Below are 104,163 nucleotides of genomic sequence, written 5' to 3' on the forward strand. Positions count from 1 at the left end.
TCTCGGTGATGCACTACTTATTTTGAATTACATTATGTAATTCCTCACCATCACCATCAGCAACAAGTGTATGTCCATTAACAAACCAATGTGGATATTTCTTATGTTTTTCAGTGCACTTGTAGGAACTGTAAAGGTGCATATGTTAGCCGGGCACTAAAATGAATGGCTGATGCAACATTAAAGTTTGTAAAACAAATCTTTCTCCATCCCTTTTACAGCATAGGACACAGTGTCTTCTCGACATGATGTTAATCATATGACAAAGCTACAGTGTTCAGTTGTTCACGGGTGGACAATGTGGAACATAGGCAGGCATTATGCAAACGTGTTAGCTAGTGATGTGTAACCGTAATGCAGTGGGATTCGAATCGACTCGTTTAAGTGGTTCCGAGTAGAATCTTTCTTTTGGGAGAGAATCATTTTATTTTTCGCGTACTCTCGACTTTACAACTTTGCAGACCGTTTACATTCACAGACAGCTATACTACACCCTGCATGAAAGGGAATATTCAAAAAGCCGTAATAGGGGCACTTTAAATTAAATTGTTTGTGGAGGATTTTAACTGTGACAAGATGATTGACAGGGCAGTTTAAACGGTGACAGATTAACGTCTCGGTTACGTATGGTAACCCTCGTTCCCTGAAGGAGGGAACGGAGACGTACGTCGGTAATAACCGACGAATTGGGATCACTTCAGAGAGCCCCTATCAGCTTCGAGAACTTAAGAACAGGCCAATGAACAATTGGCGTGCGAGATTTGCATCTCGCGCTCCGCCCCGCGCCGCGGGTATAAACGGGAAGCGAGAGCACCGCACTGACGTTTTTCACTGAGGAGCCGAACCAGTGACTCGGCCAAGCAGTGATGGAAGGAACTGTGGCGACGGGACGTACGTCTCCGTTCCCTCCTTCAGGGAACGAGGGTTACCATACGTAACCGAGACGTTCCCTTTCAGTCGGTCACTACGACGTACGTCGGTAATAACCGACGAATTGGGATCCCTATGGAAAACGCCACAGTTACTACCACTTCCAGCGCCCAGCGAGAGCCCCTCAGACCCCGTTCTGAAGCGGGCGGGAAGATTCACGCTAGAAGAGTCATACTGCTGTTCCGCAAGACCCATTCAGCAGACTTGATTGGATAACGCTGGGAAAGCGTGCCCGAAGGACGCTGCGGGAGCCACATCATGCCCGGAGGGAGTTACCATGTGGAGAACACGTATGGGCTGGCCGTGGGCAGCACAACATACGGAGTCCCAGGGGAGGCCCCGGCCTAATGCAGGCGGGGGACGACACCGTACTGAGACGGCAGAGAACTCTGCCAAGGGAAAGACACGAGCTCGCCGTAGGGAGCTGTACCGTGGAAATACACGTATGGGACCGCCGTAGGGGTCACGACATACGGAACCCAGCCTGACACAAGTTCCACCAATGCATACGAGTGCCAGACCTGGCGTCGGACGCTCCGCAACATCCGACTGCCGAGGGGTGCGGAGGACTCAACAGGGTTCGCCTATCCTGGGGAACTCGACTGGAGAAAATAAGCGCACGTATCCGTTCCAGGGGAAGGGAATGGCGCAGCAAGCCGACACTAGAACGGGCACTTCAGTGAAGCTGACTATGGGAAGCGAGCACACGAGAAGCCACCGGCTCTACACGCAGGCTATAAAACCTAGCGAACGTGTTGGGTGTCGCCCAGCCCGCAGCTCTACAAATGTCTGTCAGCGAGGCGCCACGAGCCAGCGCCCAGGAAGAAGCTACACCCCAGGTGGAGTGAGCTCTAACCCCGAGCGGGCAGGGCACGTCTTGGGATTCATACACCAAGACGATGGCATCCACTATCCAGTGGGCCATCCTCTGCTTGGAGACAGCCTTTCCCTTCTGCTGTCCTCCGTAACAGACGAAGAGCTGCTCTGAGGTCCTGAAGCTTTGCGTTCTGTCCACGTAAGTCCGGAGAGCACGGACGGGACAGAGCAAAGCTAGGGCTGGGTCTGCCTCCTCCGAAGGCAGCGCTTGCAGGCTCACCACTTGGTCCCGGAAGGGAGTAGTGGGAACCTTGGGCACATATCCAGGCCAGGGTCTCAGGGTCACCTGAGAATCACCCGGCCCGAATTCCAGGCACGATTCGTCGACCGAAAATGCCTGCAGGTCCCCTACCCTCTTAACTGAGGCCAATGCAATCAGGAGTATTGTCTTTAGAGACAAGATCTTAAGCTCTACTGACTGTAAAGGCTCGAAGGGCGCCCTCTGCAGTGCGGTCAGCACCAGAGACAAGTCCCAAGAGGGTATAGAAGAAGGGCGAGGAGGATTTAGTCTCCTCGCTCCCCTTAGGAACCTGACGATCAGATCATGCTTGCCTAAGGACTCACCATCAATGAGGTCATGGCTTGCGGCGATGGCGGCAACATATACCTTGAGGGTGGAGGGAGACAGCCTTCGCTCCAACCCGTCTTGAAGAAAAGATAGCACAGATCCGATCGAACACTTCCGGGGGTCTTCTCGGCGAGAAGAGCACCAGTCGACGAACAGGTTCCACTTCAACGCATAAAGCCGTCTCGTAGAGGGGGCTCTGGCGGAAGCGATGGTGTCGACTACCGCTTGCGGTAGGTCACCTAGAACCTCCGCGTCCCGTCCAGGGACCAGACATGGAGTTTCCAGAGGTCTGGACGCGGGTGCCATAGGGTGCCCCGTCTCTGAGACAGAAGGTCCTACCTCAGAGGAATGGGCCAAGGAGGTGCTGTCGCGAGGAGCACTAGTTCCGGGAACCACGTCCTGTTGGGCCAGTACAGAGCTACCAAGAGGAGATGCTCCTCGTCCTCCCTGACCTTGCACAGTGTCTGTGCAAGAAGGCTCACTGGGGGAAACGCATATTTGCGCAGAGCCCGGGGCCAGCTGTGTGCCAGTGCATCCGTGCCGAGGGTCCCCTCGGACAGGGAATAAAACAACTGGCAGTGGGTCGTGTCGTGGGCGGCAAACAGATCGATCTGTGCGGCCCCAAAGCGACTCCAAATCAGCTGGACCACCTGGGGGTGGAGTCGCCACTCTCCGGGAAGCACTGGCAACCGTGACAGCTCGTCGGCCGCACGATTGAGCAGGCCCGGAATGTGGATAGCACGAAGGGACCTCAGATGCTTCTGACTCCACAGGAGGAGATGGCGGGCGAGTTGGGACAAACGGCGGGAGCGTAGACCACCTTGTTTGTTGATGTACGCAACGGCCGTCGTGCTGTCCGTCCGGACCAGAACGTGCTTGTCTTTGAGCGACCCTTTGAGGCGGCTGAGAGCAAGACGAACTGCCAGCAACTCTAGGCAATTGATATGCCATTGCAGTTGGGGCCCCGTCCACAGACCCGATACTGCAAGCCCGTTGTACGTGGCCCCCCAACCCGTGGGTGAGGCATCCGTGGAGACAACATGATGCCTGGACACTTGTTCTAGAGGCACTCCTGCCCGTAGAAATGAAGGGTCCGACCACGGGGTGAGGGTTTGGCGGCATCTCGGCGTCACTTGGACACGGAGGGACCCGCTGTGCCACGCCCATCTCGGGACTCGGTCGTGTAGCCAGTGCTGAAGCGGTCTCATATGGAGCAGCCCTAGCGGCGTTACTGCGGCTGCTGCTGCCATATGCCCCAGGAGCCTCTGAAAATGTTTCAGTGGAACCGCTGTACTGCGTTTGAGCGTACTCAAGCAGCTCAGCACCGACTGGACGCACTCCTCTTTGAGGCGCGCAGTCATGGCGACCGAGTCGATCTCCATCCCGAGAAAAGAGATCCTCTGTACGGGACAGAGTTTGCTCTTCTCCCAGTTGACCCGAAGACCCAACTGGCTGAGGTGCCGGAGCACCATGTCCCTGTGTTCGCACAACTGCTCCCGTGACTGGGCAAGAATCAGCCAGTCGTCGAGATAGTTGAGGATGCGAACACCACGCTCTCTCATGGGAGCAATGGCCGCCTCCGCGACTTTCGTGAAGACACGGGGCGACAGGGACAGCCCGAAGGGCAGGACTTTGTACTGGTATGCCCGTCCGTCGAAAGCAAAGCGTAGAAACGGTCTGTGTCGAGGGAGAATCGAGACATGAAAGTACACGTCCTTCAGGTCGATCTCTGCAAACCAATCCTGGGGACGGATGCATCTGAAGATGCGTTTCTGGGTTAACATTCGGAACGGCATCCTGTGGAGGGAGCGGTTCAGGTAACGCAGGTCCAGGATCGGTCGTAACCCGCCACCTTTCTTGGGTACAATGAAGTACGGGCTGTAGAACCCAGACTTCATATCGGCTGGAGGGACCGGCTTTATCGCGTCCTTCGCCAGTAGGACAGCGATCTCCGCCCGAAGCACGGGGGCATCCACCCACGCAATAGACGTGAAGTGAACGCCTCCGAACTTGGGCGGACGCCGGGCGAACTGAATCGCAAACCGAGTCTGATGGTACAGATGACCCAGCGAGACGGGCTGGGGAGCGCTAGCCAGGCCCCCAGAGACCGAACAAGCGGGGTCATCGGTACCACAGACGTACCCGCAGCAGGGCAGCGAGGCGGAATGCAGGGACCCCAGGACGACATGGGAGTGGTCCGTGTAGGGGTCTGGGTCTGACACACGACCTGCATCCGCTGAGGGGGTGCGCGAGTGTGGGAAGGCCGCTTGAGTGCGTTCCCACAGCCGGCACCCCCTGCTGGCGATTTGGAGAGGCACCAGAGGCTGACAAGGCATGGGAGCGTTGTACACCGCCCAGCGCGCTCTCCAAATGAAGGAGGGGCTGAGCGTGGCAAGGCTTTGTGGCGTTGCACACGGTCTGCCTAACCTCCTTCCTCAGCGGGGAACAAGAGCGGCGAGGCATAGCGTCGCGCACTGTCGTCCACACACCGCTGAGAAGAGGGGAATGAGAGTGGCGAGGCTTGTAGCGTCACACACTGCCATTCTCGCCCTCTTGTGGGGAGGGGAATGAGGGCGGCGAGGCTTGTAGCGTCACACGCTGCCATTCCTGAACTCCTGAGACCCAGAGATATTGGAACTGTTCTTCTCTTTTTTTTTTTTTTTTTTTAGATATATATTTGGGTACCACTGGCTGTTTTTAACCCCAGTGGCGGAACAGAATTACTAATGGTTTTTACCCGGCCCTCCTCCGGGGGAAGAACAGTCCCGAACCAAATCCGGGTCAATGGTGTTTCTGGACATCGTCTAGCCAAGGGCCAGCGCTGTGCGCAGCTCAACCTCGGCTGAGAACTACCCTCATGCCCTAAGCAGGGCGGAGGTGGCCTGCCAGTGGCACTGCCACCCCACCGATGAGGGTAGTGAGAGAGAGGAAAACTTTATACAGATTATGGCCCTATTGGTGTTCCATATTTTGCCACCAATAGTTCCATAATGCAAAAGCCTTCCAACGCACATCCGGGAAAGGCAAGAGGCAGGCAAGGCGAATTATGCGTTGCACTATGCCTCAGCCACCCGGGAAAGCATGGCTGTCGAGCATGAATCGGATTCAGCACGAGCGCCCACTATTATAGTGGGAATCTCAGCATCATCTTCATTTTCAACACATAACAGCCCTCTCTCCGATGCAGCGATTGACATCTGTCCTCTGCTAGAGCCCCAAACGAAACGCTAGGTCCTTTTTTTTTTTTTTTTTAATTATTTATTTATTTATTTTTTAGGACCAGCAATCCCATCTGTAAGCTACCGGCAGACATGTGAGACAGTGGGCGTGGCCGTGAGACGGCACACGGCGCGCTGAACACTCAAGCCCTTATGAAAAAGGCAAGATGAACAGCGCGCCGACGTGGCCATGCTCTCATTAGAGAGCATAGACCACCCACAAACACTGTCTCAACATGCGTAGCCGCCGAGTGACGCGCGCTGAGCTGCCGTGGCAACCCGCGCTGTCACTCGGCAGCTAGACGGCACATGGCGCGCTGAACACTCAAACCCTCACGCGGAAGGCGAGATGACCAGCGCGTCGACGTGGTCCCGTTCCCCTGAGAGAACACGGATCACCCACGAACACAGTCTCAACATGTTTATGCGAGAGGGATCGTGGCCGTCAGGACAGGAAACAACCGCATCCAGAAACGCACGAGTGGAATGACGTCTTGAAAAAGACGCAGTGTCACACCCGTGTTGCTCTTTTTGTGAGGAACGCTCTTTTAAGAGAGTGCTGAAGCACCCAGGGAAACCGCGGCAACACACAGGGGATAGTGCAGCCTGTGTTTGCACTCAAAGAATGGAACGCCCACCGATACCAACAGATTGCTGTGATAACAGCAGTTTGTTCCTTCTAGCAGCTTGAGTTCGCGGTCCCGCTGGAAAGCGCCGTCACACCAGCACACGATCCTCTTCTCTGTTCTGATGAATTCTCTTTCGCTGAAAAGACAGGAAAGCAGTCTCTGCAACTTCAAACACCGGTTCGGCTCCGAAGTGAATGACGTCAGTGCGGTGCTCTCGCTTCCCGCTTATACCCGCGGCGCGGGGCGGAGCGCGAGATGCAAATCTCGCACGCCAATTGTTCATTGGCCTGTTCTTAAGTTCTCGAAGCTGATAGGGGCTCTCTGAAGTGATCCCAATTCGTCGGTTATTACCGACGTACGTCGTAGTGACCGACTGAAAGGGAACTAGTGACTAGTGACTAGCATCCGTTAAAGACAAAATTATGACGAGGTATGTCCCAAAGCTGTATACTATTCTGCTACACACTCAAAAGTATGTTCTTTTTCTTCACAAAAACAGTACATACTTTTAGGGCATAGTATAAGTTAGGCGAACTGGGATGCAGCAATGATGATTAATGGTGATATGGAGGAATCAAAGATCAGGGCCCGTTTTTATCAAGCTTCTCAAAGTGCCATTTTAGTCTTAAGTGCTGAGAATTCATGAAATTTACTCCTACTTTCAAACTTAAGTATAAAAGCAAGTTATCAAATTTCTTAAAGCTAAGAATCACTCTTCCCAGTTATTTAAGACCGCTCGAGAGGTCTCTCAACTGGTTAGGAGTTGCCAGTAGGGGCTTGTGATGGCACTGATGAGACAGAGATGTGTGCAAATCTTTCAGGAGTGGAAGGAAAAAGGTTTTTGAAATATTTTACGACGAGAGGTTAATCAAACGGTGTCGTTTGGACTGAACAAGCATCATCTTTTTCAACGCTGGTTAATGTTGCCATTTGTAAAAAAAAATAATTCTGCTGTTCGAATAATTTGGCAAGCAGTAGCACTTCTCCTCCCACCAATTCTGTATTCTTTTGGATTATATCATAAAATCTAGCTGCCTATATATAGGCAAGTCAGTTAACAGCACACCGGTTTAACATTTTTAATTTGTAAGACATGGTGGAAAACGTATTTATCTTTAATTTCCAATGTGAATATCATAATGTATTCTGTATCCTAATGTATTGGAAATTCTTTGAATGCAAACTCCCCTTAATTCCACCATTAAATGTGAATTTATCTGAGAATATTCTTAAATAAGGAAATTCAGTGATTGGTTCATGCCTATGTCATTATCCAAAATCCTGTTTGTCGCACAGCAAAGTGTCATAAATCATCTCTAAGACTGACACTTAAGATTTAGTCCTACACTTCACTTAAAGTATGACTGAGATGATTGATAACTAACTTTTATGCACAGCTTTGAGCCAATAATTTTTTTACACTTAAGTCAATACTTAGCAGTGTTCCTGTGAGTAATTCTCAGAGGCTTGATAAATACAGGCCCTGACGGTTGAAATCAGGGTCAATTGTGCCCTCTAGTGGACAGCTCCATCTTCACCTCTGTCAGGAAGCATGAGGTTGAAGAATGTATATATATCCTGTACTTCCAAGGACATGGAAGACCTTTTTAGTAGGGTGCGATATAAAATATAATAGTTGTCTGCAGCTTTTCATTACAGGGAGTGCAGAATTATTAGGCACGTTGATTTTCTGATCATATTTTTTTTCCAGGCACATTTGACCAATTCCAAACCACAGTAATCCTAATAACTACTATTGATTTAGTATTTAATAATGTATAAGTGATATATAATTGTTCATGAAGGCTGGAAATGAAAATCACCTTATATTCAGGTGTGCAGAATTATTAGGCATGTTTTCTTTTACAGATAAATTGAGCCAAAAAAGAGATTTAACTCAGACTGAAAGTCAAAAAGTATTAAATGCCCATGAGAAGGATGCAATACTAATGCAATACTAGACATTGCAGTTAAGGCATGACCATTGGACAGTGAAATGCTCGTTGGGTCAGCAGGATCTGACAAAAACAGGTGGTGAAGAAAAGACACCTGTTAACTGCAAAAGAATTAAGAATTAAGGTGAAGAATTAAGGGTGAAACCATCAGGAACCCTTTAGTCTCCAGCACCACCATTTTCCAGAGCTGCAACCTACCTGGAGTCTCCAGAAGTGCAAGGTGTCAGGATCTCAGAGACTTCAGTTAGGTAAAGAATCCTAAAAAATGACCCCCACTAGATAAGAATCACAAGCTGAAGTGTTGTAAAATACATGAAGAAGGTTATTTTATAGGCTTTAATGGACAGATAGGTTGAGAGTGACTCTTGAAGGACCAGCACCACATCCTCTAGTACCACTGTTTGAAGAATTCATCTTCCAGATTCTGGCAGTACGTTTTGGGAGTTTTTTAGTCCATCTCTGCAAAACAGACTTCAGGATGGACTAAAATGAACTCCCAAAACGTACTGCCAGATTCTGGAAGTTGAATTCTTCAAACAGTGCTACTAGAGGATGTGGTGCTGGTCCTTCAAGAGTCATTCTCAACCTATAAAACCTATAAAGCCTATAAAAAAGCAGGCTTCAAGTATTTTACAACACTTCAGCTTATGATTCTTATTTAGTGGGGGTCATTTTTTAGGATTCTTTACCTAACTGAAGTCTCTGAGATCCTGACACCTTGCACTTCTGGAGACTCCAGGTAGGTTGCAGCTCTAGAAAATGGTGGCGCTGGAGACTAAAGAGTTCCTGATGGTTTCACCCTTAATTCTTCACCTTAATTCTTAATTCTTTTGCAGTTAACAGGTGTCTTTTCTTCACCACCTGTTTTTGTCTGACCCTGCTGACCCAACGAGCATTTCACTGTCCAATGGTCACGCCTTAACTGCAATGTCTAGTATTGCATTAGTATTGCATCCTTCTCATGGGCATTTAATACTTTTTGACTTTTCAGTCTGAGTTAAATCTCTTTTTTGGCTCAATTTATCTGTAAAAGAAAACATGCCTAATAATTCTGCACACCTGAATATAAGGTGATTTTCATTTCCAGGCTTCATGAACAATTATATATCACTTATACATTATTAAATACTAAATCAATAGTAGTTATTAGGATTACTGTGGTTTGGAATTGGTCAAATGTGCCTGGAAAAAAAATATGATCAGAAAATCAACGTGCCTAATAATTCTGCACTCCCTGTATAATAAATTATACATTATACAAATTATATATATTATATTTAGAATTGTGGTAATAGTGTGAAATAAATCCCAATGATGTTTCTCTGTCTTTGCCTCATTACCACTGGCAAGCAATGTTCTTTCTGTTGTCCTTAGATGGTCACCTAACATTATTGGTGACCATCTTATTTGTTTAGCAATCATGATTTCAGTTACATTCCGTTCTCCCTCTCTATCTTTCCTCGTTCCACTCCACTTTCTGATAAATAAAGGAAATAATTATAATAATAATACTCATAAAGAATAAAGTGTTTGCAAATGAGATGTAACACTGGTTTATGCCTAAAGATAAGATCACGGACACACACTTTTGTTAAAAAAATTACTTTGTGCATTGTATCACAGGACATTTCTGTGATGTCACTCAATTACAAATTATGTTAAAACAATGATTAGGCCAAAAAAACTGCAAGTAATTACATAAAATAAAGCCATTACCAGCCACTTTTAGTGTGTGTGTGTGTGTGTGTGTGTGTGTGTGTGTGTGTGTGTGTGTGTGTGTGTGTGTGTGTGTGTGTGTGTGTGTGTGTGTGTGTGTGTGTGTGTGTGTGTGTGTGTGTGTGTGTGTGTGTGTGTGTGTGTGTGTGTGTGTGTGTGTGTGTAAGAGGTTAATAAATCAAGATTTTTGGTCTTGTTTAGTGCTTTTTGCTTTCATAATATCCCACCTAAAACATAACTTAACCCTTTAACTGACATCTCTACTGTACAGTAGACCTTAATTCGATAGGGAAAAATATAGTATTTTATGATATTATGTCTTGTAAGGGCCAACATATTGAGGACCCTTCATCCAGTTTGGAATGGATGCGTTTCATTCTAATCGGTCAAGGACGCTAATTCTTTTTATGACTAGTAGCTTATGATTCCATTATAATGTGGAAATTCAAACAAGTAATGAGTTTACATTTAAAATATTATATGAAATCACCTACTACAGTCAGCCATTGAATACTATGGGACTATTTTATTATTTTTGTTATTTTGTATTTTTTTCGTCATTATATTAATTTATTTTCATTTAACTTTTTGATACACAATGGCCTGTTAGTTACTTTGTTCTACACTATGTTCAACCTCTTTAAGACAAATGTATTTGTTGTTTGTTGTATTTTCATATTCAACAGATTATAAGATAGATGCAGCTTTTGTGAGTTTGCATCGAATGTTCTTCGACTTTTATACATAATACATTTGTTTGTGATTGTTTGTGTAAAGATTGATCTGTTGAAAGCAGTTATTTTGAGTTAGATGCCAAATTTTCTCATCCTAGTCCAATTTGACATTGAAGGGGTGCTTACAACATATTTGCCCACCGGCAACTATAGTTGCCGCACATTCAAATACGATTTTCAAGAAAAAAAACTAAAACTTGGGGAAAATAATGTCTCTCCCAAGGAAAGACAAGGGCTTCTGTTTAGGAGCGACTGTGGAAAAATGTATGGGATCTCCGCAGGTCACTCATATAACCCCAGTCTGGTTCTCAAGGATTCAGCGGCAAAAGCCTTGATGCCAGACCCTCCGCCACATCCGGCACTGAAGGTGATGGAGGACTCGACAGAGTTTGCTTCTGGAGAAAATAAGCGCCATAGCGCAGCAAGCCAACAAGAGCCAGGGCCTCTGTGCTTTTACCCGTTTGAGGTGAGAACACAGGCGGAAACCGGCTCTACACGTAGGCTATATAATCTAGCAAACGCAGCTCTACAGATGTCTGACAGCGAGGCGCCACGTGCCAGCACCCAGGAGGATGCAACACTCACAATACCACATGGGTGTCACCCGGCCCGAACTCTAGGCACGATTCGTCAACGGAAAATTCCTGCAGGTCCCCTATCCTCTTGATGGAGGTCAGTGCAGCCAGCAGCAATGTCTTCATAGACAGAATCTTTAGCTCTGCCGACTGCAGAGGCTCAAATGGGGCATTCTGAAGTGCTTGGAGCACCAGAGCAAGATCCCAAGAGGAGGTCAAGGAGAATTTAATCATTTAATTTGTCGGCCACACGGTTGAGCACACCGGGGACATGAATGGCCCGAAGCGACCTCAGACACTTCTGTCTCCAGAGGAGGAGATTGCAGGCGAGTTGCGATGGGAGCGCAGACCACCTTGGTGCTGAGAGCCAGCACGGGGCCACCCCGATAAACCATTCGTCCAGCCTTGAGGGTTCGGGATACGGTGGAGGGTTCCACACGATCTCGACTCTCTCATCGGCCCGGGAAAGCATGGCCATCATTTCCAGATCTCGGACACAGCGGATCTTCCCGAAGGAGCCCCCTGCGCCGACACATCATCTCCAGAAGCTTCTTACCCGCCCTCCGATGCAGCGACGGACATCTGGTCGTCAAGAGGAGCCCCGAAGGATATGGATGGTACACACCTTGTGGGTGGCTCACCGCGTTCCAACGGCAGCTCTACTGGCTGTGAAGTGCGGGAGAGGTGACGGTTCCCCGGGGGTTGGGTTCCTGGGTGAAGCGCGCTCACCGTAACCCTCAGATCACCTGCGTTACTGTCTGAAGTAACCCTCTGTGGAGGGTTAGATCGAGGCAGAGGCGCTGGGACTCCACCCCTTGCAAGATGGAGTCTCGACCGCAACTCCGAGATGGTCATGTTCCCACAGTGAGAACATGAGTCATCCACCAGTGCTGCCTTAGCGTGCTGAACGCCCAAACACAAGATACAGCACTGGTGACCATCCCTCGGTGACAGATAACCACCACATCCAGAAACACACAGATAGAATGTCATCTGGAAAAAGACGCAAGCTCTATCTGTGTAAACTCTTTTAGAAGGACGGTCTCCTTGGTGCTGAAGCACGCAGGGGGAACAGTCGCGGCGACACAGTCAGGGAAGTAGTGCAGCCTGATTTGCGCACGCTCTCTCTCACGAAGGCGCTTTACCAGCCGTAAGAACGGCTTTTTAGCACTCTCCACCTAGTGCACCAAACCAGCTTTGAGAACAGCCTTTGTGTTCTCGGGACCGTGGTGTAGTTTGTTTATTGCCCACCTTTAGCTTTTAACTTCTTCAAAATTCATAAAAGTAATGTCCATCTGTGATAATTATCTTGATGGACAAAACATGTAAGTATCATAAACTTTTGTTGATCATAGAGCTTGTTTTTTGCGATAATCCAGAAGCCTGTGGGAAAATCCCATTGGGTTTTTCTTGAGGGAACCAGTGCGATGCTAACTGCCGGTTGGCCTACAAAGTGACCTACACAACTCTATTAAATCCAGTATGCAGCAGCTCTTTTGCCAAGTCCAGCTGAGGGGGTGTGTTCTGGCGAGAAAGTGACGTCAATATATACCCAATAGGATTGATATTTTTATTTGAAGATTGATCCTCTTGAAAGTGTCGATAGCCTGATGATCTATCTTACCCTGCCTACTGATTTAATGGACCATTTGTCGCTTCATTGTACCTGTGAGTATTTAAACCTGCATGCACCAGTTTAAACTTTGAGAAAAGCATGTTACTGATCAACCATGTTACCAGTAAAAGACTATAGTACAAGTGGGTATCATGAATGTAGTTAGTCATATGTTATACCTCCCATACAATAAGCCACAGTGGTATTTATGGTGGTTTCAAATAGGCCTACTGTAGTTCATAAAACAGTTTCTGTTCTAGACTCATTCTACCCATTTCAGATTTGTGGTGTTAGGTTTTGCCAACAGCAATAAAGCAAAAGATGAATAAAGGGGGGAAACTGTCACTTGGTGGCAGAATACACGCAGGAATTGATTCTGTTCTGTTATTGCCTGCAGGGAAGTCAAACTCCATTTGTCATAATGTCAAGTTGAGCACTAAAAATACACCACTTCAACATTGCACACCTGCAAAGTGACCCCTTTTAAATGTGTTAGATCATTTAGATCATTATGTGAGACAGATGGAGAAGCCTTTGTGTTCAGCCTCGCAGGAGCCGTTCTCATATGCAGCCCATCTGAAACGACAGAGGGTGAGCTCGACTGTTCACAGCAGAGGTCACTAATTAAACCATTTTCATATGTTTTCAAATGATTGTGTTTACATAGATTCATTAAAAGTGCAAACTATTTGTCTTAAACAACCTATAAGCAATAGATTTTTCACTAAATACAAATAAAATGACCAATAAATAGATACATCATTAGAAATTCAATTATAACAGGACAGAAAAACAGGAATTGAACTGAATCAATTGCTGTGTGTATTCTTCCACCAAGTGAGTTTTTTTTAACCTAGTGCTTTCTAATAACACCACTCATCTGAAATGGAGAGAATGAGTCTATAACAGACATTTTGTGTATTTGTATATATTGTGTGCACACTGTTTCAAAATTAGCCTACATTTAGCCGGTAGGGGCTTGTTTTGCTACCAAATTATGGTTTGTTATTGATTAAGCCTGGGATATGAAATAACAGTCAGAAAAAAAAATCATTTTGTTGTTGCTGTTGTTGTTTTTGCAACCAAATTATTGAACCTTTAGACATGTAAAAAAATAAAATCCAGTTTTTTTTTCCTTCATTTTTGATACATTAGGCTTTTATGGTTCAATTTATTGATCTCCAAAAAATGTAATATATATTTATATATAAATGACTAAAATATAAATAAAAAAGGTTATAGTAGCTAGAACAATGATGTAGTCAGCAACAATATTTATTTATAATAAGAGCCAGATGCATATATTAAAAATGCATTTAAATATCAGTTCATACTAAATATATCATAGTAAAATATTCAAATTGAAGTTTTAATTAATCTAATTTAATAATTAAAATATTTGATGATCATTTTTACTGTGGTGAGTATAATACATCATGATACAAAGCAGTACAATGATGATTTAAATGAAAAATATCTGCTGTATCATACTTGATACACGCATTTTCAGAACACATATATTTTAATTTACCATAAATAATGTAAGTTGCTTAAACTTGAGCATTGTGACATGGAGGCAGACATTTTGGAAATTATATTAAAAGTAATGTAGAAGACTGTATACAAATGTAGACACTTTTTTTTGGATGGGTTGGAGTATTGATCATGTCAATGATTAAGGCCCTAGAAAACCACATTTCAAATATGATATATGCCGCTTTTAGGGTTAAAATTTGATTTTGAAGATGTGATTTTTCTTTTTAAAGGATGCAGTAGCAAATTTTGCCATATTCATGGAAAGTGCCTTGTAAGAAGAATAAGACATATTGTAGGAAAATTAATGTCACTGTTGCTGATCCCAAGAGCTCATAAATACAATACGGCACAGCTTCTATTCTTTTGATGAATCTCTTACTCAACATTTGAATTGTAGAATGAATTTCACTGTCGTGATCGAGAATAAACAATGTCTCCATCTGTGTAAACAAAGCACATGTAAAGTAGCAGATGAATATGACAGCTGATTTAACCTTAGCCTGATCAGTGAGAGGGGGTGTGTGAAGTGCGGCTGGCTTAATCATGAATGCTTAGTGAAGAAGTGGCCACACTGTGATGGGCAGTCAGCTGTGTAAATGGAGCTTATTTGATGCTTGGATTCACTCACAGAGGAGTATGCAGATTCCCATTTGGACAGGCATGACTCCTGGCCAACGCAGCCAACCAAGACACCTTGTACCACGCACCCCCATTATGAGGAGGCATTTGTAGTCAGAACACGAACTCGCAACAAAGAGGGAATGATGTGAAATAAGAGAGCCAGTTGTATAAAAAGTCCTTGATGTGAGCATTAGCTCAAATGAGAGAATAGAAGGTGGAGTTGCACTTGCTGCGTTTTCCGGAGTCAGTACATGACAAAAACAAACATACAAGATCTGCTGTACAGGCATGTGCTTTAATCGGATTTGATAGTTCCACATGATTACTGGCCACAGTAATCAGTTTATAAATGGTCTAAATTAAACAAGCCCTTATTTTGTCAAGCCAAAACAGAGAATTCAAAATGGAAAATTCAATTAAATAAAGCATTTTGTTGTGCCTACATAATATGGCAAATGGTTTTCACCTTTATCCAACACAATCTTGTATAGTCAACATTCGCTGTGTCATGATAGAAGAAGAGTTCTTAGTAAAATATAAGTATTTGTCCATCATTGTCTCTCAAATGTAATGTATGTGTGGCTGCCAACATTCACATCACAAACCAAAGAACCCAGTTCCGAATTTCTGTGCAGATGATCACATGATCATGTCAGACACTGGACGGAATAGGAGACTCCTAAACTGACCCACTGATGTGGAAAACACCCTTTCATCATAACATCAATATATTTCTTTATTTGCTATAATAGAAAATATCTAAATATATTTAGCATATTTATGTAATTATTTGTATAAGGAAATTATTTTCTTACAGCAAGGTTACATAAAAATCTAATTCACATATTAAAATAGCGAGAGAGGAATTGAAAATATAGCAAAGGATGTGGGTTTTATTATACAACAGTTATATACTGTATATAAAACCCATCTGTGTCACATGACAGTAATTAGATTTCAGGCACATTCAACTGCAGTGTTTACAGTGCAGTCCAAAGGTCTGACATTTTTTGTCATTTAAATCCGAAAATATTGTAAGGCTTTAAAAGAAAAAAAAGGGGAGAGGGATTGGGGGCAGAAATATGATGAGGAAAAAAAATCTGTGATCAGAAATTCAAATTTCACTCAAATTGTTATGCTGATATAATTTATAATGAAAAGCATTTTTATGATGCAAATAGCAGCAATAATGCAAAATAGCAGCAGTGGTTCAGATTTTCGGACCCTAGTGACTATATCACATGCACAAATAGTAAAGCAAGACATGGTCCATTGGCACATAATGACATTTTGTATTAAAAAATCGTTTTGCTGCTCTAATTCATTGTCACTCTCAGCCGTTGCGTCAGATTCTAAAGCATTCTGTCAAACACAAAGAACAGTATGTATGCTTATATGTGAGATAGAAATGAAAAGCAGTGGCGTCTCTCTCTCTCTCGAGACAATAGGAGCCCTTGACCATCGTTATGACAGAAACAGCAGAGACAATGACACTTAGCATTAGCTTGAGTCAAATATTGTACATTATATAGTACATTGCTGTATTCCACTGACTCTTTGAAAATACATTCATACAAGTGAAAACAGCATAGCAATCCGAAAATACTGCAGATGGTTTGACCGAAATTGAGACGTAGACCAAAGGTGTAATTGCTGCCCAGCGGGGGAGAGTCCACAGCCACCGCTGAGATTTCCGTCACCTTGGTTCTACTTTTCGACAAAAGTGTGAACAGCGTGTTACTGCGTCCTGTTTGCCCTAGAACAGGACCAAATGCACTTCCTGCAGGCACGACACACTGATGCACAGCATCATGATGATTGGGTGCAAGCCCCCATTACCCTTCTAGCAAGAGTACGAGGGAGGGAAGGAAAGCTTATGTGTGTGTGTTGGTGGATCTGTGTCTGCTCTCAATAAATGAGCAGCGTGCACCCATCCGTAGCGAACCTAATGGAAAAGCAAAGAGCATCATTACCTCAACTGATCTCTGCTGCTGTGCCTCCCCCCCCCTATCACCATTCTTTGAAAAATATGGACTGGACATGTCAAAATCCCTTTTCTGAAGGACACGCACCATTTAATGGACAGCTGATGGTGTGGAGCTTCCTCAGGTGCAAGCTTGATTATCCCCTCTGTTTTCATAACTGCAAGCCATTTTGCAGCATTATTAACAGTATTATCTAACAGCATGCACATACTGCTTAATAAATCATCTACAAGCTTCTGAATTAAAACTTGCTTATCACATATGGCTAATAAAATTGTTTGCAGGACTCTGGAGAGTTTGCGTTTTACTTTGACAAGGTAATGAAATGATAGAGCAACAATAACTATTATTTTTTCCAACCTTTGGTAAGCAAATGCACCTTCAGGACTGTCCTTATATTAGTATTTTCATGAATTCCTTTTTCTTTTGTTGCATTTTTATGATGCGTCACCATTTTTTTACTTGTAGTTGCAGTTAAACCATATACCCGAGGATTCACAATCCTTAGTTTGTCTGTTCAGGGGCTTTGGAAATACCTCCACTGTTTCGCTTGCTGTAAGCGAAAGCACAGATGAGAAGGGTTGATAACGGCATCAAAGTCATTATTCCTCCTGCTGCTCCAATGCTTTTCCCCTCCTCTTTTTGCCGCTCACAAAGAAAGGCAGTCTGATAATCAAGAACGCCCTAAATACTCTAAGTGCTCCTGGAGTCGATGACAGTTGTTTACACGTAGTCGTGCAGACTATAGACGGCCTTGGCATCTTGATTTCGGGTTCGAGATGGAGATTGGTACTGCTTGTCCTTCTCCAGGATCATCCTGTCTGGCACCGACTTCTCTTGCTGACGATCATCCGCTTGTAGCTTTTCCTGGTGTAGTTTCTCTCGATGCGGCTGCTCTGTTTCCGTTGGTTCAGTCTGACTCTGTTGTTCGCAGTGCTGCTGTTTCTGTTGGTCACGGGTCGGCTTCTCCTGGCGCAGCTTCTTCTGTTTTGGCTTGTCGGGGTGGGACGAGCCCGAATCCAATGGACCGCCTCTTCTCCCAGGACATGATAAGCAAAAGATTACGCCTGCCGCTAAAAGGAATCCTGCCGACACAAATGCCACGTACACTGCTGCGCCTGGCTCGTACTTGCTGCTCTTGGGCACTTTGGAGTCCATAAACGTAGTGATGACCTCATTGGTGAACCAGGATGCGGGCACCAGACACAGGACCCCTGCAATGATGAAGCAAGCCCCTGCGGAAATGGCCGTGTGTCCCTTAGAGCGATAACTGCCACCCCAGCGAGTACATTTCAGCCCTAGGGCGGCCAGGCAGAGTCCCATTGTCGCCATCATGCAGGAAAGCACCATAGTGGTGCGTGCGGTCTGAAGATAAGCCGGCAATGCCAGCACCGAGTACTTAAGCGAGCAGCTGAATACTCCGGTGCTGTACCAGGTGCAGTCCATCCACAGTCCCTGCATCTGCGAGATGGCAGTCATGATATTGGAGCCCACATCTGCACTCACCTTCCAGTTGGGTAGCAGTGTGGCCACCGTGGCACTCAGGACCCCCAGTAACGCCAGAATGAACGCAAACATCTGCATAGTGGAAGACGGCATCATCGGTCCCTGACTTTTCGTTCCCTTCCCCCTGCGGCCGTCCCTCTCACCTTGCAGTGGCCCTCGGTGCGCTGCGTTTCCCTATCAGCCCGGCGCAGGTCCTGACAGCAGATAATTCCTCCGCACTGGCTCCGCTAGGCTGCGATAAAAAAAACGGAATGAGAATTGAACTGAGCGAACAAGCGTGACGGTCTGACAGATGAGGCACGGGGTCTGATGACTGGAAGGGAAAGCTGAAATTTTTGTCCCACCCTATCCTTATTTGGGACATTTATGTTTTAGTACGCCCTGAACCAGTCAGCGTTTTGGGGGAAGTGACTTTGTAGCGTTGTTGAAAGGCTAATTGTTTTTTGACTTCACTGCTGCAGAAACACCCTTTGGCATGGGTGCTGCTGTTACAAGAATACATAAAAATGGCACAAGACCGCTGCAAGGTAGAAATTTAGCCAATTATCTGGGCAGGCATGGCTGTTTTGTCTGAGATAATTGATTTTTTTCCCTTATCTGTGCAAACCATTTGACAGCTTGGAAATTAGAAAGGGAATGAAAATTGCTCCCATCTTTTGTTGTCCTTCAGATGGTGATGAATCTCATGAATTGATCAAGACAAGTGCATTGTGAGAGTGCATTCTGTTTCATTTATCTCAGAACAAACAAAAAACCTTTACTTACCCTTTTACTGGTGCGCTTTATGCGTCAAGCAGTTCTGAAGAGGTTTCTTCTAGCTGCTGAAGAAAAGAGAATGAAAAAAGAATCAAAAACTACTGTAAAACTGCCTCTTTCTTTTCAAATAACATCTCCTTGGCAACCCTGCATATGTCTCAAAGCTTTTCAGTGTCCTATGAAGGACCCCGACACGTTCCTGTTTGTGAGTGACTGGATATTTCAGCATGTGATCAGTAATCACTGTACCGCTGGACACCTCACTTGAAGGTCAGTCAGAGAAGACGTAGTAAAGGGAATGTCATTTCAAGTAATATGCAAGAGGTGATGAAAATGATAATACACTATTTTTTCGGCATAAAAAAACACAATGTGCAGCAGAAAATCAATTCCTATTACATGTGGCAGGCAATTATCTATTGCTTGCTGATTTGATTCATTTTTGATAAGTAGCAAAGGAGGAAATTGCTTACAGGACTGCTACAAAAAATAGTCTCTGTCACTCAACCACGCTAAGCTGCTAAATGGACAAAGACAGTTCTTCAAATGACCTACAATAAACATTTATGTTTAAGTCCTGTGTAGTGCTGCGATCACAGAGGCAGCAATTTTATCTCTGGAGGTCACTGCATTGTTATTTACTAGTAGGCAGTCTTACTGCAGGATTCTCTAATATTATTGGTCGGCTGCACAACTGGCCATGGCTTTTGAAGATCTGATAATAATGAGATGTATTGCCTGTAAAAAAAAAAAGAGAGATAGAGAGAGATCATTCTATTTTAACAATTACTGTTACCAATTATGACCTAACGCAGAGGAAAGTGTTTGTATGTAAATTGCAGCAGTGCATTATACATCTTATCTTCAACAAGATGAATAATTATGCATGAACTCACTCAGAACAGCTTCAATTTCTGACACTGTTTTCTACTTTTTTTTTATTATGTCGCTGTATGTGGACAGAGGCAAATCATGTAGATGAGTCTTGCATGCACTCCACTACAATCTTTCATATAAATCATGATTATACTGTATGGTCTCTAATGTGTTAACCCTCCAAACAATACATTTAATGTGTTCATGCTACCAAGTGTGTGTCAGTTTACAATTTGTCTGATTCCTCTCATTAATGAATAACTACAGGAACAAATGAGTAACGCACTAATAACACTCTAGTAACTACTATTACCTAACAAGAAACTGTGATTAATGAATTAGTAAGTAACAGTGCTTAGTCGAATGTGGTAGTTCACTATTAGCTAATCAATAACTATTTTTCATACCTCCCAGAGGACTACTAATAACTACTATATACAGGTTCATAATTTACATGGATAATGCATAATGTATAATTAATTCTAAAGTGAAGGTAATAGTAACCCACTAGTAATGACTCAAGTATTACCAAATCCTTCAGAATAAACTATTAGTATTCTAAAGTGAAATATGCTAACTCTCTATTAGTGACTGAAATCATTGTAAGCTTTTGAGGTTTTTGTAAGGTTTTGGATAGTAATTCCTTCCGATGGATTTGGTAACTCTTGAGTCATTACTAGTAGGTTACCATGATCTTCACTTTAGAATACTGATCCAAATAATTTAGTAATTACTATCCAAAACCTTACAAAAACCTCAAAAATGTACAATGACTTCAGTCAATATTAAGGTATTATCATGCTTTTCAAAAATGAAAAACACCTTGATGATCCAAAAAATTAGTAGTTTCTTCTGAAGGATTTGGTCATACTTAAGTCTTTACTAGTGGGTTGTCATAATCTCTAATCACTTTAGAATGAATTATACATTATGCATTATTCACGTTAATTATGAATCTGTATATAGTAGTTCTCTGAGAGGTATGAAAAAGATAGTAGTTATTGATTAGCTAATAGTGAACTACCACATTCAACTGAGCACTATTACTTACTATTTTTTTATCAGAGTTTCTTGTTAGGTAATAGTAATCACTAGATTGTTGATATGTGTCACTCATTTGTTCCTGTAGTTATTCATTAATGACGGAACAGTATTCTAAAGTGTTACCCTCTGATTTATTATTAGGATTTATTATTGTAACTAAAAAAATACATTACTGTACTGTACATTGTTTGTGAACTAAATCTATTGTAAAAGAGCTGTTTAAGCCCATTGAATTAAATGCTTCCATATCTGAACTGTGTAAATGGTAGATTTGTGACACTGCAAAAATAAATTCTCTACCAGTGAAATTCAAAGTCGCATTCTTTATTTGAGTCTATGAGCATAAGCGCAGAGTGCCTTTTGTCAGGAGTCACAGGACTGAGCATGCATGTGTACTAGCGTCGTGTTTAGCCTCTAGCTATTTGTGGGGCGTGGGAAAATAAAATGGAAATTCACTTTTCTCAGAGGGATGTTTTTCACTCACCACACTCACATGCTTCCTTTCTTTTACATGATCATCATATAATCTGTAATATAAACTATACGATGACACAAGTTTAAACTAAAAGTTTAACAGTAAAGAAATGGTTGATGGAAAAAATATGAAGAATATGCACTATAAAACTTTATTATTATTATTATTATTCATTATTATTATTATTTACTTAAAAGTAAAATGGCTTTGGCAAGTAAATAAAACCCAATTAAAATGGTAGTTTTATTAAGACTTGGATTGGAGATGACATGGTTTAAATCGAATTGTAATATTGTAGAAGAAGAATAAAAGAATAAAAATGTAAGTCTCAGAAACAAATTTACATCAGAAATTGATCCAGCGTGCATAACATTTTTATTTTTATCCAGGTGGCAACACATTGTGAAATATTGAAATAAGCCACCAAAATAACTGAATATGAGGACCTGCATACACTTTTTTGTGACAGCTACCAACACACAAAAGGAAAAAATAAAATAGATTTTATATATATTGATTGTATTAACTTATATTATATTAATTTATATATATCGCATCTAGGGTTGGGTACCGAAATCCGGTTCCAATATGGCACCGGTACTTATATAACCGGTATGTACCGGACCGAATCAGAACGCAGATTTCGGTTCCTCATTTCGGTGCCAAAATTCAAACGTGCTTTCGCGCTTTGGCTGAGCCAGAGACAGACGCTCAGCGCTGGTCACATCACAACTCATGACAACTATTCAGTGTTTTCAACGACATCTCATGACAACTATTCAGTGTTTTCAACGACATCATGTTTATTTCAGGTTTCAGACATTTAAATGCTCATAAGTACTAGCAAAAAACACACACTGATGTCTATGAAAGCGGCAATGACAATCCTTTCAGGCGGTTATAATTTGACTAACGTTACGTGTTTTATTCACATCAGATAAATGCACATTATATAGTAACTCTATAGTTTACTCTATTCTTCTTCCAGTTCACTGGTCACTTACTTTCATGTATTTCGTGAGACGAGAATGAACTCAAGTGTTGTAAATCCGACAGATCCGATTCTGAGGCGCAAACTAACATGGCGCCGCCCATTGCGCTTTATAGATCAACTAACACACATTCACTCACACATTTGAACATCAGATAGTTCGTGACACAGTTAAGAAGTTTGTGAATATTTTGAATAAAAAGAAAAAACGAAATAAACCCGATACAGCTGAGCTGTCAGCGCTATTGCGGCTGCTGTGTGTCATGTGAGAAACATGACGCGTCGCCATGGAAACATTAAGGCGATGCGTTCAAAAATATTTAGCAAGAGAATATGATCATATTTCAAAATAAAGCTGAAGCTCGAAGCTGGTTTGTAGCAGAGCAAGAATACAGACGACTGCTGTTATTACTGTAACTGTAATTTAGAGTTATATTAGGCTTGTTGTAGTTGGGTGGCTTAGGTTTTACTGTGAATTTGTAAATATGTCAATTATAATTTGTAAATAAGTAAATTGTGTTTTGTATTTATTTATATTCATACATTTAAGTATACATTAAACTTTTAATAAATGGTTCAATTTAAATAATAAATACATAAATAAAAAGCCATTTAATGTCATCCACCTCGTTTGGTGGCCTTTTAAATAAAAAAAAAGTATTGGTTCAGGCACCGTTTAGGCACCGGAACCGTTTTAAAAGTATCGGTTTGGCACCGGAATCGAAAAAAAACCAAACGATACCCAACCCTAATCGCATCCGAAATAAAAGTTTGTGTTTTCATAATATATGTGTGTGTATAATTATATATAAATACACACCCATGCATGTATATATTTAAGAAATATTTACTGGTATACTTATATAATTTATATGATATATAAATATTTTATATATAAATGTAAATAAAAAAATATTTTTTTATATATATATAGGCTATATATATAAAATTTGTATATGTATGTGTGTGTGTGTGTGTGTGTGTGTGTGTGTGTGTGTGTGTGTGTGTGTGTGTGTGTGTGTGTGTGTGTGTGTGTGTGTGTGTGTGTGTGTGTGTATATACGTACATAATAATTATACACAGTACACACATATATAAACAATTTTTTTTTTCTTTTGGATGCAATATACATATGTATGTGTGTGTGTGTGTGTGTGTGTGTGTGTGTATATAATATATATAATATATATATATATATATATATATATATATATATATATATATATATATATAGTTTGTAAATATTTTATTTTTTATAAAAGTTATGCAAAATACAGTTTGACTAGTTCACATACTACTCACATATAATCTGTAAATGTTTATTCTGACTAAATGTAACTGTGACCTAATATTTTTTTAATGCTATTTTCATATTTTTATTCTTAGAATTTGTATGTTCTTGTTCTTGTTGTGTTTGTATTGTATATGTGCACTGGAAGCTTCAGCACCAAAAAAAATTCTGTGTGTGTGCAAGCACACTTGGCAATAAAGCTCTTTCTGATTTCTGATTTCTGATTTTTTTTTCCAGAATATTTATAGCTGCTACATTTTCTCAATTCACTGGTCATTGGCAGGGGTGGCAAGTGATTTAATTTTTGGACTGTGTGTATCTATTGATTTTTCATTGTTCGTATTAAATGTGCAAAGACACACCACATCAGCAAAACAAGCCATTTAGAGCTTTGATTATCATGGATGCATTTGTATTGTGTGTATTGATTGTATGTTTTCCTCTCTTACTATATTCAAATGTGTACATGATAAATGAAATGGTCATTTTTCAGGATCCATTTTTCTAAATCTTTATATTTAATACACAGCTAGTCATGGGTCACGTCTTATACAACCAATAAACCTAAATTACATATCTAAGCTGAACAGGGTCAGTAATGAAAACGGATCTACAAGATAGCGGCCCACAAAGCAGTGGCACCGACAGAGACTGTATATCTGTCATTAAACAATGAGGGCTGCTTGTTCCAGCTGGTGGCGGAAGCACGTCTGCACAACCCGGCACCATCACTGCTTCTCTCATTTGAGTAGAAACGACTCATTTACTTCCTCTCTCTCAGTGCTGCTGTCGCTGTCACCTACCGCCAGATGAGAAGCAGCATTGTTTGTCCTGTGTTGTTGTCTAAAATTGTGATGTGTACCCAAAAAAAATCTTTAAGATGGTGATAATTAAGACATCTGACAAACTCAAAATCATTATCATTGTAGTAATTCAAAATGAATGACTCCAATAACAATTGTAAGTTTTTTTGTAGATTTGTACTTGATTTCCTCATTTTCTGAAGAGAATGTGAGCGCTGCTGGAGAGAGAATTGCCACCACAATGCAAGGTGTTGATCTGAGCACAGTTATATGTTTGTTTTTTTGGGGGGGGTTTTACGTGTTGCTATGTGGTTGCTAAAGTGCTCGGAGTGGTTTTTAACACAATCTTGTGTCGATGCAAGGTGTTCTTTTTATCACGCCACTTAGCAGTTGCTACCATTTTCACACTCAGTGCTTTTTTGTGCGCAGATGTGTTGTAGAAAATTCTTCTGAGTGGTTTGTCGCACACAGTTGTGCGGTTGCTACAGTAAGGTATTCTTAGGGGCCGTTTACACAACACCATTTTCAACTAAAAAGGAAAACATTTACACGACAATGGCGTTTTGAGGGACTGAAAACAAACTTTTGAATATGGGTTTAAAAGTGCACGTTTTTGAAAACGATACCGTACAAAAACACAAATTTGTGAAAAAGGTGACATCATGCACATGTGTATTACATGTTCAGTCTATACGCACGTAGTGTTTCTTTACAAAGTGACATTGCCAACTACTGGCCTGGAATAAATAATACAGCGTTTTTAGTCGTTTCCATGGGTCCATGTGAACAGGCATCGTTTTGACAACATTGTCATCGGTATGCAAAAAACGTAAAGGAAAAACTTTTCCGGTTTAGTACACATTGTCGTGTAAAAGTACCCTAAGTTGTTTTAGCATGTTGTGGTGCGATTACTAGGTTTTTTTAAAGGTTGTTTTGGAATCGTTTTTAATGTCATTGTTTGTTTTTAAGGTGGTTTGCGTAATTTTTTGTGCAATTCTATTAGGTTGCTAACTGTGCGTATACTAAGATGTTATTTTTGCTAGGTTGCTTACTAGCTCAACTCAAAAGACCACTAAAGGCACGGTCAAATTAGATAAACTTTGCAGTCAAATAAGTGCTTTGTCCATTAATTGTGTAATGATTCATGAAGCCCCTCATATTCAGGTAATTTCCAAACTAAGCAGCTTTACACTACCTGCAAAAAGTTTCTATTTTAATATAGTTTAAAAATTCCTGTGATTAAAGCTGAATTTTCAGCATCATTACTCTGGTCTTCAGTGTCACATGATCCTTCAGAAATCATTCTAATGCTGATTTAATAATAACATTTATTGTTATTATTATTATCAATGTTGAAAAGTTGTTGCTTTTGGAAACCATGATAAATGATACACTACAATTCAAAAGTCTAAGTAAGATTAAAAAAAAAAAAGAATAGAGAAGAAAAGAAAAGAAATGAATACTTTCATACATTAAATTTATCAAAAGTGACAATAAAGATATTTATAATGTTACAAAGGATTTATATTTCAAATAAGTGCTGGTATTTTGAACTTTCTATTTATAAAAGAATCCTGAAAATAATGCATCACGGTTTCCACCAAAATATTAAACAGCAATAGCTGTTTCCAAAATTGGTAACAATAGGCAAATTAGAAATATTACTGAAGGACTGCTGAGAATTCAGCTTTGCCATCACAGGAATAAGTTACATTTTAAATTATATCAAAATAGAAAACTATTTTTTCAAATTGTAATAATCTTTCACAATGCTACTGTTTTTACTGTATTACGGTATTGATCAAATAAATCCAGCCTTGGTGAGCATGAAGAGACGTCTTTCAAAAATATTTTAAAACAAAATTATTATTATTCATTATTCATTAAACATTATTATTCCAAACTTTGTTTGTTTGTCTTTTGCGTATTTCATCCACTGGACAAAAATAAAAAATCTGATCGTTAAAAAAACTAACAACATAAATCAGTAAAACTTTAATATACTGTAATAGTCTGCCACAGTCCACATGTTGAAATTACATATACTATTATATAGTAATTACTCTCTGTTTACGTGTTTAACATTCTATCAAGAAAGAAAGAAAGAAAGAAAGAAAGAAAGAAAGAAAGAAAGAAAGAAAGAAAGAAAGAAAGAAAGAAAGAAAGAAAGAAAGAAAGAAAGAAAGAAAGAAAGAAAGAAAGAAAGAAAGAAAGAAAGAAAGAAAGAAAGAAAGAAATCTCACTAACCTGTATGTCTTGACAGCTACAGCCAGAATATGCCAACACACCTTCACATGTGTGGTCAGCAAGAACGCACAGAAAGTGTGTGACGTCCAGGTGGGAGAGAGGGGCACCCTAAACGTGACACAGGGTGGATGTCAGGCTGAGCACAGCACATTCCACGAGCTCCATGCAGGCGTTTATCGGTGTCCACTCCCATAGTGCCCTGCCTGACATGTTCCCACTACTTTTACTGCCCCTGTCAAGACCATACCAAAGCCAGACTCAGAACTGAGACTTTCCCTCGAGTATCTCCAGCTCTGGACGTAACTTGTGCCATGTCTTTGCTCCTCAAGTCTAGAAGGCTCGAGAACTGTGAATGAGATCCAAAAACAGCTGATTCAGAGAATGACGAAGCTGGAGAGCAAACCAAAGAAGCCCAACGACAGGCTGTCAAAATGGTTTTGAGAGAGTAAAAGAGGCTCTAGGCAGTGCCGGATCTGCTTTGGTTACTTTAGCAATCTGTCAGTTCATTTCAGAGCAGACAGAGGGCAGGGAAGTCCAGCCTTAGGATCTGAGATACAGTTCTCTCCACTTCCCACGCTCTTCCATCAGTGCACTCACGCTCGTAAAGATCCGTCCCCAGAGAAGTGTTTGCTCCCTTCCTCTGGCTGCTTCTGTTGATAAGGATGGAGTCTCATTCACAGTTGATGTGTTGGAGAGGTGGGCCGTCTTTATGGTCCTCCACACAGATGTTACTGTGGCAACAGGAGCTTGGGCTGTTTTGCCATTTCCCCAACATCTATTTTCTGGTGCCCTGCACTCTCCTATGTATTCTTAAAAGCATACTTGGACAATTAGTCAATGTTAATTAGTCAATTAGTCATGTTAGATTTCAAAACACATATATCATGGAAATAAGTGTAATCACAGTGCTTGCAAAACAGGCCACATCTTTCTGCATTTGATTAAATTGAGATTTCCATTTAAAGGTACACTATGTAACTTTTTTGTTCTAAATTAAGAAAACTACTTGTCTGCTATCACCAGATCAAGCTCAATCTTTTAAGATTGAACATTGGTCTGGGGAGTCTGCTATGTATTTTCTCCTGCACAAGAGGCGTGATCAAAAATGACTCTGTATGCAATTGGATAGTCCTTCAACCAATCAGACCACATGAGGCGTGATCAACGAGCATAATTCAAATGACTCTGTACGCAATTGGATAGTCCTTCAACCAAACAGACCACAAGAGGCGTGATCAACGCGCATCGAGCCATCCCTTCTCTATCCATCATTGTGTTAAACCTGCCAATAGCACGCCAGGTGGATAAGCCAGTCTGTGATTGATTCCCGCAAATGTGTGACAGACACAGGATAAATTAATCAACCCGGTCTCACTCCCAACTCGTCACATATTGATGCTTGGTCAGGACCCTTCGTCGTCACTTTTCAACGCACAGGGTACCCCTTTAGCGTCATTTTTCGATGTGCAGGGTGCTCCATTCATTTATTGTATTTATTTTTTATTTATGCTATACCAAACTCCCTCCCTTAACCTACCCATTTATATGATATAAAACTGGATATAGCCGACTGCAGGCACAATTTATTCAAAAAGTACAAATATTCCAAGTGTTCCGAGGCCGTGGGAAATTGCATACTTTCGTCACTCACCTTGGGAAATTGCGTACTTTCGTCACTCGCCTATGCGTCTCATCATATTCATAAATAGAGAAAAGTTGCTCTGGCTACTTTGACGTGTGTATGGTGTGGGAGCGGCATAGTTTAGTTGTCACAATGAGCAAGAAAACTTGACATGGAGAAGCTAAATCTCCACCCTCTGGGGAATCACCCGTTTAAAAAATAATGCAGAACCGAAGAAAGTCTACTGGCAAAAATAGAACGCAAAAAAACTTGTACTAAAACAAGAATCAACATGGACATGGCCTTTCGAAGATGGAGAGAACTGAGGGATTTGAAATGTTGTAAAAGCAACACATAGATGGCATTTTTATTACTCAACAGTTGAGCAAGTTATTTTATTGAACAGATAAATTGCCATATGTAGCTCTCTAACAGTTAATTGTAATGCATTAGCTATTGTGAAGGGTTGTTTTATTATGATAGCTACAGTAACGTCAGTGTGAGATCCTTATGTTTTATATTCAGTAGGATAATATCTATTTTTTTCAGTTATGAGAAAGAACCATATTCATCTGCACAGTCGAGCAGAGCCAAAACACAACCAAAACAAAATGCAAGCAGTTTTGTTGGCAATACTTTATTTTAGTGTCCATGTTACACGTTACATGTAGCTATATAGTAAATATAAATTATTCATACTTACATGCAACTAACCCTAAACCAAACCTAATCTTAATCCTAACCCTATAGTAAGTACATGTAGTTAATTAATATTACTTAGTATTTAAATGTATGATTAAACTGTAACAAGGACACAATAAAAGTGTAACCATTTTGTTTTTAATCACTATAGGGCCAAAAGTCACATAGTATACCTTTAAACTTAATTTGAATTATTATTCAATCTTAGGTGTTATTGATTTTTGGTGTTTGTGAACAATATACTTTTAAAGAAATTTTAAGGTGATGTGTGTGCTATAGCATTATCAAGTAAAATCACTAAATTAATAATTTTCTTGACCACTCACTTTGCTATTGGTCAACAAGTAATTACCAACCTAGTTTTTAAGGAAATTTACATTTATGCATTTAGTAGACATTTTTATTCAAAGCGACTTACAAAAGAGAAGCTGTTTGACAGAGCCAACGCTATTCATAGTGTACAATGCCAAGTTTATTTAGAAATCAACCAACAAATGGTTTACTTATTAATATTATTACATATAATAACTATACTAGATGTCTTTGCATATGAAGCTGGAGCAAGATAATGTATTTTAAGATAAAAGTTTGAAAACTTCCCGTTGATTTAAATGTTCACCATTCAAAATCTAATCAACAAGGATGTCGTCACTTTTCTATTTGCGTAGTAAATTGTGATTGATCTTCTTTCTTGCATGTCTTTGCATATTGACTCATGATTGGACTATTCTTTCTTGGATGTATTTAAATGTCTATACACTCCTTTATTCTGCATTCACACTAAGAGCAATTATGTAACTGGAGTGTGCCAGAAGTTATTGTTAGTCAGAATATTGTCACATATATATATTGCTGTATGAATAGACAAAACAAACGAGCCCTTCGCTTACCGTAATATTCTTCTTTTTCTTGCCTTCATATGACTATACATTTTCTCCCAGATGGATCACATGAGCTCCACATACTTCACTGCTCATTTGCATAAAGTTAAACTTAACTCATTCATGGCACCGCAAATGAGCAATTCTTATTGAAAATGAATGACCTCCAGTCACTTCGTTGCTGCAAATCGCTGAACACCGTTTAACAATGCAGAGAAATTGGCATTTTATGTACACAAAACCAAAGAGTAAAACCTAATACCTAATACCTAAAACCTAAAACGCTGTACTTTAGATGCCTGGCAAGCATTGGTACAACTTCTGGGAATGCAAATGTTCTTTTTCCCATCCCTTTTTTCAATCTAAGAGACAAAGAAATGTGCTATCAAAGCCCACGTAGGCTACACAATTAACATCGCCCACAAAAATCCTGAACAAAGGAAGCGAAGAGAAAAAGGACCGTAATTATGACTCAGTTGAGCATTTTTTTTTCTACTTCATTTCTCTCTCTCTCTCTCTCTCTCTCTCTCTCTAGTACATTTAAAACAAGGTTGGTGCTGCCAGTCAAAAAGAAAAAGTGACTGAGAAAGGATTAATCCACAGAGCTGTTTTGTCTTATCTGTCGATGGAAAGAATCTTTAAACCTTTCTAAAAACATGGCAATGTACAAAGCGATCAAATAAAATTACATAATACAGCTCCACATAACTGCATATTAAACGTTAAAGGCATGACACCAAGGATGATAACTATAACCATTACTATATAAATATTCAGGGCCCTATTTTATCGATCTGAGCGAATGGTCTGAAGCGCATGGCGCAGGTGCACTCAGGTGTCCAATTACACTTTTGCTAGTTTAACAACGGATAAAACAGTCTTCACACCAGGCGCATGGTCCAAAAGGGTTGTACTTTGTCTCTTAATGAGTCATAGGTGTGATTTGGGCGTAACATGCAATAAACCAATCAGAGTCTCATCTCCCATTCCCTTTAAAACCAGTTGCACTTTCACCATGGCGGATTCGCTATTTACATGGCGGAATTTGTGAGAGGAAAGACTGAACGCTTCTACAGAGAGGAATCCTTTTATTTTTAATATTTAAACAATTTTGTGTGCTTCACGTGCCTGTATGTGTAATAAGCAGAGTGTACGCAAGTTGTGCACCTGACTATAGGCACATATTACTAACGGCCCCTTTAAATAACACAAAAAATACTGCGCTATTGACTTTAGACCAGGTTTTTGTTGGTCAATGGTGCAGCCATTTTTAGTTGCCTCAAAATAGTAATGCACCAACAATGCGCCTGAACACACCTTGTTTCAGACCAGCTAAAACATGGTCTTGTTTCAGACCATGGCTAAACCATAGACTGTAAAAAAATATGGACGTAGTGTCCATGACGTCACCCATAGGATTCTGATGAGCAGTTTTGAAGCTAAAGTAGGGACAAGCTGGCCGTTGCCATCTTGGCAGCGCGTCATTGCATGTTGTCACGGCCAGCTCGTTCTCGACCGTTACATAAAGAGGATCACACATCCAAAGGAATAGTTTGACTTACAAGATTATTTATTAAACACAAATAGTGATCCATTACAGAAATATAACAAAGTCTAGGGATTTAAACAATACAGGAACAAATAATAATCCAATTGGTGAGGAATGTTGATAAATGATAACTAAAACAGAAAGCAACAAAGTGGAGCACAATGACTTCTCTGGAGATGTTCCCCCAGAGGAAGTACTGATGAGCAGGTGAATACAGCTTTTATACTCTCCGCCCATAAATTAATCAATTAGGCATGATTGTCTGCAGCCAATCACACCGTCAGAAAACAATAGGAGAAAGGGTCGTAACAATAGTCTTGTTCGACTTCACCCAGCGATGCGCAGACCGATCGGCGGCTGACTTGAAGCAGTGCATGCCGGTTAGAAATGTTGTCCGACTTGAGGCAGCGCCGACGCCACGTGACAGTGACGTATGTCAACAAAGTGCCGCGAGAGCGTTTCGAGAGCAGTCGGCTAACACAGCCGGTGCAGTTTCTCCAGAGCAGCTGCTCGAGGCTGCAGGGGCTCTGATGACGACACAGCCGTTCCACGATTGGCCAGATTCACCGCATGACAGCGATCACGTGTGTTTCGTGTTTATTCTAAAACCTTCAGCTCCATTAATGCGCACAAATCTGTTTTTTATAACAGTAAAACCTCCTTTCATGTAGTCGCGATGTTATATTGTCATGTTTATCAAAATAGAACTGATTAAAAACATAGACCCCACTTCATTGATAGTGTAGGCTTGAACTTTATTCTTGTACAAACACACCCTGTATTAAGCAGTACATGAAGTATTACATGACAATAATGTCTCTGAAACATCTGTGTATTGCCAAATATTGCATTTATTTCACTTCAGCTGATAAAGTATGCAAACACAGCGCGAGCGTCAATGCGGGAAGCAGAAAGTGTCCGACTTCACGTCTCCGTTTGCAGCTCCTCCTGCACGCGGCTACTCTCGCTGATCAGTTGCATGCAGCCGATGTCGAACACACCTAATGTCAATCCCGGATAACAGAAAATGGGCATAAAGGCGGGACGTGGGCGGAGCTGAAGTGACGCGATGACTAACAGACAGCAGATAAATGGCTATCCACCTGTCACTCGAAGTGGCCACGCCCTTAATTATGCAGAACTTTAATGCTTTATATAATGTAAACGAATGAGTTATACAAAAATTCACCCCCCTCACAGCTGTCATGAAGGACAAAATTAGCTGTATAGACCAAAACCACAATTTGTACCAGGCTGTAATCATGTTTTTTCTGCTGTAAAGTTGGGCATTTTAACATGGGGCTCAATGAGATTCTGCTCCCTTCTGGAGCCTGTCCCTAGTGGCCAGTCGATGGATTGCAGTTTATGTCACTTCCGTATTGGCTTCAAGAGAAACTGTGGGAGGTTGCCGCTTGGGGCAAACAGATGGGTGTGAGTGCATTTGCTATTTAAACAACATGGCACTAGACATGAAAATGATAACTGTGCCAGGTTAAAATTAGCAAAAAACACATTGTGCCGGGTGTATGATAGGGCCCGTAGTAATTTTTTTATTTTTTTTTGAGTCCACATCACCGCTATAATGATAACGACACAGATAAACAATATCGTTGGAATCACTTTCAGAACTATTTTTTCCCAGCTGATGAACAATAAAAACATTGACAGCCAATCAGAATCCATCCTGCTTGAAAGCTTGAGCATTTAAAGTGACATGATAAAGTTATCGTTATAGTTATCTTTACAGCTTTATAGCTGTGAACGGGCCTTAAGCATTATCTTATTGGCTGTGATTGTGTTGTCACAGCATTTTTGCTTTTAGTATTGACAGAAAAATGAGCTGTCACTAAACCTTGTTGCATTGCGGCCGCTTGAACATGGTTTTTAATGTAGGAGATCAAGATTAGCAAGACTATCAGAAAATATTATACAACACAGTATTTATTAAATATTAAAACAAAAATAATCTTCACAAGGTTTGTTTAGTTAAGTCATATATTTTTACAAATAAATTACAATGGCCAAAAAATGACAACAACAGAGCATATACAAATTTATATCTTAACAGTAATAACAGTATTTTCAAGCTTAAACAACAAAGAAAACTTAAGTTTTTAACTTAAGGAATGTAAAACATGCCTTTGAATAATAGTAATAAAAAAAAACACACATTACAAATGTGCACAGAAAACGTCTGTAAGAAACATATACAAGCATAATTTAGAAAAAAAACATCATATTCAGACTTCGGGTTTATAAAAACTTGCTCAGTTCAGTGAAATAAAGCCATTTCAGTGCTAAGCTGAGAAAAGCCTTTGTCAGAAAAGCAATACGCATGTAAAGCTACAGTATTCACATACAGTGAAACAGTCTTTGCTCGTGTATTAATAATACATGTCAGCACATATGGAATGCTCTTGATCGGCCAGGACAACTCTGGCCATCGAGATCCACTTCAGCTCCGACCCTGATCAAACTGCCTGTAGCTTTCTAGTGATCCTGAAGACTTTGATTAGCTGGTTCAGGTTTGATCCGGGTTGGAGCTAAACTCTGCACGACAGTGGATCTCAAGGGCCAGAGTTGGCCAGCCTTGGGATAGGCAAACTATGCTCTGAATTTAAGGCAGGATCTTTAAGATGTTCATCCACAAAGTGGTTCTGTTCCAAACCCCAGTGAGCTGACTACCCAGATGAAACCTCAGATTTTACAGATTTGGGACAGACACCTTTCTATTGGAAGGGCCCCCATGTACGCTAACAGGTTTTCTCTGGTCCTTCTGCTATAAAGACAAGTTTTGTTTTTAAAACGTGTTTTTGTGTGTGTGTGTGTGTGTGTGTGTGTGTGTGTGTGTGTGTGCGTGCGTGCGTGCGTGCGTGCGTGCGTGCGTGCGTGCGTGTGTGTGTGTGTGTTTGTGTGTGTGTGTGTGTGTAAACTAAGAGTGTCCTTTGAAAGCTTGTTTCCGCCAATGTATAGAAAATAAAAAATGATTTTTTTTTTAAATCTCACAATTCTTACTTTTTTCTTGAAATTGTGAGGTTATTAAGTTTATAAACTCACAATACTGACAAATAAAGTCAGAATTGCAAGAAATAAGAAGCATTATTCTGTGTCAGAAACAAGCGTCCATAGTGTCCAGAGATTAAAATAAGTAAAATAAATATTAAAATAACCTTCAGAATTCCAAATGTTTTAAGAGCTAAAATTTCTTCAGGGATCCCACTCTTTTTAACAAATTAATTTACTGAATTTATTTAGTTAATAATGACCTTTCCAGTCATTCATGATTTATTGTTTTAGTATTTCCTATTTTTGTTTACTCACAATTTCTACCCCAAAAAAAGATTTTAGAGCATGGCGAATGTATATACTTGATAAAATGTCAATGATTTTCATTTACATGACTTTTCCAGGTCTAAAAATCATTTTTCAAATTATATATCCTCATATATTTAGGTTTTCCAAGATAGTAAGAAAGATGTAAGATCCTTAGTTCTTAATTGTTGAGGGGGTGAATTTAATATTTTATGTTTTTGCAAGGCTGTATTTATTTGATCAAAAATAAAGTAAAACATATTACATTATTTCATATTAAATGTATTATAATATTATTACAATATTTATTTATATATAAAAAATGTAATACATTTTAAAATGTAATTTATTCCTGAAATCAAAGCTGAATTTTCAGCATCATTACCTCAGTCTTCAGTGTCACATGATCCTTCAGAAATCATTCTAATATGATGATTTGGTGCTTTGCCATTTGCAATAAATTAAATTTCAAAATATATTAAAATAGAAATGGTCATTTAAATTGTAATAATTACAATATTATTGTTTTTACTGTATTTTTTATCAAATAAATGCAGATTTGGTGAGCATAAGAAACTGCTATAGTCAATTTCTCTATAACTACGCCATCTTGGACACTTTCCTTGAAGAATACATGTAAAGCCTTAGAACTTGACCAAAGCAAAGTACCTAAGAAGGCAGCATAATTATGGCGAGTGCCTACAATGATTTTAAAATGCTGTCTAAGTAGTTAACTCACTAGATTTTGCAACAGAGCTACAGATATAAAACTGTGGGTAAGAGCTGTTCACATCAAGGCACGATAATCACGTTTTAGTGCATTTTAATGTTTATAGCACCAACTTCCTCTACAGGGTGGGAATGGCAGCTTTTTGGATGCCCATGACCGTGTCATAAAAACAATCCTCGTTAACAACCGAACCCAGGCTCTGCACGCTGTAGTCCCTGGCCAGCAGGGTGTTAAGGTCAAGACCTGGAGTGTCATCCAGCAGAGTCACCTGACTGCCCTGAAGGCTGCTGGTACTGCTCTTGCTCTTTCCTTGGGGTTCTTCTACAAAGTTCAGTCTCTGGAGTTGAGCTTCCAAGGAGCTGGTCAGGGAGCACAACGTGGAGCTCTTGCTCAGAGTAGAGTTCTCACCTCTAGAGGGTCTGAGCAAGTGGCTCGGGAGGGGAGGCTCAGAATGAGCATATCCGTCAAGCAGTCTGCCCTCATCTGAGTCTAAAGTTTTTGGCTGTGGCGGCAGCCTCTGCCAGGAGTTTGTTCTTAGTGCTCCTGGGTGGCTTCTCCTGGGAAAGGTGAAGTTAGAATTTAAATCTTTGAATCGCCGCTCAACCGGAGCCACCCGCTTGGCGTTCTCTCTTAAGAGGGCACGGATGGCCCTTACTGCATTGGCCTTGTTCTCCAGATTACTGCAAACAAACAAAACAAGATGAGAGAACATTTTAAATGAGCTTGAAAAGTGTGCTTTTTCTCTGTTTTCTCTAGTCAGGTAGCACCGCTTTCAATTTTATTTGCCTTTCTATTGTATAGGCAGCCAAGTTTTATTGAAAGCTCATTTTTGCCAGCAGTGAAGTACCCCTTTTAACTGTGGTAAAATCACTGTAATCCCTTAAGAAAAAGTGGTACACTAGCATACTTTTAGAAAAGAGTGCTAATTATGGGAATAATATACTTTAAAAGAACGTACTTAAAGGGTTAGTTCACCCAAAAATGAAAATTCTGTCGTTCATTAATTACTTACCCTCATGTCGTTCGACACCCGTCAGACCTCCGTTCATCTTCGGAACAGAAATTAAGATATTTTAGTTGAAATCTGATGCCTCTGAAAGTCCTCCATTGGCTCAATGGTACTCTACACTCTCAAGACCCTTAAAAGGTACTAAAGACGTCGTTACAAAGTCCATCTCACTACAGTGGTTCTAAAATAACTTTATGAATCGGCGACAATAGTTTTTGTGCGCAAAAAAACCCTAAATAACGACTTACATATTGATGACGATATCAAAACAAAGCATCATGAAGCTTCGAAGCGTTATGAATCACTGAGCTGAATGATGATTCGGATCGCGTGTCAAACCGCCAAACTGCTGAAATTTGGCGATTCAAACCGCTGAATCGACTCAGTGATTCATAACGCTTCGAAGCTTCATGATGCTTTGTTTTGAAATCGTCATCACTATGTAAGTCTTTATTTAGGGTTTTTTTGCACACAAAAACTATTGTCGCCGATTCATAAAGTTATTTTAGAACCACTGTAGTGAGATGGACTTTGTAACGACGTCTTTAGTACCTTTTAAGGGTCTTGAGAGTGTAGAGTACCATTGAGCCAATGGAGGACTTTCAGAGGCATCAGTTTTCAACTAAAATATCTTAATTTCTGTTCCGAAGATGAACGGAGGTCTGACGGGTGTCGAACGACATGAGGGTAAGTAATTAATGACAGAATTTTCATTTTTGGGTGAACTAACCCTTTAAGTGTGAACAATGTAATGTTTTCAGACACTTAATAGCATGTTAATTGCAATTCAATTCAATTAATATTAAATATATTTGTAATTATTACATTTATGGCCGGTTTCACAAACAAAGCCCAAGTTAGTCTCAGTTAGTCTTAAAAAAGTTGCACTCCGGTCATTTTTTTTTCTAAGGCACATTTATAAAAGCTACTTAAAAGCCCTAATTTAACTAAGGCCTAAGCCTGGCTTAATCTAAGCCTTGTCTGTGAATCCAGGCCATAAAGTACATATATTTTAAGTGATACATACAAATGTGTATTGTAATATTTAATCAAGCACTTTACACATACTTCAGTATGTTAGTCAACACATTAAAACCTTTTAAAAGTGTAGATAAGTGTGTACTGAAACATCGCAGTGAAAGTGTACTCTCTTAAAGAACACTTAAGTGGCGTTTTATGTAATTAATACAGTTTTTAAAAAATATACTTTTAAGATTTGAAATACACTACAAGTGCACATTCAATACAATTAAGGCTGCTGTCTTCCCTTTTGCCAAATAGGTAGGAAAACTTAAACACCCATAATGCACTGGGGATGTAGCCATCCAAGGAATCGACAGGGTACAAAACAGTTTTCAGTGATGAACCTAACCTTACAATAACTGTTCTGTTAATAACCCTCTGTCGATCCGACTGTCCGTGGGCAAGTATAATCTGTAGTTTTCACGAAAGCCCTGGAGCTGACAAATAAATGTAAATTCCTCGGACCAGGTAACACGGAGAACGAGTAAACTTTGTTTATTTACATATACTACCGACATTGTAACAATAAAAGGCATGTTGAAAATCTCCTAAATTACACTTTAAGTGATGTTTGAGTTCTTAAAAGTGCCTTAAAGCAAAATGTAAGTTCTTATAATTAATGACATTTCAAGTGTGAATTTGAATTTTTGGGTGAACTATTTGAGAAGAATAAGCTCATGGTAAATTTAATTAGGTTGTATTCTATTTGCGTTTATTATTAGTTTTTATTTTTTTGACTTTCAATATCGGTTACCTGCTGCAGAGCTGAAAGAACATCTCTGGTCGTCCCTCCACTTCAGACTTGGTGTGAACAACCTCCCAAACACAAGGGTTCTCTGACCCTGAAAAAGCCAAGAGAAGGGAGTTGAAGCAAGTCAGACTGACAGACAGCAAGAAGACTGTATTTTACATTTTGGCAATGTATGGGTCTTTTAAAAGGGCTTGAGACTTTAATGATAGACATTTTTTAAATGTCGAGCTCTGATGTGACGTTTTCAAGAGATTCTTGAAATCCTCCTTTGAGTACCATGTTTATCTTGGTCTGACTTGGATCTACACTGTGCCAGAACCTGAGCTCCCCTGTTTAATCCATGTCAAACTCATGTTCAACAGAGATATCTCTTAGTTTACACAGGAAGATCAAGTTACACACACCTGCTGAATTTCCAGGTCTGACTTGAAGGGATGATACAGGAATTAGCCAGCGGAATTTAAAAGGATCCAGATCCCCGGGCCGTGAAGAAGTCTAGTTGGAAAAACATACAATTGCCTATATTAGCTGTCAGTATAAAGCATACAAACAACAAAACATGGCTGTAAATTTAATGTTACTTTAGTGAGATATTAAAACTAACATATTAATCATGCCCTCGGACCGGCATGCAAATTCTGTAATTTAATCTTGAGATATCATCCTTCAGCCTTATGTCAAATATCAAAATAAAACTAGTATTAATTGTGTATATATAAAAATATATAAAACAAAACTTTTATTCAGCAAAGCTGAAAAGTTACAGTAAAGACATTAAAGCTACACTGTGTGATATTTTCCCCCATCTAGTGGTGAACTTGTATATGACAATCCAGTGAATTTTAGTTTCTGTTCTGTTCAATTCCGATTTCGTTTTAACTCCTACGGTGGCCGATTTAGTCCAAGATTAATATGGGTTCCTGTTCGACCTCGTCCACATTCGACACGGTGCCTGTGGGATATTCTGTGCTCAGTGGGATGGTTGGAACTCAACTGGCCTAATTATTCGGCTAGAAAGAACTGCAGCTAATCCAGAGTGAACTTTGATGATAGTAATGTTTATTCAGTCATCCAATTGCAAGGCATAAACAGGTTTGCATGGATATGTACATAAATGTGGTTTCTGTGAGAGAACAAATTAGGATGGTAAATATACATGATAATGACATGACAGAATATACACAGTTAAGAACTGTATAACTATACTTATAAGCTACATTTGTATAATGTAACCGTAAACCAGAGCTTATTGTACCACATATAGGCGCTAAATGCAGCTGCATTAAAAGGAGCGGAGCTGCCGCTGCTAACAAGCGGTGTCCGGTTACAAAAGTGTGTGCGCAGGTTTAGCTCTGTATAACAAGTGTTAATATGCCGATCAGACCTGATACATATTTCCATCAACATACATTACAAGCAAATATTTTCTATAAACGAATAAACATTGTTAATAACTGAATGATTATTCAAATAGGTGAGCATTAGGCTATTGTATGTTGACACAAAAATACTTCTGAGGTGACATCAACTGAATTACATGATGACACACTCTGAAACACATCCACAATGACAATAACTATTATTACTTACGGAGTTATTAACGCACAGAAATACCACACAAGGAAAAACAGACTTTTGAGGAATAAACAAGCCAGGAAAACTCTGTATAACTCTGTTACTGGACGCTGCTGAGATGAAAACTCTCTGCGCATGCACCAGACAAGTCTGAACAAGTTGACGCGCACAGTGTTAAAACCGGTTAAAACGCGAAAGGCGAAGCTTGAATTTACGGGTATGTCCCTCTTTGGCTAATGTACTTTCAAGATGGAGGGGCAACATGGCGACCACCGTTAGATCCCATTACCTTATGTATTTTCAATGGCATATTATAAACTTACGAGAATACTTTATTACTTGAAAGAAGTAAATATACATTAATGAGCACATATATTTTTGAAAGAACTAAGTGTTTTTAGCTAAGAATAGACAAAAAAAGTTACACAGTGTAGCTTTAACATTGCTACAAAAATATTCCTATTCCAAATAAATATTGTTGTTTTGAACTTTCTATACATTAAATAATTCTTTTTAAAAAAACATCATTGTTTTCCACAAAAAAATTAAGCAGAACAACTATGTTTAACATTGACAATCATAAGAAATGTTTCTTGAGCAGCAAATCAACATATTAGAATTATTTCTGAATGATTATGTAACTGAAGACTGGAGAAATGATCCTGAAAATGTATAATTTATTTTAATATATTAAATAGAAACTAGTTATTTTAAATTGTAATAATATTTCATAATTTGGTGAGCATATGAGACTTCTTAACTTTCTATTCAATGCTACTGTATATCCGTCTGCTATTAAAAATTGGTAAATTTCCCGCTACAAAAACTGATGTATGTGAATAATTCAATTAATTTAGCATGTAAATAATCAAGTTTTATAAATTGAAAGACTAAATAAAAACAAACCATGTACTACATTCCACAACTTACCATTCTTTTCTTTATCTTGCTTTCCCGATACACCAAAATGAGCGCTCTCTTGAAGACTGGACGAATAAGAACACATTAGTGCACTGATCTTTTAATAACACATTTATTGCACAGCATAAACCGCAATGGTTTTATAATTACAATACATAAGGTCTGACTTACGGAAGAGGGTGAGTTCAGGGTCTTTTCTCATACGGCCCAAAGAGGGCAGAGGGTTTTGCCAGAGTGCCGAGCTGTGAATGATGAACTCTCCCATGGAGATCTCTGTGACCTGAGACACAGAACACATTTATTTTGAAATCTTAAAGGGGGAAAATGGCAAATAATACGACACTTTATTCATTTAAAAGTAATTCTAGAATGATATGCACCTCCTTCTCAGGGCCACTCTGCTCTGTCACTAGTTGGTCGAATACTGTGCCGTAGTCCTCATAGATCTTCTGCATCTCATTTATGTGACTGGCCACCTTTTCCATGGCCTTTAATGCCTCTGCACCAAAAAAACAGAAAAGAGACAGTTTATTTCAAACCAATAACTGACTCAACAATTCATAATTGAATCACAAATGTATTAAACTATAGGGCTTTTCACACTGCACTTAAACCCGGGTTATCATCATTCTTAACCCCGCTTTTAACACTTGTAGTTTAGAAGTGGGGATAACCCCGCCTTGTGGTGCCAAATTTGTACAGTGTAAAACGATGCACTGCTATGGACCACTTCACACAGACGCAGGTCAGTGGAAAAACAAAAAGCATGAGCTTTAGAGACGTGCTTTTTAAAAGTTGGACTACTTTTAACTTCAGCGCTGTTTTTAGAATGCCATGTTATGCAAAAGACACGTGATCTGAGCGTAAACAGTTAAAGGGTTAGTTCACCCAAAAATGAAAATTCTGTCATTAATTACTTACCCTCATGTCGTTCGACACCCGTAAGACCTCCGTTGATCTTCGGAACACAAATGAAGATATTTTAGTTGAAATCTGATGGCTCTGAAAGGCCTCCATTGGCACAATGCACTTTACACTCTCAAGACCCATAAAAGGTACTAAAGACGTCGTTACAACAAAGTCCATCTCACTACAGTGGTTCTACAATAACTTTATGAATCGGCGAGAATAGTTTTTGTGCGCAAAAAACCCCTAAATAACGACTTATATAGTGATGACAATTTCAAAACACGGAATCATGAAGCTTCGAAGCGTTATGAATCAGTGAGTCGAATCAGCAGTTTGGATCGCCAAATCTCAGCAGTTTGGCGGTTTGACACGCGATCCGAATCATGATTCGACTCACTGATTCATACGTCGTTATTTAGGTTTTTTTTGCGCACAAAAACTATTCTTGCCGATTCATAGTTATTGTAGAACCACTGTAGTGAGATGGACTTTGTAACGACATCTTTAGTACCTTTTAAGGGTCTTGAGAGTGTACAGTGCATTGTGCCAATGGAGGCCTTTCAGAGCCATCAGATTTCAACTAAAATATCTTCATTTGTGTTGCGAAGATCAACGGTGGTCTTACGGGTGTCGAACGACATGAGGGTAAGTAATTAATGACAGAATTTTCATTTTTTGGTGAACTAACCCTTTAAAGATGTCCATCTAGTCAAGTCAATTTGCCTTTATTTATAAAGCGCTTTATACAGTACCGATTGTGTCAAAGCAGCTTTACAGTGATAATAGGAAAAGGATTCAATGATGCAAACAGTTACTTTCGGCTGTACATCATTGGCATTGTTCATCTGAAGTCAGTTCAGTGTTGATTCAGTTGAGTTCTAAAGATCATCAACTATTAAATTAGTTAATTTCATCTTTAAAGCAGTTCTGCAGAAAACAGTGATGTCATCGTCCAGCTCAGTTCAGTTATCATCCAAAAGTGTCAGTGCAGTCAAATCAGTAATATTGTTGAATATTAAGTGCATGTTTACATTGAAAAACAATGGAAAAGTAGTGCAGTAGAATGGAAAAACACGTTCTGTGTGAACGGACCCTTAGAATGTTACAGCTATACGCTTAGCAAAAGACAGCCAATCACGGGCCTTATATTCATGTGCCTTGGACAGTCACAAAAACACAGTTCGGTTATAAACAGTTGTTTCAGAGTTTGATGGGAAAAATGTCAAATGGTGATGGCAGGCACATCAATTGGACTTAAGAAGAGTTTCATTTTTACCTTTATAGTCCGAAACGGCCATCAGTGTAAACTTGATAGTACAGTTGGCATTGTATAATATGAGGATGTGCAATGTGCAAATCCTTTATGTAAACAAGTCACATGCTGCGTTCGTCCAATCAATAACATTGACACTGCAAATATGCAAATAAGGACGTTAACCCAGGGTTTAGGAATGTACAGTGTGAAACGACAGTGTGAAACGGTTCAACGTATGAATACCCAGGATTAATTGTTAACCCCGGGTAAATTATGAGCAGCATGAAACGTGAAGCAAGATAACCCAAGATAACCTAACTTTCAAGTGTGAAAAGCCCTTAATTGTGCCTGAACATGTTTTTATAAAATTGGGATGAAGTAAAAGAAAGAAAGTCAAGTGAATATTAGGAGAACTATGTGGTCGCACACCTGTGAGGTGGTTGCGTTCGTCGCTCTCGGGGTTGGTGAGAGACACCAGCTCCTTCAGCAGCAGCGGGTACTTTAAAACCCTCTGCACGGGTTTAATGAGGTACGACTCCAGGGTGGACGAGTGCTGTTTGGTGGAGTTCCTCGCCTCCAGGAACTCTTTGAACGCCCGGTCTGTTTTGGCTGCCATCAGACAAATCAGAGAATTAAATAAACCAGACGCTTCTTCTTTTGGCTCAAGATGCCAGTTGAAATATGCCATGAGACATGTCAGATGAGGCTTATGTTTATGTTTTACCTCTTTCAAGAACTTTCTGCACCTTAATGTGATTGGCACAGAAGCCGCTGTAAAGCTTAAAGTGATCTGCATAGTATAAGAAAGATCCGCCCAGGGAGAAGAGGAGTTTCTGGATGTGAGATTGAAAGAGAAAGACTCAAAATGTGCCTCAAACCGAAAAACACTTCATTTGTCAGATGTAAGTCAAATTAAAGGTCTAATTCCTGAACGGTGATAACCTTATTTTAGTTTTTTCAGTTTTCATTTTATTTTTTGTTTAATTGTTTTGTAATTTTTCTGTCACTTTCACTTTTTGTTGCTTTGCTTTTCTACATAGTTTTAATTTATTTTATTTCAGTTTTAGTTTTAAGTTAGTTAGTAAATTATAATTAAACTTATTTCAGTTAGTTGCCAAAGCAACATTTCCAAAATTCTTCAGTTTAAGTTTTTATATAGTTTTTATACAGTTTAATATAAATCTAGTATTTATATTTTAATGTAGCTTGACAATAATCTTTTATTCCATGTGATCCTGACTAGTCAATCATAAGAATCTGGCTTAATGTCACCACCATATTTTACCTTAAGTTTCTCTGGTGACTCCAGTGCATGGTAATCCGGTGAGGAAGTTGTCCTCTCCTCTAGGGTTTGTAGGAAAACCCTCTGGAAGTCCAGCATCTCTGGAAGGCTGCCAAACAGAGACTCCATCTACAGTAAAAGGAGAGAACTGCAATTACGGACATGATTTTCAAAAATTGCCTAATTTCTGACACTGATTCTGTTTAGTATAACAGTTTGAGACAAAAAAGAAGACAATTTGAACATAATTTTACACCTCAAAACATACCTCATCGTGACTGAGGAATGTTTCTCTTTGTAATGGTTTCAGATAGATCTCAAACAGAGATCCCAAGTCCTAAACAATGTGAGACACACATGATATGACAGTGTTAATATAGAACAATGCATTAACGTCTCAAATATCCATGCAAACAATTAATACACATTTAAAATTCCACAGCTACGATTTTATACCTTGACATAAGATTTCTCCGTGTCCACCAGCTCTTGAATAACCATGCGCAGGCGCTCAGTGACTGACATGTGACGAGGAGAGGATCTGGCAAGGGCATTTTCAGGGGAGTAAGGGTTCCTGTGGGCCTCTGGCACAAGAGTGGATCCTTCAGGGAATGTCTGGTAGAGATTACACACAGTCTCTGGGTTCTACAAGGTAAATCAAAGCAGAACAATATTGTCTTTAAGTTCTCCGTTTTTTAATTTAGAGTGCTGCAGGGATGATGTATTTTCTTAAGCCAACCCGGAAGTTTGCATCACCCTGGTTCCCCTGACAAAAATACATGATGATATCTGGGGGCTCGTCCGGGATATTCCCAAGAAACACAGGACTGAAAATCATCCTCCATCACAGGTAAATTGTGAATATTCCGACAATTCATTAATTTTATTTGACTAAATAATTGGATCTACAAAAAAACCCTTTGGTGTGGTTAAAATTGTGATTAAGTGAAGGATGGGTCAAAAAATATTGAGACAGTTACAAGGGGAAACAACCCAAGATTAGATGTATAGAAACAGTTGTGGATATTACCATATTTATTGCATTTAACAGGATGGACTCAGGATAAGACACCATTAGATCCTTGTTAATTGAGAAATTTCACAAATTAACACAACTTTGAATTTTGAAGCCAAAATACAATCAGCAGAAGTAAAAAACGAAAGTTGCTATAAATTAACTACACCACGGTTGTATGACTTGAACATCACCATCGCTAAGCTTCAATGTTCATGTCAAATTTACAAGTGGGAAAGTTTGATTCAAAATAGTTTGCAAGAACATGACTATAAAAATAATGAGCCTGTGAAAATGAGTGGATGAGTTGACCTTTTTAGCATGATAATGATAAATGTCCTAGCTATAAAAATCAGGAGTGGTGTATCGCTAATGTATTTTACGAGTGGTGTATTTAGTGTTGTATAAGTAAAATGTGAAATATCTTGAGCTTGTATTAACCACAGACCTTATTTCAGGGATGTAAACAAAAAACCCCTTCAAAAAAACCATTGACTTCAAGACAATGGAACCAGAAGTGCAAAAATGCAAACTAATTTCCAGGTTTTAGGACTCACTCCTGTAGTTAAAAAAAAAGTCACAAGAACTGTTTGTTCCAACTAAAACATAATTTCAGTTTTTAGGACAGCTGCTACTAAATAACAGTCCAGAATCAATCAAGAAACTCATTTATCAGTGGCAGTGTCATTTCAAAAGAAAAGTTTGATCAAAATCTTTCATCATTTACACTGTTTAACCTTATCCTGCTCCGAACACCCCTGACTATCTTTATTCTGTAAACAAAATGTTTTGAAGAATATTCACGCAGATTTTTTTTTTTCATTTAAAATAATAGAAAGCAGGGGCTGTTGAGCTCTAGTCTCACGTAGCCAGACCTTTAAACTGACGGCAGAAGGTCTGGACAGCTTTCATTGTTCAAGGACCGGCCTGAGTCAGTCTGACTGACATTAAAAGCAACCAATCTCAGTTTGTTTTGTTCTGCATCATGTTCAGGGATGTGAAAATGTAACGTTCATGTCCCTACAATAACAGACTGTCGTGTAAAACTCTTGGACGTATTTTATAGTCTTTGCCTTGAACTACACATACTTCAACTACTTTTGAACGGCATAATGGCTTTGTTTCCAGGTGGACCATTAAAGAACTTGACACACACGTCCCCCGGAAATCCTGGAGAATTCAACTAATAAACTGATGACTTCGAATCTCATGAATTGTTTCCAATTTTGTGTGCCTTATGTATCAGACGTTCAGCCAACGGTCCGTGGGCAAATGCTGAGACTAGTTGAGATCTAACACAGACAAAAAACACTATACAAATTTTTTTAAAAGTCATTTGTCGCAAGACTGTCCGATTGACTCAATCATACTTGCTATTTAAGGACCAGAGCTAGCATTTAGCAAGTTAATATGTGATGTTGCTCGCTAAACATTCAATAGTCTGTAAAATCACTTTGAGACTACTTCAAAATATCTTAATTCAATTATGTTGAAGTTACGTGAACTAATAACGTTTGTGTTACTTATCTGATTGATGTGGAATCAAAGTACATGGTTAAAAGCCATATAGACGCATGGCTTTTATAGCTACACTGCCTCAACCTCAATGCAATTTCATTGTATTAAAAAAGCAGACAGATATTTAAAACATGCTAAACTGTGTGTTTGGAACTTTGTATGCTGACTGAATAAATTGTATTGGAATCAAAGAGATTTCAACACAGCCTGTGCCTGGGCCATCAACCAAATCCTTTATGAATGATGCTCTCACCCACATTCACTCATTCAATGCTGTATCAATGACCTGGTTCTTAATCAATACAATCCACCACCGCTACTGAGTAAAACAACCGAACCATTCAAAACAGGCTCCAGCTGTGCCTGAGGGCATGAAATGTTGACTCAAAGCTTGACTCAAAAATGCAAACGCTCTCCTAAAGGCTTTATCTCCAGAGCGCATGTGGTGCACCTTCACCATGCTGCATAGAAAACACCATCACCGGTGAAAATTCAAGCCATTTGTCATCGTAATCTGAGCTGTCAGAGTGTAATAAACTGCTGACAAACTGATAAATCCCTCTGGGCGGCTCTGCAGAGCTGCTCTCAGCACGTAAAGGATGGGAAAAAAACATTATAAAACCCCATATGAAATGTTCACTCTTTTTCAGAACTCAACACAATCATAGAGTGTACAATCATATTGAATTGTAATTGAGAGTTTTTTAAGGTCATAGATGAGTGTTTTTGAGAATGTTTCTCCTATTTTAACACACAAAGCACAATTAAGTTAATTTCAAGGCCCGCAGTAATTACAGACCACTAGAACAAAACAACTTGAGATAAAATGACCCAGAGTCTCTGAGTGCATCCAATAGGCAGAAACACAAGTTATACAACCAAAGAGGTAACACTTAGTAATAACTTGGAGTGCCATTTTTAGGTGCCATTTGGAGGACAGAGTAACATAAGTTCTGAGAAAAATATTGAAAAGGGGGTAAGTGCAACTACTTTATTTCTTGTTGAATATATTATTCCCAAAGATGAAATTATTCTGTATAAAATTAATTAAATGTATTTGAATAAAATGTTTAAATGTTTAATTCTTCATAATATCACAAAATGCCTTGTACCCCAAATTGTAAATTCTAAAAACAAAATGCTTTGAATATGAAGTTAAAAAGGTAATTTAGAAATAAAAAGTTTATAGTGATCCAGTAATCAAATTCATTCAAACAATCAGTCCAAAACAGCGCTAATGTAAAGAAGGCCAGGCTGATTACATCAGAGATATCAGAGAGAATAGAGACTCACGTTATGTTTTAGTGAATTATTACCCCTACACTATTGCCACAGTAAATAAATCAGTGTCTTCTGTGATTTTGACTGTCCCAAACAGACGTTTAGTAAACAAGGTGGGTTATTTGCACTTAATGTAAATGGAATCTACTCCAGTAAAAATTTTCTGGAGGAGGACCCACCCACATTTTTTTTTTGCTTCAGACGCCCATGACCAAACACATACTACTTTCTTATAGTTGACCCATGATTTTTTTATATAATGAATAATGTTTAGTATATTAATAAAAATGTTACCAAGTGTACACACAATCATTACATAACCACAAAAACAAAGAAAAAAAGCCTTAGAAATGATGTCAGTACCAGTGAGATGCACTTACAACTCGCACACCCGTTCTCGTCATCCAGCAGCCCCACCAACATCTCCTTTAGGGTCTGATGAAGTGACGACAGCGGGAAGAGGACACCGAAATTCTCTTCATCTGCACTGTTCTGACTCACCAACTGACACATTACCTCTGACCTCTATACATGAACAACACTGTAGATACCGAACCAAAACACTCTGTCCATTCCAGGTAGATGCTAATCTTAACATATTGCTAAGCCCTACATGCCATGCAGCCCAAGAAATGTTTCCAACAGTCCATTTCTAAAGTGTACATTTTAAACCCGCTAATGCTATTAAAGTCAAATAATATTGTTTGCAAATGCCAAGTGTGCAGTGAGACCGTTGGAATTCTGTTGAGCATGGCTCTCTCTTCACCTGACCTCATAACACGCACCATAATCCTGATCACACCAGCCAGTCTCTCAACACAAGCAGCTCACACCTCCTAAATCTCTGACATTCGCTCTGCTTACCTTTCCGCCCCGCTCGGCCTTATCGTTCACCTCCTCCAAAGCAGGCGCCTCGGGAAATTCCTGCTCTTGAGATAGATCTGAGGGAGAGAAAGAGTTGGAAAAGATGTTGTTGAAAGAGTAGGCCATTTACATAAGTAAGACATGGTGGGTCACGTTGATAGAGAGAGAAATAAACACACTCAAGACTCATTAACTCAGGAGAGGCCGACCCGTGCAAGCATTTGACCTTTATTAACCTCCATTGATCTGAACTCACTAAATCTGCATGCAGGTCCATTTCAGCAGGAGTCTTGTGTCTGATTCTACAAAGCTTGGCATTGCATCAAATGGGAAAACCTAACATGTGATATACAGTTAGAATACTGTTACAAACCCCTCTTCAGGAAACATCCTGCAGGGAATAACATCCTTGTTGTCTGTGAATGGTCCTGTGGTATAATAGTTTATGTCTGGGCATTTTGACAGCATCATGCTGTGAAACAAGTTGCCCGTCATTAGGTTCTCATCATAAAAACAGCGGGAGCCATTTCATTGTGTATAAAGAGCCAGGGGCCCTCCACAAACCCTGCAGGCAGTTTCTTCACTACTGTGCATTTAAAATGAGGGGACCCCGAATTGATTTTAAATGCTTCCAAAAATAAAATGCTTTCCAAAATAAAATAAATTAAATTAAATATAAAATTAAATTAAATTAAATTAAAAAATATATATATTTTATTTTATATTAAGGGCACTACGTTAGGACCACTGATGGACACCCTCCATATAAAAAGCACATGACACTTAGAAATAGTATGCAGAAATATATAGAACCCCAATAAAAGTCAAACGGCAAATGAGAAATGTGTCTTCATCTGCAGGTCATGTAGTGTTACTGCAGCAATAGGGCACATGGAATTTTATGTGCAAAGATATAATCGCCTAATTCACTAACATTCAAAAGTTTGCAGTCAGTAAGATTGTTTTCTTTTGAAGTTTTTAGTGCTCAAAGAATCCTGAAAAAATTATCAAGGTTTCTACAAAAAATGTACGGTTTTCAACGTTGATAATAATAAGAAATAAGCACTAAATCAATAGTCTGCATTGCCAGAGCAGCTTTCATTGGCCAAGGACCGCCCAAGCGGCCTTCTGACTGACATGTAAAGCAACCGATCACAAGCAATATTTATATGAATGATTTCTGAAGGATCATATGACACTTAAGACTGGAGTAATGATGCTGAAAATTCAGCTTTGATCACAGGAATAAATTACATTTTAAAATAAAAGTTTGGTAACACTTTAGTTTAGGATCCAATTCTCACTATTAACAAGTTGCTTATTGCTATGCATATTACTGGGATATTGTCTGTTTATTACTACTGTATGACTATATTCTACATCCATTAATCCTACCCAATACCTAAACTTAACAACTATTAATAACCAGTAATTAGGAGTTTATTGAGGCAAACGTCATAGTTAATAGTTAGTCAAAATTGGACATTAATCTAAAGTGTCTAAAGTTGAATTTGAATAATATTTCACAATATTACTGTTTTACTGTATGTTTTATCAAATAAATGCAATGGTGAGTATAAGAAGCTTCTTTCAGAAACATTAAAGAATCTTACTGACCCCAAACTTTTGAACGGTAGTGTTTACATAAGAGCGGTACATTATAAAGACAGTTGCTGTCCTACCTGTGGTCCACTGCTCCAGGTGAATGATGTGGCCATGAGGAGGCTGTGGTTGATCAGGTTCACAGGGGTCACAGTCTGGCCAAACAGAGCTCTGGTCATCTGAGCTGTTATCCTCACGTCTAAGGACAAGATGTAGATCTTTTTGGCCGAAGAAGCTCTGCATGAGGCCGAGGTCGAGAGAGGCCACACTCACGCCATTTAGAGTCAAGATCTCATCTCCTGCTCTCAGACCTGCATAGGCAATACACATCATACAAATAAATCTCAATATGATCAATCGTTCATGACATTTAACATTTTATCGAGGCAAAGGAAATATTGAAATGTTACCTTCAATAAACGCCAGGCCTTCAGGATTCACCTCACTCACATAGACATGACTTCTCCTGGCGCCATCCACGTGGCCTGTGACCGCAAAACCTGCAGAGAGACGTCAGATCTCAGATCATTGCTGGAATTCTTTAACCTATCAACACGCTGGCAAATTTTAAAGGAATAGTTCATAGAAAAATTAAAACATTTTCATAATTTATTCATTTGCATGTCACTTTCGAACATAATAGAGAGTCAGGATGCCAAAGCTGAGTCGTTTTAGCACTTAAAACTAATTTTGGCCCGCAATTGTTCAATTATGTTGTGTCAACATCAGTGGTTTTCATGTGTCTTGACATTGACATCAAACGTGCCCTTGTGAAAAAGAAGCATGCTTTTAAAAAGAGTACTTATTAAGGAAATAATATACTTTAAAAGAATATACTAAAGTGTAAACTGAATGTAAACTTGATGTTCAATGCAATGCAAAGTTGAACTTAAGAGTTTTTTTTACATAAGTAGAACTTAAGTATATCTTTATGTGCAATTTCATAACATCACTTTAACTACTGTCTTTGAAATGCATTTATGGTAACTAAAATATACTTAAATGTCATTTCTATTGAAACTTGTGTCATGTATTTAAAAATATTTGTAATTACACAAGTGTATTGATGAAGTTGAAATAGAAAATATTCACTTTAATTGTTATATCAAATAATACAGTTAAAATTATAATCAAGCACTTTAAATGTGCTTTAGTATGTTAGTCAACACATCAAAATAAGTGTTCTTTAAAGCACAACAAAAAATTATTAAAACAATTATTTAAAATTAAGAAACTTTATTTGACATTACAAAGTGCACTTTTTTAAAAGTGTACTTAAGTGTGTTAAGAAACAGTCATGAAAGTGAACTTTTTTAATATGTTATCTGCAAGTACAGAAAAAAAGTATATATATATAATCTATACAACTACACCACAGCTATAATGATAATGGCAGAGGGGAACGATATCGTTGAAATCATGTTCAGAATTTTTTTCCAGCTGATGAATGATAAAAAACATTGACAGCCAATCAGAATCCTTCAGAAGCATTTAAAGAGGCAGACGACAAAAATGCAGCACGCTTATAATAAACAAGTACGATATTGTGAGTTGGTGTTGACACTAATATATTTATTGTTAATGTTATCTTTATAGTTATTGTTGTATGAAATAGCATCTAGGACATTCTGTGAATTTTTGATGTTCCTCTGAAGAACATCATAAGTACTGAACAGTATGAGGGTTAGGAAAGGTTGTTAATGATATTAATTTGAAGGCAAACTATTCCTTTTCTTGTTGATCATGCTGTTACTCACCAAAGTCTATGGTTGTGTCTGGACGGGACATGTTTAAGGTCAACACATTGAGAGGCCAAACTTCCAGTTCATCATAGACCTGTGAACCAAGAGCAGAACATCACTGTGCTGTGTGATAGAGCAAGGTTTTTGAAATAAGTGTGTATAACAGAAAGAAAAATATATAGCTTAGACTCAGTTTGGACCTGCTTAACTTACAGTCTAGTTTTAGATGGCCAAAGTTGGTCAGGTTTTTGTTGCAGTCAATGTTAATACATATAGGCTTGGTTTCACAGACAGGGCTTAGATTAAGCCAGGATTAGGCCATAGTTCAATTAGGACATTTAAGTAGCTTTTATAAACTTGCCTGTGTGTATCTTGAGACAAAACAATGGCACTGACATGTTTTAAGGTATGTCAGTGCAAGTTGCTTTCAGTTAATTTAGCTCAAACATGCATTTTAGTTTGGGACTAGACTTAAGCTTAGTCTCACCAGGGTCCTCAGCAGATCTGTTGCCGCTGGAGTGCTTCTCTCCACATCTTGTCCTAAATGTCTCCTCATGTGCAGGCAGTGCAGAGACGGGTCAAGTTGCTTTACCTAAAAAACCCCCCATCCAAATCCACTATTATATTAATTTGGTGACAGTTATGGAGCACAGAATGTCTAATGATTTATTGAATGATCACAAAGCAAATGCATCCTGTGACAACCTCAAACTGTGGACACAGAAAATTCAAACACATGATCTTTAGTTGATGACGTGTTCAGGTCACTAGCTTTGTTAGAGGTGACTGCCGAATTACCTTGCACGCCAATGAGAGAACATCAGAAACCAGAGAGTCCCGTTTGACTGGCACATTGATGACCTGACTATCAGGCATCAGCACATAAGCCCGGCTTTCCGGACTGCAGTCCCACAGATGACCTTCAGGTGGCGCTGTTAAATGCAGTTTGGTAAAGACATCCAGCTTCTGCTCACAAGAGGATGATGAGAAGAATAGAAATAAAAAAAGGACCAAAAGTGAATCAAGTTAGATAGTAGATAGTTGGTAGAGTTCAAGTACAGTTCAATATCTTACTCAGTATGTAATATGAGATTGGTAATTCACTTTAGATTATATTAGTTGTTTTATATAATGTTGCAATGTTGTGTTTGCTACACCTAGACAAATAGGTTAATTTTCTCAAAATCAATCATTTATATCACTGTCTTTTAATGTATATTGTATTGACTGCCCTTGTGAAAAGTGTGCTTAATTTTATTGAATATGCACTTGTAGTGTACTTGAAATTATAAATGTTTCTTGCATATAATATAATATTAATGAAAAAAGGCTATTTACGTGTACTCAAAAAGAGTAGTTTCGTTGAGACTATGTTTGGTAACACTTTATTTTACAGTGCCTACACTTTGTTACTTTGTTACACATGGTAAAAGTACTTTCTATAGTAATAACTATAAATGTATTAATTACATGCAACTAAACATAAACCCTATAGTAATCCAACTAATCTAATCTAGTAATCTAGCTAATCCTACCTAACCCTATAGTAAGTACATGTAGTTAATTATTATTATTCAGTACTTAAATGTATAATAGTAACAAAGATACCTCAAAATAAAGTGTAACCCTATGTTTCTTAACACACTTTAAAGTACTGTATAAAATACTTGATTATAATTTTAACTGAATCATTTGAAATTACATGTAAAGTCTTCTAAATTACATTACAGTAGTCTAAATGCACTAAATTGCAACTTTATAATTACAAATAAACAGTATATAAATACTTTATATACATGTTTCAATAAAAATTACATTAAAGTACATTTTACTTAACCATAAATGTTCATCAGTACAACAGAAGTAATTATGATGAAATTACATATAAAGTTCTACTTAAATCCTCAATTTCATTTAATATAAATTTAAACTATAATACATTTTTATTTATTTGTAAATAACAAACAAATAAGTGTCCAAAAACGTTACATTCAATTCTCACTTATTCTTTTTAATTATATCATAATAAGTACTAAATACATAATAAGAAAAAAATATGTGAACGTGTACTTCTTTTTCTACAGGGTGTAATTAATTTAATTCCCTGTGTTAAAGTCAAAACAATGTCAAGAAAAGCACCATTTAACAGAATATTTAAATATAAAATGTGAGACAAAAGTCCCCCCTAAGCTTGTCTCTGCTCATGCTGGGTCAAAGCCAGGTGCCAGCAACACTAATATGGATCTTTAGCGCGTTCCTTATTCTGTGAGAGAGAGAAAAGAGGGTCACGTCCCTTTTCACTGACTCTGCTCACACAGCTGTCACAACAACCTGCTGATCTGTTGACATTATGCAGTGCAAACAGATCAGGGGGTGGAGAAATCGCCAGAAATGGGGGAGGATCTTTCAGTGTAATTCTATTGTCTTTTAGATGCCGCCTCAATATGGGGATTTGACAGAGCAAGAGCATAAGATTTCTGAACAGACTGCAATGCTATTTTTAAACTGTAGCTTGCTAAGGAAAATCTACTGATTAGATAAAACAACAGTCAATCTGCTCTTTTTGAAAAAGCAGTTATTTAAAAAGTAGCTAATTTAATCTGACAATATATAAGCGATGATACAATATAATGATCTTTTTTTTTTCTGGTACAAAAACAGTGACTTTTTTTGCATGGACCAAAAAAAAAAGATTTACAATGGTACACAAAAATTGTCAAAATACAACAATAAAAAATAAAACCAATACGTTTTAACTGTGAGCTATCAATTGCAAACGGACAAAAATAAAAGTGAACGGCAAAATAACTAATTAGGTGTCACGTGTGAAAAAGAAGCATAAAAAGAGTACTTATTATGGAAATAATATACTTTAAAACAATATACTGAAGTGTAAACTGATGTAATGTTTTCTGAAATACATAATTGCATGTTTATATTGCAATGAAAATCTATTATAGTTTAAATTTATATTAAATACAATTAGTAGAACTTAAGAGTGCTTTTTTGACATACTTAGGTAGGACTTAAGTACATCCTTATATGTAACTTCATAATTACTTCTATTGTCTTTGAAATATGATTCAAGTGTACAGCCGGATGTACTGACAAGCATTTATGGTAAATTAAAATATACTTTAAATATGTATATAAATATAAATATAAATATAATATTAAAAAATATGTTACAGTTAAATTATAATTGCTTTAGTATGTCAACATCAAAATATGTGAATAGGCTACTTCTTTAAAGCATGACAAAAGTTTATTAAAACATTATTATTTAAAATGTACTTTTAAAGTAAATCTTTTAATTTCACATTATTACAAAGAACACTTTTTAAAAGTTGACTTAAGTGTGTTATTAAATAAAATATTATATTATCTGCAAGTAAAACTTTTTTTAAAAGAATGCTGATTTTCTGATTTGTGCACGCTTAATACAGTTTAGTCCTCTTTTTTTTTACAAGGGCAAACATGGATTTTCACTTGTTACATTATGATGTGTTAAAGTGGTGTAATTACCTCTGAGCTGCTTTGCGTGGATGTATGACCAAATGATCCAGAGGAATATCCTTCAAATATCTGCATTAAAAACACACATATACAGAAACATTAAATGACAGCACAAGACATGCAGAGCAGCATCTGGGCTAAAAAAAGAAGCATGTCCTGCATCTCTATGCCTTAATTAGTAGCCATCGATCTGAGGCGCCAGCTTTGATACTATTCTGATTGTAGATCACAGCAGAAATAGCCATGAGGTTTGCTGGGAAATAATGAGAGGTCTGGAAGATGCTAAAATTATAGATCTAACAAAGCTGACAGATGGATCTGCCTTAATCTTCAGGGTAGAGTGGGAGACATGGCCTCTCCTCACCCGCAACACCCATGCGTCCTACTGCTAACACATAAACACTGTGTGTACAATTGCATACTTATAATATGGATGTAGTCTATACAAACAGACACGTGTATGGCTTGCCCTCTACAGCCCTCTGAAAAAGCAAAACCAAAATTGACATGAGCTTTGTTCGAGCAGTGAGGTGCATCACTGTGTGCATAGGCAGCTAGCTACTTTATAAGTTAGCATTCTAACTTAAATTTAACCTCACAGCTAACCTAATTGAAACACTTTATGAGCAACAATGCAGTTAACATCACGCTAGTAGTGCTACTCATGACGTGGAAAAGAAACGCGACATACTGTATACTCACAGTAACAATAGAATCTGATGTTAGCATTGTTGCTAAGCGAACATCACAATACTCTAAAAACTCAAAACAGACGTACAACACAAATAATGGGTAAATCATCCATTTTAATTAGAAATTAAATCATTTAAGTCTTAAATCATTTAAATCAGAAATAAGTCATGATTGTGGTGAGCGAGAGCCGTGAAAGCGACGCGAGGCCAGTGAGTGATTTGATGATGAGCGCCACAAGTCTCGGATCTCACGGGAGAGTGACGGGAGCATAAAACGAGGAACGACGACAATGAAGGACGAGAGAGGACCAGACCTGGATTTTACGTTGTTTTTTTTACGTTTTGTTATCTGTGTGCGTGGCAGTCGTCCGTGAGGGGCTGCCGCTTTTACTTTCAGTCTTCTTGAATGTTCGTCGGTTCCCGCCTCCTTCTTCCCTGAACAAAGAACTGTATTACATTGGTGCCGAAACCCAGGAGGAAGGAGGGACATTCTGTCGGAGAGCCCTAGCTGCTGAGGGGGAACGCGGTGCTGAGGAGGTTGGGCAGCGCGGAAAAAAGAAAACCGCCAGTACCTGCCCGAGGCGGTGGTGTTGGAGCGAGTGAAGACCAGTGGGATGGAGATCTAGCTGCCATGCCCCTGGGTCGAGGTGGGGTGGCTGCTGTCCGAAAGGGAGTGGAGGAGTCGCCGGCGTTTGTCGTGGGCCGGAGCCTGCTGCCATCCGCCATGATGGGGAGGAGCAGGGAGTGCGGGAGGAGCTGTCGGCTGCCCTCAACTGGAGGAGCCACCGCCGGCCGCCAGGGGCCGGGGCCGAGCAATCCACTGAGCGTCCTGTACCATTGCATGGCCCCGCGAGGAAGAGCCTTTCGGCTGGCTGAGGACCGAGCGGCAGTGTGTCCGGAATCCGGACCAGGATTTTTTTCCCTCTCTCCCCTCTCTCCCCTTTGTCACTCCTTGTGCTTCCGTCTCCTTTTGTCTCATCTGTCCCATAGACTTTAAAAAAATATGGACGTAGTGTCCATGACGTCACCCATAGGATTCTGATGAGCCGTTCTGAAGCGCAAAGTAGGGACGCGCCATCTTGGCAGCGAGTCATCGCGTGTCACTCCCGGATAACAGAAAATGGGCAAAAAGACGAGACGTGGGCGGAGCTTAAGTGACGCGATGACTAACAGACAGCAGATAAATGGCTATCCACCTGTCACTCGAAATGGCCACGCCCTTAATTATGCAGAATTTTAAGGCTTTATATGATGTAAACGAATGAGTTATAAAAAAATTCACCCCCCTCACAGTTGTCATGAAGGGCAAAATGAGCCGTATAGGCCAAAAGCACAATTTGTACCAGGCTGTAAACATGTTTTATTCTGCTCTAAAGTTGGCCATTTTAACATGGGGCTCAATGAGATTCTGCTCCCTTCTGGATCCTGTCCCTAGCGGCCAGTCAATGAACTGCAGTTTGAGGCACTTCCGTATTGGCTTCAAGAGAAACTGCGGGAGGTTGCCGCTTGGTCTGTCCTTAACCCATGTGCTGCGGCCGCCGAGACTGGCCCCGGGGAGGAGTAGAGCGCAGTCTCGTGGGTACCCCCGGCCAGCGAGGGGCGATGGGGGTATGTGGCGAGCGAGAGCCGTGAGAGCCACGCAATTTGATGATGAGCGCCAGCTGCGCGTTACACTGGTCTCGGATCTCACAGAGGAGCATAAAACAAGGAGCGACGACAGTGAAGGCCTGGATTTTACGTTGTTTTGTTTACATTTTGTTATGTGTGTGCGCGGCAGTCGTCCTTGAGGGGCTGCCGCTTTTACTTTCAGTTTGTTTGTTTTATTATTAAAGTCTTCTTGAATGTTCGCCGGTTCCCGCCTCCTTCTTCCCTGAACAAAGAACTGTATTACAATGATGAACAGAATTTAGGACTGGGATTTCAGCTGGCCTCACTGGCCTCCATTACATCAGCATCACAGAAACCAAGCAACCAACAAAAATATAGTCAACAAAAACTCAGATTTACATGTAAAAAAAATTTTTTTTTCATCACACGTTGGTTTCTGTTGGTCAAAATCTGTGTGGGGAACTTTTTACCCTCATGTGAAACTCTCGATTGAGCAGGTTCCTATTAAAATGACTGGATTGTGACCGCACCTTAAGTTGCCATTAAGACTGCAAGATATTGAAATATTGCTAATGTACAAATCTTGATAGGCATAACTCAATGTAATGATTTTAATACTGTACTTCAAAAAGTTATAGAAAGTCTACAAGAGGTGGACATCCACGGAACAGTAGCAATACCACAACTGAGCCATTTATCTGGGAGACAACAACTCTGACTTGAATCTGACTAAAGCATCTCACCCCTCTGGAAACAATCACACTGCCCCCTGTAACCCTGCTGAATTATCCAGCATCAGACACTACATCTGTGCGGTGGAAGCCTTGTGCTCTCAAATCGCAAGCTGTCTCTCCTCTCAGACTGCTCCCAGCTTGCAGTAATTAACCTCATGCAGCTTGTGGTAATTCCCGTCTTTAGAATCATGCACTATTAGGGGCTGTTTTGACCAGATTTGGCCCATTTAAGGATGGATCATTATGAGACTGGAACCGCTGAGCGATTGGCTCCAATCTCACGTGAGGCAGACTACATAATCTTACATGTGGATTTAGAGCTCATGCTCTGTGTTAACAAAAGCCCTTCAGAGAAGGAATGCTGATCTGGGCTTATTTACGAGAACTGATCCAGAAACAGTATTTCCAAAACAGCCCCCAAACACTTTGACGGGAGAAAGGAACAGGGCCGCTGTGTGTTTTTCTGCCATTTGACTACCAGAGAAAGCTTTGATGAGTGGTTGTTTGTTTTATTCCAGCGAGTGTGACAGTGTTTCCCACCCTGACACCTGTGGACAGCATTAACATGCTACTGTGAGACTAAATGAGTAAAACAGGCCTATGTCTTAAACGAGTATTCAGTGCTGCAGTCATTAACACAGGCCGGTGAACCTCAGAGTAAGACGCCTAATCCAAAACTCCCACTTCTTTTGTACATATTGATTAATTTCAATTAGGATTAACACAAATCAAGGGAAAGTTATATCCTTAATTGATAAGGTTTGGCAGGTCTCAAAATACAGGGTTCCCAAACTTTCTGGTCAAAAATTTTCATGATTCTTTTTTTATTGTGGTCACACTCCCAAGTAAATACCCTACATTTCATTTTACAATCTGGCTAAAGACTTGTAAAGAGAAGCAGAAACACACTTTCTTCTTAATATTTATCAAAAAGAAATCTATACTCCTATTTTGAAAGCAATTGTTTATTCAAAAATAAAATAAATTGCCCGTGCACCATTTGTTATACTACTACTACTACTACATAATAGTATTGTTCAGTGTTATACAATATTAAAGGAAACACAACATTACAAAAGCATACTCCACTTTAGATTTACTTTCTCTGTATACTGTTTTCAAATTAGTTGAATCATTGTAGTTGTGGGGAAAGTGTGCTTCTTGCACTAACTTCAGTCTTACCTGGGACAAGGACTGTCTCTTTTCACAGTTACGTTTGGTCAGACTATCCAATCCTTTCTGTGAAGAAAACAGTAGTCCTCGTTTGTTCCGCATACCTCGAGGATGAGAGCGAGATCGTCTCTTCAGGGTGGCTTCATCACGAGTGCATATCTGCCCAAACACAAGCTCATTTAAAACATTTCTCAGAATCTTAATGCTCCATCATTTTAATTTAATTTTTGTGGCATGTCTCAAAGGTAGATTGTTTTAATGAGGTCTTTTTTGGTATTTTACAAAATAACCTCAAAGCATGTGACGGATCCTCACCAGCGCATGAAAGGATGAGACGGAGAAAATTCCCAGACGACCTAGCACCATTTTAGATGGGCGTCCTGCAGTGGCTAGCAGGCTTTTTGGATTGGGCAGCTCTGTGCCCTGCAGGCTAGCCAGGTAACAGCGCATGCGGAAGAGTTCTAGGTTAAACTTCTCCAGGTTCTGTTCCCATTGCAGGATCTGTGGGTCAGAGATGAAGGAGCAAGAGAAATGTGACTGAAATAGAATTGAGAAAGCTATAGACAGATAGCTTTTGCACCATGATAGGTGCCCCATGGACATTTAGACAATTAGATGTATTTTAAAGGTGCAGTGTGTAGTATTAAAGAGGATCTATTGACAGAAATGCAATATAATATACATAATTATGTTTTCAGTGGTGTATAAAGACCTTACATAATGTACCGTTTTTATTGCCTTAGAATGAGGAATTTATATCTAAATACACCGCGGGTCCCCTTACAGTGAAATCGCCATTTTCAGCCGTCATGTTTATACAGTAGCCCTCAACGGACAAACTGCTCTACAGAGCGCTAGTCGCTCTCTGCTCTCTCCGACTATGACATTTTTGTCCTGTGTCAGCCCCTGTAGCTTCTCCATGTGCTTCAAAAGGGAGAGGTGAGTGGTGGGTGATTGCAATTCACAACCTCACCGCTAGATGCTGCTAAAATTCACACTGCACCTTTAAATTGTGTGGCTTGTTGAGGAAATGAAATATGTGCTACTGCTTTTCTAAGTGATTAGACTCACCCAGCAGAAGATAAAATCTGGATTTTTAGTTTGAAACAAAGACCTGAACTATATGTTGGGATCAGAATATCATTGAGACCTGGCTTTTGGGCTCTTTTGACTTGTGCCAGGAAGCAATCTCTCAACCTCCCAGAACACCCAAACTTACCACAAAAAGCCCTAGCAACACCCAGAACACAGTAGCCATGACCTAGCAGCAACCAAGAACATCCTAGCAACCATCTATCAATGCCCTAGGAATCACACAGAACATTTTAGCGAGCAATGCTCCCACAACACCCATAGCACCTTGGCGGTGACTTTTCTATGGGTAAGCACCGCTTACATTTTCTTCAGAAAACATACAAATCTAGTAAATTTAACAATTGTGAATCACAGCAGGACATGAGTGAGGGTTTGAATGCATGCACCATATACTTAGATACACTGACGGTACTGTGGTGTTGTTTCTATTCAAACACAGACATCAATGACCTAATTGCCCAATTTAGCTAATTGAACTACTTGGTTTTGGCCTTTAATCTTTTAAAACAAACTACACACATGCATAAACATAAATGGGCACATCCGTTTTGTTCCTTACCTGGCTCTCAATAGCCTTCCTGTTCTTCTGGTCGCTGATGACGGACAGCTGCAGCTCTGCCATCTTCTTCATTTTGCCATCCATGTCGATCTTCTGCAGGAGAGCTCTGCTTTGGCTTTTCAGCAAACGTAGAGTGTCTTCTTTCCCCTGACGCTTAGCTAAATGTGATGCGCTGGCAGAGTGGATGGCTGTCACCCAATTCTCCAGGTCTGTTTGGTTTGCAGCCTGCAGGTAATAGGCAAGAGGTGTACGGTAAGAGACAACATACAGCCAAGAGTCAACAATGTGAAAATTGTGCACTGTGTAATATATTACATATTATATGATAAAGGCGGCATACCTGAAAGAGATAGACGTCTCCATATGCATTGCTGAGGCAGAAGACATTTTCTTTCTTGGGATGCTCAGGAACTGCCTGCACAATACTGTCCTCAGCAAGCACTGCGTAATGTGGTGTGCATTCCTGCTCTGGGGAGGTCTTGCCATTGGATTCACCCAACAAAAGTGTACAGCCTACAGGAGACAGGAAAACAATCTGAGATTGAGCTTCCTATAATAAAGAGGACACATTATCCATTACAGCTAGATTTTTAAGTGATTACATTTTTAATTAAACTGGAAAAAAATTCAGCATTGGTGTTAATCTGCATTTACTGTCCACTTCCTTTCAAGACCATCTTACCTTTAAGCGTGACCCAATACTGCCTCCATTTGCGTCTTGCTACCAGCTCCAGTTTGCGGTCCTTGTGGAGGGTAATGAGGGGCTTAAAAGCCAGCCAACCAGCCCTCCGCACAACACCTTGCTCCTTCTCAAACAGGAAGTCCATTTGCTCCAATGAGCCCATTGATCCACTGCTGCTCTCCCCTTCACATTCCCAGAACTGGGGTCTATCAGCAGTTCCACTGCTACTGCCAGTCTCCAGGCCCTGCATAAAGTTCTCATAGATGTTCTGCCTCAGAGCCGCACCCTGGTTCAGAGCCGCACACTGGTTCTGATGCCCAAATGGGCCTGTTAAGGACCCAGAGCATTCCAACTTTGTCTGGGAGGACACGGGATTCCAAAATGCTCTGGATTCCTCTAGTGTTCCCCCAGCTCCACAGTTGAAAACCTCTGTAAAGTCCACAGTACTTGGTTCTTGAGGTTCCTGAGGTACAAGAAGTGGGAAGATGATGACAAATGTACTTAACATACTTGTGATACAAGGTTGACACAATGTTGTGAAGCTTCACACCCTTCCTCTGACTTTTCTCTTAACAACTCTGCAAATTATTTTACAAAAGTTTTACAGCATTGAAAAAGTTTTACAGCATTGAAAAATGTCAACTTCAACTAGAACACCCAAACAGTGAATAGGAGATGGAATTTTAATATGATAACATCAGCATAATTATTTTGGAGTCAAACAGGAAGGTCTGCTATGTTGACAGACATACGCTAATGCCCAATACACCAAACAAACAAAAAAATCTCACCTGCAGCCTCCGCTTTTTCCTACTCAGACTTCCCGTCCAATCGCTGAGGCGGCGGATGCGACTTTTGAGCGAGTCCTTTCTTGCATTCCCGTCAGGAACTGCTTTTCTGCATGGTAGGGTATGTGAGGTGTAATGCTGGGTTTCCTGGCTCTCATCTTGGGAGTTTGCATCCAGGGAAGAGGTCAATGAGGCTTGGAGGTGAGGAGTGTCCTCAAGCTGATCCGCCGCTAGGATACCCACGGTAGGGAATGGCACAGTCATGTTGGGGTTTGTGTAAAGGTCAGATAATCCATTATTTTCCAAATGAAGGAGCACAGAGTCTCCAATACCACTGTCCCCCTCAGCGTGGTTGGTATTGTACCCATTACTATAGGAATCACTGCTTGTGTACTGACTGCCATGAACTGTGGTTTGGCAGGTGAGGCTACCCATATGGTTCTCAGTCTGTTCTCTAGTGTAACCACTAAAACATCCAAGGTCCACTGTACGTGTAGATGAGAGTGTGGTATATCCACTACTGTTGTCTGAAGGATGGCTGGTGGTAAAGACATTGTCACACAGATCTGTCCCATTCCCCCAGGGTGAGTCATACCATGAGCCCTCAGAGCTGAGAGAGCTCCCATTACTGGCCCTTTGGGTAGTGTCAACGGGTCCACTTAGACAACTGCCCAGTGACAGCTCAACATCCGGTTCCCTCCTTGCATTGGTAAACTCTACCCTCAGACTTCCATCCTCACGAAAAAGAACTTTGGGACTGCTCTTACTGTCTTTAAGCTCCGAACTGGGGCTCCTCTTAGGGGCCTGGAGGCCTCCAGTCTGTTGTCTGCAGCCTACAAAGAAACCATTTCCCTGGAATAAAAGGTTGTCTTGGTGGCTCTCTGTACAAATGTTGTCACTAGATCTCCCCTTAATGCAGTCATAATGGCGGGAGATGTAAGGTTGGCTGTTCTTGTGTGGTGAAAAACCATTTTTGGCCTTGTATCCAGACGTGCTCTCAGAGTTCCTCCACCAAGAGTGCGGGGACAGTACCTCCTCTTTAGAGGTGTGCAGCTTCAGGGAGCTAGATTTTCCCTTACCAGGGATGATGAAACTGCTGTACTGACTATCTGTATTTCCCATTCTGATCTGTGAGGAAAATGGTAACAGAACATTAATATGACAGTTAAGTATCCCATACATCCATCTTCCTATCTAACTCCATATATTTATTAATCTGTCAAATCTGACTACATCTGTCTTTCCATCCAACTATTCAACTAACCACCCATCAACACACCTACACACAAACACATACATTTAAAACAAGAGTATTGTATAGTAATAGTTTATTTTACCTGTTATAATGCCACTTGTCAAAGCACACAAAAATATTCCTTCATATTTCTTTTAAACGTATTCCTTTGCCGTGGTCATCCTCTTTACCTAAAGTTCTCTACGGTTGACTTTGCTCTGCTCCTGCCTGGTGCAGCATCTGACTCTCACTGAGATCCTCCTCCCTTCACTGTCTCTCTACCACAGCTGTTCCCCTCTCTCTCCATCGCTCATCTGTGGAGAAACAGAGGAAGGGAGGAGCATGTGTCAGTAACACACAGTCGGCTCTTATGTGTGCAATCTGCAGTGGGAAGCCCCGCTCCAACCCCCAACCCCAAATCTAAACAGACCTCATGCTTCTGTCCTGCTGCCACATTCCATGACGTAGCGCTGCAAGCTTTTACAAGGGCAGACTTCATACAACCTCACTGTTTATTTTCAGGCTAGGAAATTCCTCACAATTTTCTTTATTTTTTAGTCTGAATCATAATGGTTGAGTAACTCAATCCCTCCAAGCAACATGTTTGGACTGAATATGTTTGTGGCAGCATTTGTTTTGTCCTTAAGCCAAAAGAACATTTGAAAAAGATCCATAATGAGCATTTTATTAATGGCAGGATGAAGTGCGCCGGGCTTCTTGGGAATTTTCATATCCTGTGAACGTTATTGAGGGGTTAGGGGTGAGAAGAAACTTTGGAGTGCCAGAGCAGCTTGAGAGGATATGGATATGGGGGGTTGGGGAGGATTATAAACACACACCCCTAACCATGACCTCTAACCCTGGAGTGAGCACTGAATGCCACTAGCACCATCTTCTTTCACACAACCAAGCTTCAATTAAGCAAGGAACAGTGTGCTGGAGATGCAGCAGGGAGGCGGACGGCTGCTTCATTATGATAAGTACCAGCAGGCGGTGTGATGTTATGCTTCGAACACTGAGGCTTTTTAAGACACGGAACACAGAAGCAGCCAATGTGCTTTGTCGGTTCCAGACGCCGGGCTGCAGAGGGCTGAACCAGGGTATTGTGGGATATGTGTCCTGTCCCATTCAGAAAAGATGATCTGAATGGCAGTCGCTCACATTGTGAGCTTCTTTGTGCATCTCACTGGCCATCTGCTGCCCCAAGGAGTGAGATCAGTCACCCTCGACCCGCGCAATTCACTCATTCCAAAAAGAAGCACAAGACAGTGTGCAGTGCCAAACTTTACTAGAATTCAACAGGCTGAGCCAAGAGCAGCTATGTGATAAGTCAAAGGCACTTGTTGAAGGATGCGTTTTGTTATGTATAGGTATTTTCCATCTGCTCTTGATATGGAGCGTCACAGACCTTTGTGAATTAAAAGTCAGACATATGTCTGCCACTTATTATTCGTAGTTATGCTGTTGTTTGACTTGGAATATTTTCCCAAGACTACTTTTATGATACTTTTTTGATTAGTGTACGAAAAATGTCCTATGGACATTAATGACACCTCAAATCATCTGACCTTTTTTATATAAATTTTTCCAACTTAGTGATCCAGTTTACTATTTTTTGTACAATAAAACAGGTGAAAAAAATCCCTTAGACCTACATTGAAAGAGGGACACAAGCCATATCTAGAATATCATAGCGACTTGGGGTGGGCTCTCTGAATTTGCCAACAAGCAAACACCCAGAACACCCCACAGTTTTGCACTGGCAAGGTCCACTCACATTTAATTCAGTTAAGTTAAAGCGGGAGAGTTTTATTGATTTATTGTTTTCATTTTAAATGCTACCAGGTGCACATACGCATAATACACACAGCGAATGCAGTCTTGCTTCTCCGAACCAACAAGCAACAGTTCTGCAGGCTGATATAAAACACATGCACATCTACAGACACATTACACCCAGCAAACAGTGATTATGTCTGCCTGGCTCTAAGAATGAAGCCATTATAGAAGTATGTATTTTTATAAAGGACAACTCTAAGCGGTTTTGGGAGGGGTGGTTTTGGGTGGAAGAGGCAGCTGGCTGCCTGGAAGACCATCATGACTGGGCCTCTTGTTTGACCCAGCATGCCATAACTACCAGCACACCACGTTTAAGACAAACTACCACACCAAAGACAACACAGAGCACCAAGGAGACGGGGGAGAGAGAGAGACCATTGTTGGTTCCAGGTGTTAGGGTGTGATCGCTTGATAAAAGTAATGGGTTGGATCAAAGAAACAGACAGGAAATGTGGAGTTGCCACTGCACACACACACACACTTTGTGTGATTCCAAGATGATTTTCTGGAACATAGGGGCTCATAGGCTCATAGCAGAGTAACCCTTGTGAAAAAGAAGTGCGCTTAATTGTACTGAAAGTGCACTTGTAGTGTACTTCAAATTTTGTACTTTAAAGAGGTATATTAAAAAAACTGCAGATAATATAATATTAATGCAAACATTTTTTTGTTCTTTATACACACTTTTGTACACTTTTTTAAAAAGTGCAGTTTAATATTACGTTTTACTTTAAAGTATATTTTAAATCATTAAATTCTAATAAACTTTTGGCATGCTTTAAAGAAGTACACTTAGGTTGATGTGTTGACTAATATACTAAAGTACATGTAAAGTACTTTACAATTTTAATTGTAGCGTGTCATTCAAAATTAAATACATTACATACAAGTTTCAATATAAATGACATTAAATTAGATTTTAGTTAATATAAATACTCAGTTTGTACATTCGGCAGTACACTTTAATCATATTTCAAAGACAACAGACGTAATTATGAATTTACATATACTTAAACATTTCCTATTTAAATGGGTATAAAAAGCTTAAAGCTAAACTAATTACATTTAATATACATTTAAAGAATACTACATGTTCATTTAATTGTAAATAACATACAATTAAGTGTCCGAAAACATTACATTAATTTTACACTTAAATAAATTATTTTAAAGTATATAATTTATGTAAGTACTATTTTTATATCTAAAGTAGGCCTATACTAAAGTGTAGTTCTTTTTCACAATTAAGGGAAATCATAGCATAATTCAACACTAGGCAATATAGGACATCTTTTCAATTTGCTTTGGCTGCTGTTGTCAATAATAATAACTGATGATGAGATGTGATGCTGGTAAATCTTTTTTAGCTTTGAAGTTAAACGTTCACTAAATAATTTACATTTTAAGAACACAATGTGAATGGAGCTTGCCCTTGCAAAGCTCGCCATCATGTGTCACAACCCCTGCTCGGGACTTGTTTTGTGTTTCTGTTTTGTTCCTGTTTCCTGTTTAGCTTGTAGTCGGTTTGTAGTTTTCTTTGTTGATTAGTTTCATTGATTGTTACCCAAGTGTTTGCTATGCTTGTTTACCCTTCATCCCTGTCTGTATCCTTGTAGTCCTTGGCTGAATCCGAAATCGCCCCCTACACCCTATATAGGGCAGTATTTGAGGGTACAGCCATTTGTAGTGGTGTCCGAAACCATAGTGGACGTCATTGAGTGCACTCATTCAATCCCACATTGCCCCACAATAACAAGTGTACAGCCGATGTACACACAGCGGCTGTCTGACTTCACGCACTCGTTTTCATTCACTCCTTCAAGTGAACTGTATGTAACGGAGACCTACTAGTAGTTGCTGTGCGAGTAAACCTCATTCCTCTGATCTCAAGAGACGCTCTAGCGACTGACGCTAGGGGTTGCAGCCTTTAGCCTCCTTGTTAAAGCGTCCCACTCTCATGCCGGCAGACCCGGGTTCGAGTCCCGCTTGGAGTGGGTGGTTCGAACAGAAGGGGTTATATTGGTGCCGTGACCCGGATGGGAGTGAGGTTTAGGGGGGTGAGTGTAACGGAGGCCAGCTAGTAGTTGCTGTGCGATTAAACCTCAATGCTCTGATCTCAAGAGACGCTCTAGCGACTGACGCTGGGGGTTGCAGCCTTTAGCCTTGTTAGAGCGTCCGATTCTCATGCCGGCAGACCCGGGTTTGAGTCCCGCTTGGAGTGGGTGGTTCGAACAGGAGGGGTTACATTGGTGCCGTGACCCGGATGGGAGTGAGGTTTAGGGGGGTGAGTGTAACGGAGGCCAGCTAGTAGTTGCTGTGCGAGTAAACCTCACTCCTCTGATCTCAAGAGACGCTCTAGCGACTGACGCTAGGGGTTGCAGCCTTTAACCTCCTTGTTAGAGCGTCCGACTCACATGCCGGCAGACCCGGGTTCGAGTCCCGCATGTAGCGGGTGGTTTGAACAGGAGGGATTACATGTATTATTGGAATAACGTAGGGAATAGTGAATGAGGAATTAAGGGGCGATTTCGGATTCAGCCCTTGTGTTTCCCATGTTCAGTGTCTGCTATTGTACTTTATGGATGTATTGCGTGTATTTAGTTTATATCACATGAACCTTGCTATTGCTAGTCACAGCAGGTGGCATTAGGTGGAGGGACATTCTAATTCTAGAGAGCAACTGATTGGACAAAAAAAACTTGGAAAAAAAAACCCTCATGCGCTCATGAGTGCAAACGTCATCACTATTTTTGCTCTGATTTCCTGGAAGGGAAAGGAAGAGACTGCATAAAAGTGAAAAAATGTATGTCTATTTGTAAGTGTCCTCTAGCATATAAATGTTCTCAAAGCTAACAGACAAGGACTAAATGCCACAACATTTATTTGATTAATTAAAAAATATATATACTTTAGAGGCTACAATTGACATGAAATAGAAAGGAATAAGTGGTGGAAGGTGTGTTGCATGCCTTTTCCTGACAGGAAAGCAGTTGTGTGCGTCACAGAACAATCCAGAGCGGAAGGAAAGCACTGCAGGCCACTGTGAGGTATTGCTCACAGGAAGACCTTGCTGAAAGGGGGTAGATATGGACAGAGGGCAAGGTCTGTGTGCACTGGGCCATTTCTCATGGGAAAATGAAGGGATGATTGGATATGACCAGTCTGCAGGGAATGGTCTAGGACACAGGAAGCGTAGCTGGAACTGTTTACTCCCTCTTCCTGAGACACAGACTCTTATAGCCCGCTTGTAGGCAGAAAGGCAGAGGCTTACATGGGTTCAGCGCAGGACTGGGAGTGTTCTTCCATCTGCTTCCACAGTTCTTCTGCTTTGCAATGAGCATTCATCCCTTAAAACAAACCAACCTAAATGTCTATTAGGAGTTTGTCTTGGTTTTGCTTTATCTTTTCTGATTTGCATGACTTGCTTTATCCTCCGAGTTCTTTTGAAGCAAGTCAGTCCAAACGGCACCAAATTGTATCGCTCCCTGGCACCAATGTTTAGTCAGCTCCTAATTCCAGGAGATGCTTTTGGTTGTGGAAACCACGGGATAATGATGTCATGACAGTACTGAACAGGTTTTAGAGTAATGCTGCATTCTATGCAAGTCAAATATGGGATATTCCCCCTTGTGACAAAGTACACTTTAGCATACTTAAAAAAAAGTACTTTCTACAGAAATAACATACATTAAAATAATACTTAAATGTGTATTTAATGTAATATTTTCTTACACTTAATTGCATGCTAATTGCAATTAAATGAAAATGTATTATAGTTTAAATGTATATTAAATTCAATTATTGAACTTTAGAGAGCTTTTGCTTTAGTATGACTGTAATAGGTAATTTCATAATTATTTTATTGTCTTTAAATATGGTACTGCCAACTGTACTGACAACAAGCATTTATGGTAAACTAAAATATACTTTTATGTCAGTTCAATTGAAACTTGTGTGGCATGTATTTAAATACTGTTTATAATTACACATTTGTAATGAAGAAGTTATTAGTACATTTTAACAGAAATTAAGTACATTTAAAATAATAACTTTAAATAAAATATTAAATAACTATGTTATGGTAAAACCAGAGGAGGAAAGTAGTGAAGTATTTTTACTTTCTACTCAAGAAAATGTTTCAAGTATATGTACTTTATCAGTGTTCTTCTTTGGAAACATTTTACTTCCAATACATAATATTGTACTTTTTACTGCACTACATTTTATATTGATGAATATCATTTAATACTTAATTGAATGACATTAAAATGTAGTACTTTCTTACTTTTACTCAAGTAAAAGTAATTCAAAGTTTTACTTGAGTACAAGTAAGAAAGTACTACATTTGTAATGTAATTATGTATTAAAGGTAAACATAAAAAAAAAAAAAAGTATTTATGAAACGTAGTGAAGTAAAAAAGTACAACATTATGCTTTGGAATGTAGTGAAGTAAAAGTTTTCCAAAGAAATAAAGTACATATCCTTGAAAAATGTTCTTGAGTAGAAAGTAAAAATACTTCACTACTGTCCGCCTCTGGTTAAAACACTATCAAAAATAAATGTAGGCCTGACACAAGCACAACAAAAGATTATTAAAATATAATGATTTATAATGTACTTTAAATTAAAACTTAATTTGACTTAATTTTTAAGTTCATTTTATGAAAGTCTACTCACTTGCAGTATACCAAATGTACTTTGTATAATAAAAAAATATATAAAGTTCAAGTGCAGTTTTTTATGCTTGTAAGATTTGAAATGCACGAAAGGGTGCTCAGAGACTTCTGACCACACAGCGTTCTGTTTTCCGAGTCTCAAAAGATACATACATAAAAAATGGCAAAGTTAGCAGTATAGACAACTGGTTCGTTCTGCAGTTTTCGGACGGAGTATTCTAATGTTTTTATATGTATTTATATGCTGTATTCATTGGGTCTGTATGCTTTTCTCTGAAGGACTAACATTTGGCCACTGCCATGTTTTAGCACCTGACTCCCACCAGCAAACCACACAAACACACAGTTGCTGCCCACTAATGGGCAGGATGCTGCGGTTACAGCTAAGCCCGAGTAAACACAGCAATCCTATACCTTAAACACACAACTCCTAAGCACTACAGTGAAGCTGTACACAAAATCAATACAGCTCCAACTGCATCTTTCTTCAATAAATTCCAGATTGTATCTGTTTGCCTAGACTTCAATACTGGTGTTAAAAATGACAAACTGATATTTTTAAGGGAATAAACATAGTTAGTAGTAATGTATAGTATACAGTTAAGTAAAAAATTGATTTGCCAAAGGCCTTAAGTCCTTATCAACATTCCTCTCAGGTGATCTGATCACAAATGATCAGGTGAGACACATCGTCATTTGTGTCTCAAATGTGTCTCCTTGTGATCACATTTCAAAGAGGGCTCTGATTTTGTGAGTACATAATTTATGTCTTTGTATTGGTGCACGTTTATAAAAGTCAAATATAAAAAAATGACAAACTAATCTTGACTCATTTCCAAATACACTATTCAAAATGTGATTCTCCCATAATTGTTTTGTACGGCACCCCTAAGGGGACATGGTGAAAAGAAATATGAGATAGGAGGAAAAATGATAAGTCAATGATTTTGCGTTCTCTCGCATATGTTTTGAGTTCCCCTGAGAAACTTTGCGTTCCCTTGCAAAAAAGCTTTCTCGGGGGAACGCGAAACATTTTGTGAGCGAATGCAAAGTTTCTCAGAGGAATGCAAACATTTTGCGAGAGAACACAAAAGTATTGACTTATCATTTTTCCTCCCATCTCATATTTATTTTCACCACCATCTGCAAAATAATTTTTCCTCAAATCTCTTTTTTTTCCTTCACCAGTTCCGTAGTTTTGAACCTAGTGCTCATTGTTATTTTAGTCTTGTATTAACTTTGTATGTGCTTCACATAATTTGCCGTTATGTTGATGTCATGAAAAGCGGAGATGTTCTGTGAATTCTTGTCCCTGTATATGTATGTGCTTTCCAAAAAAAATTTCATTCGGATGCTTTTTTTCTTGTAAAGTTACACAGTTAAAAATCCTGTTGTTGTCCAATTTATAGCTGACAGGTGAGTCAAGTTGTCCTTACACTTCCTTTGGAAATACACAAATGTTTATGCTGTAGCGTGATTGGTCATAACAAATAAAAAAGCACTTTGCAAAAAAAGCATGGCATTGCTCAACACCAAAGACAGATTTCACCAAGGTACGAAATTGAACTGCTCATTCACTTTACTGGTAAAAGTCCTGCCTGCCAAGTATTTCTCTCTCATACTGAGAAAGAAAAGAGTAATTTCCTTTGGCCATACACTGTTCTTGAGCCATTTCCTGCCAGTGGGTCACTGCCCAATCAGAAAGGGCCTTTTCTTTTCAAATGTCATAGAGAACTCAGTCCACCCACCCATGTCACTTCCGGTTAGGCAGTTTGGGTCCAAAAAGCATTACACAACTCACACTTGCTGTTTTGCATCTTAAAAAAGTGGTTTGGAATATTCTTCGTACCTGAGAACATCCATTGTACTTGCTTGAGTATACTTCATTTTCCATGTTTCGTTTTTGAGTGTAAAAGCCTTTAAAAGTACACTCCATTGACCATGAGCATAGATGGACACATTTGGCGAGTGCACACTGCCTAGTGTACCTTTGTTTTTGAGCACTCAAATAACTCACACATGCAAGTTGCTGTGGACACAGAAATCAAGCTGCATGCAGAAAGTTACACCACGCACACTGTCAGCAAGCCAGAGCGAAACATAGACAAGGAAAGTATACTTTGGTCTAAGAAAACCCATCTTCTGACCCAAAAGACACCTTTGATGGTGTCAATGTTTGTAGTCAACCTCACCCTTGTCGGCTGGTGCTCATTAAATGCTTCATTTCTAACGTTTGCTGAAGTTCAGTCATCTTCTGCTGCAAAAGCACCTCATCTGGGCTGAAAGGAACATGTAAACAAACCCAAAAGACCCTTCTCTCTTACATAACAGGGCTGCATATTGTGGTTCCTGTCTACACCAAAAATCTGATCTCACCACTGGGAATTTAAGAGGCGTGCCTCTTACACAACACAGCACGAGCGCTGGACAGAATGGAAAATATTGTTGGAGAAAGACTCATAGGCATAGTCAGAGGAGAGCACGTTGAATCAAAGCATGTTTTTCAGGCTTCATGTATCCTGTACACATCTTTGCTAAAGCAAGCCTCACTTTTGTATATATGAAACCCAAAATATAGTCCTATTATTAAAGATAGTTGCAATAATGTGGAAAAAGTAGATACTACACAAAATAAAGTTACACACAAAATAAAGTGTGAGATATTAAGGATTTCATTGAAATGAAAAAAGATATAGTCGCTCGCAATGGTGAGAAAAAGTGGCAATTAAAAGAAATAAAGTTGTAATTCTGAGATATGATCACTTTGTGAAATGAAAAGTTATAATGACGAGAAATATAGTCACAATCACACAAAGTAAAGTCACAATTGTGAGATAGAATGGATTCCATAACAATGTTGTGAGATATATTCACAAAGGTTGAGAAAAAGTGGCAATTACAAGGAATAAAGTTGCAATTCTGAGATATGGTCACTTTGTGAAATAAAACATTATAATGACAAGAAATAAAGTAGCAATTAAGCGAAGTGATGTTTTATTAACAAATTTCGGGAGGAGCACGTTCAGATAATTAAACTTAATTAAACACAAGTGGAGCAAATTAAGTTAATCAATTTAATCAACGATAAGAGGTGTATATATACTGCAGATTTACCTCCTTTCGTAGACAGTTTTTTAGTATCCCTCCACCACCCCATCTCCTCACTTTGATTTAATAAACTCTTATTAGACGTCAACACAATCCATAATCCAAAGCAGTCTAGTTCTAGACTATCTCTATCATATACTCTGGGTTCGGGCCAACATTCAGAGCCCGGAGCCCTCCCCTGGACAGCACACCAAATACGCTCTATTTCATTTGATGTAAGTGTTAATTATGAGATATGGCAGATTCCATAGCAATGTGACACGCTATACTCCATTCAAAACTACACTAATTCTAATTTTGCAAATACAGCAAGTTGAGAGACTACATGCAATATTAGTACTTTTAATGAATCCTTCATTATAAAATATCATTTTAAAATGGAAAAATCTTTAAATGTTGTCATGATCTAAAATATACAATTTCCCTTCAATATAACACATACTGTATAAAGTTTAAAATGTTAAAATGCACATTGTGCATCATCTACAGTTAGGAACTTGAGCAAATGAATTTGTCCAGCACTTTGTGCTACGAACATTATTGATAACTCTAATTGTTTGGCTTGAGAATTAAGGCTCTTTTGACTTGGAGCAGTAAGTAACCACCCAGAACACCCTAACAACCAATTAGTAACATTCTAGCAACCACCCACAACACCCTAGCAGCTTTTGCATGGTCAAACAGCACTCATATTTCTAGTTTTACTGTGAATTATGGGTCACAGAAAGTCTTTGTGGGAAAAGGGGCTCTGTTTAATGCACATTAAATCCTTAATCGTATAGAATTTGAGAGTTCCCAGTTTACCATTCCACTAGCCAAGACTCTATGGCTTAGCTTAGATTGGCTTTTCTCATAGATTTGAAACAATATTCTAGTTTTGTCCGTGTACTGTTTAATACCAATTTTAATGCAAAACGTTGCTGTGGTTGCCGTTGAAGGCATAAGAGACTGTTCAGTACTTAAAATATGCACTCTAACTAACTTGTAACCTAACTTTTGTGGTTTGTTTGAAATGCTGTTCCAAACCCCCTTATTCACACCCTGCACTTCCAGCAAACATCATATTTCCGTAGGCAAGCTGAAGTCCTGATAAACAGTTGTCTGGATGAGAGAGTGAATAAGAATCATCAGTCCTGGGAACTGAAGCGAATCACTGCATGTGTAATTAAAAGCAGCTGTGGCTGAAGGCTGATCATTATACTGGGGGGAAGGCCTGGGAAAAGTGGATGATGTCATGAGGAGCCCATCTTAAAACAATTGTACGTATCGTTCTGCATTTTACTTAGCAGTTTGGAAAGGGATGGGAAAACGTTTCTGTTTATCGCTGGAGGGATGTATCATTCTGGGAATAAAACCTCTTGCTCTGCGGTAAATCTCATTAGAGAAACCAGAGAAAACAAACTGTTAAAATAGCGCCTGCCTGTTCCTTTTCTCTGACTGGTTTCTCTGAGAAGTCGTGGTCATCTCTGCGAGTTTACAGCAAGTCTGAGATCATTTGATAATGAGCAGCGCAAAGACGACACACTGGCGCATGGCTTTCCCAAGGTCCATTATTAACACAGAAGCGGGATGCTGATAAGATCATATTTTACTGTTAAATAGCAGAGCGGCTGATTCAGGGTCCTTGAGTTTCCAGTGTGGTGTGACCACAGCAAGACTCCGAACCGCTTGGTGCCCCCCTCACCCAAACGGACGCCTAGACTAACCGACCTCCGGCTCCCAAAATTACAGCCATGGGCACACAACACTCCTCATTTCCATGTGCTACATGACTAAAACTCCCCATTTCTTGGCAGCTGTGTGTCCGCATGACACAAGCATACACACGGCATGTGTAAACATAACTATGCAGGCTGAAGTAAAGGCATCCATATATCCATATGTACTGTATATAGTTGAGGAAAGGAGATATTTAGGGTGAGAATCATACTTAATTGATTTCATTTTCTTTTTCCAACAGATGAGATGCCAGAAGTTTTTGAACCACTCAACCACTAAATAAGTATGCAAGTCAAAATAAAATTGTACTATGGTTGTGCCAGCAACTCAGCAACTTCAATTCAGACTAGGGGTGTCGAAGTTTCTACGATGCATCGCGATGCAGACGAGGATGATTCGGTAATGGTTCAGTAATAGATCATAATCGATTATAATGATTCTTTTCTGACATCATTTGTCGCGTACCTGCTTTGTCGCGGTAGCATACAATGGCAGAGGGAGGCAAGATGTGAGTGTGAGTAAATAAAAATGCTCCAACTACTTTAAAAGCTGACATCTGGGCACATTTCGGCTTTTATGAACAACCTGGTAAGCACGACCTGGAGAACACACGCGCTGTGTGTAAATTAAAGCTATCTGGTTTATCAAAATTATTTCTTTTACACTTGGGCACATAAATGTATCTCCCCAAAACCGATATAAATCCGATCTTCAATTCCCGTACTATATGCAGATTTAATGGAGTTCACGTCACCGAAAAACGACAGATATGAGCTGCATTTTATTGATCATCAGCTAATTTCAAAATCAACAAAAATTCAACAACCATTTAGACTTTAGTTTTGACTATAATTCGGCCCAGACCACCTCCTGAAGGGGCTTTTAGTATTTACTTTTGTGTATTTGTTCTAAATGCTCCTGTTGTCTTCTGTGCCCAGACTTGAGTTTTGTTTGATGTTTGATATATTCAAGAAGCGTGTTTTCTTTGTGCAGGTAAAATTAAAGGTTCAGTTCATATATCTGACTGCTTGTATTTATTGACAAAATTGTATACATGAGGATGCAGTGCATCGTCAATGCATTGTGATGAATCGTGATATCGAATTGAACTGAATGGATGGCATGATAATCGTAATCGAACCGAACCGTGAGACCAGTGTAGGTTCTCACCCTTAATTCAGACACAATTACAATCACAAAGTATGTTGGTGAAACATCTAGGGCTAGGTTTTGATACTGAGTTTTGATTCATTCCCAATTAATTTAGGTATATTTAAATTATAATGACCATTTTGCTGACATTTTATAATCATGCTAATAGTATAAATTATAGGGCAGAGACTTATTCAAACTTGTCTGATTTGCTATATATTGTAGCATATATTATTGCTTTATGTGAGTAGCCTGTACTGTATGTATTCATTGTAAAGTAGGATGTGCTACATACCGGTATTAAACTTTTAATTAGCCTATCGCTGGGTGATAATATATTTTTCGACAATATAACCAAGCAGTTGAGATTTGCTATATAGTATATATTGCTTAACGCATGCAAAAGGAATTGGTTTATATATTTGTTCACGAAACAGGCTACACTGGTTGTGTTCAAAAAGGGCTATAAACAGGGACATGTATGTGACGGCTAGGAGGTTAAACAGAAGCAAAGGTATCGACTACTTAAACTCAAACTAATCTTGCGTTCTGTCACATTTGCACCTTTTCACTTAAGTGGTTTGATCCAGACTCCAGAATCAGCAAATTCACCTCAATACACACATGCCAAAAAATTAAAAAGGGGGTTCAAGTTTGCCAAGGACAATGTCGGCCCTGTTTGATTTGGACTAAGGTGAATTCCCTTTCACCATGTGTTGACTTTCCACATCAGATCCCAGCTGGACGTTCAATGGCTCTTTGGCTTCTAGAGCTGTGGGTGTTCGGCTGAAAGGCAGGCACGTGCTTGAGCTGGATTTGCTTTCATACTGGTGTTAAATGAGAAGATTGGAAACAATGTCAGATTTTATGCTACATAAATACAGCTTAAGGTTTTAAGTCAGCATACTTTCTGTACATTTCTATTTTCTCAAATGTAAAACCTCTTTAAATGACATTAAAGGTTCTCCAAAAATGCTAATTCTGTCATCATTTACTCACACTCATGTCGTTCCAAACCTGTAAGACTTTCGTTCATCTCCGAAACTCAAATGAAGATATTTTTATTGAAATTGGAGAGTTACCTGTCCCGCCACGCAACTACCACTTTGACGCTTCTAATAGTTCATAAAGAGATTGTAAAACGAATCCAAATGAATTGAGCGGTTTACTCCAAATTTTCTGAAAAGACACAATCACTTTATATGATGAAAAGATTTTGTTTAGGCTTTTATTTACATATAAACATTAATTGACACACATCAGATATGGTAAAAGGAAACTTAAGCATGTTTGCTTGACATGCGAGAATCAATGAGGTTCATTCTCGTGTTACGCAGCACGTTTGAGCTTCCACTAGAACCAATGAGGTTCATTCTTGTGTTACGCAGCATGTTTGAGCTTCCTCAAGAACCAATGAGGTTGATTATCGTATTACGCTGCACATTTGAGCTTCCTCAAGAACCAATGAGGTTCATTCTTGTGTGTTACGCAGCACATTTGAGCTTCGTCAAGAACCAATGAGGTTCATTCTTGTGTGTTACGCAGCACATTTGAGCTTCCTCAAGAACCAATGAGGTTGATTATCGTGTTACGCTGCACGTTTGAGCTTTCCTCGGTCCATCTGTCGCATTTTTTAAAATCCATTGTTGATTAGAATGGCAAGCAACTCTTACTGCGCGCACTGCAACAGACTTTTAGGTTGAAGTAAAATGCTGCGTGAGCTCAACCAATCAGCATGTTCAGCAGCCAAGTCCCACCCCCGAAAGTTCCTGAACTTTGAAAAAGTACTACCTTGCAAGCAAGGCTGTTTTGAGGGGAAAATCTTTAACCGGAACTTTATTTAGACCCCAGTTCCTGCGGTTGAAACACAGCGAGTACCACCCCAAAGTCCCTAGTTCCTGGGGAAAGTTCCTGCTGTGGAAATGCGGCTTTTGTTATACAAAGTGATCAAATCTCTTCAGAAAATTTGAAATTTGTTGTGCTTCTTGTTGTCAACTGTACACTATTGTACAAGCAGGATGTGGTGGTTAGTTGCTGTGGTTTTTGTCCCACCCCTCCTACTACACTGTGATTGGACGGATGAGGTAAAAAGTGACAGTGATCAGTGTGGATTTTTTGCCAAAATTGAACATTTTTCAACTTTCACTGTCGGAAAAAATGGCAAGCGTTCATCTTAAAACAGCACCTCGTCACACTGCTGCCGTTTGTAGAACATGGCGCTCCTATTGAAAACAATTGAAAAATTACGCTGGCCTTGGGGCAAAAATGCTTTGGTGGACAGGGCCTAAAGACCATTTTTATACTATTTACAACATTTCAGACGGTTTTCAGCCTTACAATATGCATTTTTGAAATGTTTTATGTATTTAACATTAAGGACCCACAGGAAACGCATTCCTTCCAGGAAATGCAAATCTAGTTTAAGATGTATTGCATGTAATGTGCAAACATCAATTCAGATTTCAAAGATCATAAGGCACTCAACTCAATTATCCAAATTTTCAGTCACAAGTTTGAAAAGCCAGTCTGTTCTTAGAACAGGCCTCTATAAATTTTGGCAGCGCTGGTCCGAGGGCATGTGGTGACACTAATTGAGTTGAGCTGGGCTAAAATAAGCTGTGAAGATGTTATCACGCCTACTCCAGTGTTGTATCGTCTCCATGGCCTTTGTGCAATTACATGCTTCTGCTGGGCTCCAACAAGCGGCCTAATGTTGAGATTGAGCCAGGCTTAGCAAAAAACAACAGAACTCAAAAAGTACCAATGCCTATCGCATTCCTCCATCACAAAAAAGTGGGTCTCTGCACATGAAAATGGGGGTTAATTAGGGAGAAAATCCAGTGAAAATTCCATACGGCAGCAGTTCAGACAGCCAGGAACAGAGGGTCCTTCTTCCAGCCCACAGCACAAAGACATCAAGGCACTTTAGAGGGTGGATTAGGGCTGAGAGCCCGCAATGACTAGCAGTGGAAAAATGAAAACAGGAGAGACACGTGACGCAGGTCCAGTCTTTATTCTCTCTCTGTTACTCTCCTCTCTTGTTTTCTCTGATAAAAGTTAAGCGGCATGGCACTAATTAACTTTTCCAAAGCAAAACAAACATAAACAGCTGGCTAACTCAGAAAACACACAAAAAGCCATATGTTTGTTTGATGGACATTTGGCAATTCAGTCTAACCAGTAAGTTAATTATCCACACATCAACAAAATAAATGTTGCCTCAAAAAAAAAAAACGAAACAAAAAAAATCTATAAATTATGCATTGTCTATTTAAAATTTTAATTTCATAGGCCACAAATCGAGCTGCTGTGGAAAAAGTGCACAAAACATTTTACTGATATTTTCTTTACATATAATAACATAAATGTTATTGTCTTACATATAAAAGTCAAGTATTTAAATTCCACAAAACAGCTCATCCTAACAGCGAGTTGCTGCTAAATTTCAAATACTTCATAGAGAGTGTGCGTGAATGACAATCAAACGGAACGCATCAAACAGGGCAAGTCAAATATTACGGACTAAAATTGTTGTTGTTGAATTTAGTTTTCAATTTTATACTATTGTGAAGAACAGTAACTGTAATGGATTATAACAAAGGCCTCCTTACATGAGACAAAGAGAAAACAATGAGATACAATGAGAAAAAAGTTAAAGTATTACTTTGTACAGTAGAAGAAACATTTTACTTCTTACCAAATCTAACATGTCAGCCTTTTTCGTTTTTACGTATCATCAATAATTGAGTGATTTGAATGGTTCCGCTGCTTGTACCCTGAAAAACAGTTCTTTGTTTGTTTTGTTTTTATAATGTGATTTATCGAAACATTTACATTTAAATTTCAATTGTATGTAAAAAGTATACTTTTAAAAACTGTTCTTGCAGATAATATATTGATGAAATAAAAGGTCACTTAGGTATACTTAAAGAGAATACACTTTCATGACATTGTTTGGTAACACTTTGTTTTAGTGTCCTTTATGTTATATGTACTTACCATAGCAATAACAGTAAATTATGCATAACTACATGCAACTAACCCTCAACCAAACCCTAATCCTACCCTAACCCTATAGTAAGTAAATGTGGTTAATTAATATTACTCAGTACTTACATAGGCTATATGATTACACTGTAACAATGACACCGTAAAATAAAGTATAACCCATTGTTTCTTAACACACTTAAGTACACTTTTAAAAAGGGCACTTTGTAATAATGTAATTTTTTTTCTTTATAGTACACTTTAAATCATTGTTTTAATAACCTGGTCACACTTTAGATCAGGGTCCAATTCTCACTAATAGCTATCTCACTATCTAACTATGACTCTAACTTTTGCCTCGATAAACTCATAATTACTTCTTATTAATAGTTAGTAAGCATTGGGTATGATTAAGGGGTGTAGAATATGGTCATGAATAAGGCATTACTATGTGCTTTATAAGTACTAACAAACAGGCAATATCCTAGTAATAAGCATGCTAATAAGCAACTACACTGAAAAAAATTATTATGGCCCGATTAAATTAAGCATAATTAATTTGTGCTCGTTTAAATAATTTAAATTTAGTTTTTTGATTTTAATTTAAAAAAATTAATTGGTTTTATGGGAATTGCATGTGATAAAATAAATTGATTGCGACCACTTACGATAATTTTTTTTTTTGTAAATTCAAAGAATCATTTTTTTCAGTGTAGTTAATAGTGAGAATTGGACCTAAACTAAAGTGTTACCAATATTAACTTTTGTCATGCTTTAAAGAAGTAGGCCTACATTTATTTTGACGAGTGTTGTGAAGTATTTGATTGTATGGAGTGTTATTCTATATTTACTTTGATTTAAAGCAAACATATTCTAAAATGTACTAAATAGCATCATCATCATAAGAAATGTGCAATTACAAATATATGTATATACATGATCATAAGATAAATGTTTTTCAGTACATTCAGCATTTTAACCATACTTCAAAGACAATAGAAGTAATTATGAAATTACATATAAAGACACACTTAATTGGGTCAAAAAGCACACTGAAGTTCTTGATTCAATTTCAATTAATATGCAGTTAAGTTAACATTACATACATTTAGCACTTGAGTATATTATAATATATTACTTCTATAATAAGTCTATAAAAGTATGCTAAAGTGTAATTCTTCTTCACAAGGGACATCATCAAGGTTTCTCCTCTACAAAATGCAATCTTGCCCAAAATCTGACTAATTAGGCGTTTTTGTTCTATAAAATCAATAAGACAGCGACAATAAAACCCACTGCCCTTGCGATAACTGTAATTTGACCTTTGCAGCTGAGAGCTCACAATGCTTCATTAGTATTCGAACGGAAGGGCGGCATGAACTATGCATCTCAAAAGGTCAGCAAAGTATGCCGCATTATACAAACAAACAAGATATACCAACATAATCCTGTTATAAATTTAAATAGAATGCTAACATGGTTATTCCTGACCTTTCAAGTATTTTCTGTTCATTGGGACAGATGTAACTGGCAGAGTGGCCCTCAACTGGTGGTGTATGAATCAAAAACAGCCGCATGTCTGTTCTGATAGGGTCGTGGACAGCAGGGAAAGAATATTAAATGCTAATACAAATATTTATATAAGCATGCATGTTTAGGATAGCAAAATAAATCATTTTTGTTACTTTTTTTGTTACGATTTTGGTACTTTGGGTTGCCAATCGATGTCCAATGTAAAATCTGGGACTAAAAGCATTAGCAGACAGCGCATGCGTAACTAGCAAGGTCCTTTTTGAAACAGTAATAATCATTACCATGCACTGAGCTTGCATGGTTGACACTCACTGGAACACATTGGCTTGTTGACTAAAACATTGGATGGAGATCTGATACACAAAGACATTACAAGCCTAAATGATGCCTGGACACAATTCAACCAATGAAACATTAGACCAACCTCAGCATTAAGTTTCTACACTGCAGCTCCATGTGCTTACAATTTACCAACAATTATCAGGTGCATTAGCGTCACTGAGTAAACTTGGCACGCTGCTGCCAGTCTGTCAGATGTCCAGGGTCAGCTACCTGGCGCTTACGCTCAATTGAAATCAAACAACAGAGCTAATTTGTCACAATCAAGAGATGGAATCAAACCGCTTGTCAGCACTAAATTTAGTGTATAGGCAAAAAGGGAAATGAGAATGCATCGCGATCAGTTAAATTCACGCCAGAACCAATGACGTTCACTGATGTCATACTTGGCTTAAAGCTGCTCCATCAAAATGATAAGTTGAATTATTCCAGCTACAAATGATCCGCCACCTGCAGCCTCCTCACATGCGATAGCCTACTAGCCGGACTCCTTCTTTATGTATACTACAGATGTGAAGAAATGACTAGGGGTGTGACGAGACCCTTAGCTCACGAGACGAGACACAAGATCGTGTTCACGAGAACGAGTCGAGATTTTTACACAGTATTTTATAAATCCTCAATGACGAAATACATGACTAGAAAAATCGTTTGCAGGTGCATTTTGAAATGTTTTAAGTAACTCATCATCTTGTAATGAATGTCATTTCGGTTCTACTTTCTGAGTATGAATTATCATGTTTCCTGTATGATTGTCTCTCCAGACCTTAGAACTGCAGATGATTTATGAGATTCTACAACGTTTGACCTCCTAACTGATCTCCTTTCCACAAATGTATCATAGATATTAAGTGCGAACAATAAGTTTTCCTATAGCTCAAACAGTAGAGCATTGCGCTAGCAACGCCAAGGTCATGGGTTCGATTCCCAGGGAAAGCAAGAATTGACAAAATGTAAAATGTGTACCTTGAATGCAATGTAAGTCGCTTTGGATAAAAGCGTCTGCCAAATGCATAAATGTAAATGTAAATGTAAAGTGCAACCATCTCAATATTCAAAGTGCAAATAGAGACCAAATTTGTCTTCAAGCATGATACAGTGCTAAGATATGGTTACAACTACACAGCCCAGCCTAAGATAGTTTTCATATTGGGAGATATTCGCATGCCTCAGGGAGTCGCTTTCAAACAGCGTAAGTATTTGAAATCGTGCTCGGGTTTACTTTCACTTTTGCACATGATTTATGAGATTCTACAATGCTTGACCTCCTAACTGAACAAATTTATCATAGATATTAAGTGCAAACGATAAGTGCAACCATCTCAATATTCAAAGTGCAAATAGAGACCAAATTTTTCTTCAAGCATGATACAGCGCTAAGACATGGTTACAACTACACAGCCCAGCCTAAGATAGTTTTCATCTTGGGAGATATTCGCATGCCTCAGGGAGTCGCTTTCAAACAGCGTTAAGTATTGAAATCGCGTTTGAATGCGCGCTCAGGTTTACTTTCACTTTCGCGATTTTGTGAATAGGGAGTGTTGGTGCTGAATGCGCATTTTACAAGATAAGACATTTGTCTGACTCTTCGTTTGCGCAATGAATCCTCCGCCACGGTACTGTCAGTCTTATTGTCACGTGATCGGTGTAAACGTAGCGCTTGCATATTCTATCCTAACTTCACCCCCACACTCCGTCATGACAATATGACACGAGACCTCGACGAGAAAACTCGTCACATTTTAATCTCTCACACCCCTAATAATGACGCAAAGACAAACGGCACCATGCTCGAATTCCCTGCACAAAGCTACCAGTACCACTCAAATTATAACACATTATTACAAGCTTACCATTGATCAGTGAATCAGGCTAAGGTAAGGAGATCGTTTAGGTAAGGCAAACTACTTTAATCAATCTGTTCCTTAAACAAAGCTACCATATGACTTCAGAACACTTGGAATAACGTGCAAAAGTCGTATATTTATGCTATGTTTATGGAACCTGACAGCCCCTGGTCACCATCTTTTCACATCCTTTTAACCTTTAGGACTAAAAACATCACAGACAGTTAAGTTTAGTTAGGCAGACTAAACATTTTTGGATGAGAAAGCCAAATATAGTATTTCAGATGCACACTGTCTTAGGCAAAACTCCAATTACAGCTCATTATATATCAGCGTGCGCATTCCATTATGATGTGGCCGCTCAGATCAAAAAGCCGGTTTGGTTGGATGCTGGAGGAGTGTGTGGTGGTGATTATGGGGTAGTGTTTCCATGACAGAGCCACTCTGGTATAAACCTTCTGCTGCTGCTGCTGAAGACGCTCACTCTACCAAATCCAAGGCTTTATTTGCCTGCAGCTGATGCTTTGAGCCCCATTCACCTTAGCTGCACTCTGGGAATCCAGCTGGTCTCTGGATGCTCTTTGAGATCTCGAGATCCGTAGCAAACACTATGAGGTGGCGACAACAAAGAAGCACACACAGGCTGTGGATGGGGGTGGATAAGGCTCTTGAAGACACAATAAAGACGCATGAGGACTCTTATGGGGCAACATGTGGTGGATTTCGCGCAGTGTAAATCATTAATAGGTTTGTCCTATTAACTTAAGGCCACTGTTAAATTGGCCATTGGTAGACATTATACTGCTCTTAGACCTTAACTAGCTATCATTAAAACAAATGGGAGAAAAATCTCATTAACATCATTGTATTCAATACTGAGGCAATTGGGAGAGGACCTATAACATTTTAATCCGCGCTCTCAATACTCTTCCTGCATATCTACAGATTGTAATTTTATCAACGGTAGAAAGGTTTTTCATCAAATTTAGTGGAAACCAAATTTGACTGACAAGATGTTTCCAAACACTCCCTTTGGCCAGTGGCTGGGCAAGCACACAGTCCCACCCCAATCTTACACATAATAGTTGCTATGTTGTGCTGGTCAGGATGCTCAAAGGAACAGAACATTTAAAGTCACCATCAAATCAAAATTGACAGTTCTTATTTTTATGGAGTATTGCATTATTTATTATAAATTATTTATTCAAGCAGCACATCATTGTTTAAACAATTAATGTGCCCTCATCTTTAATATCTCATTTCATTATCTCTCTTGCAGCAACATCTCATCCCTTCTCTGATGATGTGTTTGCTGGTGCCAGGGCAGGACAACCTGTCACTCACATGAGACTGACCAATAGCAAGCCACAAACATCCATTTTGGACAAAATCAAGTCACGTCACGTTTTTTTTTTTCTTTTTTTCTTTCTTCTTGTTTGAAATCCGTTTCATTATACTTTTTGACTTAAGTGTCCACATATTTTGGGGCCACTGTATTATTGCTGTGCAATACTATTCTCAGAGCAACAGAGTAAAAGAAGAAACAGGAAAAAGAGCACAGTATTGTTTGTATAGCCTATATAATAATAATAAACTGAGAGAGAGAGGTCTGTGGCAAAATGATTATGTAGCCTATGGGTGTCTAACAATGATGCTACATTTACACGGTCCTATGAAGCCTGACGCGTAAGTTACTGTTTCATACTTATTGTGCCATCATGCTCTGATACATCTAGCAGTAGGTATACGTATCCAGATGATATACAAACTGAAATATCATCTATTTTCGACGACGACGACAACAACAAATGTGCGTAGTATAAAAGTGTTGTACGCTCAACTTTGACAGTTTCAATTTTAAATTGCACAGCCTTTACGCTGAACCAAAGATCAAACACATTGCAGAAAGATAAACAAAAGTTAGCCACTCACCGCAGCTGAAATGAAGACAACTACTGGTCATTAATCATTGTCATTAGACAATATTATCTTTAGAAAACAAAATCCTTCAATATGCCTTCATCTTCCAGGACACGTCGTTCCCTCCTCGAGCGCAGAACGCCAACTGACCATCATGAGCCAAAGCGCGCGCTGAAACCACACCTCCACCCTCTCCAAACTCTCTCTAAAACAGCCCACTGAATAACATTGAGTTGTTATTCGCATTCCTGTTGATATTATTAACTTATTAACAAGCTTTATTGTTTTCTATTTTATTATATTCATTATTTTTCAATGAATGCGTAACTTTTCAATGAATCTGATGAACAGATTGACAAAATCAGACTGATCTCAAATGATTATAATGTTTCTTTCGAACATTTGAGCTAGTCAATTTGATTTGTAGTGGTCCGAGATGGATTAGGCTACTGCCATATAAAGTCACCATGAAATCAATTGACATTTTTTATGCAATATTGCAGTACTTATTATAAATTATTTATTCGTGCACTGTACATATTTTTTTTTAAATCATGTGCCTGATTTAATCATGTACCAATCAAAATCTCTTACAGCCACATCTCTTTTCTGATGACGTGTTTACTGGCGCAAAGGCGGGACAACCTGTCACTCACATGACATCACACCACAATCCAACAATTCAATCAATTCCCTATGGAGAAAATCACGTCAAGCCCTACGTTTTTTCTTGTTCAAGAAACTAGGTGTGTTCGACATCGGTTGCAGCTGGATGCAACCGATCGGCGAGAGTAGCCGCGTGCAGGCGGGGAGCTGCAAACGGAGATGTGAAGTTGGACACATTCTATTTCCCGTAGTGACTCTCGCGCTGTGCTTGCATATTTTATCACAGATGAAGTTAAATAAATGCAATATAATACATATGTTTCAGAGATATTGTCATGTAATATTTTATGTACTGCTTAATACAGCGTCTGTTTGTTCAAGAATAAAGTTCAACATTAGTGAACTATCAATGAAGTGGAGTCTACGTTTTTTTATCAGTTTTGTTTTGATAAACATGACACAGTATAACATTGTGACTTACAATTTACTGTTATAAAAAAAGAATATTTTTGAGCATTAGTGGAGCTGAAGGTTTTAGAATTAACACGAAACGCACATGCTCGTTGTCATGCAGTGAATCCGGCCAATCGTGAAACAGCCGTGTCGTCATCAGAGCTCGTACAGTCGCTCTGAAGAGGCTGCGCCGAATGAACCAGCCGGCTGCTCTCGAAACGCTCACGCGTCATTTTGATGGCATACGTCACAGTCACGTGGCGTCGCCGCTGCCCCAAAGTCGGACACAATTTCTAACCGGCATGCACTACTTAAAGTCAGCCACCGATCGGTCTGCGCATGGCTGCATGAAGTCGAACAAGCCTGCTGTTTCACTCGGGACGTCACAATAGGGAAGAAAAGACTTTAATTGCGAAATAAGATAAATGGTACAAATTAAAAATAGGCTATTGGAAATATGTTAATAACTTGATAGCACACCTCAAACCACCTTTTTTTCTTCTTTTTATCTTTTACTTTTTTGTTTGAGCTGGACCAAAACAACAGCATTTGCTGTTTTAAAGCAATATTTTCTTACGCAATGCTATTGAAGACTTAAATAGCATCAACAGCATTAAAACTCTTCGTAAATACATACGATTATTTTATTGAAAAAACAGCATCAATATTCTTTAAAAATTTTCCTTTGTCGTCAGTGGAAGCAAGAAAAGCATATGGTGTGATCTATTCCTTTAATGTTTAGCGTTCTTAAAGGCTGGCTGTGTAGAGACGGAACAATCCACATGTCTTCGTAAACACATATTAAGATATCTAATGTGTTAACAAGAGAAGCCTGATTTCAATTTCTACAAGACACTTTAAGCTCTCTCAAACAACTTGCAGACTGTTTTGTCCAAAACCAAATTTAAGAATGTTAATGAAACTGCATTGCTGTCATAATGGTCAACAACACATTCACAACAAGTGAGATTTAAACTATTTTTAAAACATGTACACAGGGTTGTGGGATATATGGCAGTGATTATGCAAAAATTTTGTATCTTGAAACACTTTGACCTCTCACAGAGATTCAAACCCAGTCAGCCAGCCAGACTATAAGGGCGCATGTTGTCCATGCTTGACTGGTTAAGTCTTTTGCTGGGAATGGTCTATTGTTATATCTGCCTTTGCATTTCTCTTTCCGTCAAGGTCAATGTCTGTTTAGAGGGTCGTCCTCATTCACACAGACACACGTGTGTTTTGTCCTAGCCTGCAGCCCTAGCAGTGTTCGCTGATCACACAAACACCATTACCCACAACACTATTACCATGGCCTCCCCGCTGGTTTTGCCCGCACTGAAATCTGAGTGCAACATTTCACATCTTGCACACCTTGTTACTGGTAATAGCAATCGGTCACAGCACACAGAATCATATAGCCGAGGGGCCCGAGAATCAGACACCTCAAGAGCAAAGAGACGTATAATCATATCATGCAATGGAAACAACATCAGAGACCTCATGGGACACAAACCGCCCGCAGTAGATAGCCAATCAGCATTATTATTCATTTTTTACTCCACCGAGGCAGAAAGAAACTCATGATGAGCCTTATTGACACAGAGGATAAAGGAAGATTGAAGTTTGCTCAGTGGGATTTGAAGACAGATTAAAGGAATTGTTGTTAGGGAAGTTTAATAAAGGTCTCAGAAGAGTGGAGATCAAAAACTGGTTCTTATTTACTTATATTCAGAGACTTCCACACAAGAAACCTTTGTACTGAAGAAATTCCTCTCTTGTGTAAATTACTTTTCCAATTGTGTATATCTAAACTATTTTGTATGTACATAGAAGATTCTTGTGCATATCACTGTGTTTGGAATGTTTTTTTAAAGCCTTAAAGGGCTAGTTCAACCAAAAATGAAAATGACCCCATGATCACCCTCAAGCCATCCTAGTTGTATATGACATTCTTCTTTCAGAGGAATACAATTCAAGATTCAAGAGTTTTATTTGTCACATACACAGTTATATACACAATATACAACTGGCAGTGAAATGTAAACAGGTCCGCTCCATGGACAGTGCAAATAACAGTTACAAGAACACAAGGGAAATTAAAATAGAAATAGAATAAAATTAGAATAAAAAGTATTAACATAAGTAGAGTTATAAATAAATCAAGTAAGATAAAAATAGGAAATAAGATAAAAATAAAAAAATAAAATAAAAATATAAAATATAAAGTAAGTGGATATGATAAGTGAGATAAACTGTAGACTTAAAAATAAGTGGTTAACATAAAATATATATATATATATATATTTATATATAGAGAAGTATGATGTGCATGCAATAGGTATAATTGCAAATCGGAGTATAATGTGCAAACAGGAGTATGATGTGCAAACAGGTTTATTACAGGTTGTTACACAGTAACAATAGGAACGTAAAGTGCAGTGCAATGGCAGTATGTGAATGTTAATGTTTAAACTGGATGTTTATGCGTGTGCGGGGTGAAGTGAAGTCACGTGACTGAGTTCAGGAGTCTGATGGCCTGGGGGAAGAAACTCCTCCTGAGTCTTTCAGTCTTTGCCATCAGGCTACGGAAGCGCTTACCAGATGGCAGCAGGGTGAAGTGAGAGTTTGCAGGGTGATTTATGTCTCTGATGATTTTGGTAGCTCTACCTCTGCAGCGTTTGGTGTAGATGTCCTGCAGAGACGGGAGAGCTGAGCCTGAGATGCGCTCGGATAAGCGCACCACTCTTTGCAGGGCTTTGCAGTCGTGACTGGTGCTGTTCCCGTACCACGCTGTGATGCACTGAGTCAGGACACTTTCTATCGCCCCTCGATAGAAAGTTTTCAGGATGGCTGGTGAAACCCTGAATTTCCTCAGCTGGCGCAGGTGGTACAGTCTTTGCCTGGCTTTTTTCACCTGTGTCTGGATGTGTGTAGTCCAGGTCAGATCCTCGGAGATGTTCACACCCAGGTATTTGAAGCTGCTCACTCTCTCTACCGGTGTCCCGCTGATCATGAGAGGGGAGTATGACCGATGCTGTCTCTTCCTGAAGTCCACAATCAGTTCTTTGGTCTTGTTAACATTCAGAGAGAGACAGTTGTCCTGGCACCATGATGTCAGTTGCTCCACTTCGTCCAAGTATGCCGTCTCATTGTTGTTGGAGATGAGACCCAGGACAACAGTATCATCAGCAAACTTGATGATCGAGGTGGAGCTGTGTGTGGACAAACAGTCATGGGTGTAGAGAGAGTAGAGCAGGGGACTCAGCACACAGCCCTGTGGAGCTCCAACACTCAGGGTGATGGAGGTGGAGGTGAACTGGCCTACTCTCACCGCCTGGGGTCTGCCAGTGAGGAAATCTTCAATCCAGAGGCAGAGAGAAGAATTCAGGCCTAGATCCAGGAGTTTGTGTGTTAGCTTAATGGGAACTATGGTGTTAAAGGCTGAGCTATAGTCAATAAATAGCAGCCTGACATAGTTCCCACTTTTGCTGTCGATGTGAGTGAGGCAGGAGTGAAGGACGTGAGAAATGGCATCTTCAGTCGATCTATTGGGACGATAGGCAAACTGAAGAGGGTCCAAAGTGTCAGGAATGGAGGAGCAAATGTTGTTTTTAATGAGTCTCTCAAAGACCTTCATGACTAAAGATGTGAGAGCCACTGGACGATAGTCATTTAGGCAAGAGGGTTTACTGATCTTAGGTACAGGGATGATGGAGGATCGTTTGAAGGAGGTGGGGACAACAGATGTAGCAAGGGACTCGTTAAATATGGATGTAAAGAGCCCTGCGAGCTGATCAGCACAGGACCGCAGAACACGACCTGAAATACCATCCGGCCCAGCAGCTTTCCCGATATCCACACGTTTGAGTGCCCTCCGAACCTCGTCCTCCGAGACAGAGATCACGTGACCGTTGCTGCTCTGAGGGACTCTCTCTGACGCGTCACTCGCCGGAGTCGCGCTGCCGCGATTACCATCAAAGCGAGCGTAGAAAGAGTTTAACTCGTTCACCAGCAACGGATCAGCTCTCACCTCTGCAGAGGATTTAGTTCCAAAAGCACAGATGGTCCTCAGTCCCTGCCACATCCGCCGGGAGTCGTTGAGTTGGAAATGAGATTCCACTCGGTCTTTATAGCGGAGTTTTGCGGCTTTAACGGCGCGCCGGAGGGCGTAACATGAAGCTTTGTACTCCCTCATATCCCCCGTTAGGAGACCGGCATTGTAAGCGGTAGTGCGCGAGTTTACTGCAGTGCGAATTGAACTGTCCACCCACGGTTTCTGATTAGGGAAGGACGTTATAGTTAATGTTTGTGTGGCTTGCTCTGTCAGTGTGTTGATAAAGCAGAGCGCCACTTCTGTGAACTCGCTGACGTCTTCAGAACTCGCGCGGAACATGTCCCAGTCGACGTCATCAAGAGCTGCCTGTAGCGTGATCTCTGAATGGGATGACCAGCGTTTGACTTCCCTCCTCACCGGGGGCTCTTGAACGAGCCTTTGTTTATATTCCGGTGTTAGGAAAATGGCGGCATGGTCCGATTTGCCAAAAGCTGGCTGTGACCGAGCTTTGTAGGCGTTCTTAAACGGAGAGTAGCAATGATCCAGTGTGTTTGCTCCTCGTGTGGGACAGGAGACATGCTGGTGAAAGTTTGGCAATACTTTCTTTAGGTTTGCTTTGTTAAAATCACCCGCGACGATGAAAGCAGCGTCGGGGTGTTTGTTTATGAAGCCGCTGGTCACATCATGGAGGGCAGATAAAGCCAGCCCCGTGTCTGCCTGTGGTGGAATATAAACGGCAGTGGCGATGACCGAGGAAAACTCCCTCGGCAGGTAGAAAGGCCGGCAAATGATAGTTAAATGTTCCAAGTGAGGCGAGCAGGATCGCGAAAGAATGGAGATGTTCCTAGGATCGCACCATTTCTTGTTTATCATGAAACACACTCCACCGCCTTTAGATTTCCCGGTCTCGGCTGTTCTGTCCATCCGAAAAACAGAGAAGTTCTCGGACGGCGTCACGGCTGTATCCGGGACCGCTGGCGTGAGCCAGAGTTGTATTAAAAAATGTCCTGGCTCTTCCAAGCATTATAATATCCTTTTTGACCACTGCAAAGCACCGTAAGGTTGCACTTCGCTGTTCTAGACTTGTATTTCTTTAAATGCTGGCAAGTATTTTCAAGAGCAATATATTTCATCACCGCTCAAAAAATAAAAGGAAGAAAAGCACGTAAACATTTGAATTGGGCCGTTATTTACGGCAGCATTTATTCTTATCCCAAGCATATGATATTTTATTTACCGTATACAATCATGTTACGGACCATGTGAGCAGCGCGTTCCCGATCACAAAACTCTCCCCTCCACCGTGAATAAATCACAATCCGAATGCACAAGGTTTTATCACTGAGGTGGCTGCACATTTATTTGTACGGACTTCCATGTGAGAAAGAAAGGCGACCAAACGTTAGTGATTGGTTATGGCAGATCCAGAGTGGCTCTTGGCAGATCCAATAGTTTTAAATTTCAACAGAGAACACGCCATCAAGGAAGTAAACGCTTGTCAATGGAGAGTGGCCAGATTCTCTGTACAAATGAAATGTACAAGTCTGGTAAGACCAGGCAAGAGGGTGAGTAAATCATGGGGTAATTAACATTTTTGGATGAACAATCCCTTTGAACTATTGATTGTGAAAAGAAAGACAAAATAAGAAAACGCAATAAACTGACATAATTTTGTTGCCCTCACAAGAAAAAAACACACAGAGCAACCATGGTCTGATTTCTGAATGAATGACTCTTTGGATGTGGACCTTTTTAAAAAATTGGTCAAAAAAACTTTAAAAATCGTGTATACTTAAGCCTCATAAGAGGCTGCAATGAAACTGAAAAAAAAAAACTAAGTATGGAATGTTTAATAACAAGTCAAATTAACCTGATTTAAATAATACAATTTAGTTTTGTTGGTATAAAATAATGTATTTTGGTTGATTCAGTGATGTTGATATGGAGTGAATTTGGAATTGGAACCATAATCGTTCCTATGCCTAGACAGAGGGAATTTTACATCGGGAAGAACTGAAAAAGTGTGTTATGGAACACACACAGCCAAAGACAAACGTTTATGGGAAAGAGAGAATATTACAAGATCCCTTAACCATGGAACTCTTCCCATATAATTACAGAGCTTCAACAACAATTCCCTGGAAAACGAACAAACCCGTCACAGGCTTTTATATTTTAGTTAGAATGAGCAATGGATTCTCTTATATATACTATTATGAGTCAAACCAGAAGAATGAGTCGCGAGTTTGCTGCACTGTGGTTTGAAGTGAGTCACAGCTTAAAACCACATTCCCTCTCAGGAATGCACAGGAACCTCAGCATCTCTCCAAAACCTACCTTCAGCAGGCCAATAAATGAGCCAATGTTGCATCCACAGAATGAAGCCACATTGTAGGAGAAAGAACGTATACATTTTATGAAGTTCTGGTTTAGTTTGTGGAGCTCAGTTCAAACTGGACATTTTCAAATGCTTGAATGTCTATATAGAACTGGGAAATGTCAAGTTAATACAGTCACATGATCAGAATTAGATTCCTACACTTTTAGAAAATGAACACTTTCATGTATTGAATGCATTAAGTCATCTCTGTTTGTGATTCTGATATGCAACAGGTGCACTGGGCAGGAACCCTTCAAAACTTCCTCCCATAAATCACATACTGATGTATGAGTATGTATTGCAGTTCACAGTGCACAGTTCCATAAGTAAAAATGACTTTCGTTTTCTCCATAGGGACATTTTTTACAATAACTTTAAACTTTAACCTTTAATGGTGGACCTGTTTTGAGCTCTGAGGTTGTTTATCGATGTTATATGCTTTTGTTGAACCCATTTGTTCACATTATTTCAAATTATTTTAAAAATAATTCCTAACAGTAGAATTCCTTGATAAAACTACATTACCCACAATGCTGTACAGAAAATTCCACCAATTAGTCACGGCAAGCAAAGCGCACAATTAAGCCGTGTTTCTACCAAAATTACCCAGAACAATTTGTCCCAGGAAGTTTTTTTCCCCTCAGACCTGTTGCTGTCTGCGTTTCCATCACGGTCAAAAGTACGGTCAAGATTAGGCAAATTAGTCCGGTGACGTAGGACTGCGCACATCTTTCCAGTTCCTACTGGATTACGTCCTCCGCATATAAGCTTAATAAAGCCTTAATCTCATCGTCGGTCCATTGGTTGTATTTTTTTAACTCCATTGTCGATTCAAATAGCAAACAACTTTTAATGCACACACCGCAACAGACTTTTAAAAATTGTGGTTGAATGCTGCGTGGACTCAACCAATCAGCATGTTCAGCACCCAAGTGCCACCACCGAAAGTTCCTGAACTTCCTGAAAATGTACTACCTCTCGAGCAGGGACTTTCTGAGGGGGACCTTTTTACCCAGAACTTAATTTAGACCCTGGTCCCTGCTGTCTAAACACACAGAGTACAACCCCAAAGTCCCTAGTTGGGGAAAGTTCCTGCGTCCAGCTCGAAATACCTGATCCACTCGGCCAAGTATGTCACCGTTTTCATAAATTAGTTTTTGTAGTTTACACGGAGACGATAACAGTATTGTTTTCAAAAACATGCATTTTGCATTTTCAGGCTCCCCAAAATGCCATTGTCATATAAATGAACGGCCAAAACGCATTAAAAATTTTAAGTTTTTAGTTGAAAACAGTGCCATGTAAACTGAGCAGTTTTAAGGGGAAAATACTCAGCAATGGTGTTGACTAATTCATTTGCACATGGTTTGTCTTAAAGCAGGGGTGTCCAAACTTTTGCAGAGGGCCACAAATAATTTATTTTAATAGACAAGCTGCGGGCCGTTTGAAATTCATCCCCGGACCGCATTTGGCCCGCGGGCCAGACTTTGGACACCCCTGTCTTAAATCATATTAAAAACTCTGCATAGACAAACAACGTTAAAAACTTGATTTTCACCACTTTAAGGAATTCTTTTTTTTATCCCTATATAGGGAAAATGAATGGGAAAATGTTACCCAATATGAATATGAATAATACCCTCATCAACAGTTAATGAACATTACTGACACAAGCCCGAAATTGGAGGCAAATCGGTGCTCGTTCATGTGAGTGATAATCGCTATGTGTGAATTTTCAAAGACGCATTCTATGAGAAGCTCCAGTGTGATGCCCGAAAGATATTTGGATGATTAAATGTTTAGACCTGTCTGTGTCTGTGATCCAAGGCCTGCAGTGGGATATGTTTTGACTGGAACTGACAACAGACAGTTATGTAGAGTAAAAGAAGAGTTGTGTACTGTGTGGGCGGCATAAGTTGAAAAGTAATTTTAATGGAGTGTCTTTACACTAAGAGCAAATAGCCCACCTTGTTGGCAAAGGCTATTTACACTCCCACCATTGTCTGGTTGAGCCAGACAAACAGGAGCAGTGGAGTAAGGTTATCTAACGATGGTCCCACTTGAGCATTTTCAGATCTGGAGCTTTTGTTACAGGACCTGGTGCGTTTTCTCCCTTAGCTCAGTTCGTTTAGGCATATATGAACACAGCAATCACGCCCAGATCCACACCAAAACAATCAGTCCGAGATCACACTCTAAACACATGAACAAACTCTGGAACAGTTTTCTTGTGAGAAAGCAATCTGACCCAACAGACCAATGAACCAGGATGTATCACAATGTATGATGAGTAATTACGTACTGTCACATGGGTCTTCCCGCTGTCCAGTTACTATGCCTGGAGCATAAGGACCACTCCCTGGAGCTATCCCTTTACAGAGGACGACCTTGAAAGGTCTGAACTGTCATGGCTCCCTGAACTCCCTATGCCGCCATGGCCACCTGAACTCCCTGAGCCGCCATGGCCCCTTGAACTCTCTATGCCGCCATGGCCACCTAAACTCTCTGAGCCGCCATGGCAACCTGAACTCCCAGAACCACCATGGCAACCTGAACTTCCAGAACCGCCATGGCAACCTGAACTCCCGGTGCCTCTGTGGTCCCCCGAGCTCCCGGCACCTTCGTGGTCTCCCGAACTCCCGGCACCTCCGTGGTCTCCCGAGCTCCTGGCGCCTCATTGGTCTCCTGAGCTCTGGCACCACCCTAGAGGCTTCCCAGCCAGTCAGGGCTCAGTTCACCTGCCTCTGACCTCTAGGACTCCAGGGTGCCTGCACCCCCTACCGGGAGGGGCGAGTAATGTCACATGTCTGTCTGTTTCTTAGGTCTTTTCTGTGTGTTTTGATTTGTCACATGTTGCTTTGTCTTAGTTTTCCCGCCACTTGTCTGTTTCCATAGTTACCCTCATTAGTTAATTTGTCCCAGCTGTGTCTTTATCTCGTTTCAGTTTGCCATTTAAGTCCCTCTTGTTCACACACTCTTTGTCCGGTCACCGTTATACTATGTTGTGCTGTTGCCGTTTGCCTGTTTTGAGTTTGTTACTATTAAAACACGTTTTGGATTGCATCTCCTGAGTTCTCTGCCTATTCCTACACACAACTGTGACACGTATATTTTGTGAAAAGCAGCAGTATTTGTTTTGCTAATGCCTCTCAAATCTCTCAATACTCTTTCTCAAATCTTTTCAAATGAATCGTGTGTTTATCTGGAGAAAAGACCATATAAAAGACGTCGTTACAAAGTCCATCTCACTACAGTGGTTCTAGAATAACTTTATGAATCGGCGACAATATTTTTTGTGCGCAAAAAACCCCCTAAATAACGACTTATATAGTGAACCACTGTAGTGAGATGGACTTTGTAACGACGTCTTTAGTACCTTTTAAGGGTCTTGAGAGTGTTACGTGCCATTGAGCCAATGGAGGCCTTTCAGAGCCATCAGATTTCAACTAAAATATCTTAATTTCTGTTTCGAAGATGAACGGAGGTCTGACGGGTGTCGAATGACATGAGGGTAAGTAATTAATGACAGAATTTTCATTTTTGGGTGAACTAACCCTTTAAGTTCTCCTGTTACTCACAGTTATGGTCCAGTATTGTGTGTGCATGCCACTCTGTTTCACTTGTTTTCGTTGTTAGTGCATGGCCTAAGTTTTCTTTATGTTAATAAATCAAGTTATATTTGAGTCTACTTCGCCCACCTTCATCCTTGGGTGACAACTACATTCACTTGAAATTAATTATTATTTTGTAATGATTTTAAAAAGTACTTATAATTAATTAATCAATTAAATTCAATTAAATTAGTAATACAATTGCAGAAATTAAGTTGTTAAACAGTTTTTTTCAATAAAAGGCTTTTAAAAAAATGTTTACTTTGGTATTTAAATTGGTTTAATATCATTGGTGTTACAACCCCAAATCAAAAAAAGTTGGGACAGTATGGAAAACGCAAAAAAAAAAGAAAAAAGAAGTGATTTCAAAATTTACTTTGACTTGTATTTCATTGCAGACAATATGTACGCAAAATATTTCATGTTTTGTCTGGTCAACTTCATGTCATTTGTAAATATGCATCCTTTCCTGTCATTCAGACCTGCAACACATTTCAAAAAAAGTTGGGACAGGAGCAATTTAGGGCTAGTAATGAGGTAAAATGGTTAAATAATGATGTGATTTGAAACAGATTGTAATTATGATTTGGTACAAAAGCAGCATCCAAGAAAGGTCTAATCCTTTAGGAGCAAAGATGGGCCGAGGATCGCCAGTTTGCCAACAAATACGTGAGAAAATTATTGAAATGTTTAAAAACAATGTTCCTCAAAGAAAGATAGGAAGAAATTTGGATATTTCACATTCAACAGTGCATAACATAATTAAAAGATTCAAGGAATCTAGAGGAATTTCAGTGCGTAAAGGACAAGGGCGCAAGCCTAAGCTGAACAACCGTGATCTCCGATCCCTCAGGCGGCACTGCATCAAGAATCGTCATTCATCTATAAGCGATATCACCACATGGGCTCAGGACTACTTTGGCAAACCTTTGTCAAGGACCACAATACGTAGTTACATCCACAAATGCCAGTTAAAACTGTACTGTGCCAAAAGGAAGCCCTATGTTAACAGTGTCTAGAAGCGCCGTCGACTTCTCTGGGCTCGGAGGCATCTGGGATGGACCATCACACAGTGGAAACGTGTACTGTGGTCAGATGAATCAGTATTTCAGGTATTTTTGGGGAGAAATGGACGCCGTGTGCTCCGGACCAAAGAAGAAAAGGATCATTCAGACTGTTACCAGCAACAAGTCCAAAAGCCAGGGTCTGTCATGGTATGGGGTTGTGTCAGTGCCCTTGGCAAAGGTAACTTGCACTTCTGTGAAGGCACCATTAATGCTGAAAAGTACATAGAGATTTTGGAGCATAATATGCTGCCTTCAAGAAGACATCTTTTCCAGGGACGTCCATGCATATTTCAACAAGACAATGCAAAACCACATTCTGCACACATTACAAAGTCCTGGCTGCGGAGGAAGAGGGTACGGGTACTTGACTTGCCTGCCTGCAGTCCCGACCTGTCTCCAATAGAGAATGTGTGGCGCATTTTGAAGTGCAAAATGCGTCAACGAAGACCCCGTACTGTTGCCCACCTTAAGACTTGTTTGCAGGAAGAATGGGACAAAATTACACCTGAAACACTTCATCACTTGATGTCTTCAGTCCCTAAACGTCTTTTAAGTGTTGTGAAAAGGAATGGCAACATTACAAAGTGGTAAAAGCTTTACTGTCCCAACTTTTTTTGAAATGTGTTGCAGGTCTGAATGACAGGAAAGGATGCATATTTACAAATGACATGAAGTTGACCAGACAAAACATGAAATATATTGTGTTCATATTGTCTGCAATGAAATGTTTATTTATTTGCGTTTTCCATACTGTCCCAACTTTTTCTGATTTGGGGTTGTAGTAATGGTAACTGAAATTTTGGTATTGTGACACTAACCCCTAGTGTGCACTGATAAAATGGAGGTTGTGATGAATTGTGAGTCAAAACTAATGAAATCGTGAGGCCAAATCGTAAATTACACATACAATTTATTTTATTGATATTAATGGTTTCATGAAGAATCCATGGAACTTTGCCATTGCACAAAAGGTATTTTATAGTGGAAAACAGTTCTTTAGATTAAAAAAAAAATCACACAAAGATATTTTTTTAAAGAATTGTTCACTGAAAGGTTCTTTGAGGAACCAAAAATGGTTCTTATATGGCATCACTGAGAAAACACCCTTTTGGAGCCTTTGTTTTTAAAAGTGAATTAAGAAGGAAGGAACCTTATTTTTAAGAGTGTATTAAGGTTCTGGTTCTGTTCTGGGGTTGCTATTGTGGAAGAATGCACACACATAGACCATTATGAACTTGTGGACAGCACACTATCATTAAGTTTAATTGGGCTGGCCACATATGACCACTCTGAAGAAATATGGTCTCTTAGGAAACATAAAAATATGTAGTATTCCATTCTCTGTCCAACACAGACACTTTCTTCTGTTTACATTGAGTCTTGCCTTCTGTCTGACCTCTGTTGTGTGTTAAACCGCTGTCTGCTGCGTAAATAGACAGTAACATTGTTATTCTGAGCCCGGGAGACATGAGTTTATCGTCTCTTCACCTCACAAGAGACAATAACCTGTTTTCAGTGTGCCTTTTTACACTGGCCAAAGGCCTGTTTGCATGAAGCAACTAGCGTTTCTTTCCAATTCACATATCCATTCTAAATAGCATATTAGTGCACCCCAAAATGTAGAGTGAATCAGTAAGCTAAAGGTGCTGGTGGATTTTTAAAGCGGTCATCTGAACATGCTATAGTGCAACAGGGAACGGAAGTAAAAAACCCATTCATTTTCTCCACTGATTTCTGGGGAATTGATTTTGAACAATAACGATGAACCTTGTATTGTTTCAACTTATTCTATAATTGTGTTCAACAGTGGAATTCCTGCTGAAAAACTACATTGTACTGAGTATCTCTACAAAAGACATCAAAAGTGGAAAACGTTGGTCAAAAACTTACAATTTCACACAAACTGACCCCCAACCTCAACCTTCAGACGCAACCTTCAAACTGTGACAGAATGGAAAGCACAGAATTGTGGGATATCAAAGGCAGTGAAGGATACATACCTGTATGGTGCCTTCAAAAATCAATCAGATCAAGGTATCTCAGGAGACAGGAAGTGAAGCTAACATTGGATTCAGACGTACCTGGATGTCTTCCTAAGCTTTCCCTACACTTTCAACCTTAAATATTTGTTTGCATAATATGCATATTTTGCAATAAACATAAAATACTTAGTTATTATAGATATAATTAATATATTTAAATCAATAGTTTTATATTTTTCATGTCATATGAATTGTAGCTCTTTCCTTCATTAAAGCTGTTAACAGTATTTTTATCTTGATTGTCAAATACATTTTTTGCTTCAAATCAATGTTTTGGAATTTTTTGTTATAGTTTATAGTTTTAAATTCATACATTTTTCATGAAGACTTTTTGAAAATCCGTATAGGAAAAATCTTTGGGCCAATTTTACCCAAAAGGATGAGTTTGTGACAGACTTGAAAATTTTTTATGAATTTAAGGTCAAAAGCTTCCACAGCCGTTTGAAAATGTAGACTTGTAAGTTAAGAAAATAAGGAATTTATTAGCCAATTAGTCCTCGCTATAACAAAATGGGTGTGTGGTATCAAAACATAATTTAGCATGTTACAGTAATGGCATACTACTTTACTATGTATCCAAAAGTATGTAGCCTACTTTCCCATCACCAGTGAAGTACTGAGATGCCTTCATCTGGTATTTGCTTATCACCAAAACTCTCTCTTTTCTGTTGTATTTATTATTAAACCGTTACACTGCTTCGGAAGCCTGTCCAAAATCAGTTTTGTGAGGTATCTTTGTGTCTGCAAAGTCATTGCCTGATAGGGCAGTGAGGCAACAAGTCAGCTGTCTAAGCTTTCAGACATTGTTTCAGAGCATAATATAGCCAAATTTAGTAGCATAAGGATATTTCATCTGTCAAATTAGACATCTTACTCTATGGTGCTCCCTACAGGCCTTCAGCTGAAAGTGCCCAGACTCTTCTATTCTCATGTAAATGAGTGTCAGTGAAGGATAACAGGACAGCAGCCGGATTAACTCTCTTTGTGTTGGGGAACAAAAGCTGGCAGCAGATGGCCGAGTGTGATCGGTGTGCTGGACTTTATTTAAAAAGTTTGTATATACATTCATATACTTATCCCTCACAGATGGCATGACAGAGAACCACAGCGCTGTCTAGCATAATTCTAAGAAAGACATTTTTGCATTTCTTTTTATTTAAATTAAAGATGTTAAAGAGACCAAAAATGAATATTCTGTTATCATTTACTCATCCTAATGTTGTTCCAAACCCATGACTTTCTTGGAAATCATCTTAGAAACACAAATGAATGTATTTTTTAATTTGAATAAGTATATGTACTCTGTTCTCCAATATATTTGTGATCAAGAAATTACTCGTTACATTTTGCATGGCACCTAACTTTTTATGCAGCAATTTATTTCTGCTACAAAAGAAGTCATAAATTGTTCAATAGTTGTGAATCGCATGTGTTTCATATATGAGATGGTCATGACAGCATGTCCAGTGCAAGTAGGCTTTGACTCTTTAATTAGGGGCCAAGCACCGAAGGTGCGAAGGCACCTATTGAAACCGTTCCCGTCTTCTTCTTCTTCCGCCATGGGAGTCTATGGCAGCCCATAGAACCATATGGTAAAAAGTTGTGAAATTTGGCACACAAATAGAGGACAGTCTGATCTGTCACCATGGCAATTTTGGTGTCTCTAATTCAATCCCTCTAACGCCACCACCTGTCCAAATTTGTACTCATGTTTATGCTAATAACTTTTGAACCTTAAGGGCTGGAAACAAAATTATTTTTCCTTTGATTCCTGAGCTCATGCCGATTCGATCTAAATGATCGAATGATTTCGATGGAATCTATGACGTCATTTCCCGTCATTATAAATTTCCAGCCGTTTGGAATTTTCCCAAAAACCTACTTTTGCGAACTCGTCCTAGACGGTTCGTCCAAATTGAACCAGATCATCTTCAGCCAGTGCTGACAAAAAGTTTGGGAATTCTAGTTCATTCGTCAAATTGTTTTTGATAAACGTGTGAACAAATTTTACAAAGCACTTGCAAAAACAGGCGTAAGGCTGTATCTTCACAACGCTTTATTGTATTCAGACCAAACTTGGTACATGTCAACACAAGGATGGCCTGAGGCAACTTGCAGCGTTTTGGCGCAGCGCCCACTACTGGTCCGGAGATATGAAAAATTGCTATTTTTGCTTATAACTTTTGAACCGTTTGTCCAAAAATTAATTTTACCATATCGGCCATTTTGGCTGTCAGACATTTTGAATTATGTGCTAAAATGCTGTATTTTATGAACACTTGAACGGATTGTTACGAAACTCAGTATGGGTCATCAGCTCGATGCCCTGAAAGAGTCTGAGAAGTTTCGAAACAGCGCCACCAAGTGGATATTTTTTTTAAACGCTTATAACTTTGGGTGAGATTGACTTATTTTCATGGGAGTAACTTTTTTTGTCTTCTAAATCCTTGCCGAGTCCAATGATACCAGACTTGCCAGGTTTCGGTGTATGGTTTGTGCAGTGTTGTAATTTAGCGCTTAAAAAAATCAGCTGATATCTTCGAAACCGCTAGTCCGATCGAGACGAAACCAGCGTCAGAAGTTCGTAAACATAGGTTGATGGCCATGAAAGTGAGCCCAAATGTCAAAATATCGATAGTAAGGGGTAGTAAAATCCAATCAAAGTCAGGTGTCAGTAATTTTTTACGTGTTTTTTCATATAAATGTCTTTAACTCCAAATCGAAATGAGATATTTTCACCAAAATTGACACACACATGTATGGGCTCACTTCGAAGACACCTAAAAATGTTTTAGGATTGTGCCTCTTGGTGGCGCTATAATTAAACAAAATATGACATTGGCTCTATACAACTCAATGTTTTAATGTGGGCTTTTAAACTTTTTGCATAAAATTGTCTTCAAATGTCTTCACTCATATTTTTTCAGGTGGTCTGCTGCTAGCTTCCTTGTTTGCTTCGGTTGCGCTTGGCCCCGGTATTGCTGCTTGCAGCTATATTTTTACTTAACTTTGTTTTATCTATTTGAAGATATTTTGAAGAATGTTGGTAACCAAACAGTTGATGGTAGCCATTGACTTCCATAGTATTTTTTTCCCAAACTAAGTCAATGTCTACTTTCAACTCTTTGATTACCAACATTCTTCAAAATATCTTCTTTTGGGTTCAGCAGAAGAAAGAAACTTATAGGTTTCAACAACCTGAGGGTGAGTAAAGGACAAAAAATGTCATGTTTGGGTGAACTATCCCTTTAAATGTCCT

General features: G+C 39.5%; 2 protein-coding genes across 4 annotated transcripts; both read right to left on the minus strand.

Annotated features, from left to right (window-relative positions):
• Positions 1-17,389: 17,389 nt before the first annotated feature.
• cldn20 (claudin 20) lies at positions 17,390-27,427 on the minus strand. Its single transcript, XM_079831566.1, has 3 exons — positions 26,948-27,427; positions 19,230-19,285; positions 17,390-18,696 (listed from the first exon to the last, which is right to left on the minus strand). Exon 3 carries the CDS (start codon positions 18,558-18,560, stop codon positions 17,682-17,684), a length of 879 nt encoding a protein of 292 aa, XP_079687692.1. The 5' UTR covers positions 18,561-18,696; positions 19,230-19,285; positions 26,948-27,427; the 3' UTR covers positions 17,390-17,681.
• Positions 27,428-35,733: 8,306 nt separating this feature from the next.
• Positions 35,734-86,841, minus strand: tiam2b (TIAM Rac1 associated GEF 2b). Of its 3 annotated transcripts, XM_079831568.1 has the most exons (26): positions 86,704-86,841; positions 64,674-64,884; positions 63,340-64,464; positions 62,549-63,011; positions 62,207-62,379; positions 61,867-62,091; positions 60,528-60,713; positions 60,222-60,371; positions 56,015-56,074; positions 53,288-53,455; positions 52,977-53,081; positions 52,505-52,583; positions 51,158-51,247; positions 50,828-51,058; positions 49,146-49,222; positions 44,924-45,112; positions 44,736-44,804; positions 44,471-44,596; positions 43,910-44,018; positions 43,615-43,794; positions 41,402-41,520; positions 41,193-41,301; positions 41,031-41,086; positions 38,930-39,020; positions 38,529-38,616; positions 35,734-36,422 (listed from the first exon to the last, which is right to left on the minus strand). In XM_079831568.1, exons 3-26 carry the CDS (start codon positions 64,456-64,458, stop codon positions 35,861-35,863), a joined length of 4,824 nt encoding a protein of 1,607 aa, XP_079687694.1. In that variant the 5' UTR covers positions 64,459-64,464; positions 64,674-64,884; positions 86,704-86,841; the 3' UTR covers positions 35,734-35,860. The 3 variants fall into 3 exon arrangements, with proteins under 3 accessions (XP_079687694.1, XP_079687695.1, XP_079687696.1); XM_079831569.1 differs by lacking the exon at positions 64,674-64,884 and having other exon boundaries at positions 86,704-86,839; XM_079831570.1 differs by lacking the exon at positions 86,704-86,841 and having other exon boundaries at positions 64,762-64,866.
• Positions 86,842-104,163: the final 17,322 nt, after the last annotated feature.

The sequence above is a fragment of the Gobio gobio genome (genome assembly GCF_949357685.1).
Source record: "Gobio gobio genome assembly, chromosome: 12".
NCBI lineage: Eukaryota > Metazoa > Chordata > Actinopteri > Cypriniformes > Gobionidae > Gobio > Gobio gobio.

Excerpts from the sequence above, each read along its gene's own strand:
- tiam2b (XM_079831568.1), bottom strand. The coding sequence starts at position 64,458 with ATGGGAAATACAGATAGTCAGTACAGCAGTTTCATCATCCCTGGTAAG. Across the intron at positions 62,092-62,206 it reads GAGACGTCTATCTCTTTCAG|GCTGCAAACCAAACAGACCT; the intron begins GTATGCCGCCTT and ends TATTACCTGCAG. Across the intron at positions 41,087-41,192 it reads CCCTGAACTCACCCTCTTCC|TCTTCAAGAGAGCGCTCATT; the intron begins GTAAGTCAGACC and ends TTATTCGTCCAG.
- cldn20 (XM_079831566.1), bottom strand. The coding sequence starts at position 18,560 with ATGATGCCGTCTTCCACTATGCAGATGTTTGCGTTCATTCTGGCGTTA.